Source organism: Euleptes europaea, chromosome 14 (genome assembly GCF_029931775.1).
Source record: "Euleptes europaea isolate rEulEur1 chromosome 14, rEulEur1.hap1, whole genome shotgun sequence".
Classification (NCBI taxonomy): domain Eukaryota; kingdom Metazoa; phylum Chordata; class Lepidosauria; order Squamata; family Sphaerodactylidae; genus Euleptes; species Euleptes europaea.
In genome coordinates, this window is record NC_079325.1 from 33,992,035 (window position 1) to 34,136,213 (window position 144,179).

Sequence of the window (144,179 nt, forward strand, 5' to 3'; positions counted from 1 at the left end):
CTTGCTACAAACTCAGGTCGCAGGCTTCCCAGATGGTGGGTGTAGCTTTGGGGGAATGAAAGTGTTCTGTGGAACTGAAGCACCGAATCTGGCAAATGGCAAAATGTGTGACAGTGCCATGTTCCCTGCTCTGCCATCCCCTCCACCCTTGTCTCAGTCTTTGACGTCTGCACACACAATTCCAAAGGCTCTGGACAGGAACCAGCTCTCTTACATCACAGAAAAGGAGGCACCATGGTATTTTTCAGCCCATGTGCCACGTGCCAAGCTTGTCCTCAGCCCTTTTCTTTTCAGAATTTGTTTCCCATTAAATCTCTTAATAGAAGATCATTCTGCGAACCAGCCAAGCGTAATGCCTCACTTGCATTAGCACATGGTTTCTATTCCTAGCTTGGTAGATCATCTTATATTCCCGGGCTTCTCCCCCTCCCCTTGCACTTTGCAAAAATTCTCAAGGCACGTGCTGACAATTTGGTCTCCAGCTCTCTCCGGTCACTCATGAGCCGCAGTCCTTTGGGTTATGAAAGCTTAATCAGAAATGGGTTGGAATGTTTCACACTACCAATTTTCCTGCCAGATGATCTGATTTCTCTGCAAGATTCTACTAGGAAATGTCAATTAAGATGAAATGTTTCAGTTCAGAGTGCCGAGGAAAATGAAGCAGGAAAGGGTTGTTTCACCAGATTAAATCATCACAATTCAATAGGAAAGCCAGTTGAAATGTACACAGCTTTGTTGGCTTGTAACATTCTGTGAAATTTCTTTGACATTTTGGTTTGTAAAGCTGGTTGGAAATTCTCTTTTAAACATAATCGGTCAGAAAACCGATGTGTTTTCAATGTTGGTTAAAGCAACATGCTTTGTAAGTTATAATTTTGAAACACATCAGATGTTGAAAGCTTAGCCTTCTTTCTGAATATGGCACTTTATTTTTTTCCCCTCTATGGGATAAAAGTTCCCTTCCCCATGTTCTGTACACTATTATTGCTATAACAGGTTTTGACTATGAAGTGCTTTACTATACTATTTCCCTTATAACATGTGATAAAAATGGCTCTATATGGCACCTCTGTTCTAATCACAGGACTATGGGATTTATCCAGCTGTCCCAAGTCACTAGATCTCAGTGAGGAATTTGCCTTTCTAGGCCTTGTTCCACCATATTCAACAGCAATAAGAAGCTTTTATCATGCTGTCGGCAGAAGCATGGAGAGATCTATGGTCTTGTTGGTTTTTTAACTTCTTGTGGTAATCCCAACAAAAACTCTCTTCACATTGGCAACAATGTGGCTAGGGTTGCCAGCTCCGGGTTGGGAAATACCTGGAGATTTTGGGGTGGGGCCTGAGGAGGGCGGGGTTTGGGGAGGGGAGGGACTTCAAATGACAACAGGATAATACATGTAGCAAACTGATAATAAGTCCTGTACCCAATGGTATAAGCTACAGTCCTTTCCCCTCTATAAACACCTCCCTGAACTATTCTGTTACAGTATAGACCTATCAGCTTTATAGAAAAGCTGTCCTGAACAACTCTGTTTTACATAATTGGTGGCATGACAGGAGCAGAGGAGCCCTCCTGACCTTTTCACACAGGCCACACCACAAGGTGGGGTCTACAACAGAGAAAACATGTGTACAGGCAGCTGTTGATCTTGCAGGGAGGCACTGGCAGAAGCCCAGAACATAGGAGGAAAGGCAGTCCTGAAGATAAGATGGTCCATGGCCACCCAGGACTTTGGAGGTGATAGTCTGTACCTTGAACTGAATCCAGTAGCCGATAGACAGCCAGTGTAGTGACTTCAGACTGGATGAATTGTGCACCCTACGTCTAGCTCTTGATAACATCTGCGGCATCCTGTACCACCAAGAGCCTCTGAGTTGGCTTCAAGGCCAGACCCATGTAGAGAGCATTACAGTAGTCTATGCTTGATGTTGCTGTGGCATAAATAAATTAAGTAACAACAATAAAGTAATAATAATATCCCCCCATCACTTATCTAAACTGTTTTCAACCATTTTTAACCTTCAGCCTGAAGAAGAGGTTTGAAGAACCTGAAATCTTGCACAGCGTTTTGTGTTATTCTGATTGGTCTTAATAAACAGCTTGGATATGGTGTGGTATAGCTCAGTCTCACCACATCTCATAAGCTAAGCAGGGTTGGTACTTGGATGGGAGACCATTAAGGAAGACTCTGCAGAGGAAGACAATTGCAAACTACCTCTGCTTCTTACTTGCCTTGAAAGCCCCTTGCTGGGGTCGCCATAAATTGATAGTGACTTGATGGAATTTATGTATATAATAACTAGTATGCAATGGCTACCTGAGACTGTTATTCACACAAAGAGACATATGCCTGACCCTCCCTTAAGTTAGGAGGAGTTACCCTATCCCAACAATTTGTGCACATTGAAGAAACATCTACAGTCGTTAAGGAATATTAGCATTACTTCTTCCTAGTCCCTTCTTCCCATCAGGTGTTACACTTTAGGCAAACCCATAGGCTAGAGTCACCTGGTACCAAACCCAAAGGGAGAAAGGGAGGGAGGAACAGAAAGAACAAAGGATAAAATTGACAACTGTGGACATAAATGGAATGCATCTTTATGGGTATTGCATCCATAGTCTAGGGCCTGGTCCTTCAGGGTAATTTCTGTCTTCTCGAGGATATCCAGAGCTAACTGAAGGATTCGAGGCAAGATCTGTTGCCCAGTCAGCCGCAAATACTGCCATGGAACTTACTAAGCATTTAATCTTATAGAACTGAAAGCCCGGAATTCATTTTCAGCATCAGCTGCCTGAGCACTGATGGATCTCTTCTTTTGCCAGCCTTCTGCTTCCACAGCCTCCCCCGGCCTCTGGCTCATTGCGTACTGCATCCCCACAACCGTGTGAGAAATGTGGTCCGACCTCCAGATGCTGGGGGATGCAGTGTCAACTCGCTGTTCACAACACCAGAACGCTTGGCAAGGTTGTGGCTCCCCTTGCTTTCCGTGGCTGCAGAAATCACAGCTGGACAGCAGGGAAGAGCGGAGCAGGGAGATTGCTGGACATGGCCAGTCCATCTCTGGTGAGCCATCCCAACCTACATGTACACAAAGCACCCATGCGTAGGAATCGGGGAGCTGCTGCTTACAAACAGCCGCTCACTGCCTGACGTCCTGCCAGTGTTAATGTCAGCACAGCCTAGTCATATGCCACTTGGCATTTTTCCCCCAGTGGCAACCTTTTTTTTTCCTGGTTCCCTCCCATGCCTTCCAGCCCAGTTCCTCTTTGGCCATGTGTCATGTTGGCAGCAACCTCCCTCTATCCACCCGCCCACTCCGCTCGCAGAGAGACAGAACCTGTTCACCAAACATGGAGAGAAAGAAGTGGGTATCCAGAGCTTTATTCTGTCGGTTTTAAATTGTAATGTTTTCATTGTGACTGGTAAGCCAGCTTGAGCCACAAGGAAAGGCAGGATATAAATATCAACCAATAAATAACAAATACAATTATTGACGTCCTCACCTGTCAACACAGAAGAAGGAGTGTTTCTTACTGCTCCTGAATGCCCCTTTCCTCTGGAGAATGCTGGAAGGAACTGAATTCAGTCCAAATACTGATTACTTAACTTTGTGTGTTTGTTACTTTTACCTGCAGAGGAACATTTTCTGCTCACTGGGCAAGTTAGAACCCACCATGTGGGTTGTCTGGGCCTTCTCATCATCCTGCAAGCAGATGGAGCCTTCTCTAGAAAGATGGTGGCGTGAGGAGAGCCTGGCTGTGCCTCTTGGCCTTGCTAGATGCCCCTGGGAGCTTTTAACTGGGCAGCTCACTTTATTTTTCCCCCTCTATGGGATAAAAGTTCCCTTCCCCATGTTCTGTACACTATTATTGCTATAACAGGTCATCTGACCTTTCCTACCTTTTTGAGCTAAGGTCCAGTGGGAAGACTGGCGATATCTGCAGTTGAAACGGAGACCTTCTGCCTGTGCTCTGCCACTGAACTGAATGACCCCATCATCAGCACCTCCCGTCCCTTTCTTTGATCTTTACTTACTTCTTTTAGAGGCCACCTTTCTCCCCAATAGGGACCCAAAGCAACTTACATTGTTCTCTGCTCCATTTTATCCCCACGACAATCCCGTGAGGTAGGTTAGGCTGGGACTGTGTGACTGGCTCAAGTTCACCCAGCATGTTTACCTGTCAGTGTAGGCATTTGAACCGGCTCATCCCAGATATCTGACACTCTAACCACTACATATACTGTCTCTCTCATATTAGCTATTTGGGATCAAACGAGAATAAATTCAGCTTTAGCTGAATCAGGAATCACCAGAGAGCCAATGTGTTATAGTGGTTAGGAGCTACAGACTCTAATCTGGAGAATCCGGGTTTGAATCCCTATTCCTCCACATGAGTGGTAGGCTGTGTTTGTTTCCCCACTCCTACATATAAAGATTGCTTTGGCCAGTCACAGTTCTCTCTGAACTCTTTCGGCCCCACTTACCTCACAAGGTGTCTGTTACAGGGAGGGGAAGGGAAGGCAATTGTAAGCTGCTTTGAGACTCCTTAAGGGTAGAGAAAAAGCGAGGTATAAAAAACAACTCTTCTTCTTCTTCACAATATTGAAGAGACTGCTTCTGAGCATGGGCAGTGTGGTATAGTGTTGGACCAGGACATGGGAGACCCAGGTTCGAATCCCTACTCTGCCATAGAAGTTAGCTGGGTGGCCCAGGGCCAGTCACACACTCTCAACCTAACCTACCTCCCAGGTTTGTTGTAAGGATAACATGTAGGAAAGGAGAACAATGTAAGTGAAAGATTTATATGATCTGCAGAGAAACCAGAGTATTAAAAGAGAGAGAGAGAGAGAACAATGTAAGCCACATTGGGTCTACACTGAGGAGAAAGGTGGGGTATAAATGAAGTAAATAAATAATATTTCCCTCAACACTGTGAGGCCTAGCAAAACACTAATCTGGTATGAGGTAGCAGGGCTTTGAAAGGAGACCATGGCTTGATTCCCAGCCCCTCTCTCTTGAACAGTAATCCCTTCTTTTTATCCCCACAGGGCATGAAACGACTGGCCAATCCTGGACGGCTGGAAGCAAAGGACTCCAAAATTTATGCACCGCATTAGGTGAGCTGCCTCGGTCTCCAACTAGGTGGAATTACTTTTCTATATTTAAGTTGCCGAGGAGCTGGCTGGGTTGCCAGCACCACAGCTGTAAGCACCATGGCTCCATCCAGCAAACAGAGGAGCATAAATCCTAAGGGATTACTCTGTTATAATTAGACAATGTGGGATGATCTGAGCGCACAACTAGCGGTGGTAGAAAGGAAGGGAACCTGTCCAGCAATGACTGAACCAGGCCTAGTGAAGGGGAATTGGCGCTGGATGCCAAATAGCTTCAGAGAAGAAACGGCATCTCTTCCTAAAGAAATCCACAGGCTGGCAAAGAGCTCAAATGCAAGAGGAAGGGAAACAATCCAGGACGGCAACAGTGCTAGCAAAAGTTGGAATCCTGGAACGCACAAAAGACTTTTAAAAGCATCATTTTCATGGGGTTTGAACATATACTTTGCCAGATGTTCCTCAGGAAAATAAGAGGGGACTCAACTACTGTTAGGGTTGCCAGCTCCAGGTTGGGAAATTCCTGGAGATTTGGGGGGGGTGGAGCCTGAGGAGGGTGGGGTTTAGTGAGGGGAGGGACTTCAGTGGGATATAATGCCATAGAGTCCACCTTCCAAAGTGGCCATTTTCTCCAGGTGAACTGAATCCTGTGCCCCAAAGATCAGTTGTCAAAGCAGGAGATCTCCAGCCGTCACCAGGAGGTTGGCAACCCTAACTACTGCAAAGACTGAAGTTAGCTAAGGAGGAGAGAGGGAAACTGCCTGGCATTTAATTTCTAGAAAACGAGGCGCCATGGCTCAGGTCTGACCAGAAACAAACCGTCCCTCTCATCTGGGAGCCTTTCTCCAGCCCCCACTGCTTTAGTCTGTTCTTTCCCAAATTCTTGTAGATTGAAGCAGAGGAACAGAGAACAGATGCTGTGCTTGAGCCCTGCAGCAGAAAGGAAGCCCTGACACTGTCCCTAAAATAGTTTGCTGATCTGCAACTCCTGAAAAGCCTGAGCAACTCCAGGGTTACTTACATGCCCTCCCTCTCTATTTTCACCAGCCCTGCAGAATGGCTGTTCCAAAGGCCTCTCCAACAGTATGAGCAGTTAGCTAAGTGAAACTTGCATCGCCTATAAGCATATCCCAAAGGGAACTGAGACGGATCTCGTGGTGCATCCGCTTCTTCCCCATTTCCAGAATGTTAATTTCAAAACAGACAGTTTCAAGGAAATTTAAATGCCTCCATCTGTAAGGTTTTCAGTGTCACCCCTTACCAAATTCAAGGCCAGAGCAGTCAGTCATCTGATACAGGTGCCTGTATGTTTGTCCCAAGAGGGCAAATAGTGACTCCCCACTGCTGGTTTAGGACAGGAAAACAGTGAACTTGGGAAGGCTTATCCCACCCCACACACACACCACACACACTGCAAGCCCACTCCAAATTGACCCCCTGTAAGCTTGATTTTTAGAGAAAAAATATCCCAGTATCTGTTTAAGCCCTATGTTTCTCCTGCAAAATGAGATAATCCTGCAATTTGTTGGAAGAACAACAAAGGAAAAAAATCAGCAGTCAGGGAGATCTCGCCGTACGCTGATGACAATATTCAATTTCATTAGGGTGCAGCCAGGAGTTCAGCTCCCTTATCTGTGGGTACATTCAGCACAAAACAACCTGTGGTGAATGGAAAGGTAGAGGGCACCTTGTAGAAAGAGACTGTGAGATTATACAATTTGACATCCTAAAAAAACGAAGGCAAGACGCAATAATATCGTATGGAGCTTATATGTTAAAAGAGTGGATTTTGACAAGCCCAGAGCAAAGCCCTTGGGAAAAATGCTAAATGTAATAAGGATTCAAGCTGGCCAGTAGCATTTGCATTATTCAGTGCTCAGGCCCAATAGTAAGCTACATCTGGAAAAAATAATGGGAAGAATCACAGTAGGCTGAGGTGGCAGTGCAGGTTTTTAATAACCTGATAAGCATAAAAAGAACTTATAGAAAGGAAGGTTGCTGATCGTGTCACTTACCTGATCATCTCCATCAAGTAACTTTCGGGCCCATATTCCAAAGTATCTATTTAGGGTTGCCAGGTCCCAGCGAGAGGTTTTTGGGGTAGAGCCTGAGGAGGGTGGGGTTTGGGAAGGGGAGGGACCTCAATGCCATAGTCCAATTGCCAAAGCAGCCATTTTCTCCAGGTGAACTGATTTCTATCGGCTGGAGATCAGTTGTAATAGCAGGAGATCGCCAGCTAGTACCTGGAGGTTGGCAACCCTATATCTATTGCAGGGATTTTTTTCCTGCTCCCAAAGTTCACTTTGCTGCTGGTTGAGAAGGGCTCCACCCAGTGACCTATGTAATCCTTTCAAACTCTAATATTCTGTGATTATATGACTAAGGCAGAGCAAGAAGGGGATGCAGAAAAGCAACAGCCGGTTTTCAGATCTGATGAAATGATGACCCATAATTAGGTGACTGATTGGGAGCCTTTACACTCGTTCTAATGGCTGTATGAGCCAGGCCAGAGCAAGCGAGTGCCCTGATCAAAGGCCTTTTTAACAGCTGATTTACAACTGGAATCAGATTGCAGAATTTCCAAGCAATGCCTCAATCAAGGTGAAAACCAAAACATTTAAAATGGAAATCCGATACAGTGTTTGCTTTAAGTAAAATTAAAATACATCTTCTCAGCACATTATTCATCATTTCTTTACAATCAAACTGTTATTAGGCTACAGTAAAATATTTATTCCCCTGGTACAGTATCGAAACAATTACCGAGTCAAAATGGAAACAAAATTATCTATGCTGTGTAAATTATTTAGGAGACAGTCTCTTGCCATCCTGAATATTATTTTTTACCAGTACTGCACCACTTAAAGTAAATACATATATTGTTACTGTATTTAATTTACTTGGAATCGTTAAAGAAACCTACCACTGCTTTTTGTTTTCAAAGAACACACAAATCAATGATAAATTAAGAAAGTATTCTTGCTACCAAGAAAGCAAACACACACACACACACACACACACACAGCCATACCAAATCCTTCCTCTCTACAGTTTGAAAATTAGATGAATTCTTCAATATGGACTGTTTTAAGGGTTTTTAAGCTTCTCTGCATTCAGACTCAGGACAAACTTCTATATGGCCTTTTATGCATGGCTGCTTCCCTTACGGTCATCCCTCTGAGGTCTTTGGGTCTTTGTTTTGATTATGCATGCCGTTTCCGACAGTCAGAGGTTGCTTCGCTCTCCCCCTGCATTTCCCCGCATTTTGCCTGCGTTTTCAAATTCAAGATAAAACAGGTCCCTGAAAACGCAGGCAAAATGCACGGAAACGCAGGGGGAGAGTGAGGTGACCTCTCATAGTCAGAAGTGGCATGCATAATTTTTTTAAAAAGAACCGAAGTCGTGGGAAGGAGGACAGCAAGGGAAACAGCCATGCATAAAATGCCTATGTTTGCAAGAGGCACAGATACAGCTTGTCCGTGATGCCACCATGCTTCCTCCTTCCTCCCCCACCCATCCAAGGCTTACCAGCCTCCAGATGGAGCCTGGTGATCTCCAAGAATTACAACTAGGATTGCCAGGTCCCTCTTCACCACTGGTGGGAGGTTTTTGGGGTGGAGCCTGAGGAGGGCGGGGTTTGGGGAGGGACTTCAATGCCTTAGAGTCCAATTGCCAAAGCAGCCATTTTCTCCAAGTGAACTCACCTCTATTGGCTGGAGATCAGTTGTAATAGCAGATCTCCAGCTAGTACCTGGAGGTTGGCAACCCTAATTACAACTGATCTCCAGACTACAGAGATCAATTTCCCTAGGAGAAAATAGCTGGTGTGGAAGAGGAAGAGTGGGTTTTATATCTCGCTTTTCTCTACCTTGAGGAGTCTCAAAGCGGCTTACAATCACATTCATTTCTTCTCCCCACAACAGGAACCTTGTGAGGTAGGTGGGGTTGAGAGAGTTCAGAAAGAGCTGCGACTGGCCCAGGGTTGTCTAGCAGGCTTCATGTAGAGGAGTGGGGAATCAAACCTGGTTCTCCAGATGTGAGTCTGCAGCTCTTAACCACTACACCATGCTGGCATTATACCCCACTGAGGTCCTCCCTCAAACCCCATCCTCTCGAGACTCCATCTGCCGAATCTCCAGGAATTTCCCAAACCCAAAGACTTTATGCACAGGAGCATATTTGAAAGATTCCTGAATTGGGAAGCCTTCTGTGGCATCCAAATGCAAGCGCCTGGGCAAATTGTTTTCTCCTCACAACACAGGAGACGAAACTGGGATTGCGCTGAAGTTCTGGAATGCTGGTTTGTGCACAGGACACAAACTCCAGTTTGGCCAGTGCTTGCATTCGCGCATCACAAACTAGAGTTTGACTGAAGGCTTCTCAAAACAGGAATATTTGAATTACGCTCTGTGTATGAATGGGGAAGTGAGGAAACAGCAGGAGGGAGCTCACAAACATGTTTTTAGAAGGCTGTGCCAGAACCTGTTACAAACACACCGACGTGATGTCCGAATGCAGTCTTTAGGCTGACTCTCTTTCACGCTGTCTCGGGTACTCTCTCGATTTGTCTTCAACAACTTCTGCCTCTGACCTCTTTGCTAGGGTTGCCCGGTCGCCACCGAGGGGGAGGTTTTTGGGGCAGAGCCTAAGAAAGGCGGGGTTTGGGGAGGGGCTTCAATGCCATAGAGTCCAATGGCCAAAGCGGCCATTTTCTCCGGGTGAACTGATCTCTATCGGCTGGAGATCAGTTGTAATAGCAGGAGATCTCCAGCTAGTACCTGGAGGTTGGCAACTGTCCTCTGCTGTGGAACACCTGCTGATGGACCACGACCACATTCTTTCCTCCTCTACACTCCACCTTCCCCCTGTCCTGCCTCTTGCTCCTTCTCTGCCCATTGACAGTCTCTTGATTCTTTCGCCTCTTCACAATCTTTGTCACCTGTTCTGTTTTCTGTCTTTTCTGCTCACTTGCTAGACTCTGCCTTTTCTGCCTTAGATCTCATCCCTGCCCTGAGCCACTGACTCCTTAAACCCAATCTCCCAATGAACTCATTGGTTCTCGTAGGTTACCTGGGCTGTGTACCCGTGGTCTTGGTATTTTCTTTCCTGACGTTTCGCCAGCAGCTGTGGCCGGCATCTTCAGAAGAGTAACACTGAAGGACAGTTGCTGAAGGACAGCTGCTGGCGAAACGTCAGGAAAGAAAATACCAAGACCACGGTTACACAGCCCAGATAACCTACGAGAACCAATGAACTCTGACCGTGAAAGCCTTCGACAATATCCCAATGAACTGTTCATCCCCAGCTCACTCCCTTCATTTGGTATCTCAATTCCTGTTTCCAGGCAGCTGAATACCTCTGGAAGGGGACAAAAGAGGTGGCTGATTTTGCCCTTCGTGAATTCCTCCTCTCCTTTTTTTATGTGCCATTTACCTGGCAAAGGAACTCAGCTAATTCTCCCTGATCCAGGCTAATCCTAGGAATCCTCTGTGTTTACAAGGCTTGCACCTCTATCTCCTCCCTTCACCTTCAGTCATTAGTGCCAAAACTGAAACTGTTCTCATTGCTCTCTCACTACTGTCTCCCCCACCATTTTCTTCCTCCACTAGTTTATCTCCGTACAGCTCATTCGGTCCTTTCCTCTTTCGCCCATCTCCCTTGCTGAATGGACTATCCTTGTTGACGTCATTTATCCCTGCCTACATTCCCCTTTGATCTTGTCCCCCTAGAAGGCCTGGTTGTCACAGTCTCCCCCACCATTACCCGTCCTCTTCACCACCCTCTTGCTATCCTATGGCTCCTTCCCAACAGCATTCAAAAGTGTGGCTATTTCCCCCATTTTCAGAAAGCCATCCCTATATCCAGACCCACCTGCTGCCCATTTTCTCTTCTATCCTTTATCTGCCACATGCTAGTTGTTTCTGTGGCATTGACTTTTTCCCATCCAATGTCCTCATGGACCCATCATGTTCTGGCTTCTGCCCTCTGCAATGCACTGAAAGTGCCTCCCCCCCAAATCACTGATGGATCTCCTTCCTGCCAAAATCTAAAGGCTTCTGTCCTCAGCCTGTTTGACGTCTCTGCCGCCTTTGATACAAATGATCACTCTCTGCTGCCTGATTCCTTTCAGACCTTAGCTTCCATGGTTCTGTTCTCACCCGGTTCTCTTCCTACCAGTTTAATTGCACCAATCAATATTTCTGCCTCTGCTTTCTCTCTTTCTGCCGGGGTACCCCAGGGATCTGTCCTTGGCTCTCTTCTACTCTTTCTCTGCTCAGTCCCTGGGGAGCCTCATCAAATCCCAGGGCATTCATTACTTATTATATGCTGACTTAACTAGCTGTGCTTCTCCTTCCCTGAATTCTGGGTGAGATCTGAATGCCTGGATCCCTGGCTTTGTAAATTCCTAGAATTACTGAAACTGATGTTCTTTGAGTTTCTGGATTTCTCTTTCTGTTCAGTTATGCTTATCGGTGGTTCGATTTTAATTTTTGCTGGCGGTAATTCAGTGAATTGTTTTAACAAAGTTGGACAATTTTTATTGTTTTAATCTTTGTTGTTTACTATCCTGAGTCTCTTTGAAGGGCTGGATATAAATATTTTAAGGAAACAGCTAAACCACATGTACTGCTGTCTGAAAGACTTACGTCTGGCTCACGCACACTACTTTCTGAATTGTCAGAACACCCCCACACACATCATATAAAAGAAAAGGGGCTGATGCATCTCGGAAGTGGCCTTTGGACTGCCTGTATTCCACATGCATATAATAGGGATGCTGCCAAGGTTAAAGGCTTGTGATGGTATTTTGCTCCACAAGCCTGCTGTGAATGGAGCCCACAGTTCACCGGATTAGAGCCCACCGCTCATGCAGAGTGGGGAATCAAACCAGGTTCTCCAAATTAGAGTCCACTGCTCTTAACCACTACACCACGCTGGCTGTCTAGAACCTGGTAGAAAATCACTGCCTTTGTCCCACGGATTGCTCTGTAGAGAGAGCATCAACATTACCTTTGCCTTGCTGTCTGCCAAACATGCACCTCACTCTCTGTAACATCCCCACTCTGCACACAGAAGGCTGGCCACATTGCTCTTTGCAAGAAGATGTTGCCTGTGCCACCCATGTTCCTGCCTGGCCCTTTGTATACAGCTAACTGATTAACAATAGCAGTGCAATTGCCTCACCTTGCTCAGATATGCGTGGAGCAATTTCTAGAGAATTGCATTTAATATAGGACAGTGAGGAGGAGGGACACTGCTAATAAAAAGCTGCAGGAGAGCATGAGTGGTTCCAAGAGCATTGCGTCCTTAATTCTGAGCAACTGGTGTTGTTTATTGAATCCCTGACATATTTGCATGCTGGCTGGGGGTGGGGGGACCTTCTCCCAGACACTCTGGCAGGCGAATAATTCCCTTTACGCAGATCTGTGAGAAGAATGCAGGTCAGGCAATTAATACGGGTTTTTTTCAGTCTCCCACAAGCGTAAGGAAATGTTCTTTCTTTGTTTCAGTCACGAGAAGGGAATTGGCCACGCTTTCAAGTTCACACACTCACATCTGCTTCACAGTATATGTATATATGTCACTGCTTGTGAAAGAGTGTGGGAAGAAGGAACCAACACACCCAGCTAGAGTGACAAGACCTTGACATTGTTTGTCAGCTTAACCCAAGGCATTGATATGGCAACGGGAGAGAGGGACAAATTATGAATCCCAGAGGGACAGCATCCAGCCCAACTGCTGTCTGGCCAAAACCAGGGAGGGGACAGAGGACGCTGATGTCGGGTGGGCACTGCCCTCCATGATCTGGGGATGTACCTCCAATCCTTTGAGCCTGGTCTACCTCCTCAGAACAAATAAGGGTCTCAAAACAAAGCAAAGTGCAGAGGCAGCAGAGAATTTCCTACAACAAAAAAGGAACCAGGGTAATTTACCAATACGCCTCTAGATCCTCTCACCCCTTTGAAGGATCAGCTTTTCTAAGCTCCGTTACTCCCACTTTTCAGCTGAGTTAAGGTGCTTTATCTGTTGGAACTAATTAGCTTGCTTGTAAGGCTGCAAACATATACACACAAAAACACATGTATAATCTCAACAAATACATACAATGAAATAAAACACAATGACAATATTCCGCAATAAAACACCAGCAACAGTAATAACAATCCCAGATCTGCTAGGGCATAGACAAAAGACAAACCTTACATTAATTCTGCCTTTTGCAACGAAGTATTTTCTCCTCACCTCATAGCTTTGCCTTTCGTTTCCTGCCGTAAGTGCCATTTCGTGCCAAAGACCCGTAGAAGGTCCTCTCCTTTTGTGGATCCTGAGTTTCCCTTCCCTGGGTGCCCCTCTATAAATCCCAGGTTCCGATGTCATGCTGATGCACCACAGGGACCAGAAAACCCTGTGGTGCATCTGGTTCAGAGCACCAAACCAAAGAAATAGCCAGCTGTTCCCTCACAGCTGCCTAAATGTCTATAATCATGGCCAGCCTATGAAAGATGGATGCCCTCTGCTTGAAATATTTTGAGCTGTCTGTTCCAGATGGCAGTGAGGCCCTACTATGACCCATCAAGGCCAGGAAAATCTGAAAAGCCTTGTTGACATTCCTGGGCAAATCAAGTTTTAATGGACTGTTGGTTCCAAGCGACACTTTCTTTTCCATGAGCCTATGGTATATTATTAATGTCAATGGAGGGGTAACCTGCTGCATATATCCAGCAATACAAGTTGTGGTTAGGCACCATCTGTAATTTCGTATTTTTAATGTTTAAGTTTTAATTGGGATTTTATTGTTTTAAATTAAGATTTTTATTACTGATGTATTAATGCTTTTGTATGATGTTACCCACCCTGAGCCGGCTTTGGTCGGGGAGGGCAGGATATAAATCACAAAACAAACAAACAAATAAATAAATAAATGATAGACTAAGGCAACACCTAAAAAAATGCATAGCCAAGAAGTAGTAAAACAAATATCATATAGATGTAAAAGAACCATCCATGATTCAGATTTTGGAAAAAGAACTCTGGAAGGGACAAAGCAACGCTCCTTGAACCTTCAACAAATCCTCACATTTGTAGGTATGTGCAGCTCTCCTCTGTTGCCATATCTGGGATCCAGGTAGGATTCTATCCTTTGCATGGTTGAAGAGGAGATGTGTGGCTGTTGGGGCTTCTTTGCACATCATTGGGGCTTTGCTCAGCATTCTCAGGAGCTGCCTCTTCCCTTTGCCATCCCAAGTTCCCTTCTGATCTGGCTTCTCCAGTGACGTGCCAAAGAACAAAAGATGTTCTCTGTTGAGTTCCTTGTTGCTGTAAACACTCTTGAATCATCAACAATTTGCAGTGCAATCCCAAGCAGAGTTACAGCCTTGGAAGCCCATTGTCTTTCACGGATGTAGAAGATTGTAACTTTGCTTAGGACTGTGCTGTCAGCAACCAAAGCAGAGACGAGTACTGTGCTGTTTAATGAGCACTGAGGAGAAAAGGCATTGAGAAGCGCCTCTCGAAGCTGAAGTGGTCTTAATTATTCTGAAGGGTGCTCCGAGAACTTGTAAACAGAGAAGCAAAGCCACCTGGATCGTGCTCTGGCTCCCACCTCCCTACCCCCACCGGATGGCTGTATCTCAACAGCAAGCCAGGATCTGGATAAATTGAAAGAGGAAGCTTCTGCCGAATGAAAGGAGCAAGTCTTAGAAAGGCAGACATGACAGTCTCACAGGAAGCCCTTCAGGAAATCCCTGGGCTTGGTGGGAGAGTGTCTGCTGCAGCCCTGGCCACGCTCTTTGGCCCATGTGACCACTTCCACAGCATTTCACCTCTCTGTGTTCCACCATCCTATCTGTGTTCATTGACTGGACACTTCCTCTTTGTCTTCCTAGTCAGTCTTGATAGAGAACTGGCTGTCGCTCGTGTGATTTGTGGCACTGATATAGCAGAAGCAACTGAAAGCGCCCCCCCCCCAGGCTGTCACAATGGCTCAGAAGATTTATAAAACAAACACAAGTCCAACGGTCCTCCATTTGCAAACGGACCAGCATTCCCCTCAGCATCTCCTCCAGCTCAGCCCCCACACTGTCCATAAATTCCATCTGACCACCTTGGTTAGGGTTGTCAACCTCCAGGTAGTAGCTGGAGATCTCCCACTATTACAACTGATCTCCAGCTGATAGAGATCAGTTCACCCAGAGAAAATGGCTGCTTTGGCAATTGGACTCTATAGCATTGAAGTCCCTCCCCTCCCCAGGCTCCACCCCCAAAAAACCCCACCAGTGGCGAAGAGGAACCTGGCAACCCTAACCATGGTTGAGTGCACTCTCTTGGCAGTAATGTCTGGAATCCATCTGCGGTATTCTTTGGAATCCACGATTTTTCCATCTGGCCACATCGATCATGGGTTAGCAGCCTCTTTCTTTCTTTCTTTCTTTCTTTCTTTCTTTCTTTCTTTCTTTCTTTCTTTCTTTCTTTCTTTCCATCCTCCTTTCGAGGATCTCAGGGCTGTGTATCTAGTTTTCCTGCCTTTTCTTATAATAACAATCCTATAAAGCAGGATTGAAAAACACCAATTGGTTTAAGATAACCCTGTAAACTCCGTAACAGATTAGTGATTTGAATGCAGATCCCCTCTTTCTTAGTGTAATATTCTAACCCCTATAACATGCTGGTTCTCAATATATACATGTCTGTCACTGTATGAGAACAAATGAGCCAGTCTTCTTAAACCCTATAGTTTAAATCCCACTGTAAGAATGGTGTGGTGTCATGGTTAGAATGCTGGATTGGGACTGGGAAGACCCAGGTTCAAATCTCCACTGAGTCATGAAGCTTACTGAGAGACCATGGGCCAGTTACTCACTTTCAGCCTAACCTGCACCCCAGGATAAAATGTTGTGAAGATAAAATGGAGGGAAAGAGAACCATTTATGGCACAATCCTTTCAGGAAGAATAGGATAAAATGTCACAGATAGTTAAGTCTTGAGATGTTCCCACTCTTATATACCCTGGTGAGCGTCCCTCTCACGACTGCAGATGCCAGTTCTAAACACACAGCTCTTCCCTCAACCATGCTAGTGTGATGTTCCTCCCCCACACTTCAGACACTACCAGTTCCAGTAGATCTGTCCTCCCCAAGGAGCTGAACTTTATTGAACTCTGTACAGCTGATGAAGAAGCCACTTGTGATCATCTCATTAATAGGATTGCCAGGTCCCTCTTTGCTACCAGTGGGAGGTTTGGGGGGCAGAGACTGAGGAGGAAAGGGTTTGGGGAGGGACTTCAATGCCATAGAGTCCAATTGCCAAAGCGGCCATTTTCTCCAGGCGAACTGACCTCTATCTGCTGGAGATCAGTTGTAATAGTGGGAGATCTCCAGCTACTACCTGGAGGTTGACAACCCTACTCCTTAAACTCATCCTTCCAAAAGGATAATTGGAAACACAGCCTTGATGGATTAGGGAAAGGGTCCAAGGAATCAGCCAAAGCTGCCAAGCAACTTTCCCAAATGTGTAAACAGAGTGCCTGGAAGTATGAAGTGAGATAATCCACAGTGAATGCCTATGAGCTGGAGGGACCTGATGTTCCTTGTGGGCAGATGATGATGTTTGTGACTTTACTGGCCCAAGACCAATGCCCAAGGGAGGACCATGGCTCAGTGGAAGAGCCTCTGCTTTGCATGCAGAAAGTCCTGGGTTCAATCCTCAGCATCTTCATTTAAAAGGACCAAGCAGTAGGTGATGTGAAAGACCTCTACCTGAGACCCTGGAGAGCCACTGCCAGTCTGAAAAGACAATGCTGATCTTGAGGGATCAATGATGTAATACAGTATAAGGTAGCTTCATATGTATTTCATGTGCCTCAGGAGCATTAAGGGTGTCTGTGCTTTGGCTGTTGCTTTCAAGTTCCTTTTCATGCTGAGTTCACAGTCCTCCCCCTGCGGTATTTCTCATTGTATATTTGAAAAGGAAGCAGAGCCCTGAGTTAGCAGTGAGAAATCCTTCCCTCTGGCCATTTCCAGGCCGCGACCTTTAGCGACTGTAGACAACTTTCTTTTCATTTTTGATGGTTTTTCCTCTTGATTTAATCCATTGCTAATTCATTGCCACAATTATATCAGGGAACCACAGTGCAACACGCAGGAATCCCTTGAAGGTTGCTAATTGTGACTGGAACGATGCCGTACAAGAAGTTAATTGAGAGAAAAGCCGTGGTGCCTAAAAGCCACAGGAGGAAACAGGGAAGCTCTGCAAATTAGAAGAGCATCTGCAGTTCCCACAGCCCAGAGATTCCCCAACCCCCAGCATCAGCTTGCCATGTACTGTTTTGTAAGGCAGGACAGAAACAGGAACTGCACCAGTATTCGATCCTGATACGTTTTTTGTTGTTAGCATGCCCAGTGAAGTCAATCTTAAAGTACACAGTGCAACACTGCATATGTTTTTATGGCTGGTATTTTTATGATTTGTTGATTTTAATTATAGTTTTTATATGGGCTTTAATGGTTTTTATCTTATTTTACTGTGTAAGCCACCTCAAGCAGGTCTCTGGAGAGGCAACATCTGAATTTTCTAAATAAATTAAATTTAGGAATCAGTAGCTTATCGTTCAGAGACACACAACGCTGCAGTCACACACCACTGAATATTGCGCTATCACGGCATTGTAGCAGTTGTTCACCTCCTGACCTAGACTGTCTGCACCATAAAGGAAAGTCCAGCTATAAATTATTGCTATTGAACAATAGTTGTGCAATATCCAAGGAGATGTACACATGAAGCTGCCTTATACTGAATCAGACTCTTGGTCCATCAAAGCCAGTATTGTCTACTCAGACTGGCAGCGGCTCTCCAGGGTCTCAGGCAGAGGTCTTTTTACATCACCTACTTGCCTAGTCCCTTTAACTGGAGATGCCGGGGATTGAACCTGGGACCTTCTGCATGCCAAGCAGATGCTCTACCACTGAGCCACATCCCCTTCCTACATGCAGATGTAGCTGATATTGTGGGCCATAATAAGAGTGTTCCTGACTCTACCCTTGTGGTCCAGCATTTGGGGATGGATTTCTGCTTTTGTTATCCTGGTCAGAATCCATTTGCATCAGTGGTTGAACCTTCAAGGTGAGCCTGTAAAGTTGGAGTTATTTTGGACGCATTCCCTGGAAACATTTATGCCACCTCCTCCCCATAATTCCAATCCACCTTTGAAAGTGATCGTCTGAAGCTCCTGTGGAGGTGGAAGTCAAACCATCTATCACAGCTTCCAATAACAAAAGAAGGCAAAGCAAGTGGTACAAGGCCAGTTTATTGGCAGAATAATGTCAAAATTTACCAATAAATCATGCTGTCAATAGACCTGCCTTGCACCAATAGTTTTTTTCTTCACTTCGCTCTACAGCATGCCTTTCTGTGGCTGCTGGATGTCCAATGTGCACAATTTCACACGTCATTGGAACTGGAAATATAGGAGTTGATCACAACAGGATGGTCACTGATGTGTGAATATCACTGTTGCAAGGCAAGAGGACACTTCCCCTTTAAGAATCTGAGTGGGAGCTACATATACTCATGAAGCAGCAATCTCAGAGAATACACCATGCAATAATTTTCCTCACACTGAAAGGGACAGCTGTCAGCATGCTGAGAGGTTGTGGCTCAGTGGTAGAAGGCAGGCTACTTCTGAGTTCAACCCCCAGCATCTCCAATTAAAAAATCAAGTTATATGTGATGAAAAAGATCTCTTCCTTGAAGAACAGCTGCCAGTAAACAATAGGTAGGCAATACAAATCTCGATAAACCAGTTTTGTGTGGCTATCCGTTGAAAAGGGGCACTTTTACTGTCCGGGGCACTAACCAGAATACCAGCTTCAGGTAGGCAAAACAACTAGCTAGATGGAGGTAACACATTATGGTGGGGCTTCAAAGTGGTGAGGTGGCAGCTACCAAGACAATTGGTAGGGTCTGGAGCTCCATGATGGTGGAATGAAGGTTAATGCTGCTTTCTTTTAGGCACCAGGTTAAAAGACTGCCACGCTTTTAATTAGAGAGTTTACCTTATCAGCTTTTCAATGGTCTGCTTCTGTTTTATGGATAGTTTTTAAGCTGCTTGTGTTTTTAAACTGCAAGCTGATTCAAGCAGGACTTTGGAGAGGCAACATAGAAATATTCTAAATAAATGATCCTCTGTGTCTTCCTTTCAAGGACCGGTCTGTTGACTGCAGTGCTTGGAGATCATACACATCTTTTCTTACTCACACAGCCAGCAGACCCTAGTTGTGTCTGGCTCTTGGTGCAGGATAGACTCACATGATGTGGTCCTATGAAACTTAAGGGGAGGGGGAAGAAAAAACAATTACGGCAACTTTAAAGAAATTAAGCTGAGCCCGGGTAGTTTCCAAGAACAGCATCTGTGTACATGAATAGCTGGTGATCCTGATCAGCAAACTGGTCTTCTGAACAAACAGCTGCATCACACAAACAGCAAACCTGTGTGGACAATCTCATCTCTTCAGACAACACAATCCTCCACGAATTAGCTAATAACCCTGAACTACTACCCCTAAGGAGCCCCGTGGTGCAGAGTGGTAAACTGCAGTATTGCTGTCCAAGCTCTGCTCATGACCTGAGTTCAATCCCAACGGAAGTTGGTTTCAGGTAGCCGGCTCAAGGTTGACTCAGCCTTCCATCCTTCCGAGGTCAGTAAAGTGAGTACCCAGCTTGCTGGGGGTAAAGGGAAGATGACTGGGGAAGGCACTGGCAAACAGCCCCGTAAACAAAGTCGGCCTAGTAAACGTTGGGATGTGACGTCACCCCATGGGTCAGGAATGACCCGGTGCTTGCACAGGGGACCTTTTCTACCCCTAAAGCTTCTAATCCTTTTGTATCCCATTTATTCCCTGGGCCTGAGCAAAGCCCGGAGCTACATTCGCTCAAAAAGGTTGATGATAAGCACGCAAATCAATCCCAGCTTTCCCCCATGAGAACTCATTATGGGTGATTCTCCCAAGAGGCATTATTGGGGAGAGGATCTAGTTAACTTGCTTCCTTTGATTCCCTGGAGAATCAACTGCAGGGCTAGTGCCTAATTGTGTGGGGCGTTCTGGCGAGACCTGGCCCATTAAGAGTGAGGGCCTATGTATTTGTGATTGTTTAGTTGTCCTAATAAAGTATTACACAACTCTTACTTTTAGATGTTTAACACGGGCCAAGATGGCTACCTGAAATTTAAAACAGAGTGAGGAATGGAAGGGTTGGGCTAAAATGTATGGTTGATAAATTGATTAATTAATGAAAAACTTGTCAGTCGACTAAAACACTGTTTTATACATGTAGGGTTGGATTAGGGTTGCCAACCACCAGGTACAAGCTGGAGATCTCCTGCTATTACAACTGAACTCCAACTGATAGAAGTCAGTTCACCTGGAGAAAATGGCCACTTTGGCAATTGGACTCAATGGCATTGAAGTCCCTCCACTCCCCAAACCCTGCCCTCCTCAGGCTCCGCCCCAAAATCCTCCTGGCAGTGGCGAAGAGGGACCTAGCAACCCTAGGTTGGATCCAGATTAATTTTCCACTAATGGAAGGAGAGGTGTAATTTTTGCCAATTCCCCCTTCCTGTTGCAAATCCCTGATTTGCCTCACGCCATTCCTGAGGGTCTCCAGTCCTCCCAAGAGCAACATTTCAGTAAGATCGATGGGTTGCAACAGCGGAGGGGAAAGCAGGAAAGTTCTGTTCCACTAACAGAAGAAATGTAGTCTGAATCCAGCCCATACTCATTAAGAACAACAGAAGTTAAGCATCATCTTAGAAGGGGGCAGCGGGGTGGCTATTCTGCTTGGTATTTACAGTGACATTTATGTATATCATCTGAAAACAAAATCTATACTACTGGCTTTAAAATGAATGGTTTTATTAGGCCATTTGAGCAACCTGAACTGATTTAACTAATCAAGTACAAATCACAGGATTACAATTTTTTTAATCAGGTGACAGCCATAACTGAAGTTTCCCACCCCTGGGCTGGGGAAAGGTGATACTAGAGCCAGCGTGGTGTAGTGGTTAAGAGTGGTGGACTCTAATCTGGAGAACCGGGTTGGGTTCCCCACTCCTACATATGAAGCCTGCTGGGTAGGGTTGCCAAACTCCAGGTACTAGCTGGCGATCTCCTGCTATTACAACTGATCTCCAGCTGACAGACATCAGTTCGCCTGGAGAAAATGGCAGCTTGGGGAATTGGACTCAATAGCATTGAAGTCCCTCCCCTCCCCAAACCCTGCCCTCCTCAGGCTTCACCCCAAAAATCTCCCGCCAGTGGCGAAGAGGGATCTGGCAACCCTACTGCTGTGTGACCTTGGGCTAGTCACAATTTTCTCCAAACTCTCTTAGCCCTGCCTACCCTACAAGTGTCTGTTGTGGAGAGAGGAAGGGAAAGCGATTGTAATCCAGTTTTATCCTTAAAGGTAGAGAAAATCAGGGTATAAAAACCTACCCCCTCCTCTTCTTCTTCTCCTCCTCCTCCTGAATATGTCGGAGCTTGGAAGCTAAGCAACATTGGCTACAGTTTGTACTTGGATGGGAAACCATCAAGGAAGACTGCTGTGCATAGGAAGGCAATGCAAACCTCCTCTGCTTCTCTCTTGCCTGGAATGCCTCATGGAGGGGGTTGTCATGAGTGACTCGACAGCATCTTTTTCTTCTTCTCCATCAGCCCATTTCAGGCACTTAAAAAAGAAGCAGCAAGCACTGGTTTGTAAGCAAACCTAGGTTCAAATACATTTGAATGCATTCACATGGACAAAGGAACAATAGCCAGCTTGAGTTGTAATTGTACTGCCTGTAGTGTTCAGCCCACCCTGCAAATGAATAAATAAAATTATTTATTTATTTAAAACCTTTTTTAGCCATCTTTCTCCCTTGCAGAACTCAAGGTAGCTTATAGTATCAACAAAACATTATGAAAACACAATAAACCAATTATAAAACCCATAGAAGTCACAGTTTAAAAACTCCTAATTAGGACAGCCAATAATAAAAGCTAAATAACTCAAAATGCAGTCCTAAATAAAACTGTCTTCAACTGCCTCCTGAAAATCCTCAATAAGGGGCCAGGTGCACCTCCCTGGGGAGCTTGTTCCATAATTGTGGGGCTGCCACGGAAAAGGCCCTCTCTCGTATACCCACCAAATGAACTTGTTTAATTGGTGGGACCATCAAGGAAGCATCTCCCCATGATCTTAATAACCAGTCAGGAATTAATGAATGAATAAAAATGAATGAATAAAATCCTCTGCGCAAGGCTGGCTTTCTGTGCCCCCGACCTGCAGAGGTGGGGCAAGAGGAGATAGAGAGAGAGTTTTTTCAGTGGTGGCCACTTTCCTTTAGAATGCCCTCCCCTTGCACCTACCTGACTGTCTGCTAGGCATCAGGTAAAAACATTTATTTTTACTGAAGCTTTACACCAATGGGTTCTGTCTTTTTAAGCTGTTTTCATGGTCCTTTTCTAGCTTCAGGGCTGTTTTATCAATATCATTTTAGGCTGTTGAATGTTGGTTTATGCTGGGGTTGCAGGTATATTCCCAAGAACAAAAATGATTGCATGGGAAGAGCCACAGAATTGTGTCAGCTGATTTGGAAGGGTAGTCAGTTGAGGCCCAAACTAGATGCCACTTTTTAAATGAGGTGGGCCCCAGTTCCCCAGACTTACCTTGTTCTCCCCACAGCCAGAGAGCAGCTGTGGGAAACTCATTGATAAAAACCCTTCAGGACCTGATTAGGCTCTGGACTAGGGTGTGGAAAGAGTCAAGGCCTCGCCTTCCCCTGCGCCATTTTTACAAGCTGAAATGGCCTTGGGGTTCATTATGAGTCCCATTTTAGAGCTGCATGTAAAGCACTGAGTGTGTGTGCAGCCCTCCCCGTCCCCACCCCATGCACCAAATAACACCCTCCGGGAGCTATTTTGGCTCGGGAAAATAGCACAGCAGGGAAGGACCTGACTCATTTTTAAAAGCCACATCTCGTTTGGCGCGGACCTTCCCCAGCCCAAGGGGTGGCTGGCTCACATCCACTACCAAAGCACCTTCCAAGACCCCCTTTCTGCCCAGAAGCCACTCGCTTTGCCTTGAAATTGCTTGCAGAAATGCATTTCTCTCTCCGCTCCCCTGCCACTTTCCACCAGCAGGTGGAACAGGTGAAAGAAGGCAATTATCATAAAGGAAGCTGCAATAGGCAATTTTATAAAGTTGTGTTTATTCTCTGGGCATATCAGAATCTTTCAATTTCATCGTCCTCCTGAGATTGTATCTATTTCCTTCTCCATTTGGAGAGGCGGCTGTTGAGCACATATATAATGGGCCTGGTTTATTTCTAAGCAGTGCTTCGGCTCTTCTACCAAGCCCCTTCCAATCAGCCACCTGAGCAAGCAAGAGCACAAGCCTGTTATTTTATTTTATTTTTCTTTTAGTAAAGGAAACCATTCTGTTCCTCTGTTCCTCTTGCACCTGGACTTGCCTTAACTCTGTCATTGCCACTGCAATGAAGACTCGAGAGAGGATGGCCTGGAATAGAGAGAGCTTGTTCATTGACACACAGCACATAACAGGACTTTTCTTATGCCTTTAGACTTGAAAAGCCTTTTCCTGCACCACCTGAAGCTGCTGGCCTTTGCCTGAGCCAAATAAATATCTTGAGGAGTCCCCAGAGGTTGGTTTAAATGTGTTGCTAGTGAAGCAAAAGAACTCCATCCCCTACATACACCCCACACTCACACACCCACACCATGGGGCTTCTAAGAGACACCCAACATGTTTCAGGCCACAGGTGTGCAAATGGACTTGTAGTCAGACGTACATTGGGAGAGTTCACCTTTAAAAGGGCTCATTCATTCGGTGCTGCAAAAGAAGGGATTTTCCTCCAACCCTTTTACCAGCAGAAAGCAGGGGGCTTCCCCCTTTTTCTCTGGCTCCACGTGCCCTAGGAACATAAAAAGTCCCACACACACACACACTGCCTTTTCTGCTGGCGATAGCAGGATGGGAGGGAAACTAGATGCTCCTTTCCTGCCCCCTGCTAGGGTTGCCAGGTCCCTCTTCACCACTGGCAGGAGGTTTTTGGGGCAGAGCCTGAGGAGGGCAGGGTTTGGGGAGGGGAGGGACTTCAATGCCATAGAGTCCAATTGCCAAAGAGACCATTTTCTCCAGAAGTTAGTCGTGACTTCATAGCAAAAAAATCTGTGTATGGCCCCATTGTGTGGATTTTTTGACCCACACTTGGTGGCCATTGTTCAGAATTAGATATAACGGTAAAGGCATGGTTGCTTCCCAAGCACAAGCGCTGCAGACTGGCTTGACCTCTCCTTCTACCCAGACCTCCAGTTCCCTCTCTGGTGCCAGTTCTTTCCCTCAGAGCATTCAGCACATCTGGCTTCCTATTTCTGGTGCCTTCCAGCATCTTTCTCAACTGTCTGTTTAGAGGTGGAGTATATTAAAGAGTAGTACTTTGGCTTTGCAGAGTGATTCCTTCTCAAGAGCTAACATATTTCCCCTTCACCAATTTCTGCATCAGACCTCTGGAGGTTTACAACACAGTCTAGGAAATATGAGCTGCCTTGCATTCCACCATTGTGCATCCTCATTAACACTAAGAGGTGCAAATGTGAGGACAGATTGTATGACACAGGCAGAGTAATTGGCTCTGGCATGTGTTACCAATGCTCTGTGAGGCTCATTTAGGAGACAAGCAAGGAGTAGTCAAGACTACTAGAGAACATGCACATGGCTATAGTACAGTGACCCCCAAAGTGGTGCCCACCAGTGTCCTTACTGGTGTCCATTTGCTTCTTGGGGATGGAGTGGGGGGGGGGGGAACAGCTACCAGCTGACTAGCAAAGCACAGAGCTCATCTCATAGCCACATTACAGCCATGTGTCCTTGGTTGGCCATAAATAGACTCTGTATGTCACTGGGCTTGGAAAAGCTATCTGCAGCTACATAGATAGGCAACCTCAACCTTTCAAAAATGAAAGCATAACAGCATCGCTTCCACAAAGCAAAGAGATGGCCCTGGGTTTCCACCACATCTGTGGGGCAAGAGGTATTTTCTAGGAGCCCAGGAGGCATCACCTTTGCATCAGCAAGGAGCAAACGGGCACACAGCCTTTATCACAGGGCAATACTTGAGTTGACAATTTCCGACACTGTGTGGAATCTCTCAACATTTTGAGATTGGCCCTGTATCCCTGGCAGTCCTTTTGGGTTGGTACCACTACCCTGCCTCCAAATTCCAAAAGGGTCCACATGGTCAACAGAGTCAGTGACCCTCTAAAAATAATACACATACCCATTTTGAAGTATCACAGCCTGGGTCCCTGTTCTTGTAGTAATGACAGCATTTGCACTCTGCTTTACCATGAGCATGGAGCATGGTAGATCACACCATCTTTATTAGCTTTCCAAAAGTAGGTTGAGAGAAGCCATGGGGATCCATTATGTCTGTAAGTATCAGGGCCAGTGTCCAGGGTAGCCTAATCCAGAACTGGAGTGTGTTCTTCAGCTCAGGTCCCAAGAGATCAGTGGCTGGAGCCAGAACCTGAACTGCAGCAGACAGAAGGTCCTACTCAGTTGACCAGGCCAAATTCCTAGCCTTTGTGCTACACCTGGCCACAGGCTTCATATTTCCAGCAGTTATAGAAGCTGATGTTGCACATACAGCATCCTCAGCTAAATCTTAGGTCTAAACTAACAGCCTGCTCAAGTACTAAGGACCGCTCTGCATGTTACATTTTTTATGGGTCCACCCTGGCGCCCATCAGACAGACATGCACTGGATGTTCCCAGATGAAACTTAGCTTTTCAGACATTGGGTTCATAGCATATGGGACAAGGAGACAACCTCCCTCCTGCACCATCTTCCTGAATCAGCCCCAGAAGCCCCGATTTGTCCTGTTGGGGAAATGTATATGTACTGATGGATGATGTGCAAGTTGCTCCATGGGGGCACTTTATGTAAGGAAAATATTGCAGGGTTAACCCCCTTCTTCCCATAGATCCCAGTGCTGGTCTGATTTGGGCCCCCACATGCCTCAGAATCTAAGTTTCAACCAGGAACTCCTAGAACACAACATCAGTAGTGCAATGCAGTTAGGCTCTGGAAGCTGCCTTCTACTGAATCAGACCCTCGGTCCATCAAAGTCAGTATTGTCTACTCAGACCGGCAGTGGCTCTCCAGGGTCTCAGGCAGAGGTCTTTCACATCACCTACTTGCCTAGTCCCTCTAACTGGAGATGCCAGGGATTGAACCTGGGACCATCTGCATGCCAAGCAGATGCTCTACAAACTGAGCCACAGCCCCTCCCCATATCAGATGAATTCATCCACTGCTTTGTAACTCACAGCTATGGCATGTAACCCCACCCCTCCCTCCACCCCAAGGTGGCATTCACACATAGGAAAGCAGATGTCACTTGCTCCTTCCTTGTAAAGGCAATCATGGGGTCTTCTTTCTGCAAGGCCCACATGTGCTTTATGCTCCAGAGTCCATTCTTTGCTTCTTCCTTGCAAGGAAGATGGGAATGTGCGGAAGGGGCAGTGAACAAAGCAGCACACAGTTTGCATCTTGTTATGTTTATTTTAGCTATTGGTTAAGCATTCCGGTTGCTCCTCTTTTGCCAATGCCCCAGAGTCATTGGGGCGGCTTAGATCTGTGCATTGTCCCTAGGGTGGTTCCCCACCCCTCACCCCCATGGTAGACTGTTTACAAAAAATAAACTTTACAATAATACACTTTTGTTGTTGATATTGTTGTTGCTTTTTATCATTTAAAAAAAAGGAAAGGAAAAGAAAGAAAGCCATTTGGTAAATGTATATGGTTATGTATATACATACATATATGGAGATACAGGTCTCTCTATATATACATATGCTAGATATGTATATTATCAGTGGGAAGGGGACTCCGAGAGTAAAGTACATTTGGCTGCCACATATGGCTACTTCCATCCCACCAGAACGCAATTGAAGGGAAAAAAGGCTTCCCAGAGGATATCACTCTGGGGCAATCTTATAACAGAGGGTGTTTTCCCCCCTCTGACTTTAAAACCTTAGAAAACAGTGTGTGAGGGGGCAGAAATAACAGTAGAAAGAGAATCTCCCTAAAAACTGGCAAATATTCTCCTTGTTTCACAAAGCATGGCTGTGTTCAGTGGCAGGATTTCCAGCCTGTCGTTTGCCACAGCGGCAGAAGACCAGGGCCCTGCTCAAGTCTTCGTCTTGCTGAAGGATCCCCCACGATGCGCTGGAAAGTTAAGACACTTCTGTGGGTCTCCTGGAGATCCGTGAAAGCCAGACTTAATTTAGGGCAGAAAGGAAACCAAATTCTCAAGCAGCAGAGAGGGACTGGATAAGGGTGGGGGGCTAGACAAGGGGTTTGCTGCCTTGGGCCCTGCAGAGCAACGTGGCAAGTTGAGGTTCTTCTGGTGCACTCTGCTAAGTCTCCCCACGCAGAAGCATCAGTCTCTGGCTGCTTCCAAAGGCAGGTGCATTTCTCCTGAATACAACTTGGATTCCCTTTTGACATGACTCTTGCTTAGGACACTTGAAACAAACAACGCTTAAAAAGGAAACTAGCCAAAACATCCAGGCTGGGGTCTCCCCGCATTTTCAGGCTGCACTCTGCATAGCTCTTCTTGCAGTGTTAAAAAGTGTCTTGCACAAACCTCTGCAAATATTATGCCAAAAGTTGACACTCCAGAAGAGAACGAGCCAGAGGAGAATTCTTGCAGGTGGAAGTGTGTGTGTGTGTGTCTGAATGTGTGTGTTTGTGTAAGAGAGAGAGGAAAAAAAGAAGGGGGAGAGAAAGTGTGTGTGTGTGTGTGTGTGTTTCATTTTGTTTCCCCCTGGGCATCCTCAATCCATTTTTTTCTTTTATAATGCCACTTTCACAAAGAGGAAGGGGAGAGCAGAGAGGGTCCCTGTGATGGAATGTCGGCTGCTGGATCCATTTGTGTCCACAAACGTCTTCTGTTCTGGCATGAGATCAGTGGTCAGCGATTTCTGTAGGGTGAAAGGGAGAGGCAAAAAAGGCAGGATCAGCTCAGCAGCGTCCTCGATGGGTTTGCACATTTACTGAAAGGGTGGTTTCGGCCCTTGCAAACCACAGGAAAGGGTGCCAACAGGAGCGATCATGCTGGGCAGCCAAACTTCCTGGTTCTATTGCAAGGGCATTGACACCTGTCATAGCTTTGTCTGACTCAGTGGCCACATGAAGGGGAGGAACTAATGTGGAGCACGTAATGTGATTACAGTTGGTCTCGCCTCATGGATAAACTGAGGGACTGGTTTCCGACTCAGCAACATAAGAACATAAGAAAGGCCCTACTGGATCAGACCAAGGCCCATCAAGTTCAGCAGTCTGTTCACACAGTGGCCAACAACCTGGGAGAGGCAGTCTTTACTGCCCCTAGCAGTAAATACACACATGCTAAACCAGGCAAACTTCAAGAAATGACAAAGGAGCAAATCTCTCTGTGACCAGGAACAGCCAATTCAGGATCTGTAACATCTCTCTGCATCTTTTAATTGCATCTAAATTCCCCCCCTCTACTCCTCTGCTACTAATCCCGGTAGAGAAAAAAGACACACAACCTCCTGTAAAGAAAGAGAGGCAGGGGATTATTTTGAAACAAAACCAGTATGAAGAAAGAGAGCCAAATTCTGCTCCACACCTACAACCTATTCTCATGCTTGAAGCTTTTTTCTCCTGCCAGACTAACTGGAACACAGTTGAACACATGAAGCCCTCTTATACTGAGGACGATTCTTAGGTCTTTTATGCATGGCTGTTTCACTAGCCATCACCCCTCCAATGACTTGGGTCTTCTTTGTGTTGATTATGCATGTCATTTCCGAGTGTCAGAGGTCGCCTTGCTCTCCCCCTGTCTTTCCCTGTGTTTGGTCCATGTTAGCTCTCCAGGGTCTCAGGTAGAGAGACTTTCAGATCACGTACTACTTGATTCTTTTAACTGGGGGTGCTGGAGATTGAACTTGGAACCTTTTGCAAGCAAAGTAGCTGCTCCACCACTGAGCCACGGCCTCTCCCCTGATAAAAAGTTGTGCAAGGGAGAAGGCAGGGTCAATTTCCCATTACCTACGTGCTCTTGGTTTGTTTAAAAATGGACTCCACCCCACACACTTGAGATACAAACAGTTGGACTTATTAAAGGAAAAATATGCCTTTTAGTATATAGCGTAGCCTTTGCGCTCACTGCCTGTTTTCTTGGGTTGTTAAATGTCTGCCTCTTCCTGTTCTGCAAGTGAGAAGTTTAATTGCCTATAAAATGGCAAATCATTGTCCTATCTGCTTAAATGTTGGCAGTCGGGGGCAAAAATCCCTGAAAATTTCCTCTCATTTGGATGGAAACCAAAGAAACAGTAGGCTTGTTGACGCCAGTGGAAACAAATTAAAAACAGGACGGGGGAAGGGGAGTGCCCAAATAGGTGTAATAATAATATTAAAGAACACAAATACAAAATATTAAGGAAGAAAGGAGTTTGGAAAGGACCCAAATGATGTTTCTGTGCACATCTGGACTTGGAGCTTTTGAAATGTGCTAGGTATATGCCACTTTAGCATTATGATCAAATGTTGCTATCAGGCCATCCATAGACCTAATTGCTGGTAAGTCTGTTTCTAATCCTGACTTCAGATGAAATGAGGATTGCCATATAATTGTTATGTTAATGTACATTAAAAACAACATTAATTTCCATAAATATATCAATATCAGTAAAGATACATGCCTTTTAAAAAGTTTTTGTTCTCTGCGTTATTTTTTATTTCATTTGAAAGGAGTTCTTTCTGCCCTTGTTTTTTAAAGTTTTCATGAGAAACAAGTGGGGAACCTGCAAGAGCTTACAGAGGGCATCTCATTTCCCCCTGTATCCTCTTTCCCACACCACTTCCCCTTAACCTCCTCCCAGCAGCCCCTATATCCTTACCTTTCTCTGTTTTCTCTTCTCCTTCCCACTCACCAATCAACATACCTTTCATCTAACCCCATCTTCCATTACATTTATTATTTATTTACTTCATTTATACCCTACATTTATCCAAAATGGGGACCCGAAGCAGCTTACATTATTCTTAGGGTTGCCAACCTCCAGGTACTAGCTGGAGATCTCCTGCTATTACAACTGATCACCAACCAATCGAGATCAGTTCACCGGGAGAAAATGGCCACTTGGGTAATTGGACTCTATGGCATTGAAGTCCTTCCCCTCCCCAAACCTCGCCCTCCTCAGGCTCTGCCCCCAAAACCTCCTGCTGGTGGTGAAGAGGGGTCTGGCAACCCTAATCATTCTCTTCTTCTCTATTTTATCCTCACAACAACCCTATGAGGTAGGTTAGGCTCAGAATCTGTGACTGGGCCAAGGACACCCAGCTTCCACAGCGGAGTGAGGATTCAACCCTCAGTCTCCCAGATCCTAGTCTGAAACTTTAACCACTACACATACTGGCTTTTGAGGGGTGGCTGCTACTGAACAGTAACAAGCAGCGAGTCTTATGGGTCATGAGTAGGGTTGCCAACCTCCAGATGGCACCTAGAGATCTCCCACTATTACAGTTATCTTCAGATTGATACTCAGGCCAAGATCAGTTCTCCTGGAGAAAATCGCTGCCTCCGAGGGTGAACTCTATGGCATTATACCCTGAGATCCCTCCCAAAACTCCACCCTCCCCAGGATCCACCCCCAAAATATCCATGTATTTCCCAACCCAGATCTGGCAACGCTAGACATACAAGTCATGTGGTAGCAAATAACCCAAAGTTGCTGCCAGGCTTGGCCCCAATAAGTTCTTCCTCAAAAGCCAAAACAGTGTTAGAAAGGGCCCTGCTCCCTTCCTTTGCCTTTTACTGACAGAAGCCAATCCTTGAAGGCTGGCAATAGTGTGTGATTGCTTAGCAACAGTCCTGGAGGGCATTTCTTACAGCTACAGGCACTTTTATTATTTAAAAAAGGTAACGGTATTCCCCTGTGCAAGCACTGGGTCATTTCTGACCCATGGGGTGACGTCGCATCCTGATGTTTACTAGGCAGACTTTGTTTAAGGAGTGGTTTGCCAGTGCCTTCCCCAGTCATCTTCCCTTTACACCCAGCAAGCTGGGTGTAGTCCTTTTACTGACCTCAGAAGGATGGAAGGCTGAGTCAACCTTGAGCCGGATACCTGAAACCAACCTCCGTTGGGATCGAACTCAGGTCGTGAGCAGAGCTTGGACTGCAGTACTGCAGCTTACCACTCTGTGCCACGGGGCTCTTTATTATTTAGTGCTCTATTAGTTAGGGGAGGCTTAACACCCCTATGTACTTTTTTATTTCAGATTTTTCTGCAAACCTGGGGCTTTTCTCAGGTGTGTAGAAAGATCTGTCTAGTCTGTTCATGGCTCCAGTCTCTGGATTAAACCATCAATGGATTTGGCTACATTGAGAAATCTATATAGTGGATTTTAAAAAAAAATAGGCAATGTAAGTGGTAGGTTCTGGGAGTTAAATTTAGGCTTCCAAATAGGGTATTAAAGTTCAGGGCCAGCTCAAAAATGAAATTGCTAATTTTCTATCCAAAATATGTAATTTGTCTTTAACATCAGCCTCTGTGCCAAAAGAGTGGGAAATAGTCAATGTCACCAATATTTATAAAAGGAGGGGGGATTATAGACCAGTTAGCTTCATACCTATGCTGGTTAAAGTGGAAAGAACACACAGAAGAATAAGCCTTGCTGAACAGGAATCAGGGTGGCTTTTGTAAAAGGAAGTCCTGTCTCAAGGTTCTTTGAAAGGGACAACAAGTATGTAGACAAGGGTGACTTAGTAGACATTGTACATTTGGATTTCCACAAAGTTTTCGATGAGGTGCCTCATAAAAAGCATCTGAGTAAATTTAACAGTCATGGGATAATAGGACATGACCTGACATTGATTGGTAACTGGTTAAAGAAGAGAGAGCAGAGTGTGGGAATAAACTAGCAGTTTTTGCAATAGATGATCATGAGTACCACAGTCCCTCAGGGATCTGTGACAGGGCTGATGCTATTCAATTTACTCAGAAAGGACCTGGAACTGGTGATGAATAGTGAGGTACCAACGTTTGCAGATGACACCAGATTGTTTTTGATGGTGGAAAAGGACTAAGAAGCTTCAAAGGACAGCTCCAAACAGAGATGAAAGGGCAAACAAAATGGCAGATAAAATTAAATATAAGTAAGTACAAAGTTCAATATACTAATTCCACATATACGCTGATGGACGGTAGTGAAACAGCAAAAAAAAGTCATTGAAGTTGCGGTGTATTGCTTGCCAAAAGCATCAACTAGGCTTGGCTCCAACTGCCAGAGATACATACCTCTGGGAAGCAAGGACTCTGCTCTTTGGACTTGTTTAGCTTCAGCCCATGTTCCTGTGGAGACAGAATAAGACTGGCATTGAAGAATACAAGTGTGTGTGTGGGGGTCCTCCATCCCCCAGAGAGAAGCAAAGCACACCACACTTGTTATGACACACAGCATGAACCCTGGTTTCGGTGATGAAAGAGCTGCTACCACAGACTATCAAACAGTTACCTGTTGATCTCACCAAGATCCCTGGAGCTATTAAAAAGGGGGCTTATTTGCCCTGTGACCAGCAACCCCACTGCTACTCGATGCTGGCTCAGCATAATTTTTTCATCTAGGAGGACGTCTGTTTCCCAGGCCCTCCAACATCAAACAGCCGGAGATCCTGAACAGCTTTCAAGATGCCGGGGGGGGGGGGGGGGCATCTTGGAAACTTGGAAACTTGGAAACTTGTACATATAAAAAAAATAATTTCCAGGAACCACTTTTAAAGAAATTGTGCATTTAGGATAAAGTCTGAGAAATAAGAAAAAGCGCATCAGCACAGCACGAGGCCAGCCAAGTTAATTAGTTCCTTTGTTAGTCCTTCCAACTGCCACAAAAGATAAGATTTTAAAAATAAAGGATATTTACAACTTAGCCAAAAATGATCCTAAGCCACTTGCATTCCTAGCTCTAAAAGGGATTTGTGCCTTGAGGTAAACATCAGTCATCCGATGACCCTTCCTTCCTCTTTTAACTGCTCATTGAGGAAATTGTCAGCCTGTCGTCTTGTTTCCGAGATGGGTGCTGAGTGAGGGATCTCTTGCCATGGCACTTGGATTGCTGTGAGGACCATCACTTTGGGTTAACTATGGCCCAGTTCACAGGCGCAAGAGGAAGGGATAGGGATTCCTGAATGACCTGATGCGAAAGCAGAGTGTGACCAAATTCAGTGTGGCAGCTGGATTTTTTCCTCCTTCCCCCAGAAATTTTCTTTGTGACATCAGAACTGCAAACTGGCCTCCCGCCAGTGGAGTTTGCATACAGCAAAGCTAAGGCTGCCTTTCCATTGCTACTTGTCATTCACCTTGCCCTCCTCCCTGCCCCCACTCCTCTTCTTCCACCAGAGCTTCCTTTACTAGTCTCCACTCCTTGCAGCCAACCCTATTCCTGTCCAGGCAACTGCCGCCACGATGCTCCTCTCCCCAGCTAGGAAAACCATAAAGGTTTCTGGATTTTAGAAAGTCAGGCAAGGGAGATCCCAGCAGAGTTCTATCCCCAAGCTGAAAACAACTAGTAGGGTTGCCAAGTCCCTCTTCACTACTGGCGGCAGGATTTTGGAGTGGAGCCTAAGGAAGGTGGGGATTGGGGAGGGGACTTCAATACCATAGTCCAATTGCCAGTGTGGCCATTTTCTCCAGGTGAACTGATCTCTATCGGCTGGAGATCAGTTGTAATAGCAAGAGATCTCCAGCTAGTACCTGGAGGTTGGCAACCCTAACAATTAGGGGTTCACACCCCTTGGATAAGAACCAAGGGGCCTCTCCCTGCCCTGTTCTAATTTCAGGAGAGTGACCTATTGTGGTGGAGGAAAGGGCAGATGCTGAACCCATCCACTTGCCGAGGGAGTAATTACTACCGTGCTCACCCTGTGCAAGAAGGCAAGAGGCACTGTTGGGATATGGCCAAAGAAAGGAATAGGAGGCTCAAGGCCTCTGAACCAACCCTACCCCGATGGAGTGGCCACTTTGGGACATTTAGGGCAACTTGTTTCCCCATGCCCCATTCCTTTTTTCTTCATCATGGATAGATCCTCTCATTCACAGGGGTGCAACTGCTTGTCAGAGGGAACATCTCTGTATCCTTCAGCTGAGACTTCTGAGCAACCCAAGCTTTGAAAAAAAAAATTCCTCTGAAGGCTGAGAGGGAAAGGACAGTTGTGATTCACATTCAAAGCGGCTCTTTTATGTTTTGCTATTGGGAGGCATCTGAGTAAAGTGGCAATCAGAGCGACACCATTTTGCGGGGAACCATCAAAGAGGCATCTCTTTCCCTCCTTTTTTTTCAGATTAATTTTGATTTTAAGAAGAGCCCCATTAAAATCCGAAAAGACAGATATCCTTCAGGACCTCTACAAGCCACACACAAAAATTATGCATTGAAACTTCCCCTCCATTTCACACAGTTTTAATTGGGGGGGGGGGGCGGGGATTCAGTAGCAAATAATGCACAGGTGTGAGAGGCGGGCGATTCTTGGAGATGGTTTTCTTCCTCTTCCAGTTCCAATTTGCAGAATGAAAGATTTTTTTCCCTGCTTTCGTGGCTGGATTCACAAGGTCATTCCATTTTTCAGCCGAGTCGGTCGTACGCTCCGACTCGGGCTCCTTGTGCAACCAGCCTTGCCCCTGAGAGCAGCCCCGACCAGGTCAGCCATCCCTTCAGCCCCCAGTTTCCGCTGTCCTTGTGCAGCCAGCTGCACAAGGGCGCCGGACAATTTTCATTCTCATCACAGGCCTGCAATTACAAGGCACCTGCACTGGCAGGGGAGGGATGAAGGCAGTCTGCTTGTTTAACGTGCGCTACACACAGCGGAACTGTCAGAAAAGGTTTAGCAGGGGAAAGCAGAAGGAAAGTGCTCCTGTCTTTAGTTCCCTGGGTGCCTCGCACAGATCTGCCCACCTTTGCCAGATGCCCCCATTTGGAGGAGAAACAAGGAAGATGGCATTTATTGCACAAGCACTGGAGGCCTTGGCCAAATAGACAACATGTAGCACCATACTTTACATGTCTGACTGCACCGCAACAGCGTAGAGAATATATGCTTGCCAGGCTAAACGCACTACCCTCCACCTTGCTATACGGAAGCTTTAATAAAATCCCCTTTGTGGACAGAGTTTGCCCCTGCAGGAATGGTGAAATTGAATCCCTTGTGCATGTCCTTTTCAATTGTTGCTTTTATGTTTGTAGCCGATCCCAATTCATTGACCCACTGTTCATAAACAGGGAATGGCTCTCTGGTGAAACAAGGACACCCTATCTTATGACCGCACAAAACCCAAAAATAATTGAATCAGTGGCAAGGTTCTTACAGCTAGCAATCAGGTATCATGAATGGTGTGTAGCTTTCCTTAATGGCTGATTTGGGATGGTTTTATCCAATTTTATTTATTTGTACTCGGTTTTATCCAAATGTATGTTCTTCCTTTTTATATGCCAATAAAGGCTTGTGTTGTGTTGTGCTGCACAAGCACTGCAAGTTTTTCATCAGTGTAGAGACATTTGGAGTGGTGGGGCAAGTGATATCAGCCCCGTTCACATGTCACAGTGAACATCTGCTTGTAAGAAAGAGCCAGTGTGTGTTCACATGAGAAATGAAACCAGGGACCTGTACCTGAATAAATATGCAGGTTCAATCATACATGCATTGAATGTATGAATTGAATTGAGAGCCAGAATGTATGAACTGAATGTATGAACTGAATTGAGATCCAGTGGTGTAGTGGTTAACAGCGGTGGTTTGGAGCGGTGGACTTTAATCTGGAGAACCGGGTTTGATTCCCCACTCCTCCACATGAGTGGCGAAGGCTAATCTGGCAAACTGGATTTGATTCCCCACTCCTACACACGAAGCCAGCTGGGTGACCTTGGGCTAGTCACAGCTCTCTTCAAGCTCTCTCAGTGTCTGTTGTGGGGAGTGGAAGGGAAGGTGATTTTAAGCCACTTTGATTCTTCCTTAAGTGGTAGAGAAAGTCAGCATATAAAAACCAACTCTTCTTATTCTTCAGTGCTATCTGTGCATTCATTGTGGAGTGCGAGGTGGAATCTTGTGTAAGTGTATGGTGCCAGTAATCTAGACATGATTAGCCTGCTGAGAATGTGGCGTTTTTCCCCCCTGCAAAGCTGACTCTTATGTTATGAGGACCACTCTCTGTAATGGACCTGGCCTCTCCCCCTCATCAAGAAGGACCACCGGAAATGGAAACAGTTTAAACCAACACCCACTTGGGTGTCTATCAAGGACTGAGCTAAGGCATCTAGATTGTTGGATGGGTTGAAGGGGGACAGCCAGTCATTGAGAGCAAAGGTTCAAGCAAAGCAGAGATAAAGTCATGATTACTTGGGGTTTAGCCTAGCTGAGCTCCCTAATAACAGCTTTGTAATAAATGCCCCCATTTCCACAGCAGGCAGTGAATCAGATGGCCAATGGGGCAAAAAATGGTGTTAATGGATAGAACGGCGTTATATTCCGCATCGCACAAGACTTTCTATTTAGGAGGAGGACTGATTCTGCCACAGAAGGCAGCAGAGGTGCCCACAAAAGCAGCACCGGGCCCGCGATGCACTGGAACTCTACCATGAAATTGAGCTGCTGATTGTCTCACGCAGCGGTAACGAGAAACATAAGATGTAATTTCTCAGGCATGCCGGATCTAATTAGAGGCTGCCCAAGGGTGACATTGCTGCCTTTGCATCTGCTCGCCGGGCTGAGGAGAGGATTCTGCTCCCACAGCAAACAAGAACATCCGAAGGCCAACAAGGCCATAGAGGGCAAATGGAGCTTCTTTCAACGTCCGTCTCCCGAGGGCATCTGTGCAGGGGATTGGCTGCCCAGGGAGGTGGTGAGCTCCCCCTCACAGGCAGTCTTCCAGAAGTGGCTGGGCGAACACTTGTCAGGGATGCTTTAGGCTGATCCAGCGTTGAGCAGGGGGTTGGGCTAAATGACCTATATGGGCCCTTCCAACTCTGTGATTCTATGAATTCACCCCTTGGCTTTAGCTAAGAACATAAGAAAAGCCATGCTGGATCAGACCAAGGCCCATCAAGTCCAGCAGTCTGTTCACACAGTGGCCAACCAGGTGCCTCCAGGAAGCTCTTGAGAACTACCACTCTACAGGAACTATACATTTGTATTGCCCACTTCTTTGGAGTCCTTCTGCTCCTTCTGTGTTCTGGAGCTTCACACTTCGAATGGCAAGACCCAGATACCCGGGGCAGGACTCTGAAGCCCATTCATTCTCTTGTCTCTCCTGTTGGAAGGGCAAAAAAAGCTACTCTGAGGTCAGTCACAAGGACATCACAAGAGTGATGATTAAAGATGCTGACTGGGTGGGGGGGTTGGCAGAATTCCCATATCATTATTCCTATCAAAGGATATGATTCCAGGAAGGGCACAGAAGCAAAGAGATTTTATTCTTTGAAGCCAGTTGAAAAGGCATTACATACATCTTGTTAGGCATAGTTCAGAGCTCAGCTGACATCTCACCTTGGCGATAAAAAAAAAATAGCCTTGCTGGCATCGGCAAGGCTGGAGGGCCTCTGAGATGACCGTGCTTGGATTTGTTAAAGCAAACGGATTGTGCCTTGCCTTGGGCAGCGAAACTGCTTAGGATCTATGCAGGCACCGTCACAATGGTCTTACCTGAATGGAGGTGCAGGTGGTGATCATACTCGTGTCATAGATGGTGTTGCTGTCATTGATATCATCTGGCAAAGGGCTCTTCTCCATCTTGGGAGAGGGGGTGATGGGGGGCAACGGGGGTTTTGGGGGGGGATGGCTGATGTCTGTGCCATTGCCAAAAGCCTGAATTGCATTTCCTGGGCAAGAGAAAGAAGACAGAAAAGGCAACATTATTGGACGGAGGACCCAGTGACTAGCAATGTATGGTACAGAACTAACCCAGGAGGGTAATCATTGCTCCCACTTCTACCAGAATGCTACAATTCATCAGCTTCTCCTCAGCAAGGATTTGAAGGCACCTCATAGGCACATATATATACCATACCCTCAATACAGAAGCAGGGATGCTCAAATACATGCAATTTTAGCTCCTGTCCTGTTCTCCGGTTGCAAACAGGGAACCAATTTTTGACAGACTATTCATTTACCTGTTCATGGCAGTTTGCCAGGTTGCTTCTATGTATTGTTTCCCAACAACGCAACTGGCTTTTTGTTCGCCTGATTAAGTTCCACTTTCCTTGCCCCAACCTGATTATGTTGTTGCTCTACTCAGTGGACAGTTGTTTAAATAGTTAAATTGGTCACAAATCATATAAATAAGTCATAAATAAATTCTGCACTGAAAAAGGATCCTACCATTTGGCATTTGTCCAAGTAGTCCTCAGCAACATTAATGGCTACCTATCTTTTTGGATCAACAGCATTTTTGAGCAAAAACCTTATGCCAAACTGTATGGCAGGCATTTGAGTCATTCAGAACTGAACAGACCTTGTGATCAGTTCATGCCTGATCATCACATTATATATATATTTACGTGCCATCAAGTAACAGCTGACTTACGGCAACCCCAGCAAGAGAATTTCAAGACATGTGAGAAGTAGAGGTGGTTTGCCATGGCCTTGCTCTGCTGAGTTTTCCTTGGTGGTCTTCCATCCAACTACCAACCCTACTTAGCTTCCAAGAGCTGATGAGATCAGGTTATGCCATACCAATTTCCCTCCCAGTAATCACAGCAGAACATAGTAAATTTAGCTGTCAAACACATTTATGATGAAATTCAAAGCATCCCTATGAAGGAGGTATGGTGGACCCAGCAGAACAGAGATTCCTGGGCAGACCCAACAGCTTCTCACCTGCTGCAGCCTCCAGTTAACTTTTCACCTGAATGCAGGTTAGACCTACTGTCTAGATACACACACGCACAGCCTTTCAGCCAACTACCATTTGAGGCCAGAACCTCAAGCCTGTGGAACTCAAATGATGCAAAGAAATGATATCTCTGCCTGTCATCCCCTAGCACTACCTTGCCATATACTCATGGCTGCCTACACAAAGAGTGATAGTGTTGATGAAAACACACAATCACATCAATCAATTAAAAAAGAAATCGGTTGATTTCTACAAGTAAAAGAAAAGACCAGCATGCAGACATTTGTTCTGGGTGGGGTGGGGAGATTTGGTTTGCAATAAATATACAGGAGTGGGAAGATCCTTTTAAGCCCCGTTGATTTGCAAAGAAAAGACTGACATCTCATCTAGCCCTGCAATAAGGAAGGAAGCCAAACAATGCAGGGTGATGTCTGCCTGTTCACAACTTTAGGAAGTAGATTTTTTAAAAAAAATCACATACAGGAAGGCAATTCAATCGATTTAAAAAGCATACATTAAACCAGCCATTTTAAAAGTATAACATTAAATGTATTAGTAGCATTAAAGCATCACCTGAATTCAGATGCTAAGAAAAAGAATTCAGGGAGGAATGCAGCAGGACTCCTTTAATGTTTAAAGAAAACAAAGGTACTAACAATTTACAAGTTTGTTCAACCCTAATTCATTATTCATTTTAGTTATAATTTTGAGCCTGGGGGTTTTCACATTCAACTTTCTACAAACTGCTTTAGTCATGTTACCATGATTAAACCCAGACAATATTGGGGTTCTTTTGTACTTTTTACAAGAAAACTTCAGGGCATCTCCAGAGGCTTGTTAATGAACATCTGGAGTAGTGGCAGTCTACCAGAGGTTTTGTTTATAGGGCTTAGACCCTTGGGATTAGTGGTATGAAGTGAGGGTCGTGGGACAGGAGGTTAAAAAAACCCCCTGTCCTTCACAGCAAGCCCTTAGAGGGGAAATTGGGGGGGGGGGCAGACAGAGGATTGGTTGAGCAACCCCTCCCACCAACCAGTTGTTCCCTGCAAATGGTGCATATTAGTATTATGAGGGGAAATCAGGGCTCTTTTCCCGTTTGTTTGGCCCTGAGTGAACAAGAGGCAGGCAGACACAAGGAGTGATCATTAGAGGCAGCCCTGCAAAGCAAGTGGATCTCCCCAAGTTCTGTCCAGTGATCGGAAAACAGTGAGACCAGCAAACTGTGGAGATTACAGGATCAACTGGAAGGGGGCAAGTCAGTAAAACAACCCCAATAAGTTGTCATAAGAAATGGCAGCTGTAGGAACTGAGTCTCTTCCTTCCATCCCGGCAGGAACTACCACAGCTTTCTGCAGCCCTTACTTCTGAATTACAAAGTAAGCACCATCCCCTTTTACTGTACTGGGCCACTTGAATGAAAAGAGTGGTGAAGGCTGGAGCAGCACACTAAAGCCATTTATGCACGGCTGTTTCCTCACAGTCACCCCACCAACTACTTCAGGGCTTTGATTTGATTATGCTTGCATTTTTTGAGCGTCATTGGTCGCCTTGCTCTCCCCGCACGTTTCTGCCCATTTTCCCTGCGTTTTCTGGATTTGTTTTTTAGCCAGCATCCAGAAAACATGAGGGAAATGTGCGGGAACGTACAAGGAGAGTGAGGCAACATGCATAATCAAAGCAAAGCCCCCAAGTAGTCGGTGGGGTAACTCCGAGAAAACAGCCGTGCATAAAAGGCCTAAGAGATCCAAGTCCAATGAACCAGCCAAAGAGATGTGCAAAGAGTATCCTACATATAGGTAGGTATTGCCATGCTTAATATATAAATATAGCCATTGGTTATGGGGTGCCTGTCCTCATAATAAGGAAGTTGGAAAGATAACCCAACAGTGGGCATAGCTTAAGGGCTGAGCACCAGCTTTGCATGCTGATGGTCCTAAGTCCAGGCTTTGGACTTGGGACTATCAGCATGCAAACCTGGTTTGGACTTAGGACTCCAAAGGAACTCTCGGTTATCTGTGCTGGGAAAGATGGCACGTTCTGAGTCAGTGTCCCCAGAAAGCCACTGCCAGTCAGAGGAGATAATATTGGGGTAGACAGACCAATGGTCTACCTCAGTATAATACAGCTTGAAATGTTTGGGGTCCTTTGGCACTGTTCAACTCAGCCTCAACCCTAAGCAATTAGCATTTGCAGATAAATTTATATAATACAAGATGTATTATTATATAAATGTATATGTGTGTGCATGCATTAGGTACTGAAATGGCAAAGTCAGAAGTGGTTAGCATTAGTGTTATAAATTAAAATAATTTACATCTGACACAAACAGCACATGACAGTGTCTAACGTTTGGCATTTTAGCATCTAATTTGAGACACTGAAATGACAACTCCCATCCATGCTTTTCGAGCTCCCACCTCCCACAGGAAGCAGCCCGGCAGTTCCTGATTCCCGCATATACTACAAAATCAGGATAACGCAAAAATAGTATTTGCAAACGTACAGCCTTCCTCTGTCTCTCTTTTATGTACAGACAGGCACATCTCTCACACAGACACGTAACACCGGGATAGCACGGCCTGACAGCAGCTACGATCTCCTTGCAGTTCATCTAGCCTGATCTGTTCAGGTTGACCCAGGAACAATAGAATGCCTTACGGAGACAGGGGTTTTCAGTGAAGTCTCTCAGGAACCTCTCGCAGTCCTCCTCCATGTTGCCGCTGCCCCGGCAGGAACACGACGGGGACACAGTGAGGCTGGTGGTGCTGGAGTCTATATAGTTGGGAGTGATGTCAAACCCTGTCCAAAAAAAAGAGGAAAACAAAAGACTGAATTGACGGCTGCCCTGAGAGCAACATCAATTCTCAGCATGTTGAGGTAAGAATTTTTTAAAAAAAATCAAATCCCTGCGGGGTCAGACCAAAAATCCATCTAATCCGCTATGTGGCTTCCTGCAGGAGCCAACTACAGGCTTTCGGGAATCCTTGCTGATTCCTTATTCTTTATGAAAGCCCTCTTTCAATGTGGCCCTCTAGGCCAGTGGTCTTGCACCTGTGGGTCAGGACCCCCATGTGACAGGCTGTGACCCCTGTGGAGACACCATTTTCTAATGCTTTCTGGAAGGACATGCTGCTAGTACACATGCGTTTAAAGCAAGGGGTGGAATGCCCCCTGTCTCTCTTTGCACAATGAGAGTCAAACAACAGAAACCCAAATAACAAAAACAATACATTGGAACATTAAGAATTTTAAAATGTCTAGGTTTGGTAAAGTTGTTCCAAACTCCATTTTGAGCTTAAAATTCATTCCTTAAGTTTCTCCCCTTCACCTGCCAAGAAACTTTCCCAGTATGTGAAAAGAGGAACTTCCTCGTTTTGCCTCTCTCAGCAACACGCTCTTCCTTTTTTTTTTTTTTTTCTTGCATAAATGTTCACACTGCTGGGGACTTCCTTCCTTCTTGCCAGACAATCTCTTGGTATGAATAGTCAATAATCTGTATTTTTCAACTGGATATGTAGTCATTCATAGCAACTTGGTTTGAATGACCTTCCTGTGCCCTATATTTTATGACTGGCTGTCTTAATTCTTTCTCTCATTGGCTAAATTCTTTTTTACTGGCTAAATTAAGACTGGCTGTCTTAATTCTTTCTTTCATTGGCTTTCTCTCATTGCCAGTCAGCCCAAATCACAAGATTTCAATTTGCATGAATGCATATATTTGGCTGTCTTGTTTTTTTTTGGGGGGGGGGCACTGAATGGATATGCTTGGTGTTCTTTAGGGAATCTCACCAGCAGGGCTAAACTTTTAAGAGTGCCATGTAAATTTCCTGATTTTCCTTGTATAGTGTATTTTACTTTTGATTACAAGAATCTGATGAACAATAACATTCTGCCTTCCTATGTTCTTGCTTTGTTTATGCCTACCAGGTTATTTGCCTCTTAAGATCTGGGTGTTTTCACAGTTTTATAACACTGTTGAACAAACATCTTTGGAAGTCTTTAACATCTGAAGTGGTTAAGTGGTGCCTTTGATCTGAAGTGGTGTCTTCGGCCCCTTATTTGAAAAGCTTAACAGTCAGAAGCATGTGGGGGTTTTTTGAGGGTCTTTTTAAGGGTCAGATGAGAGGGCTGGCTTAGGAGTGCAGCAGACATGACTCAGTCAGAGAGCATCTGCTTTGTATGAAGAAGGTCCCAGGTTCAATCCCCAGCATCACCACTTAAAAGGATCAGGCAACAGATGATGTGGAAGACCTTTGCGTGAGACCCTGGAGATCTGCTGCTGGTCAGAGTAGACAGTTGTGACCTTCATAGACCAACAGGCTCAGTATAAAGCAGCTTTACATGTTCAAATGAATTTGAACAGAGAAGAGTTGTTCATGTTCCCAGAGTAGGGTTGCCAACCTCCAGGTGGTGGCTGGAGATCTCCTGGAATTACAACTCATCTCCAGCAGATATAGATCACTTCCCCAGAGACAATAGCTGCTTTGGAAGGTGAACTCTATTGCATTATACCTTGCTGAAGTCCCTCCCATCCCCAAACCCTGTCCTCCCTAGGATCTACCTAAGAATTTCCCAACCCAGAGCTGGCAACCCTATCCCAGAGGCCAGGACCCCAGTCACAAGCCCAAACGTAGCCTCAGAGTTCAAAAAGGGCTTATTTTCAAGTGACTGTCCACTTACTACAAAGTGGTAGGGACCATTCTCTCTTTTAAAGAGTTATTTATCTCCTCTTGGAACAAATGGACTGCTATTGGCAAAATATTATAATCCAAGAAGGACAAGTATCAACTAAACAAGTGACAGGCTGCTTGTCTCCAAGAACCACATCCACACTGTTGGGTTGGAACAACAGGAAGACATCTAAGAAACTGCAACAAGATGGTTGCCCAGTAACATTCCACAATATTACAGGAGACAAACAACCCTGCCACTATCATGGGAGGGCAAACTGGGAGAAACATTGCTGCTAGATGTAACAGATAGACTAAGCTTTTGTTTTCCAGTCCTGTCTGTTGGTATAATGTTTGGGCATGGCCAGAGGCACAAGCCCTTGGCCACAAGCCAAAGGGCAAGAGCCAAAGGACTCCTGGCCCTTAGCTCTTAGCTCCTTGCTCATGCCCTGTGGCCTTGGATGAGCTGGCCCATGGATCCAGGACTAGCCCCAAAATATAGCTAGTTTTTTTTGTTTTTTTTTTGTTTTTAAATTGTACTCTTTCTAATGTATTTTAATTGTATTTTTGCTTTAGGTCCCTTAGAGGGAACAAGCGTGGAATACATATTCTAAGTACATATGTATTATGCATGATCTGGAAATCTCTCAGATATTGTTGTGTGATCGACATGCAGTTGTATTAGAAGAGAGTCTAGAAACTTCAGCTGGTTCAGACTTTTCAACTCCTGATAAGAAAGGGGGGGGGAAGGTTGATTCGCTTGGCAAGAAGGACATTGTCAAGAGACTTACCGATTAGGCCAGCATAGGAACCCAGACACGCCTGATAATTGTCCCCAGGGCAGCTGGTAAGTGACTGGAAAGATGCTTTACAATTTGTGTGAAAATCTGCCAGTCTTGACCTGGTTAGAAAAGACAATGGTGAAAGCAAGATTTTTTTAAAAAAAAATACTACTTGCCTTAAGAAATGGTCAGGGGGGGGGAGGAGAGAGAGAGAGAGAGAGAGAGAGAGAGAGAGAGAGAGAGAGAGAGAGAGAGAGAGAGAGAGAGAGAGAGAGAGAGAGAGAGAAGAGAAGAAAAAAAGGTTAGGAGCTCAGTTCTCACTGAGCTAAGGGGCAGTCAAAGGTTGGAGCTGCAATTTCACAATTTACTTAATGCTGCCCTTTGTCGCTCTTAGATTTCTGAGCCTCATGCCCTGAGCAAGAGAAAGCAGAGAAGTCTTGCCACAGGATGCTCTTGGGATGAGTTGTCCACATAGGTGTGATGTGCGTCACGCTGGGAAGCAAATCAACTACAGTAGTGCTGGAACCGCTCACGCTTTTTGAAAAATATTTTGGGCAGTGCTGAAAAACAAACTCCTTTTCGGGGGGGAAAAGTTTTCCAGCACACCTCGTGAAAATGTTTTGCTTATTTGTTTACATTGCTCTCACTTGCCCTCACTCTCAATTGCTCCGTCTCACTTTCAATGACAGCATCTCATAGGTAGAGCTGATGAGGGTGATCCAGATGGCAGAAGGCCAAAAAAAAAAATCATCAAACAGGACTGGAAAAAAATTAACATTTCCAAATCAAAGTGGCATTCAAGAAAAAAGTCTACATTATCGACATTGCTAGTTTTAACCTGAAAATCAACCTGGAAGAATATTTGGCACAGCTCCAGAAAGTGCAAGCATCAGAGCAGTGAAGGCTGGTCTCTTTAGGGAATGGGTGAACACATGAAGCTGCTTTATACTGAATCAGACCCTTGGTCCATCAAAGTCAGTATTGTCTACTCAGACCGGCAGCGGCTCTCCAGGGTCTCAGGCAGAGATCTTTCACATCACCTACTCACCTAGTCCCTTTAAGTGGAGATGTCGGGGATTGAACCTGGGACCTTCTACATGCCAAACAGATGATCTACCAGTGAGCCACAGCCCCTCCCCATGCATGCGTGTCTCCCAGATGCTCCCTGCCAAATCTGATGCCACACCTCACATTTCAGAAAGACTTGCATTAACAGCAAACCGAGAGCGTGTAAGGACTTGCACATTTACTGGCCAATAAAACAGTCCTCTAGAAATGGCAACTTCGCCAAGAAGGGCAGAATACACCTGGGCCAAGATGTAACCATTTCACTATATGCTGAATTTATTAATTTAGTGCATTTTTTTTAATCCCACGATTTCTCCACAGAGCTCAGATGGCATACGTTGGTCTACCAGCCTCCATTTTACCCTTACAACAACCCTGTGGGGTAGGTTAAGCTGAGAGAGATTGGCCCAAGATCACCCAAGGAGAATGAATGAAATGGGGAATGAATCTGGGACTCCCAGGTCCAACACTTCAACCACTACACCCAGTTTTGCATGGTTATACTCAACTGGTATTCTCAACATAAGAAAAGCCATGCTGGATCCGACCAAGGTACATCAAGTTCAGCAGTCTGTTCACACAGTGGCCATCCAGGTGCCTCTAGGAAGCCCACAAACAAGACGACTGCAGCAGCATTATCTTGCCTGTGTTCCAAAGCACCTAATATAACAGGCACGCTCCTCTGATCCTGGAGAGAATAGGTATATATCATGACCAGTATCCATTTTTATTAGTAGCCATGAATAGCCCTCTCCTCCATGAACATGTCCACTCCCCTCTTAAAGCCTTCCAAGTTGGCAGCCATCACCACATCCTGGGGCAGGGAGTTCTACAATTTAACTATGTGTTTGTGAAGAAACACATTTACTCAACACATTCACTGGGCTATATGAACTGAATCTCCATCACTGCTGATTCACAGCAGTTCCCAGGAGAAGGGTTCTTGACAAATCAGTAAGAACTGGGAAAGCAGGTCTGTTTGGTGCTTTGTAGTTCAAATGGAACATAAAACATTTTTCATCCATGCAAGGAACTGCCTACAAATGTTCTGTGGGGGTTTTTTATAGAGAGAAATCCTTATTTATTTCCAAAGGGATTACATCTCCTAGGTTTTCCATGAGTTATTTTGCTCACTTATTAATTGTCGCTTTTCTGTAGTGATAAATGACAATGTCACTAGCTGAAAGCCACCAGAAAGGATCAAAAATATAGGGTGGGAATTGTGTTCTGCAAAAGAGGTGGCAGCTTCCCTGGTGAGAACTCCACGTTAACATTCACAGTTCAGAGGAGTGTGTGTCAATGAAACAGATTTGCTTAAATAGGCCACAGGGCTCAGCTGGTTGCCAAACTATGGCTCTTTCTGGGATGAGAAAATCTAGCAGTGCATGGAATGTATCTGCAGATGCTCTCCCACAATTGCTGATACAGGCATGGCAGCACTGAAGAGGTCAGAGAGTGCTCCCCCCTCATGCCAAGGGACAGGTGGGGCTGAGAAATCCTCAGTCAAGTGGAATTTGACAGGTGGCCTGAGAGTGGAATTTTACTGGCAGGGTGAATTCATTATGGCTCTTGGGCAGATAAATCTTTTAGGGTGTGTTTCATGGAGACAGGAAGCATCTCCATCCATTGGAATCTCTGCAACCAAAGTCATCATGAACCAAGGAAATCCTAATAGGCACATGTGAATGGAGGTAGGTCACATCTATACTCCTACACAGCACACTGATGTGCTTCTGCAGATAAACATATTATGCTGCTTATACTCAGTCTGATTGTTGGTCTATCAGGGTCAGGATTGTCTACTGAGTTGCAGCAGCTCACCAGAGTCTTGGGTCTTTTGCATCTAGTACCACATGATCCTTTTCACTACGATTGAACCTGTGATCCTCTGCATGCAAAGCAAACACTCTACCAATGAGCCCCAGTTCCACATAGATGCTCTGGATTCCCAGGGAAGGACTTGTATGTAAAAAGGTGCCCCACCAACCATCATGCTGCTCTCTACGGTAAGTTAAACAGTGTGAAAAACAATTGATTATTCTGCTTCATTACCAGCCTGACACACCTTGTGGGACATGACAAATACCCTGAAGGACACACCTTCCCAACAGCCCTCCAGGAGACAAAAGGGTATTTTATAGGTGATAATATTACAAACCCACTTTTTTGTTTCCAATAAAAATGGTTATACCTGAAGCTCAAATTTCTTTCCTATCAAGAGCACAGAACAGAAAGAGCTGCAATTGATCTCAACTTCCCAGCACAGTTTGTGTGCCATCAAGTCATAGCTGACTTATGATGACTCCTTAAAGTTTCAAGACAAGAGACATTCGGAGATGGTTTGCCATTGTCTGCCTCCGCCTGGGCTGAGAAAATTCAGAGAGAACTGTGACTGGCCCAAAGTCACCCAGAAGGCTTCATATGGAGGAGTGGGGAATCGAACCCGGTTCTCCAGATTAGAGTCAGCTGCTCTTAACCACTATGCCACGCTGGTTCTCAAGCTTACAGCTCTCAAGCTTGTAGTGTTTAAAAGGTACAAAAAGAGATGCATCATGTTCTTCAGCTTTCATGGGTACCTGTAAGGTCTTTTATGCATGGGTTGATCCCAACGTGGTCACCCCCTGACTACTTTCGTTTTTATTATGCATGTATTTTCCAACCTTCAGAAGTTGCCTCCCCATGCATTTTCAGGATGCTGTTTTACCCCGAGTTTAAAGTCTGCCTCAATCCCAAATTGAAAGCCAGTCCTGTGCATACTTGCCACTTTGGGTTTTTCTCCCCATGCCCATTCTCGCTTCTCCCTCCCATGTACCTGTCCCCCTCATCTAACCCCTCCTCTGGAAGCCATTATCAAGTGCACTAGCGAGAGAGTAATGCTGGAACAGTGAGCATGGGTCAGTTTCAGATCGAACAGTTGGGAGAACGCTGAAATAATCACAAATGACCTATGTGGGTGCTTTTGGTCAGTTTCACAATGAGTGTGGGTCAGTTTCAGTTCTCGGCAGGATGAAACAGACCCAGGCTGATTTGCCACCATCCCCTGTGCACAGTGTTTTGAGAATTCGCCTGCAAATACAGTTAGAGAGCAGCAGATCCAGTGGAAACAGACCATGCATAAAAGGCTTCAGAGTAGCAAGATGTGAAATGAACCTTGGGCTCCGAGGGCACCAACACTAATTTGGATATACTGCAAGCCAGGATAACTGCACCAGCCACCCTATCTAGAAAACAGCAGACACTTGGAAAGACACCAGCCACCCATTTATTGATGGAGGTCTGCATAGGGTTGCCAACTCTGGCATGGGAAATTCCTGGTGATTTGGGGATGGAGCCTAAGGGGAGGAGCTCAGCAGGTATGAGATGCCATACAGTCCACCACCACCCCAAGGCTGCCATTTCTTCCAAGAGAACTGATCTCTGTAACCTGAAGATCATGTGCAATTCGGGGGGAACTCCAGTCACCCCCTGGAGCTTGGCAACCATTTGCAGTACACAAAGTGTTGTGGCAGCAGAGGATCTGCAGAATGTATATGAAAAATGAAATAGACTTCATCAGGACAAGTCTGATTTTAGTGTTCAAGGATATCCAAGTGGCATCCACCTGGGTGTTTTTCAAAGGCAACACAGCGCTTCCTTCACTTTGTCACAGTGAATTTCTGATGTTTACACTCCCTGGCATACACACAGACCAGAACACTCAGTTGGGGAAGGGAAGAGCTGAAGAATCTTCTGAAAAGAGTTGAATTGCAACAAAACAGATCATTGGTGCATCTTGCCCAGTACAGGGATGCTCAATCGCACCTCTCTTCAGATGACAGTTTGTTCACATATTGCGAGCAGAACCCTTGAACTTCGAAATAAAAGTCTTTGTTTTGCAAATGTTTGAAATTGGATCAAAAATGTTCAATGCGTGTGCATTTTCACATTGCTTTCCCCTTCCCTCATCAATCATCTTTGTGATCTGTTTAAAAAAGCCATTTTTAAAAAAGAGACTTTTCAATCCTGTTTGTAACAAGGGAAGTTGTGTGGTTTGTCTCTCTATTCCAGCGTCGTCCATTTGACGGGATGACTCAACAATCATCTGCTCTGGATTTACTTTGCCATGGCTGTCCTAAGGTTGCCAACTCCAGTTGGGACTTGCAGATCTCCTGGAGTTATAGCTGATGTTCAGACTATACAGATCCGCTTCCCTGTTGAAAATGGCTGCTTTGGAGGGTGGGCTGTATGGCATTAAACCCTGCTGAGGCCCCTCCCTTAACCCCATCCTCCTCAGGCTCTACCCTCCAGGAACTGTCCAACCCAGAGTTGGTGACCCTGGCTGTCCCTGCCCCTCCTCTTACCCATTTGCTCAATGCATCTGATGGGGGGACTCAACTAACAAAAGAGTGGGATTCTTTGGTTGTCTTGATCCTGATGAAGTGGGGCAGCTGTGTGGCTTTTCTTCGCTAGCATCCCAACCTTTCCCATTTTTCCTCCCTGTCTGCTTGACTTCCAAAGCTGACCATGGCTCTGTGTGTTTGGTATTAATTGGCTTTACATATTCTTGAATGGCTGCCTGGGAACCATATTTGATCCAGTCAGTTCCAAGTATGCACCAGAACAATTAATGCTGCCAACTGATTCATGTCACTGACTGTGCAAGTGCAAAAGCAATGCACATGCTTTGTGTAGCGGATTTTAAATGGTGCATGCCTTGCCCATGATAATATTGGTTGGGGCATATTTGTGTGTGTGTGTGTGTGTAAAGTGCCTTCAAGTCGCAGCCGACTTATGGCGACCCGTTTTGGGGGTTTTCATGGCAAGAGACTAACAGAGGTGGTTTGCCAGTGCCTTCCTCTGCACAGCAACCCTGGTATTCCTTGGTGGTCTCCCATCCAAATACTAACCAGGGCTGACCCTGCTTAACTTCCGAGATCTGATGAGATCAGGCTAGCCTGGGCCATCCGGGTCAGGGCTGGGGCATATTTAGTTACTACTATATTTCTAGCCTTCATTTCTGTTGAGAAATGAGTACTTAAGAAAGCTTACAACACTAAAAGCAATACAAAACAGTTAAAATAGCAGGTGTTTTTAAAAAGTTACATGCACAGAAGACAGATTTAACTAAAATAAACCTTCCAAAAAATTGAAGTTTTTAATTACGGTAATACTGCAAGACCTCTACAGAAGAAACCATCCACAGTGCAGGGGAGAGACTTCCAGCGAGCATAAGCAGCTACCAAGAATGCCATCACGCTGGTTTCTACCAACTGGATTTCTCCAAAGGGGCTTCCTGAAATAAGACTTCCCTGACTGAGGAACTAGTCCAGACTGGTTGAAGCTTCCAGACACTGTTCAAGGGCAGCCCCAAGTACAGTTCAACTGAGTGATTCTGGAGTCATGGGCAAAAACCCAGGATGGGCCCCCAGAATCACTGCCACCCCCACCCTCGCCAGAGCCAAACGAGGCCCAGTATTGTCTACTTTGGGTGGCAATGGCTCTTCAAGGCTTCAGGCCTTTCCCCATCCCCACTGTATCTCCTTCTGGAGAGGCCTTCTGCATGTGAGGCTTGGACTGTCCACAAGGAGTGATTCCCTGCCAGTGCCCGGGGGGGTGGGGACGACCTGGTAACCCAAGGTGGGTGTTATGGGCGGTTGTGAATTAGAGTTGCCAACTCTGGGTTGGGAAATACCTGGAGATTTTGGGGGCGGAGTCTGAGAAGGGCAGGGTTTGGAGAGGGGAGGGACTTCAGTGCCATAGAGTTCAATTACTAGGGTTGCCAGGTGGGTGGTATTGGGGGGCAATTGCCCACCAGTCCACCCAGCCGCTCTGGAGCTGTGGCTTTGTGTGTGCATGGGCGCATGCATACGATGACAGCACTTCTGGTTTTACTTCTGGAAGCGCCGCATCAACACGGCTGCTTTTGCACTCAAACCCCCGGCGATGTGGCGCTTCTGGAAGTAACACCGGAAGTAAAACCGCACACAGCCACTCTAGCTCCACCCCTAAAACCTCCTGCCGATTGGGAGGGGGGACCTGGCAACTCTATCAATTGCCAAAGCAGCCATTTCCTCCAGGGGAACTGATCTCTGTCGCCTGGAGATCAGTTGTAATAGTGGGAGATCTCCAGCCACCACCTGGAGGTTTGCAACCCTATCGTGAACTGGGCGGTGTTCCCTTGCTAAATTGCATAGTTATTTTGACATAGCTCCTTAGGGACAAAGCAGTTGCTTTAATTTGGTTTCACTTTCCATTCAGCTTGTTAGCAGTTATGTCCAGGCAGGCAGCCAAGAGAGGCCCTGCTTTGGTTCTAATAAACTTTTCACTCCTTTTTGTACAGGGAGACAGTGAGGAAGTCAGAAGAAATCCCCTCTCTCCATCCCCCTGCCTCTCAGGTTTTCAACCAAGTCTTTGACCAATTTCTGGGGATGCCAACCTCCAGGGGAATTACAGCCCATCTCCACAGAGATCAGTTCCTCTGGAGAAAATGGATGCTTTGGAGGGTGGACTCTATGGCATTGTACCCCTGTGAGGTCCCTGTCCTCCCCAGGCTCCATCCCCAAATCTCCAGGAGTTTCCCAACCTGGATCTGGCAATTCTACCCCCCCATCCCCCACTGGTGGCCAGGGGGAACCTGGCAACCCTAATTTGAACCTAGTAGACCTTTTCTTGTCCTTCAACAAGAAGGTACATGATCTGAATCATGCACCATACTTTGGTGCATGATTCAGATCGGGCCTGTGTGAAAATGGGACTTCAGCCTTTTACCCCATAACATTTTCCCAAGCTGAAATGGCCCAAATTGGACACTGTGCATTCAGGAATTGGGAATACCCCACAAATAATGCCTGACTGGGTGGGTAACCCAGACTCTGTGTAATCCAAATGTGTGGATTATATATTCTGACAGCAATTTGAGAAAGAGCAGGGCAGTTTAACCAGAGTGACCACTTCCCATCTCTCAGTCTTCCAACTAAGGGCCAAACTAGACAACACATCTGCCACAAGTCACAGACAGATGTTACATCGGGGGAACTAATGTTCCCAAATGAGCTGGGGCCAGATTCAGTTTGGGAGCACAGCACGGGGGGGGGGGGGATTTCAACTTTCCATTCCACATTTTCCTGAGCCCAAAAGGCCACAAGGGGGCCTTATTTGTCCTTCTGTGGGGCTCCAGGTACATAGCACATGTACCACAGCAAGGCCCCCTCAAGGGCATCTCGGCTCTTCAAACAGCATGGCATGCAAACAGAGTTGCCAGGCCTCTCTTCGCCACCGGCGGGAGGCTTTTGGGGTGGAGACTGAGGAGGGTGGGGTTTGGGGAGGGACTCCAATGCCATAGAGACCAAATGCCAAAGCAGCCATTTTCTTCAGGGAAACTGGTCTCTGATCGGCTGGAGATCAGTTGTAATAGCGGGAGATCTCCAGCCACAACCTGGAGGTTGGCAACCCTACATGCAAAGCTGAAGCCACTCCTCCCCCCATGCTAAGCTCCCCTGACTGAACTGGGCTCCAGCACATTTTGGAACATTAGTTCCCCACCGTAATGTCTGTCTGCAAGTGTTGTCGGGGAACGAAAGCAGATGCCATTGCCTAGGATGAAGGAAGGACACTCAATTCCCTCCTCCAATTTGACAGACCAATGGCTAGTAAATAGAGGTAACAATAGGTTGTGTTGACCTGTCGTTTTCAGTCCTTTGTACTGAGGAAGGCCTTGTGGCCAAAACGTGTTTGGTTTCAATTATTTTTTTTACTATTTTGATGTATTAAAGTTTTGGATAATATATGTAGCCCATTAGTATCCATTCTGTTATTAGGCCTTGGACCAACCTTTCTGGTTACCTGGTTCTTCTGGGTTGACGGTTTTTCTTCCCCTTTTGTTTGGGTTTTGCTAGTAAATAAAGGTAACAATAGGTTGTGTTGATCCTGCTGTTTTCAGCCCAAAGGGCTGAATTCAAGAGCATTATGGAGGCTTGAAAGGTTCCTAGCTGCATGAAGCTATACCAGTCTTAGCATGACAGTCCAGCTTTTCTGTCTTTACAGACAGCATAAGGAGACACTGGTGCCAGCGTAGAAGCTTTGAGCTTTGTGACTGGAACTAATTCTGCTGCTGCAGAGAAAATACAGGGGGGAAAGGGGAAAACATATTTCTGCCTCTACCCTAAGCCAACCCTGCTGTCATTTTCCCATCCCTGTTTCCCAGCAGGCTGCCAATACTGGCAGTTCTCAGGAGATGAGTAGATGCATATTTCAGACAAACCCCCTGGTTTAGACTCACAGCCAGATTCCATATGGAAAACACAGGCTGGTTCCAACCCTATGTTCTTCGTTGTTTCTTTTTTTGTTTCCACTCGACCTGCGCATGGTGACTTTACGTCTGAGTGAATATCCCAGCTCCTTTCCAAACTCCTTCCAAAGCCCCTGAAAATGTTCTACTGGATCTAACCAGAGGTTCCGATTGTCCAAAGGGCAAAGATTTGAGAAGACCGAGCACAAGCATATGTCTCAACAGGCAGGGCCCCAAAAAGCTGTGATACCACAGAAGCCGCTTTGTACTGGCTCGCAACCCATGTAAACAGCTTCAGCACTTCTTCTCTGTCAACTAGGGTTGCCAACCATCAGGTAGTAGCTGGAGATCTCCTGCTATTACAACTGATCTCCAGCCAACAGAGATCAGTTCACCTGGAGAAAATGGCAGCTTTGGCAATTGGACTCTATGGCATTGAAGTCCCTCCCCTCCTCAAATCCCACCCTCCTCAGGCTCCACCCCAAAAACCTCCTGCCAGTGGTGAGGAGGGACCTGGCAACCCTATATCTTGCCCTTATAGACCCAGGCTGTCATGTGGGCATCAGGGAAAACTTCAAAGGATAGCGATCCGCATGCACGTAGCAATGAGGTCACTTCCGGGTTTACCCCAGAAGCGTCAACATTGTGTGGGACACTCTAGAATTGTTCTCCAAAAATTCCTTGGAAACCATAGAGTTTTGAGGGAGAATGCTAGAGCGCCCACATCGCTTCCGGGGTAAACCCATAACCAGGCAAATGGCTCCTTAGGCTCTGCCCCAAAAACCTCCCGCCAGTGGTGAAGAGGGACCTGGCAACCCTACCAACAACCCAGCTGGGATCATCCAATTGGATAAGGAAGCCATTCTCTTCCCTCCCATTCCTAGTGAAAAATGTTCCGCTGGATCACAGCCAGAGTGAGTACTCCAGAATGCCCCAGAATAGAGAATCGGACAAGACTGCTGTTCTTGCATTTAGATTCTTTGCACAGCCATCCCACTAATGGCCAGGCATACTTCAAGTGGCTCACAAGTGGAATGGAAGGCAAAAGTTCCCTTCTCACCAAGTTTTGTCAAGCCCCAGGCCTTCTCTGTTGCCCTGAGCACATGATCTTTCTCCATTCTCTGTCAGATGAGGAAGGGTTCACTGTCATTATGGAAAGAGAAAATCCAAGTGGTTGTTGTCACACAGACCGATGTGCCATGTACAGACCAAGGTGGCTAGTCCCACATCCCTTTTCCAATAGTGGCCAGTCCAAAACCTCTAGGAAGTCCACAAGCAGGACAGAAAGGCAAAGCACAGAGAATGTGAAGGGAAAGCTACAGAGGAGAAGTCAGGACAGAGGCTGGTGTGAAAGCTGTTAAACCTTGTCGCATCAGCAGCAAACATTTGCAGTGGCAGTTTCTAGAAAGGGATCATAAATGCCAGCTTGCATCACGCTGATGGGTCTGCTGAACCCTCTGGTTATCTTGCCGCAAGTTCTGGACATCAGCTGCGGGTGTGAACGATGACAAAAGGGCCTTGACAGGGACTAGAGAGAATGAAATGCAGCTTCAGTAATCTCTGCTGACTGCATTTCACAGGGATGCCGCCATCAGGTACAGCAAGAAGGCTAGGAGACATGGCTTTGCGAGCCTGCTCTTCGCACCATCAATAGCCTTGGGGACTCCTCACTTCCCAATATGCACCCCCTCAACTCGGCCCGAGATATTAAAATGTTCCTCAAGGCCCAAACCACATGATACATTTCTCCATGAGTTGGGTTGGGATTCGCCCGGCCTGACTCGCACTCCTTGCAGCTACACAGCAACTTCAGGGAACTTATTTCCCCAAGCACAGTAGGGCCTGATTCTGACTGTCGCTGCAGAGAGATGGGGCTTCATCTGCCCCCTTCCTGCACCACTTTCTCAACCTGGAATGGACCCCAGGAGCATTATTTGCCCCTTGGCAGGGCTGTATTTGCCATATCCTGGCCCAATTAATGGAGAATCCTGATCCAGCTCCTGGAGAAATAGGGTTGCCAGGCCCCTCTTCACCACCGGTGGGAGGTTTTTGGGGTGGAGCCTGAGGAGGGTGGGGTTTGAGGAGGGGAAGGACTTCAATGCCACAGAGTTCAATTGCCAAAGCTGCCATTTTCTCCAGGTGAACTGATCTCCATCGGCTGGAGATCAGTTGTAATAGCAGATCTCCAGCTGGTACCTGGAGGTTGGCAACCCTATGGAGAAATGTACTGTGTAGCTCAGGCCTGAATTAAGTGAGGGCACCTATTTGTTTTGTGCTTTTTTCTGGGGTGGGGAAACAGAGGGAGCTGTGAGGTCAGCTTTAGCCATACGTATCCCTCACCCTCCAACAAACGCATGGACAGAAATGCTCTCAGAGACCATATAATGGAAGCAAGGAATGAAGAAGAAGAGTTGGTTTTTATATGCTGACTTTCTCTACTGTTTAAGGAGAATCAAACCGGCTTACAATCGCCTTCCCTTCTCCTCCCCACAACAGACACCCTGTGAGGTAGGTGAGGATGAGAGCTGTGACTAGCCCAAGGTCACCCAGCTGGCTTCATGTGGAGGAACGGGGGAACCAATCCAGTTCACCAGATTAGTGTCCACCGCTCAAAAAGGAACTGGAGATCAGATAATACTATGAGCCTGCCTCACAGGGTTCTCAAGTTTCCTGAGATCTCATTAGTGAAATGCTTTAAGCACCCATTAGAACAAGACTAAGATTTATGATAATTCAGTCATCATGAGACTTAGCTAGATTTTTTTTCTTGCCAAGCTTTCAACAGCATCCAGGCAAATAGACCAAATTGTTATTTATTTGCTTAAAACCAGAGTCCATCATAAACTAAATGACGCCTGGAATAAACCACATTCCAGATGGAACAAGGTCTCCTCTTGTATAAGTTCTAATGGAGCGCAAGAAAGATCTATGTAAGACATCCATTTAATTTATCCACCAGGCAGGTGGAGAAATGTGGGGATGCTGCAGTCTCCCCCCAGCCCATGATCCGAGTCAGAAGCTCATCAATTGCGTTGAAGAAGTGCGGGAAGTTCATTGCCAACTCTGATGGAAATTTGTCACTGCGGTCCCTTGGGCCCTGCTCCTGGCTTGTAGCATCCTCCAAGGCAAATGTTATTCTTTTCATAATACATGACAAGCCAGCTGGTAATCTTTTCATAATATCTAAGCCAGATGTCGCTCTTTCCATTAGATACAACGAATTCACAGTGACTGGCTGAGAGTTTAACTGCCAGGAATAAACCTTACTGGAACCATCCCACGGCTTCTCAGATTTCTGTCTTTCTAAGTGCCTCGGCTGAGAGCATCTTGGCCAACCACACCTCAGGAGCAGCGAAGAACAGTGGCCGAACTGCCACTCACAGTTCTGGGGCAGGTGGTCCTGTCCAGCCTTCAAGCTGACACTAGACCTGGCGAAGGATATGGAAAATGGGAGAGAGGGAAATGAAAGAGGGACGTCGTCCAGCTTGGCTGTGTTATTTTCTTGAAATGCTTTGAGAAAAAGTATAAATAAAAGCAGATGGAAATAAAAATCCCCTTCCCCAAACCCAACGCAAGGACTGCATTTCCAAAAGAGACCTCCTAGTCATTCCCTTTTGATGAAGAGTCCATCACAGAAACTTCCATTCCTTCTGGAGAAATATATAGCTGGGGGAAACTGCCTTGGCTTGGGATTCTTTGATTGTGTCTCTTGGCAAACAAAGACTATGGAATGCTCAGAGGAGCCAAGCTCCCCCTTCACCTGTGAACAGTGGCATGACAAGTTTTCAAGAGCTATTTAATAGAGACACTAAGTATTCATCTTGTAAAGCCAGACAAGGTCTGGCACAGAAGGATGCAAAATTGGCCTTCACACATAGTAAAAAAAAGAAGTTAAAAAAGAACTTAGTATCACTGGCAACCAAGATCGAGTTAATTCATGCCATCGTATTTCCTATGACAATGTATGGGTGTGAAAGCTGGACAATGAAGAAAGCTGATAGGAAGAAAGTAGATTCCTTTGAAATGTGGCATTGGAGGAGAGTTACAGATACCGTGGACTGCCAAAACAACCACAAACAAATCAGTGGGTTCTAGATCAAATCAAGCCTGAACTGACCCTAGAAGCTAAAATGGCTACACTGAGGCTGTCATACTTTGGTCACGTTATGAGAAGACAAGAGTCACTGGAAAAGACTATCATGCTAGGAAAAGTTGAAGGCAGTGGGAAAAGAGGAAGACCCAACAAGAGATAGATTGGCTCTATAAAGAAGCCATAGCCCTCAATTTGCAAGATCTGAGCAAGGCTGTTAAAGATAGAATGTTTTGGAGGACATTTATTCATAGGGTTGCCATGAGTCGGAAGCAACTTGATGGCACTTAACACACACCACTATCAAAAGTTACAACACTATATCTACCACAGAAGGATCTGAGCCTCCTATCTGAATCCTACTGTATGCTGATGACACACTGCTACTTTCTAGATCCCCAGTGGGTCAACGTCGACTTCTGAGCTCTTTTGCAGAATACTGCTGCTCAGAGGGCTTGACTATAACTATAGAAGGAGCTGAGTGGAGGAGATCTGGAAAAAATAGACATTGAAACATGAATTTCTTCTACTGAATCAGACCCTTGGTCCATCAAAGTCCATATTGTTTACTCAGACTGGCAGTAACTCTCCAGGGTCTCAGGCTGAGGTCTTTCCCATCACCTGTTACTTGATCTTTCAAACTGGAGAGGCTGGGGATTGAACCTGGGACCTTCTGCATGCCAAGCAGATGTTCTACCACTGAGCCATGGCCCCTCCCAAACTGGACTGTACACTGAATCAATGCTGTTTCGTACCCATTTATCATCTGGCAACCATGATGCAGTGAGACATTTTATATAGTGGTTATAGAGCATCGAACAAGGACTGGGTTCAAGTCCCCACTCAGACAAGAAATTCACTGGGTGACCATGGGCCAGCGACTTTCTCTCTCAGCCTAACCTACATCACAGGGTTGTTGTTAGGGTAAATGGGAGGAGGTCCTCAGATGGTATGAGGGTTAAAAGTGAGTAAAATAATAACAGCAGGTGGATGTTTCAGCATTTGCATTTAGTGAGACTATAGGAGGCGGGGTTCAAACCTCTCTTAAAGGTTGTGGGTAGGACATGGAAAAATATGGATTGTGCAAGCTGTGACCTTCCTTTTATACAGAAACTTGCAAGAGGACAAATCTTCCTAGGTTTTTCCACTGCTGAAGACCCAACATCTGGCCAGGAAGCACTAGGGCTCTATGAAAGTGAGCATTTTAGGAAACAGGCAGGATAGTTAAGCTTTCTAAATCCCATGGATGTAGACATGGGTATGGGCTTGGGTTGCCGACAGACCTGGAAAAAAATGTCCTTTTCCTTTAATGGAGGTGTAATGTGTAGAAATGGGCAGCTGAAACTTTTCAAGGGCATTGGAGGTGAATAACATCATCTGGAAAATAAGCCTGTATTAAAGGAACAAGGCATATTTTTTTCTCCAGGCAGTTGGCAACCCAAGTATGGACAAGGCCTCCAGGGTGCAGGATGGGGCCTGAAAGAGAGGGCCACTGCAAAACAGCTCTTGCTTGCCAGATGTAGACCACAAAAACTGGACCACTACATGTACCCAACCTGGAAAGATTCTGGTGTTCAGCTGTTACCCAAAAGCATGTAGTCATTTTAAGTCTACTAGTGAGCAGTGCTCCTTTTCAAAACCTGGACTCTCCAAGGTGAAGGGCATTCAGTACAACCTCAGAAACACTTTAGCCTTAAGCTCTGTTTTGCAAATAATAACTAATCCCTCCCGGGGGGGGGGCACTTTGCACATTCTTATAAGCACTGAACCCGAGTCTCCAGAATTCTCAAAATCCGAAGTTTGCAACCCTAATGATAGGAGTCTGCATTCAGACTAGAAGTCAAAACCTGTTCAGTTTCCCAGGAAGGTGTTGCCTTGCATTGTTCATTTAGAGGCTCCCCAGAGCCATACAGCTGAAAGTACACTTGCTCCCTTCCAGACCAAACCTGAAGGTGTCCAGGACCCTTAGCTTTTCCCACTCTTGTATAGATCTAGTACGAGGCTCAATAGGTTGTGCTGTGGTTTTTTCAGGGGCATCTGGTCAGCCGCTGTTGGAGGCAAATGATTGGACCAGAAAGACCTAGGCAAGGAGAGACCTATGTTTTTAAAAATATGGCTGTGTACGGATATCAACATAAATGGCCGGGAATGGTTCAAACAAACAAAGGACCCAATCTGCCAAGCGATTCTCCTGTGCACGTCTCCTGAAGTGAAAGGGAGCTGTACAACAGCATCCCGCACTACACCCATCCATTTCAACTGAGCTTGTATGGAAGACCTTCCCAGGGGCTCATGTCCAAAGCCTTCTCCTCTACTAGCTCAGCCTCCTCTTTGCATTTTGGACTGGATTCTTTCTGAGAATCCATGTTTTGATTCATTGCGCTTAAATGCACTTGAAGGTGTGTGTGTTTTTTCTGCTGCGTCCCTTCACCTATGTTCGAAGGCTATTATTACCTGGTAAAAGAAGGGAAGAATTAAAGGCATGCATCATTTGATTTTAATTGAAGGAATGTTCTATTCCATTGAACTGCTAACTAAGCTGAACAGGAGATTGTGTTTACATAAGCAAACCCTGAGCCGATATAGACTTGCTGTCACATTAAGTCAATACTTATGAAAGTTCGCTATTTAATTATTCAGCAAGGATTGACTTATTATTGTGTTAAGATTGTGGTTAGCCTTCAGCAAGGCAGCCGAAGATTTCTTCCAGCTTGATTTCTTTCAACTCCAAATGGCCATGCGGTTTATGTGAGGTCTCTTGCATTCCCATCCTTGGGCCAGCTTGGTTCAGGTACTTCTCTGAAGATGGAAAGTGGAAACGGCCAGATATGGAGACATGGAGTCACCATTTGGGGTATGGAGACAAGGTAACATCACTTTGGGTTGCCCCATTCTCGCATCTCCCATATCTGATCTTCCTTTCACATCAGGGGGTTGGACTAGAAAACTCTGGAGGTCCCTTCCAATGCTATGATTCTATTATCACTGCCATATCATACCCAAAATTGATGTAAAGATAGCTGAGGTTAGCATATGGATTCTTCAGCCCTCTAACCCCAATTGCCACCCTTATTAGTGACAGACTTGGGAACAGCAGACACATTGGATACTAAAGGACAGGTATCCATGGTTGACTGGAAAGGAGACAGCAAGAGATGGATTATTTTTCTTGACCAGGTTTCTCAGATGTTGTGCCTTCAGAGAGTATTGCCAAGATAAGCTTGTCTTATCGATATAATGCTGAGAGGCAGGCAGAAAATAGAGAATACTAATTATACTTACTTTTAAAATTAAAAAAATCAATTATAACCATTAGTAGGACAATACAATAACCACAAACTAACCATTATTGCCAGGCAGTTCCTGAATCCAAGCTGAAAAATGTCACCTCTCCCTGCTTGATACCTAATCCAGAAGCTTCAGTAGCTGCTCGGTATTTTGCAGTGTTGGCTAGAAACTGTCCTAGACGTGGAGTCCATGATCTTAGTTGTGTGCCCCCCTGCTCTGCCCAGAAGCTGCACCTCCAGTCCTCTTTGTGTTTTTAATTTGCCCTTAAGAACCGTTATTGGACACGTCCTTTCCCTTTTCCAGTCATGCCACTCCCTTCTTTCCCCCTCTCTACCTCCTTCTATGGATTCTTCTGCTATTGGTTATTAGTTCTCTATCGGAGATCCCCAGAACTACTGCCAATTGCTATTACTTGGATGTATTTCAAGGGCAGACTGGCCATTACAGCTAGCAGGAAAGGTCCCGGTGGGCTGATGGCCTGGGGGTAGAGCTGCCAACCTGCCTGGAGCCAAATGTCCTGTCATTTTAACAGAAGCTTAATGTGTAGAAATGGGCATCTGCAGCTTTTCATGGCACAAAGGTAAACACCATCACCTGATAAATAACATCCCACTAAGCCTCTATTAAAAAGGCAGGACATTTTTTCCTCCAGGCAGTTGGCAACCCTACCTGGGAGTCGCCTCATCCAAGCCCCCCGCCCCGCAAAAATGTGGCCGGGCTGGCCAAGCGCAAGTAACTTGCATAGCAGCACCAAGCTGGGCTGCAGCATCACCAGGCAAGGTGCCCAGGCTAGGCAGGTGAGGTGGCCTTCACCGAGCAAGCTGCTGTAGCCTAACTGGGCACCATACCTGACTAGTCTGGGCTGGGCCTCATGCCAGGAGGGGGCAGGGTAGGGTTGCCAATTTCCAGGTACTAGCTGGAGATCTCCTGCTATTACAACTGATCTCCAGTCAATAAAAATCAGTTCACCTGGAGAAAATGCAGCTCTGGCAATAGGACTCTATGACATTGAAGTCCCTCCCCAAACCCCGTCCTTTTCAGGCTCTGCCCCCAAAACCTACCGCCAGTGGTGAAGAGGAACCTGGCCACCCTAGGCAGTGGCTATGCGTCTCTTTCCCAGACCATTTTGGCCTCCCAATCCATCCCATTAATTTGCATGGATTTCACGTTAGGAAGCCGACAAGATGCTTGGTATACAATTATGAATGAGCATTTGCCCTCTTGGTTTTAGCCCATCATGCCTTGCAACTTCGAGATGACTTAAACTGGCAAATACTACCAGCCTGATTGTGTATGCTGCTCTTATGGTAATTCTCCTACACTTCTAAAATAGGCAGTTTGGTCTTGTTAAAAAAAAGTCATCATTAGAACACAGCAGATCTGAACTAGAGGCCTTCATCAAATCTACTGTATCAGGGCAAGGTAACTGAAAGGGATGCTTGCAAACCAGCTCCAAACTTCCTTGGTTGAAGTAGATTATCTAGATATGTTTCAACATGGCTATCAGCAGAGGTTTGGGACTGAGACCGCCAGATTACTAGAACAGCAGGCGAAGTGTGACCTTGCTAATTGCCCTCGATCTCTCAGCAGCTTTCAATACCATTGATCAAGGTATCCTTCTGGAACCAAAGTCAGAATTAGAAGCTCATGGACCATGGAGAATGATGGCCAGAGTAGACAATAATGACTTTTGCTAGACCAATGGTCTGACTCAGTACAAGGCAGCTGTTCATGCAAACGTTTCTCAAGCGCCAGAAAACATGCCCTAGTCAAGAGCGAGCCAGATGAATCTTCTCCATTGCTGAGTGACCTCATTTCACTATCCTACTGTGTCTCTAAGCATGCACGTAGGGAGAGGCAGAAGGTATGGCACTCTCACTCCCTATACACCGCACTAGCAGCAAGTCCTTCCAAAAAACCAGAGGGAAGGGAAATGGAGGCTGTAGTCACTGGCTCGACAGGTGGAACTCCATGACCCACCTGAGTAGGACTGCCAATTCCAGGTTGGGAAATACCTGGAGATTTTTGGGGTGGAGCCTGAAGAGTAAGGTTTGGGGAGGGAGGGACTACAACGCCATAGAGTCCAATTCCCAAAGCAGCCATTTTCTCCAGGTGAACTGTCCTCTATCAGCTGGAGGTCAGTTGTAATAGCAGGAGATCTCCAGCCACCACCTGGAGGTTGGCAACCCTACACCTGAGGGTTCTGACCCATGCATTACACCAAGAAGCTCTATTCTGGAAGCATTCTAGGGCACAATATCAGATGTCTGGGGGCAACCCAATAGGATCAAGAGGGTACCATTTCCCATCGGCCTCCAGGAACAAATTCTCAATTCCAATCTCCTTAGGAGCCAGGCTGGTCCAGAGACCCTGTGAGACGGTGCTCTTGGAAGCAGACAATTTAAGAAAGATGTAGACAAGCTGGAACGGGTCCAGAGGAGGGCAACAAAGATGGTGAGGGGTCTGGAGACCAAGCCTTATGAGGAAAGGTTGAAGGAGCTGGGTATGTTTAGCCTGAAGAGGAGAAGACTGAGAGGGGATATGATAACCATCTTCAAGTACTTGAAGGGCTGTCATATAGTTGGTGGTGCTGAGTTGTTTTCTGTTGCCCCAGAAGGTTGGACCAGAACCAACAGATTAAAATTAAATCGAAAGAGTTTCCGTCTAGATATTAGGAAGAATTTTTTTAACAGTTAGAGCGGTTCCTCAGTGGAACAGGCTTCCTCCGGAGGTAAGCGCTCCTTCCCTAGAGGTTTTTAAGCAGAGGCTAGATGGCCATCTGTCAGCAGTGTTGATTCTATGACCTTAGGCAGTTCATGAGAGGGAGGGCATCTTGGCCATCTTCTGGGCATGGAGTAGGGGTCGCTGGGGGTGTGTGGGGGAGGTAGTTGTGAATTTCCTGCATTATGCAGGGGGTTGGACTAGATGACCCTGGTGGTCCCTTCCAATTCTATGATTCTATGACCTTATCCCACTAATAAATATTCCTTGACCGTCACCCTCACCCTGATCAATAGCTAATACTCAAATGTGGTTTTAGTTCCTTAATCCCATACTAAAGCCTGGACCTCTGAATAGCTGCTCCAAGCCTCTCTCATGGCACAGGGTAATGAGAAAGCTGAATCACGCTGGTGTTCTTTCAAAAACACATCTATTATAAATGACATTTTGCCCATAGAAGCAAGGGTACTGCTAGACTGGGGATACAGGTCAACACACACACACAATCCCCCACTGGCAAACATTGTACACTTCATCAGAAGAATCTTCTGGGACCGCTTTCCCTTCTTAGGTCTCTCTTGGTGGGTGAAGAAAACAGTTAGGGAGTAGAGAAAGAAAATGATGAAAAAGGAAAGTCTCTCCCCGCCACTGGAGACTGTCGAAACCAGAGCTTTGTAGAAGATGGGAAATTCTTCCGAGCCAGCAGCAGCGAAGCATGTTAAGACCAGATTATTTGTGGTCCTGATTTGCTGATGCAGGATGAAAAAATACAGCAAGCTGCAGATGCTGAAATCAGCTCTTTTCATCCCTTTTCCCTTCTCTTTCTCCTTAGCTGAGGTTATAGTTTTGCAAAAGGGTTTTATATTCTGGGAGCTAAAACCTGTCCATTGCAATCAGAGCCGTGGTGCAAAGAGCCTGTCAGAAATCTTAGCAGCTGCAGGGGAGATATGAAAAGCCACGCAAAGGAAGGGGGAGGGAGGGAGCGCTCCTTCGTTCTACCCCACCCCCAATAGTCAGAGGACAGAGAACCTAGACTGAGCAACCTTGAGGCCTAACCTAGCCTTGGCCAAGTCACTAAGGAGCAAGCCACTCATTAGACACCACACAATCCCAACCGGGTCTTCATTATCAGCTAATGAGAAGCAGCCTTAGGAAGCCCGGAGTTTGCTCAGGGTGTATGTAGATCTTTACGGATGTTACTGTTGACGTTTCTAAATGTGCGTACTGGGAGCTCATGCTAACGGATCTTCTTGAAACGTTCAGTCACCATTTTGTCTGAGCAGGGCACCATGAAACTGGAAAATACGCAAAGTGCCCTATTCAAATAAAATGGCAACCGGACATATCAGGAGGATCAGGTAGGGCACGCTCCCTAAATAGAACATCCTTTCTTGCCAGATACAGGGGATCCTGTATCTGTAAAGTGGGATCAAAGGTCGCCTGTATAGGAGAAAGTTGTGTGTGTTTTGTAAAGTGCCATCAAGTTGCTTCCGACTCACGGCGACCCTACAAATTAATGGCCTCCAAAATTGTCCTATCATTAACATGAGAAAGTTGCCACATGTTTAACTTTGCCCCAGTCCAAATCCAACCAGCTTTCCCCCTCCTTTGGGATCCAGTTGAGAGCCAGTGAGTGGGGTGGTGGTTAGAATGTCAGACTAGGAGCTGGGGGGACAGGGCTCAAGTTCCCCATTCAGCTATGAAGTGCACTGGCCTTGTCTCTCAATGAAACTCATCTTACAGGGTTGTTGTGAGGATAAAATGAAGAGAGCCATGTCAGCCACTCTGAACTCCTCGTGGGAAGGGTGGGGTAAACATTTATTAAATCAATAGATGTTGTAAACATCCATTAGGAATCACTTGGGAGAAAAAGTAGCTGGGGGATCAGTTTGGACCAGAACAATGGCTAGCAAGGTAAGGGTTAAGCACGAGCACACAAAAACACTCAAAATTAGAGCCTTCTAAGGCTGCTTTTCTTTTTTCTTTCTTTTTTCTTTTTTTAGAGAACAGGGCTTCATTACATGCCTTGATATGTAATGGGTACTTTGCCACACTGTGATTCCCAAATGCAGAATGCCAACTGCCACCAAATCTTCTGACACGATCCTGCTGCACACTTATGCAAATGACTCATGCTGGCAATTTGTCACCAAAGATCCTAGACTCTGTAACAAGGAGCCAGGAGGGTTCCATCGCCATTTGGCAAAATGTTGGGGGGACAAGCTAGGCATCTGATAGTGTGGTCCTACACAGAATTACTCCAGTCTAAGCCCACGGAAATTCACCATAGACAAACCCTCCTCACTCAGGAAAAAAACCCCTAAAGATCAGCCAAAAAAAAAAAAAAAACCTCTCAATTAAACTGTTTTCGTTTCTTTCGAAATGTTAATAATTATGCCGCCCTCTTAACCACTCTGAACATGCTATTCCTCAAGGTCAAAGCCAATTAGGGTTGCCAGGTCCCTCTGTGCTACCGGTGGGAGGTTTTTTGGGCGGAGCCTGAGGAGGACGGGGTTTGGGGAGGGGAGGGACTTCAATGCCATAGAGTCCAATTGCCAAAGCGGCCGTTTTCTCCAGGTGAACTGATCTCGATCGACTGGAGATCAGTTGTAATAGCAGGAGATCTCCAGCTAATACCTAGTTGAATAAGTTGTGATTGGTGAATCACCTTGAGTAAAATTGTTTACTATAATATTGAGCCTACTATGCTGTTATTAGTTATAACCTGTGTTATTTCAGCATAAAGTACCAATTTGTTAGAATACCTGGAGGTTGGCAACCCTAGAGCCAAACCTGAAAGAAGCAAGTCCAACCCAATGGAAGGCAAACAGATCTTGCCACAGGAGAAGTCAGTGAGGGTGGTAAAGTGGTGGAGGAGGTTCAGGGTGGCGGAAGTGAGAGTGTTCAGAGGGGTCAAATGCAAAGGAAGACAGTCGGGCTTCTGTCACCATACACAGGTGTGTGACTGCAACAAGGCCTAAGAGCCAGCACAGCATAGTGGTGAGAGTTAGTCAGAACAGCATCTGGGTGACTCAGGTTCAAATCCCCACTCTTCCATGAAGTTCGCTAGGTGACCTTGGGCCAGTAACTCTCTCTTGGCCTAAATGTCCTCACAAGTTTGTTGTGAGGCTGTAATGGAGTGAAAAGTGATGTATACTGTCTCAAGCTCCTTGGAGGAAGGGTGGTATACAAGTGCACTAAAGAAATAAGAAAATTAATACAATTGTTCCCACTTCTTGCATGGTCAGCCGCACTTGTCCAAATCCCCTGTTCTTGCAAATCAGTAAAATGCACAGTAATCAGTCCTCCTTTGCCTCTGGTTTCTCTAACAGAGCAAGCTAGATAGGATGTGGGATATATTTGGGCAGGAAGAGCACTAGGGATGCCACCCTCCAGGTGGGACCTGGGGATCCCCCGAAATTACAGCTCCTCTCTACCGAGATCAGTTCCCCTGGAGAAAATGGATGCTTTGGAGGGTGGACTCTGTGGTCTCTGTACCCCACTGCGGTCTCTGTCCTCCCCAGGCTCGATCCCTGAATCTTCAGAAGTTTCCCACCCTGTATCTGGCAATTTTAACCCCCCACACACCCCTGCCGGTGGCTGGGGGGGTAGGCAACCCTAAGAGCACTGAGGAAACCAGGGCAGCAGCAGAGGAAATGACAGGACTGGCCAGGAGAGAGAATGAGGCAGGGCAAAAGGAAGGAGAACACAGATCCAGCAGGTTCACACTTGCAGACAAAGCCAAGAGTATGTAATCTCTTTCTACATCATAGCAGAGGGATTGCGGGGAAGCAGGAAGCTTTGAGTAGGGCTGTCGATTCGGTTCGTCCCGAACCGAAAAACAGCCGAATTTCCCCTGATTCGGCGGTTTTTAGTTCGGGAAGAACTGAACTCAAAAAAGGAGGGAAAACAGGGAGCCAAATTCAGCGAGTTCGGGGTGTTCGGGAATACATTCGGCAAATTCAGGGTTCGGGGCAGCAGCAGAGGGGCGGGGGGTCTTTAAACCCCTCTGCCCTGCCTGCGCAGACAGCGCAGAGGGGCTTGACAACCCACCGCTCCTCTTCCCGGGAGTCCCGGGAAGAGGGGCGGGGGGTCTTTAAATCCCTCTGCCCTGCCTGCGCAGACAGCGCAGAGGGGCTTGGCAACCCACTGCCCCTCTTCCCGGGAGTCCCGGGAAGAAAGGGGGGTCTTTAAACCCCTCTGCCCCCCTGCGCCTTCACGGGGCTTCCATGAAGGCGCTCAGGGGGCGCTTTAAACAGATCTGCGCCTTCCAGCTGGAAGGCGCAGATCTGTTTAAAGAGCCCCCCGCGTGCCTTCATGGAAGCCCCATGAAGGCCTGTGGGGGGGCTCTTTAAAGACCCCCGCCCCCTTCCTGACTCTTTGAAGTGGTGGGCGCCACCTGGGCAGACGGCGCCCAGCACTTCAAAGACCCAGCCGAATTTTCCCCCGAACTCCGGATCTCACGGATCTCCGAATTTCACGGATCCGAAGCGGGGGAGTTCAGACTTCGGCACGGCCTGAATTAAAAAGGGCCAAATTTTGCCGAAGCCGAACTTTACCAAAAAAAAATTTCAACAGCCCTAGCTTTGAGTACCAAGGAAACTGCTTGCCAAAGGCCCAGTGGTCTCAAAGACACCCCCCTTCTCTTGCCCCTGGAAGGTCAGGAGGGCAGCATCATTCTTCTTAGGGGTCTCTTCAAGGCCACCTCTTGCTACCTCTTGGAGGGTGATATGCTGTCCACATTCCTAAAGGGGTAGCGGTCTTTGATCAGAAGGACCCTGCTAACAGACACCTTTCAGCTGTGGTGAGAAGCGAGTGCCTCTTTAACAACCAACAGAGAGAAGCCGCAACTTCCAGTGAGAGAAAGCAATTGGCTTTCCAGAGAGGGAAAGCAACCAGTCCCTCCCTAGGGTCTGATTGGTGATGGTGTGAAGAGGGAGAGAGTTTGTTAGTTAGCTAGCTTAGGGGAAAGGGGAAAGGAAAAGTCCTCCAAGATCAATCTCTCTGATTAGACCACAGCTGTATAAAAGAGGGTGGGAAATACACAGAGCAAAGATCAAACCAGCACTCTGGAGGCCGCAGCTTTTCCTAGGCATTTTCTCGCCCTTAGAAGTTTCGCTTCCCAGCTCAGCTGCTTCTCTCCCTCTGGACCTCAAAACCTTTGCAAAGAATTCACTCTGTCCTGCTCTTTTCCACCCCTCCCCTCTGCTTAAATTAACATCATGTTCAGCCCACTGCTATATGCTGTGTGCCTGATTCTTTTTTTGTTATTGTTGTTTTTTTCCTGTTTTCTCATGTTGTTTGTCAGACTTTGTCCTGCATGTGAGATAACAGTGGAAAAATCTCTATTTAAAGGTTCTCCAATTACAGCTCATCTTTTCTTCCATTAGCAGTGATGTTGGAGGCTTAATTACCTCCCCGTCTCTCCCTGTGACGTTATCACGGCTATTTGTCGATTCCCGTTGGAATTCGATTTTTGTGCTGTCCGATCTGTGCGCAGACCACACAGATGAGCATCATGGAGACCCCCAAAAGAGCCAAGACATGTAAGCAAAGACCAGGATTTTTCTCCTTGCTTGTCCCCACTCCGGGGCTCAGACCCTATGAAATGCAAGTGGAGCTGCCCTGCATAAAAAGTGACTCCTGTCCCCTCTGTCCCCCCAGAATTGTGTACCAGTGGACCCTCAGCAATTTCATAGGGATCAAAGTGGGACTGAGGGATTAGTGAAAATGGCCAGATGCAGCTGCTTCCTGGGTCAAACGAAAAAGGAATTTTGCGGCACCTTCAAGACTGATTTATTGTGGAAGAGGCTGTCATTGTCATACATACAGAGAGACCCCTTCATTCAAGAGCATTACATATGACCTCGGTTAGCATAAGCACAGGGACACAGAGGGGGGGAAATGTAAATGGTAGGGAGAAAGGCAATGAAAAGCACTTCCTGGTTTAGATCCACATTCGCCAGAAGGTTTCTGTGGGTGGAAGGGATTTCCATCTGTGAAGCACAAATTCCCTGCCTCCCCCTACCACTGCAGTCCAACATGCCCCTGCCTCAAATATTGCTCCTGGGGAACAGGAAGGGTTGCCAACCTCCAAGTGGAATGGACAACAGGGATCAGTTCCCTTGGAGAAAATGGCTGCTTTGGAGGGTGGACTCTACAGCAGATACCCTGTTGAGGTCCCTCCCCAAGCCCCACCATCCCCAAGCTCACCCCAAGTTCCTCAGAAATTTCCTCGGGAATTTTCTCAACCCACAGTTGGCAACCCAACCCATAGTTGGCTACCCAAGGGACAGCCCCCCCTGAACAGTATGAGGGGGGAGTTGAAGGTGTTCCACAGGAATTGATAAAAATCACCTCCACCTTTACATGCAGGACCAGCCCAAAGGTTTTGGGTCCCCTAGGTGGCCCATGTCTTTGGCACCCCCCTACCAAGACCCAGTCGCATGCCGAGCCAAGCAGGCAAGGAGCCAGTGTTGTTATCTGGGCAGCATGAAGTCGGTTGCCAACTGCTCTTCCTTCCTCCCTCCCTCCTTCATGGAGATGGGGTGGGCCAGGGCAGGGCAGGGGAAGACAGGCTGGGCAAGGATGCCCTGGCCTCCAGCTAGGGTTGCCAGGTCCCTCTTCGCAACCGGCAGGAGGTTTTTGGGGTGCAGCCTGAGGAGGCCGGGGTTTGGGGAAAGAAGGGACTTCAATGCCATAGAGTCCAATTGCCAAAGCAGCCATTTTCTCCAGGTGAACTGATCTCTGTTGGCTGGAGATCAGTTGTAATAGCAGGAGATCTCCAGCTAGTACCTGGATGTTGGCAGCCCTACCTCCAGCGCCACTGCTGATCTGCTCCTGGAGTGTTGGAGGCGATGGCGCTGCTGGAACAGGACCAGCCAGGACCGGCCCTGAACCTCTTTGGCATCTGCCTTCCCCTCCAGAACCCAATGCAATTGCCAAGGTCCTCCTAATAGACAGGCCAGCTCTGCTTGCTTAGGTGCTAATTCTCCAGTGGGTTCAGGCCATTGACTGTACTCCTTACATTCCATTGGTCCTGAAAGCACTGCAAGCCTCCTGTTGGTCGATGCAGCCACACAGTAACACAGCTCACCCTCCGTATATATTTTTTTCCTTTTCCCAGTCTCCATCTTGCCATTATCGTTTCTTTCAAACCATAAAGGCAACAGAGTGACAGGCAATGTTTACAGGAACAGTTACTTCAGTTTAATAAGCTCTTAATGCTCTTTAACTCCTACACTATTCTCAGCAAGAGACACAGACGGAGCCTTCTAAGAGAAATTTTTTTTCTCGATATTACATTTGTATTCAGCTCTTTCTATGGGGACTATGATCAATACTCATTTAGGGGAGGGTTCCCCCCTCTCTCCAGCTTTTTGGGGAATATTCACAGACAGTGACTGGCTCAAGGAAACACAACAAGCATTACAGCCGAGCAGGGATTTGAACCCAGACCTCCCCTGCCAAGCCTAGACACCCAAGCAGCTCTGAACAGAAAAGATCGTGCCAGAACCAGAACCCTCAGTTATGGATTCACAATGCATGGCTTAAAACAGATGAGTCACAGCAGCGGTGGCCCTAGGATATGCCCTGTACATGTTGATGGTCTTCTCCACCCTTGTCCAAATTGCCTCTGTAACAAGGCCAAATCTGGCTATGCTTACAGGTAGGGAAGACAGCCTCCAGGTGGGACCTGGGGATCTCCCAGAAATACAGCTGATCTCCAGAGTACAGAGATCAGTTCCCCTGGAGAAAATGGATGCTTTGGAGGGTGGACTCTGTGGCATTGTACCCAGCTGAGGTTCCTGTCCACCCCAGGCTCCATCTCCGGGAGCTGGCAACTCTACCCCACCCCCACCCCTCGCCAGTGGCCAGGAGGAACCTGGCAACCCTCCTTACAGGTCTGTACCAAACACAACTGTTCTGGGGGGAGAAATGTGGAGAATGAGTACTCCAGCATAAAAAACGCACTCCTGCAGAGATTTATGGGAATTAAAGAACAGTTTTTTTCAACACCCTCTCCTCCATAGGATGCAAGAAGTGGGGGACTTGAGCACAAAGCAAGAGAGTCTGGCCGTTACGACAGCAATCCCTCCCTAGAAACAACTGTGGTTTAGTTGACAGAAGGTCCTGCATTTTTATGAACCAAGGCACAAAAGTCCGGCTCAGTGCTGAGCTCCCAAGAGGTGTTGCGCCTGCAGATTCAGACTCCCTTAGCTTCCCTCACTCATTCATTCCCAGCACAACAGGCCAGGGGCTGGCTGGCAGTACCCACCACCCTCCCAAAAGGAATCCTCTGCTGGCAGCTGATTAGAGAGTCAGGAGACTTCTGGCAGCCGGAGAAAGAGACAACTAAAATCAGATAGACACGGGAGAGCTGGAGACCCAAACACACCGAGACAAGACTCGAGCTAATGATGCTTCTCCCTCGTCCAGCACTTTGACACTCTTTTTAACATCGTTTGTGATTTTTATCTCCTTGATCTCAGACACACTCGGCTGTGTCCAGTCAAAGCCCTGCGTAACATGCCCTCCACCTCCCAGCATACTCAGGCTGACTCTCCTCCCCTTCTCCCACTCCAGGGCTCCTGGATTCCCCATTAATCTGCTCCTTGGCATCAGCATATTCAGCTTCCCAAATCACAACCCTGCATGGCCTGCTCACTCACTGCAAAATTGCTGAGGAGCCCCCAGTGGGGTACCCTTGGAGAGAGCCAGAGCGAATGTATCAACTGTGTATGGCAAGGGCCGAGGGAATCAGCAGTACAAACCTCTCTCGCCAACTTCCCCCTCCACAGTATTCAATCAAGAAATCACCAGCTCTCGCTGTGGTACATTAATTGCGCTGTGAGGACCCCACACGGATAGGGAAGCACTGGCCCATGGCCAGGAGACGATTTGCACACGAGCCAAGTAAGCTATGGTTTAGGCCTTCAGCTTATGAGGGGCTTCTGAATACAAAGGTTTTACTAATTTCAATGTTAAAATAATGTTTTGGGTAATGCTACAGGCTTTCAAAAGTCACATAGTTTAGGGCCTCCGTTTGTCATCTTCTGGCCCTGCCCGTGGCTGTGAACCAAGGAGCAGGGCTTGTTGTACCGCAGCCTCTCAACATTCCTCACCCAACACCTTTACCAGTGTGGGCAGATTGTCCAGGGCAACAGTCCGTAATGTGGTACCCATGATCCCCATGTGTTCCCTAGTGCCCACTTGTTTCTTGAGACTTGGGATTGAAATCCAAAAGGTTTTAAAAACAAGGATTTTCAGGTTAAGCAGACTGACAAGCCAAGTGCTTAGCTCATCCTGGGCAGGCGTGCCGCAGTTGGGTACCCTCAGCATGGCCATGGTCGCAGATGTTTTAATGTCTCCAGCCTTGGCAAACCTCTCCCTATGGCCACACAGGGAGCAGGCCCTTCCCTTTCTCTGGAAATAGAAGTCAAACAGCATAGAATCATAGACTTGGAAGGGATCACCAGGGTCATCTAGTCCAACCCCCTGCTCAATGCAGGAATTTCACAACTACTTCCCCCACACACACACAGTGACCCCTACTCCATGCCCAGAAGATGGCCAAGATGCCCTCCCTCTCATAAACTGCCTCTTATGAACTGCCTAAGGTCATAGAATCAGCATTGCTGACAGATGGCCATCTAGTCTCTGCTTAAAAACCTCTAGGGAAGGAGCACTTACCACCTCCCGAGGAAGCCTGTTCCACTGGGGAACTGCTCTAACTGTTAGAAGTTTCTTCCTAATGTCTAGATGGAAACTCTTTAGATTTAATTTCAACCCGTTGGTTCTGGTCTGACCTTCTGGGGCAACAGAAAACAACTCGGCACCCTCCTCTATATGACAGCCCTTCTAGGATTTGAAGATAGTTATCATGTCCCCTCTCAGTCTTCTCCTCTTCAGGCTAAACATACCCAGCTCCTTCAACCTTTCCTCATAGGACTTGGTCTCCAGACTCCTCACCATCTTTGTTGCTCTCCTCAGGACCCGTTCCAGCTTGTCTACATCTTTCTGAAATTGTGGTGCCCAAAACTGAACACAATACTCTAGGTGAGGTCTAACCAGAGCTGAGTAAAGCATCAAATGAAAGAGCTGATCCTGGCTTTTCATTGCCTTCAGGTGGCATTTTAGAAGAGTCCACCTTTGCATCTATGGGGAGTGCCTATTCAGAGGCACCTGCCTCCATTCATAGGAGGATGCTTGGCTTGGAACCCCACAACATTGTGTGACTGGCCTCATCCTATGGCAGTCATATTGTGATGGCACCTGCTGCCCTCTACCCTTTCTCAAAAGTTTCCACAGATTCTACCAGCATGGGAGCCACCAGTCTAGGGAATGGAACAGAGGTACTTGCTTGTCAAGAGAACCTCAGGGTACCAAGGTAGGAACACTAGAATTCAGGTTTTGCATGGGAGAATAATGAGCCAATGATTGCTAGGGAGCAAAGTGCCCAAGTCCAATCTGGCAAAGCTGTAAACAATATGGAATGCCTCTCTGAGAATGTGCAGAATGCATGCCTCCCTATCTAGGGGTCAGTGACCTGAACTCCAACAATTCTCTTTGTACAAAATAATCACTTCCTTCACAAGGCTGCAGTAAAAGCCAAGAGTGTGATGATCAGGAGAGGACTGGCCATTGAAGGTCTAGAACACTGGTTCCCAACCAGGGGTCCGTGGACCCCCAGGGGTCCGCGTGAACTAAATTAAGGTCCGCAAAACAAAGTCATAAACCCATAATAAATTAATATTTTCAATTAAAAGTTCTCTATGATAAAAATATATATTCAAATATTATTCTAAGTTTAATGTTTAACTAACAGTTATGATTAAAGTTTATTTTCAAATTCTCAGAATTTTTATTTTGAACCTTGGGGTCCCTGCACCGAACAAAAAAGTCCTAGTGGTCCCTGGTCAAAAAAAGGTTGGGAACCACTGGTCTAGAAAGTAAGGACAAGAAACACAGGTGGAGTCTGAGGAAGAGAGTTATTATTCAGCTTGTAAAGCACTTTGAATGTATGCAAAAGGGCTTCAGAAAGCTATATTGCCCCCCACACACTAATATTCCCAGTTTCTATGTGGTGAACTGGGGGTTGAGAAACAATGACATGCCTGGGTAACAAAATCTGGCAATTTTGTCATGGAACCACATGGCCTCCTAGTAGCTATAGGCCGTTTTCCATAACAACTGCCCACCCAGATGGTTAACTAGTTGATTCAAAATCTGTAACAATAAGACTGCTAACTCTTGTACCAGTTCTTAATACACTTTATGCAAACAGAGATGATTTCTCCCCAAAGCCAAGAGCATTAAGAACTCCTCTTGACAGGAGACTGGCACACTCAGCTGTTTTTATATTGTGAAATCAGCACAAAGACTGATAGAATCCAGGTGCCCTCCACCACAATTCCTCTGCTCATACCTTGCATGTACAAATTCATCTCCCACCACCAGTGCTACAATACTGGCTCTGACATAAAACACTGGCTTAAACACATTTCCTAGTGTTTTAATAAGCACCTTTTGGCCATAGTGAAAAAGAGACGCCTCTGCCCTGCTTAGCTACTCTTTCACGATCTCTCCCGACGGGTCAGCGCCATTTCCCAATCCTGGATGAGCCCCCCCACCCACCCAATCAGGGATGCTCCACCACCATGCAATGCTCTCCCAGGAGTTCACATTTTCCGAATGCATCCCGTTTCCCCCCTTGCTACTCAAATGCACCCAGAGCATTACACGTCAAAGGAGATATCAGGTCCGAACGCCTGCAAACAAAGAGCTGCCATTAATTTGGCTCCTGCGCACAGCTGCCCGAGAATCTTTTATTCATGGACCCTGGCTTACAGCATTACTATTTGATGAAAAGCTGCGTTCAGGAGAGTCAAACACGTTCATTGAGATGGACGGAATTCAGCGCAGTGCTATTTGTCCACACAGACTGGACAACGTACACAGCCTTTCACCCCTTGATATATTAGCCCAATCTTTAGAGGATCAATCCTCATTGTTGTGCTGAGCAAGCATCTCCCTATACAAACAAGCCACTCATGGTGGAACTCTTTAAATCAAAAGAGTTTCCGTATAGATGTTAGGAAGAATTTTCTAACAGTTAGCGCGGTTCCTCAGTGGAACAGGCTTCCTTGGGAGGTGGTAAGTGCTCCTTCCCTGAAGGTTTTTAAGCAGAGGCTAGATGGCCATCTGTCAGCAATGCTGATTCTATGACCTTAGGCAGTTCATGAGAGGGAGGGCATCTTGGGAGGGAGGGCATCTTGGGCATGGAGAAGGGGTCACTGGGGGGAAGGTAGTTGCATTGTGCAGGGGGTTGGACTAGATGACCCTGGTGGTCCCTTCCAACTCTGAACCTATGCGGTGCTCTACAGATATGCAGACTACAAAGAGAGATGGATTTGGTCTTTGCTTCAGTGGAAAATCAGCAGCCTCTGAGCTTCACTTCTTTTGCTAAACCAAAAGTAAAATGAGCATTATCAAACACCTTTACCACTTCCCAGTGCACTTCTGTCCCCAGAAGCACCAGCTTAATCTTGGGAGAGCAGAGCTAAAAGAACTTCATGATTCTCTCACAGCCTTTCATAGAACTTGGCAGGAGGGAGCAGAAACCCCGATTGGAGGGAGGGAGTAGACAAAGGTGCCACCTTAGCTGCATAAGTCAGTCCAAGCAGCTGTGGATTGCTTAACCACCTGAGACACAAACTAGAGAAAACAAACATCCTGCTGAACAGTCCCAACCCCTGGGAACCCCTTGACCAGAGATTCATGCATCCACTCCCTCCTCTTGCCTACAGCCAACCATGGTATAAACCAATTTGTAGTAACAGAAAGAACAAAGAGCTCTATGGCATCCCACTGTGCCCCAAATGAGCAAGACATGAGCCCTGTTCACATGTTACAGTGCACACACATACATCCTGCATGTACATGCATACATCTGTTTGTATTCAAGAGCCAACATGCATTCACTTCACCAATGAAAGCATGGACCAGTAGTTGGGTAAATGTGGGATTTAAATCACACGCTTAGTTGTGTGCGTGCATTGAATGTCACCTGAGACTCCACACACATATAAAGAAAAATCAAGTGTATGGTTTACATGGATTGCCCGTGTGTTCCTTGTAACTTGTGAATTGGGATCTAGGGAATACTTCAACAGGTGTGGTGAGAACCAAAACAGATAGCCAAATTTTGTGCAATAGCATATAAAGTTCAACCCCTAATGCTGGGCAATTGCAATTAGATAAATCATAATTTGGTCAATTTTAGTCTATTATAAATTATTTGGAAATTTTAATTAGGAATGTTTTTTGGTTGAACTGCTGAAATTTTTTACTTTTTGTATAAATGATACATGTGTTTTTACTGGCTAATGGTGTATCAATAAATCTGTCTGTGTGGTGAGAAAATAGTGAAAGGCAGGACAGAGAAGGCCCAAAGGATGCATAAAACATCCAGCTTAACGTGGCCACTTAGGCTTAACATGCCCACTGCCTAGTTGCCAAACATTCCAGAGTTAGATTTTTAAAATCTTTTTAAAAAACAGGTCCCAGAAAATTCATTTGCCACAAAAGCAACTCTTCATTGGTGAAGAGTTACAATTGATCTCCAGGCGACAGAGAACAGTTCACCTGGAGAAAATGGCTGCTTTGGAAGGTAGACTCTATGGTATAATACCCCACAGATGTCCCTCATCTCCCCAAACCCCACCTTCCTCAGGCTTCACCCCCAGCATCTCCAGGTATTTCCCAACCTAGAGCTGGCAACCCTACTAATTACACATAAATTCACAGTCTTGCAGACAAAGGCACCCCAAATCAAAATGCTAACCACAAACAGCGAACCCTGAAGTGCCCACACAGACCAGTAAACCCAGAGCAAAGCAGCCATCGATGGAAGAAGAAAGTGAGACAATCCTCACCGACAAAGTGGGTCAGACCGACACTGATTCCGGAGGTCCAAGCAGTTCGGCTTCTCCTTGTCCTCATAGGAGCAGTCAGGGACAATAGTTTGCCGGCGGCGCTCAGCACAGGCCTGGTCCTTACAAGAACAGAAGAGCATCCGATAGGTATACTCGCTGGGCACTCGGTCAAAAAACTGGCGCAGGGCTTTGTGGCACTTGCGGCGGTTGCAGCGGTAGGTGTCGTAGAGCTTGTTGCAGGTAGAGATGTAGCCTGAACGGAGCCTCTTGCAGTTGTCATTCAGGTTACAGGCTTTGGCTGCATCTAGGCAATGGTTGCTTTTGGAGTTGGTGGCAGGATCCATTCCTGTCCAAGAAAAAAAAGACAGAGTTGTGGAATGGGCAGTCAGAGAAGGGGGTGGCAACACACGGACCCTGAGGAGGGGCTACAGATAGGCCCCGAACAGTTATGAACAGCAGGAGCCCTGGGTTTAAATGACAGGGATTTAGATGAAAGTTTCAAACAGTAGAAACTTTCCAGCAGTGAGTACATAGGGCCACCAAGAGGGAGGGGGCTGGGTAGGGTTGCCAGCTGCCAGATGGTGGCTGGAGATCTCTGCTATTGCAACTGATCTCCAGGCGACAGAGATCAGTTCACCTGGAGAAAATGGCCGCTTTGGAAGGTGGACTCTATGGCATTATACCCCATTGAAGTCCCTCCCCTCCCCAAACCCCACCCTCCTTAAGCTCACCACTAAAATCTCCAGGTATTTTCCCACTAGGGTTGCCAGGACCCTCTTTGCCTCCGGTGGGAGATTTGGGGGGGTGGAGCCTGGGGAGGGCGGGGTTTGGGGAGGGGAAGGACTTCAATGCCGTAGAGTCCAATGGCCAAAGTGGCCATTTTCTCCAGGAGAACTGATCTCTTATCTGCTGGAGATCAGTTGTAATAGCAGGAGATCTTCTGCTATTACCTGGAAATTAGAAATAAAGCAAATACCTCTATGCTCGTACCAAAAGGGTTTGGAAATTAGCACAGAGCCAAGGAACTATAACAAAGTGCAAATGTATTGAGTGCTACAAAATACAACTATATACAAAATGTCTCTGATTTCAATTATATACACACAATCCTGTAGGATATATATATATACACATATTTCCAAGAAAGGATTCAAATATCAGGAAAGTTAACAGCTCCCCAAAGGGGTATAGTTGTAATAAAATTATTGCAATAAAAGTATTTATCCATCCTGGTATATCAAGAGGAGTTAACCAGTTCCGAACAGGGATACAAAGTGTAGCTACACTTTGTATCCCTGTTGGGAACTGGTTAACTCCTCTTGATATACCAGGATGGATAAATAATTTTATTACAACTATACCCCTTTGGGGAACTGTTAACTTCCCTGATATTTTAATCCTTTCTTGGAAATATGTGTATATGTGAACCACGAAACTGAGATTTATGATTGGAAGTGGGACCGTTGAAGAACCGAAGAATCAAAACGGCCGTATCCCCTTCTATTTCTTCTGGTACCAGCACTGGACTTCAATGATTGAATATTACACATGAACAAAACTTATATATATCATACAGGATTGTGTGTATATAACTGAAATCAGAGACATTTTGTATATAGTTGTATTTTGTAGCACTCAATACATTTGCACTTTGTTATAGTTCCTTGGCTCTGTGCTAATTACCTGGAGGTTGGCAACCCTTTTTCCAACTCAGAGCCGCCCAGCAACTCTTCTTGCACTGTGGCCATTAGCAAAAGGCAGGCAGCAGTTCCTGTCTTAAGTGAAGCCTTCGCTGTGATTTGGACTACCCATAGATCCATCCCAGACTGCACAGAGAAGTGGGGGCAGAGTCCTTGGACACTGTGCGTGGACATCTCTAATGAGAGCCCAGTAACTGCTTTTTGCTAGGAAAAAGAAGCTTAAGGGGAGGGGAATTTGAACCCTTTTCTTCCTGCTGCTATTCTACCACAATTCCTCTCCCATAAGCTGGCTTTCCCCTTATAGGGTTCCAGGTTCATGATTGCAAAGGAATAAAAGCAGCTTGGGGGACACAGAAAAGCCCAGCTGAGGGCCCCTCAGTTTTGACACATCATCTATAAATCTACCCCAGGTTGCCACAAGAGAGAGCTAATACATCACGTACACAGCTGTTAGAGTGCAATCGTACCATGCACTGTGAAAATCCTAGGAGTCACAAAGTAATTACTAACTGTCCTCTTGTCTGAATATCACTTATCAGTGGGGATTTGTCAGATGTGAACGAATTTCTCTTGCCAATCATTTACCACCTCACCATCACCCACTGTGAACCTTAATGGATCATCTTTTCCTCCAAGATGGAAAACTGTGCTCAGCTAGACCTTTTAGCCTTATAAGGAACTTAAGATGGTGAATCCTTGGAACTCACTATTAACACATCATCGATATAGCTAATTCCCAACATGGCCAAATCTGTGGATACTTAAATCCGGAGACTGGAGGCACAAACAGACAAGACAAATATTTTGTACAAACCTGAAAAATACCAAAAATGTGAAATCTAAAAAAAAATAAAAATTGGGGGTTTAAAAAACCCCAAATAATAGAAGAAGCATGTGTAGGTTTGAGAAACAAATGCCATCTCAGTGACCATAGCTAGGCAACCACAACAGTATTACCAGCCTTCAACCCTTTTACTTTCTTCATTCATACCCTGTCTTTCTCCCCACAGGGGACCCAAAGCAGCTTCTATCATTCTCCTCTCCTCCATTTAATCCTCACAACAGTGTTGTGAGGTAGGTTAGGCTGATAGTGGGTGACTGGGCCAAGGTCACCCAGCAAGCATCCATGGCAGAGTGGAGATGTGAACCTGGGTTTTCCAGATCCTAGTCCAATACTTTACCCAATACACCATGTTGGCATGATCCTTGGGTTCTGTCAGTACAACGGGGAGGGTCAGGCCTGTTTGGGCTTTTTAAGGGAGGACTCATCTAGGCCAGGCCTGGCAGCAATGGGAGAAAAAAGAAAAGGGAAATGAAACCTAAAAATCAGAAGCTGGGTACACACTGTTTTACCAGGTTGATAACTGCACACACATTTTATATGTGAGACATATACAGCCCAGTATAACAACTTGTAGACAATCTAATCAGATATTTGTATAATTGGAAATATACTGTACCATACAACTTATAGAGCCAGCGTGATGTAGTGGTTAAGAGCGGTGGTTTGGAGTGGTGGACTCTGATCTGGAGAACTGGGCTCAATTACCCACTCCTCCACATGAGTGACAGACACTAATCTGGTGAACTGGATGTATTTCCCCACTCCTACACACGAAGCCAGCTGGGTGACCTTGGGCTAGTCACAGCTCTCTTAGAGCTCTCTCAGCCCTGCCCACCTCACAGGGTGTCTGTTGTGGGGAAGGGAAGGTGATTGTAAGCCGGTTTGAGTCTCCCTGAAGTGGTAGAGAAAGTCGGCATATAAAAACCAACTCTTCTTCTTCTACAAAGAAGAGAAGAAGACTCCGTTAGGGGCAGCAAAAGTGCAATTAGATAGGATAGTGAGGTCGGCACCTTCTCTCCTGTTAAGTGTCTTTCCTTGAATGTCTCCAGATCGCTATTCTTAGAGCCAGTGTGGTATTGTGGCTAAGAGTGGGGGACTCTAATCTGGAGAACTGTGTTTGATTCCCCGCTCCTCCACATGACCGGCAGACTCTAATCTGGAGAAAAAGATTAGTTTTCCCGCTCCTCCACATGAAGCCTGCTGGGTGACCTTGGGCCAGTCACAGTTCTCTCTAAACTATCTCAGCCTCACCTACCTCACAAGGTGTCTGCCGTGGAGAGGGGAAGGGAAGGTGGTTGTAAGCCGTTTTGAGACTCCTTGTGGTAGAGAAAAGCAGGGTATAAAAACCAGCTCTTCTTCTTTTTCAATATCCTGTTTCTTCTCGAAAGTTCCACTCTGACTCTTGCTCTTTCTCACAGCCAGACATGTAGTTAGGACAGTATCTCTCTTCTCTTCACTATCAAATATGTTCCTGAATAAACCTTTATCTACACTTTAATCAGGTTGTGCACCTTTGCTGTGTTCATTACTTTGCCAACACACACAATGGGAGATTGGGATATGTCTGCCACCTCCTCCTTCTCTCCCAATAAATTCTATTTGCCTTACCCAAACTCTTTTGGCTTTCTTCATAATTCCTCTATTCTTTTACAAGAACAAGGAGATCTGAAACATGCCTCACATTTTGCCAGAGGCAACTCTGTGCATGCCTGGCTTGTCCTTTCTGAGCTGAAGAAGGCAAAATCGCTGACAGGATGACAAGGTAGAGCCTGCTCTGCACCATCAAACCACGTTATCCTTCCTCACCCTTTCTTGCCAATACAGCTGATGTCTAGGAGCCTGGCATCTACAGACCACCAGAAACCATGACCATCTCAGGCTACCTGTTTCTCATCAGAGGTCTCTCAGAAAAGGGCTTCAAAAGGGGACCCCACACCTCAACTGCCACATCTGCACACTGCCAGCCCCTCCAGTCAAGGGGGAAATCAAAGAGAAAATGAGAAATCTTCCCCTTTCCAGATACCTCGGGGAGGAGAACTTATCAATTTCTACAGTTGGGAAAGCCACCTCTCCGTTCCCCACCACACACAAGAAAGTGTATTTCTTACTTGAACTTGAGAAGGTGCAGAAAGCAACCAAAATGATTAGGGGACTAGAGCAACTGCTCTATGAGGAGGGGTTTAAAATGCTTAGTGCTGTTTAGCTTGGAAAGAAGGCAGCTGAGGGGAGACATGATGGAGATCTATAAAATTATGCATGGTTTGGAGAGAGTGGACAGGGAGACGTTTTTCTCCCTCTCCCATAATACTAGAACACGGGGTCATCTGCTGAAGCTGGAGGGTGAGAGATTCAAAACAGATAAAAGGAACTATTTTTTCACACAACGCATAGTTAAATTGTGGAACTCCCTGCCCCCAAATGTGGTGATGGCTGCCAACTTGGAAGGCTTTAAGAGGGGAGTGGACATGTTAATGGAGGAAAGGGGTATTCATGGCTTCTACTTAAAATGGCTACTAGTCATGACGCATACCTATTCTCTCCAAGATCAGAGGAGCATGCCTATTATCTTGGGTGCTGTGGAACAGTGGCAGGATGATGCTGCTGCAGTTGTCTTGTTTGGGGGCTTCCTAGAGGCACCTGGTTGGCCACTGTGTGAACAGACTGCTGAACTTGATGGGCCTTGGTCTGATCCAGCAGGGATTTTCTTATGTTCTTACTTGCATAGGGCCAGGCCTGAAACACTGATGTGAATGTTCAAGAGACTGTGATTCTGGGCCATCTCCTTCAGCAGCCCCTGGTAGGAGATGCTGGGGTTGATGGAGATCCCCATTCCCTCTTCCCACAACATCCAGTTTACTTTGCCTCTGCAGAGTTCCTGATAGTTAACATTTATCAAGTGCCAAGTGCTAATACAGCATAAAATTAAAGTCATACCCAGCAAAGCATGACACGACATGCGAAGAGAAAGGGACATTCCCCCTGCAAGCACTCACACTCCTCTCCCTCTTTGAACACAATGAATTCTCCATAAGGTTTCAATTTGAACCACCTTTCTGTACAATGGAAGTCATCATTTTCCATGCACACACACACATCCCTTTAGGCTGTTAGGGAAAAATTCTTAAAATCACAAGCATAAACTAAGATCAGAAGCAGAAACTCAGGAAGTTTTGAAAGACAGGAAAATATTCGCCATTAGGCTGAACAGAAGGGTTAGCAAACATCAGCTGTGTCAAACCAGTACATCCAATGCCCACCACCCACACTGGACCATGCCAGCCCTGGTATTGTTTGCTTCTTGTCCAAACTTACTAGTTGGGTCAGTGGAAGAAAGGTGGCCCAAGCCAATGAATGTAGCACCAACCTCCACCCCACCCCATGCAGGGGAGTATCACCTCTTGGAGGTTCCTGCCAGCTAGGGTTGCCAATTGCCAGGTAGTAGCAGGAGATCTCCTGCTAATTCAACTGATCTCCATCCGATAGAGATCACCTGGAGAAAAATGGCCACTTTGGCAATTGAACTCTATGGCATTGAAGTCCCTCCCCTCCCCAAACCCTGCCCTCCTCAGGCTCCGCCCCAAAAATCTCCCGCCGGTGGCGAAGAGGCACCTGGCAACCCTACTGCTGGTCCATTTCCAGTTTTGGCAGATTGTTACAGGGTAGGGTTGCCAGGTCCCTCTTTGCTACTGGTGGGAGGTTTTTGTGATGGAGCCTGAGGGGGCGAGGTTTGGGAAGGGGAGGGACTTCAATGCCATGGAGTCCAATTGCCAAAGCGGCCATTTTCTCCAGGTGAACTGATCTTTATCGGCTGGAGATCAGTTGTAATAACAGGAGATCTCCAGCTAGTACCTGGAGGTTGGCAACCATATTACATGGAAAACTCCCAAGCAAAAGTGCCCTAAAAGCAATTTGCCACTTTCTATTCCACCCCACAGAAAGGGTGTCTATGTCCACTAAGAGTAGGGTTGCCAACCTCTTGGGACTAACTGGAGATCTCCTGCTATTACAACTTATCTCCAGCCGATAGAGATCAGTTCACCTGGAGAAAATGGCCACTTTGGCAATTGGATTCTATGACATTGAAGTCCCTCCCCTCCCCCAAATCCCATCCTCCTCAGGCTCCGCCCCAAAAACCTCCCACCGGTGGTGAAGAGGGAACTGGCAACCCTAACTAAGAGCTCTGGGTCAGGGAGATACCCCAGAGTAGGCACAAGTTCTCTTTGTTTCAGAGTGGCTACCCTAGCTGATTCCTAACTGTCCAACAGATTTACCTTTGGAACATGTGGATCTTGAGGAAGCAAGAACGAGGTCATATGGATCTATCCCTCCCACCTCCCATTCCTTAAGCTGCTACAAGGGCAAGCCGAGGCAGCTTCCCTCCACCCCATCCCTTTCGAGTGTGAATCTAGGCCACCTTTTCCCATCAAGTCAACATCAGTGCAGGATCTATGCAAAGCAAAGCTTTATTTCCTAAGCCTCCAGAGCCCCTGCTCCTGCCCTGCTGCAGACCAGCGGGGACTGAGATGCATTTTAATAGATCCAGCATCTGAATGAGTTCTGCTTTCTGGGGAGCTCATTAGTGAGGTACAAGAACTACATGTTAATGACGAAAGGAAGCCATTGCTGTACAGATAGACCTTGCAGAGGGAGAACTGGGTCTACCTGACCTTATTGGCCCCTTGGGATCAAAGAGACAATAGTTACCTTTCCCTAAACAGACCTTGAATGCATATATCTCCCATATTTCATCATCCAAAGAAAGGTGGGTTTCTCATTGAACTAGCATTTCCCTGGCAGTGGCAAATCGGAGCGAGAACCACTCAGGATAAATCTTGCCATTAAACATTTGAAGCGGCCTTATACCTTTCCCATTGACCCAGACAGGCTGCAGCTAGGGTTGCCAACCTCCAGGTGTTAGCTGGAGAGCTCCTGGTATTACAACTGATCTCCAGCCGATACTGATCAGTTCACCTGGAGAAAATGGCCACTTTGGCAATTGTATTCAATGGCATTGAAGTCCCTCCCCTCCACAAACCCCGCCCTCCTCAGGCTCCGCCCCAAAAATCTCCAGGTATTTCCCAACCTCGAGCTGGCAACCCTAGAAACATACGAAGGGCTTATAGATATGGTTGTCAACACCGGCTTGGGACATTCTTGGAGATTTGGGGGCAGTGCCTGGGAAAGGTAGAGCATGGATAGGGGAAGAAGCCCAGTGGATATGTGATGCCATACAGTCCCCCCTCCAAAGCTGTCATTTCCTCCATCAAAACAGATCTCTGTAATCTGGGGATCAGCTGCTTTGGAAGGTGGACTGCATGGCATTATACCCTACCAAGGTCCCTCCCCTCCCTAAACCCCACTTTCCCAGGCTCCTCCTTCAAATCTTCTAAACCCAGAACTGGCAACCATATCACACAGGCCTCCATGCCATGCTAGAGGCAGACAACCAGGAAGAAGTCTTCGGAAGTCCTCATGGCTGCTTGCCCCTCTTTAACCAATGAGAGGGGACCCAAGGAAAGTAGAATAAGGTTATTACAGTGAGGTCATCACTGGTCCTGGATGCTTGAAAGAACCCTCTGTGTATGTTTTGATATACATACATATTTATATATTTATTTAAGGGGCTCAGGGTGGTGTACGTTTGTCTACACTCTTCCATTTCATTCTCACAACAACCCAGTGTGGTAGGTTAGGCTGAGATAGAGTGACTGGCCCAAGGTTATCTAGAGAGCTTCCATGACAGACAGGGGAATTCAAATCTGATCCTCCTAGATCCTAGTCCGACTCTCTAACCACTGCACAACACTGGCTCTCCTGTATGAATCAGGTTGCTGGCAAGCCTGGGTATCAAGTAACTAGCAAAGGTGGGTGCGCTGAATAAGAGACGTCCAGGTGGGCCACTTCTCTAGTGACATGGATGATTTACAGAGTCCATATTTAATTACGCAACTTGTTTTAATGAATGCACCACTTCCAGGTTTCTTGGCATAAAGCACAGTGCCACATTATACAAGCACTAACTTGTCCACAGTGTTCTTTGTTTATGCCCGGGAAAATATCTTGTGCGTTCTCTGATATCAGACATCCTCCTCTTTAGTTCCCCCCCCCTTAAAAATGAATTCCGCTGATTGTGCACATATTGTCTCATTCATCACAGACACCGAACCAGCTTATCTACAGGGAGAGGGGCCCATTTCAGTCTTTGCACAGCCTCTTCCAGAGTCTTCCCCCCGCCCTTCTTATATCTCTTCCAAGCTTCTCATGTGAGCTGGCTATGCAGCGGGGTTTGCACATATTTAGCACTAGCTTTAAAAAGACAACTAAATCCCAAGAAAGGAACACTTCTGTTCGACAAACACATGAGCAGCAGCTCAGCGCCAATGAAGGAAGAGACGGGCCTAACAAAATCTGTCATGACGCACGGAGCTGCCTTCGACTGAGTCAGACCCCTGATCTCTCAGGAACACTTGCTTTGCCTGTTCTGACAGGCAGCAGCTCTCCAGGGTCTCAGGTTAAGGTCTTCCGCACCACCTCCTACTTGATCTTGCTAAATTGGAGATGCAGAGGACTGGATGAGACCTTATGCATGCAAAGCAGATGCTCTACCCCTGCGCAAAGCTGATGCTCTGTCCCTAACAAACTGGAACAGAAGCCCTCTGGTCTGGAATCGCATAACCTTCCTTAACACCCCCACCTTGCAACTTTGCCACTTCCACCTTTGGGCCCCAGATAGGGTTGCCAACCTCCAGGTACTAGTTGGAGATCTCCTGCTATTGCAACTGATCTCCAGCCGATAGAGATCAGTTCCCCTGGAGAAAATGGCCGCTTTGGCCAGTGGACTCCATGGCATTGAAGTCCATCCCCTCCCGAAACCCTGCCCTCTTCAGTAGGGTTGCCAAGTCCCATTTTGCCACCGGCGGAAGGTTTTTGGGGAGGAGCCTGAGGAGGGTGGGGTTTGGGGAAGGGAGGGACTTCAATGCCATGGAGTCCACTGGCCAAAGCGGCCATTTTCTCCAGGGGAACTGATCTCTATCGGCTGGAGATCAGTTGCAATAGCAGGAGATCTCCAACTAGTACCTGGAGGTTGGCCACCCTATCTGGGGCCCAAAGGTGGAAGTGGCAAAGTCTGCAAGGTGGGAGTGTTAAGGAAGGTTATGTGATTCCAGACCAGAGGGCTTCTGTTCCAGTTTGTTAGGGAGAGAGCATCGGCTTTGCACAGGGGTAGAGCATCTGCTTTGCATGCATAAGGTCTCATTCAGTCCTCTGCATCTCCAATTTAGCAAGATCAGGTAGGAGGTGGTGCAGAAGACCTTAACCTGAGACCCTTCTCCTCAGGCTCCGCCCCAAAAACCTCCCACCGGTTGTGAAGAGGGACCTGGCAACCCTAGCCCCAGAGAACATGACCTGTCGCCTCAGGAAGGGGCAGCAGGCCACACCATTCTTTCCACTTGCCTGTCCCTCCCTTCCCTTCCCTTGCCTGCCAGACCAGATGCAGATCCCAGCACATCCCTCAGGCTTGTTAGTTTTGCGAATGAAAGCTTTGAAAGACTGAGCAGCATCTCTAACCTGCTTTTGTGGTGAAGCTTAGCAGGTCTGACAGCCGTTAGGCAAGGAGTCGGGAGTTTTTGAAATTTAAATAACATGTTTTCCACATCTGCCTTCGGAGCCAACCTGAGGGTAATCGCTTTACATCCCCACACAGCTGGGAAAGTGACACTCCTCAGCATTTAGCATCTTCCTCCTCCTCCCCACCCCCCGCAGCGCCACCCCCACAGTCTCAACTGAACCACCCTCAACCCTCTCCCTTCCCCCCCTTCTGAAAACATTTTGGGGGCTGCAATCCAGAATAAATACATCCAAGAGCTAATGCTTCTCAGTGCCAAACACGGCACATTTCCTATTTTCCACCAGCTAAATAGTTTATTGATGGGGATTTAATTCAGAGCGGAAAAAAGAAAACTATTGTCAATTGGAATCTAAGCGCTACATTTCTTGGAAGGGAGTTTTGCAGATCTGCTTCAAAATGTCATGACAGATTTCCTGTCCACAGAATTAGGATGAGAGAGAGAGAGAGAACCCAAAAGTCTTCTGCCCCAAAGGCATTTCCTCTACATGGGGCATTCTTTGGAGAGCAGACAGTACATTCAGTACATTCCGCCTCTGCAGGCAGCACATCCAGGGGTCCTCCGCTTCCACAGCCCAAAATCCCCCACCTATCCAGACAGAACCCATTAAGGTAGGCTTCTGCGGGGTCAATATAAGCTATAGTACAATGGTGATGCAGGTTAATTCCCCCCCCCCAGTCCCACTCCTCTGTCTGAGAGCTTTTCTAAGGTTAGCTTTGGTGCTAATTGTATGTATATGATTTATGTATTTATACCCCAGTTTTCTCCCCAATGGTGACCCAAAGCAACTTATAAAATTGTTTTTCCTTCCTCCATTTTATTCTCATAACCACCACCCAATGAGGTAGGTTAGAATGAAAGAAAATGACTGCAGTGAGCTTCCATGGTAGATTGAGAATTCAAACCCAGGTCCCCCGGTTCCTAGTCTAGCACCCTATGCTGACTGTCTAATGTACCACTAACCCGTAAGCATAACATCTACTTAGCACATTTTTATCCTGCCCTTCCTCCAAAGAGGTGAGGATGACATACATGGCTCTCCTGTCCCCATCTTATCCTTACAATACCCCTGCGAAGTAGGTTCGGCTGACTGGCCCAAGGTCATCCAACCAGCTTCATGGCAGAGTGAGGATTTGAACTTGCATTTCCCAGATCCTAGTCACTGTAACCACTACATCACAGTGGCTCAGACATATGATCAGAGCTGTGACAAGTCTGAAAGCGAGCTGCCGTCTCCTTCAAGACTAAGAATCAGTCCTTGGGTATATTTACACTGCTTCTCTGATCTGTTTCGCAAGCAATTGTCTTCAACTCATCAGCTCAAAACTCATTAACAGGACAAAGGAATAAATCAGATGCAGAAGCAAATTGAGACCAGATGAGGAAAGGCTCTTGACCCACCCCGTTTCCATGTGGTAGTATACATTAGCAGCACCATGAGTCTGTGGAGGGAAGCAGAGCTCAGAATTCACTCTGTTGCTGGTAGCTGATGCTTGGTAGCCTTCAGGGTTCACTGAGACTGCCTCCACTGGCAGACTCCCCAAAGTGCAGCAGCGTGGTGTAGTGGTTAAGTGGTGGTTTAGAGTAGTGGACTCTGATCTGGAGAGCCAGGTTTGATTCCCCACTCCTCCACATGAGCAGCGGAGGCTAATCTGGTGAACTGGATTTGTTTCCCCACTCCTACACATGAAGCCAGCTGGGTGACCTTGGGCTAGTCACACTATCTCAGCCTCACCTACCTACCCACCAGTTGTGGGGAGAGGAAGGGAAGGAGATTGTAAGCCAGTTTGATTCTTCCTTAAGGGGTAGAGAAAGTCGGCATATAAAAACCAACTCTTCTTCTTCTTCCAGAGGCCAGGGACTCCTTCATTTTTCACTTGGCTGTTATTTGCCCATTGTCCTATTAGAAAATTGCCACCAGGACCAAGTTGGTTTGAAAAAACATGAGAGCTCCCTCCATATTTTTAGGAAGCCCTTTGAGCACCATCTTGCTAGTTAAACTTACTGTGGGCCCTGTATTTGTGTGTGTAAAGTGCCATTAAGCCACTGCCAACTTATGGCAGCCCTGTAGGGTTTTCAAAGCAAGAGACTAACAGAGGTGGTTTGCCATTGTCTTCCTCTGCAGAACAACCCTGGCATTACTTGGTGTAGAGATGCCAGCTCCAGGTTGGGAAATACCTGAAGATTTTGGGGGAGGAGCCTGAGGAGGGCAGGGTTTGGAGAGGGGAGGGACTTCAATGTCATAGAGTCCAATGGCCAAAGCGGCCATCTTCTCCAGGAGAACTGATCTCTGTTGCCTGGAGATCAGTTGAACAGCAGGAGATCTCCAGCCACCACCTGGAGGTTGGCAATCCTACCTTAGTGGTCTCCCATACAATTACTAACCAGGGCTGATCCTGCTTAGCTTCTGAGATCTGACAAGATCACACTAGCATGAGCCATCCCGGTCAGGATATGGGCCCTGTACTCACCTGTAATACTACTAAACAGAAATACACTAATTCCCACATCAACAAATCATTCGCTCTCAGCATTTCAGAAAGACAGAGGACTGAAAAGACTTTAAGGAAGGCCACTAAATACAACCATAGTGACCAGATGCAACCCAGCTCCTATCCTACCTCACCCCCATAACAATTGTACTTCCTACAGTAAAAGGCTTCTAAATCAAGGCCAGCAAACTGCCCTGCCAAGTCACTTATAGCTATAGGCAATATGCTCCCTTCCTGCTGTTATGACTATCAGTTAACCTCTGACCATAAAGGGCAATATGTCTCTCCACAACCTACAAGACCTTTGTGTCTGTTATTGAGCAGGGCTTGAAAGAAACAGGAGGAGTGTTTTTTAAATTAATCTTTCAGAGAAGACTCTGTATTGAGCTCCAGGTATCTAGGCAGTGCATTGAGGCATGCAATCTATCTCCATGGAGCAATAAAACTCCATCCCTTCTGACCTGCTCCCCACATGGTCAAATCCTAGCTGCTACAGCCATAGTGACACAGCTTCCAGCTAGTACTCTGTATATTAAAATGGGGGGCTCCCACTCTCCAAGACAAGGTTGATATGCTCATGCAAGGTAGACTGATGAGTCAAGAAAACGGCAGGTTCTGTGAAAGATCCAATTCTAATGACATCGAGCCTTAGGAAATTCTGGAAGAACAGGAACACTGGAAGCATCCATCCCCAATCAGGAAAGCCAGGACTGAATGACATTCTGACACATTTTGATGCCAGTGAACTAGTGGAAGAAAACTGGGTAATGCTCAGCAGCAGAAAGGAGAATTCTTCTTCCCAGACTGACTTCCTCAGAGTTGATTTTGACAATCACATCCGTGGCAGTTTTGACTTTTCTTTTTCCTCTTAGCTTATGCATCCCCTTTGCCGATGCTCCTGTCATGTTTGAGAAATATGCAGTCCTCTGCTCTTCATTGCAGGGCACTCCTGCTTCCCTTCATCTCCACCCAAAGGTGGCCACCAAGACATCCAACAGACAATGTGAAAAGACCAAGGCAGGAGGGGTGCAATGCCAAATGCCATTCTGGAGCCTCACATCCTTGTTTCTCTTTCCAGAACTGTAGTATGTTGCGTCTTCCTCTCTCCCTCCCCCACCCAATCCTGCCTTCTCCTTTGTGTTTTGGGCAGTGATTGCTGTGTTTGTATGCTTCTCGAGGTATTAGCACCTTGTCACTCCTCCAAGATGGAAATGTGAGCAGTAGTCATTGTTCCTCTTTGTTCTGATCAGAAAACAGTTACTGTATTTCAGGTGGAAGATTCCCGTCACACAGAGAAAGGTATTTATATTTTCCTGGACTACAGAAACTCCAGGTAATGAAGCCGCGGCAGGAGCTAAAATGTGATGAAGGCTCTGCTCTGTAGAGCACTTAACATAATGGTTAGGCCAGCCCCGACTGCAGGTGGCCGAGGAATTTGCTTTATCTGCTGGCGTCTGTTTTCTGACATCCAGAGTCGGCTGCCAAAGATTTTCCTCTGTCCTTGGCGGGGCTTCAGCAAGATCATGCCAATTTACACCTTTTGCAGACTAAATGTGTACGATTTACCTTTGGTGCTATTTGGAGTATGGGCAGGTTGCAGCAGGTGAGGCACAGCCAAGAAAGCGAAGGCTGAATATTCTTCGGTTAGACGGTGCCTGCCTCTCCCCATTCCCATTGCACCAAAGGAAACACAGGCTATTCCTTGGAGCTGATTTGTTTACAATGACTGTTGTGTCATGGGTTTTTTCACCCCCAATTTTTCCTTTGGAGCGAGCTGCCTCCATGCATCAGATAATAAGGAACTGATAAAATGGGCCGGAGGTTTCATAATTTGCTCATCTGTCTTGTAGACACACAAAACGTGCTCATACGCCCTCACCCAATGGTGTTGTGTATATTAAGCAAAGTTTTTCATGAACTGGGACACTAGTGAGATATTGCCGGCATCAATCTCTGGGGATGATTGCTCTGAGTGATGCTCACTTTACATGCTCTACTTGCATGTTGCGCAAGGGAACTTCATGTTCTGTTGGCACATCATGGAGAGACTCCATGACTGCCGCCCATCTCTTGGATTGGACGTTATATGGTGTAACAATAGAATATTGATGGTGCTACATGGCATGTTCTACCTTACAATAGCTGGGACAGAGACTCACATGGTAACCATAATTGTACTTACTCTTAGCTCAGATATTTGCATGCATTAGTTGCTAGGGTATCTACATATCCCGCTTCCATATCTAATTTAAGTCTCTGAACAGTCTACATCCTGCAATTTACCGATTGTTTCAGTATTTACCCACACTAACTAATATAATGGTGCTGCGATCACAGAAAGGCCAACAGGGGTTAGTGGAAATTAGACTAACCAGGTAAGAGGGGAGGGGCTGGATAACCAGCTCCTTTTGCCACTCTGTCTTGAAGTCCCAATTGCAAATGAACCAAGCTTGCATTTCAGGGGAGAGTCCCTGCCTACTTGGCCAGTAGGAGGGGAAATCCTCTTTTCACCCCTGGCTGAACTCATGGATGCTCCATCAAGCCAGCTGAAAATCTGGTCTGAGGAACAGAGACCCAGCTCTTGAAACGGAATGCTGAGGTCTTCCAGGCTACGACTCCTTCCAGTTTGCACAGAAATTAGCAGCCGAGCTATAAATCCAAGGTTTTGTTTTCTTTATTCTCTGTGGTATGACTTTCTTTCAAGATATGCTCTTGTTCAATTGAAGGTGATTTACCTTGGGATTAAGAATTTATCCCGCCTCGTGCTAGAGAACTGCCTGGCTAAACCATAAACGAAATGGAAAGGAAACTCTCAAAAGCTGAAAACTCTGCTACCCCCACCCTTGGATTTCAGACAGTCTCCCAGGCAGCAGTCACTGACATGCTTGCCATGAACACTGATTTCCAGTCAGCTGGTTGCATTAAGAATATTTGGAGGAGGGAGTGGCACACGTGAACACATGAAGCTGCCTTATATTGAATCAGACTGCTTCGTCTATCAAGGTCAGTTGTCTTCAGGTCTCCAGGATCTCAGGCAAAGGTCTTTCGCATCACCTCCAGCCAGCATGGTGTAGTGGTTAAGATTGGTAGTTTGGAGCGGTGGAATCTGGTCTAGAGAACCGGGTTTGATTCCCCACTCCTCCACATGAGCGGCTGAGGCTAATCTGGGGAACTAGATTTGTTTCCCCACTCCTCCACATGAAGCCAGCTGGGTGACCTTGGGCTAGTCACTCTCTCTCAGCCTCACCTACCTCACAGGGTGTCTGTTGTGGGGAGGGGAAGGGAAGGTGACTGTAAGCCGGTTTGATTCTCCCTTAAGTGGCAGAGAAAGTCAGCATATAAAAACTAACTCTTCTTCTTCTTCTTCTCCTACCTGATATTTCTTTTCTTTTTTTTACCAGGGATGCCAGGGATTGAACCTGGGACTTCTGCCTGCAGAGCAGACACTCTACCACTAAACCATCCCCCATGGTACAATCCTCTGTTCTACCTCCAATCTCCCAGAGTCAGAAGTGGGGCATTGACTTGGGCTTATTGGGGTTTTATTTTGTTTAAATACAGGGCTGGTTTTCTAGTGTCCAAAATGTATCTCAGGCATCAACACCCATTGGCACCAAAGTGAGGGCTTTCCATCAACAGGCATTTGAAATGAACAAAACAACAGAAAGGTGTAACTGGCAGAGCTCGATACAGTAAAACCAAAATCGCACAGCGCAGGGAGGTGGGAATGGAAACTGTAAATCAGCCTCCAATTGATTCAGAAACCCAGTACAAGCACATTTAAAGCTGCCTTTCTTTTTTTTTTCCCCGGATGCCAGGAATCTAATACTCACACACTGAAAGCTGCCTTTCTGCTTTTCAAATGAGCACACCGACAGGGGAAGATGGGTTGCAAAGCATGTGTACATTCAGCCAAAGAGCGGGAGAGGATTCACCAATGGATAAACCACAAATGGTAATTCAATAAAATAAATGACGCACGCAGGCGTCAGGCATATGTAGGCTGGGTGAAGGATGGGAAGAGCACGCACAGTGATGAGCTCTCAAACCTATTCCTTCCTATGCAGATGTGGGGAAATGCAATGTCAAAAACATGTCCTATATACAACATATTCCCAAGTTGTTTTCATATAAACTGGAGCCGGCTTCCTCGAGAGCCCACCCAATTTCCCAAGATCATCCCTGAGCGAGCGCTGGCCTCTTCTAAGCTGCTGCTGAAATAAGCTCGCAGGAGGCTGAGAAGAGGGGAGGCCGTTAATTCTCTTGGGCTCCAGGGAGGGGGAGAGCCAACAGAAGTGGCAAGAAAGCATGTTTTGCTTGGCTTTTATTACCTGAGACAATTGAAGCGAGTCTGAATATATCAGAGAGACGAGAGGTGACTGGCTCATAGGGGGAAGCTTCATAAAACTCTTCTCCTGGGAGGGAAGGAAGAGAGAGAGAGAGAGAGATTGAAACAGCAACTGTGGCAAAGCAATTCACACAGAGACAGCTCCTAAGCACTTGAGCTGGGGTGAAGCTACATACGGTACCCCCATGGAAAATAGGGGATGGGACCTCTGGCCAACAAGTTCTTGGGGCTGAGCTCTCAAAGGAGTCTAGATCTTGGGGCTGTGGGAAATCGTGAGTTGTTTGCTTGCTTCTCGATCTGTGAAGTGGGACTATTACTAATGGCCCATCTCACAGGGATGTCATGAAAATTAAGGAAACAGACTAGGAAGTATTTAGCACACTAGCAATGACACATAACAAGGGTCCCTACAACTTACTTGGTATTTTCCCACAAAGTATGCTGGAGTAGTTAAATCTGCTAACCTTTCCCAAATATAGGAGACCCTGTATGATGGCCTGATTGAATGCTCTGCCGTCACCTGAGTTGAAGGGCAGATTTAATAAAGTTCCATTTTCCAATAGGCTCTGCCCTTGTGGGTCTAGAAGTATGGATACAATAAGTCACTTGTTTTTTTCATTGTCCTTTATTTGAGGTTGATAGACAGAGACTGGTTGAGTCATTTGATAATGGAAAGAAGGCACTCACCCTTCCTGACATTTTTTTAAATAACAAATCGGAAATGGTAAAGATTGCAAAATGTGTATATATGTGTGTATATGTATGTGTGTGTGTGTGTGTGTATACACACACACACACACAGCCTATTTTAAAGGATTAGGGGAATATATTTAATATTTTTAAAAAATTTGCCATTGTGCTTTAGTGTGGTCCTGCTTAAGACTCATTGGTCATTTCAGCAGGATCATTAAAGAAACAACCTACTTGGATGGCCACTGGAATCTCTAGAGTGTGCAAACACATCAGCTCAAGCAGTTGAACCTAACATAATGGGAAGATCCTCCACATTCCCCAAATAACTTATCTCAGCTGCTTGTGAAATAACTCAGCACAGGGGCTGTGGCTCAGTGGTAGAGCATCTGCTTGGCATGCAGAAGGTCCCAGGTTCAATCTCTGGCATCTCCAGTTAAAGGGACTAGGCAAGTAGGTGACGTGAAAGACCTCTGCCTGAGACCCTGGAGAGCCACTGCCGGTCTGAGTATTCAACACTGACTTTGATGGACCAAGGGTCTGATTCAGTATAAAGCAGCTTCATGCAATTTGGGCCTAGAGTGGGGTCTCCAAATTGACTGCTATGGCAGACAACCTCCCGTCCCTATGATCCTGTCTCCTGCTGCCATTTCACATGGTAGCAGGAGCAAAATTGAGGAGGGATAGATGGCATCTATCATATTTACCATAGAGATTGGGGGGATTCCTAGAGCACCTCTTGACAAGGTGATATCACTTCTAGGTCTTACATCTGGCAACCCTACCTACAAGTCATAACTGCAACCAGGAGGTGGATGGCCTCTCCTCCAAACATTAACTCTTTCTTAACCATGTCATCCTTTGTAACTCTTTACCACAGAACCAACAACAGATTTCATCAGGTGTCTTTGACTCTGCAAATGGCAATTAAAGATGGCTGGAAACCTGCTATCTGGGTTACCAACCTCCTGATGGGGACTGGAGTTCCCCCCAAATTGCACTTGATCGCCAGACTACAGAGATCAATACCCCTGGAGAAAATGGCAGCTTCAGAGGGTGGAGTCTATAGCACCACATCTCTGCTAAGCTCCCTCCCTAAACTCTGCCCTCCTCAGGCTCTGCCTCCAAATCTCCAGGAATTTCCCAGGCCAGAATTGGGGGGTTCACCCAATGAAAAGGATCAGAAGGGAGAGGGGGTAAATGCAGCAAGCTCTTTTGGCACAGTAGCTACATTGCTGAGCATGAAGTGGGAAACATCGGTTCCAGTCCTGCATTTCAGTGCATTTCAGTCTCACACAGAAGTTCCAAGTACTTTCTTGTCCCTCTGTGTTGTGAGAAAGCACGAAGTGAATTTCAGTAGGGAGATGGTCCTTTTAGACCTCCCTACACTACCCTTGTCCTGTGACCATATGGCGTTGCCTTATCCGGAGTCAGACCATTGGTCTATTAAGGTCAGGATAGTCTACTCTGACCAGTAGTGGCCCTCCAGGGTATTAGGCAGAGGTCTTTCACATCACTTACTTCTTGACCCTTTTAAGTGGAGATACTGGGGACTTAACTTGAGATTTCGTGCAAGCCAAGCAGGTGTCTTACCACTAGGGTTACAAGCCTCCAGGTGGTGGCTGGAGATCTCCTGCTATTACAACTGATCTCCCAGGAACAGAGATCAGTTCCCCTGGAGAAAATGGCTGCTTTGGCCATTGGACTCTATGACATTGAAGTCCCTCCCCTCTTTAAACCCCGCCCTCCTCAGGCTCCACCCCCAAAATCTCCAGGTATTTCCCAATCCAGAGCTGGCAACCCTACCTACCACTGAGCCCTACCAGCCCCTCCAACTGTGTTTTCCATCTCCTGAGCTGCCTACCCACTGAAGATATTCTTAGCCTCAACAGGGCTGCCTCCCCACCCCACCCCCTCTCCCATAATTAAGAAGCCACTCAAAGCTTACTGCGGATACACAAGCTTATTAGCAAGTGAGAAGCAATCAGAGAACGGCCAACTCCCTCCATAACAGCTCCTTGGTGGACAGTTATAAATGCATTTCATTATTGGAAATGCTATCAACTGCCAGGGAGCTGGGGTTGCTTATCAAAGGCACCCAGAGCTTTCTCCTTCCCTGCTCCGCTAGGGATATGAGGCAGAGGAGCTGGCCAACGTTGCTGAAGACAAGTCTCCGATAAGACCTCATTAACTCAAGGAAGGAGGAAGCTCTCGGTAGATATGATTGCTCTCTCTTTTTGCGGGCTCCAGGTCTGGGGGGTTTGCAGGCACAGCAAGCAGCCCCCTCCCACAAACAGAGGTGCAGAGCCATAGCACCTGGGTGTTGGAAGGTAAATTGTAGCTGATGGGTAAGCACATGTCTTAAATGCCCAGTGGGTAGGGTTGCCAACCTCCAGGTACTAGCTGGAGATCTCCTGCTATTACAACTGATCTCCAGCTGATAGAGATCACTTCACCTGGAGGAAATGGCCGCTTCGGCAATTGGACTCTATGGCATTGAAGTCCCTCCCCTCCCCATACCCTGCCCTTCTCAGGCTCCACCCCAAAAACCTCCCACCAGTGGTGAAGAGGGACCTGGCAACCCTATCAGTGGGTTAAGCCAGCCCTGTTCTGTTTTCCCTTCATTGTAGCTCTTTTTTGCCTGGATGCTGTATATTCCATTATGGAGCTAGATGCCTAGGCGGCTTTGCCTGTGAGGTACACAAGCAAAGCTGTGGTCTGCACGCTGCTTCCTTCAGCACCTGTTCAGTCAGGTATCTGCTGACCTGCCCTTTGAGGAAGTATCAGCTGTAAAGGCCCACCAGGCAGCCTGCACTGGTTTTTGCTCAGAGGGATCACCCACATTGTAATGCTTTTCACTCACATGAAAAGGAGACCAAAAAAGCCTCTGGCTCCCTGGGGGCAATGAGCCTGCAGGAAATCTGTCTGAGGTCTGCTGAGTACATAAACTCAGAAGAGAAGCCGCACAGTCCGGGGCTGACAGTTCCAGATAAAAGAGGCGTACTGGAGTACTGTCTGTGGCTCCTGGAAGCAAAGCCAGGGCTTTTATTCTAGCATCTTCCCCCACCCACTGATGGAGAATCTGGGGAATATTCTCGGGGGCTGTTTCTCAGGATGCCAGGGAGAACTCCCAACACTTTTAATTATATTTAAAAGTGAGGACCCCAGCCCTGAGCAGGGGAGGATTAACTTTTATTTTACTTCTGTAAAATGCTTCCATCCCAAACGCATGCAATGAGAATCACAGAATTTCTTTCAGAACAATTAACACATTAAAGCAGATAAAGAAAACAGCGGCACTCTAAAACAACTTTCCCCCACCCCCAAATTCATGGATTAAAAGATAAAAATCCTAAAACAGACCGCAGAAGCTATAAACAATTTAAATAGATGAGAAACAAAAACCAAGATCGCCTACCAATATTCTGGTGTTTACCAGAACACTCTCCCTCTCTCTCTCTCTCTCTCTCACACACACACACACACACACACACACAAAGCTGCTCATAGCAGGGGTGGCACTGACACCCTGCCTTCCCCCACCCCCATGAACCTAATAGTAGCTCAAAACCCCAGCTTCTTCCTGGGAAATTGCATAGTGAGAAAGGTTAACCCCACTCCAGTGCCACTGCCCCCAGTCCTCATAATCCCTCCCGTGTGTGTGTGTGTGTGTGTGTGTGCCCATAGGATTTTCTAGGTGAGTAATTAAGCAGAGGTGGTTTGCCATTGCCTGTCTCTGCAGAGTCTTCCTCGGTGGGCTCCCTTCCAAGGGATGACCCTGCTTAACTTCTGAGATCTGAGAGATCAGGCTATGCTATGCCATTCCACATTCCCCCTCCCCTACATGGCCACTTTTAAATATAATTGCAGACCATGGGGCAGGTAAAGGTCATGATTCTTCAGCATCTGTTCTATTTGCATGCATACTTATTGAGACCTTCCCGTGATTCTCACGAGGCAGGGGAAGATCAGCAAGGGATTCTAAGCTCCATAACCCAATGGAAAGCTCTGTGTCATTGGGGGGGGGGCTCGGCTGACTTCCTAAAGCCATGTTTTCTCCTTCCTAGGATTGCCAGTACTCTGATAACAGCACCTAGGAATGGCAGAGACTTCCTTTCTATATTACTTTGCCCAAGCCATACGTAATTAAATAGCAAAAGAACCGTGCTGCTCACGAGTAACCCTACCAGGTATTAAAAGGAAGCTGAACTTCCTCCTAAACTGGCAGACACACAATTAACCTCCAGAAAAACACCAAGGTAGAAAGGAAGCTGCCTGGTGAAGGAGTTCAGCTCCCACATGCTGGCGTACTTAAGAGCGATGAGGACACTTGGGCAACAGGCCAGAGGCAACATATTGAACAGGTGCATTGTGGGCAATGCTTGCTTCTTATCAAACTGTCTCCTATTGGCAACTCCCCAAGAGATTCTTCTGATGAGGCAAGCTATCTTTGCAAACTGTGTCTAGGGATTTTTGTTTGCTAGAGATGAAACACTGCAACAGATCTCACAATCTGGCATCTGTTGCACTATGTTTGCAAACCAAGGAAGCTGAAGCTCTGCACACATCCCTCTGCACACCAGTTGCCTTCATGTTCTCTGAAGCAGAGCTATATTTGCCAAGGGAGAACCTCTTTTCATCCCACTCTTTCCCTTCCATGCACACACACGCAGTGTGCTGCTATGTACTATACAACAGAGCCAAAGGTTCACAGTGAAGAGTGTGTACTTAAAGCTAGTTTCCAATAGGGGTGTAGAAACCTTGTTGGTTCCTCTATGGCATCAAGCTTGAAAGGCTGTGCTGCTCAATAGCAAGAGCACAAGAGGAGGACTGGAAGATTGGGGTTCCAGTCCCACGTCCACCTACAGACTCCTGTGGCACTGAGCACATTTTAAATGTATTTATTATTGATTTTATTTACATTATTTATAGCCTCACTGAGACTCAAGACAGCTTGCTATATGTAACTATTAATGCCAACAGAGGGATTCAGTAAGAACAACAGCCTTAATGGAACAGATGAATGATCCATCTAATTTAGCCTCCTGTTTCATACTGTTGCCAATCAGATGCCCTTTGGAAGACCTACAAGCAGGGTACAGAGGCCAAAGTCTCATCCTGTAGTTACCCCACCCATCACTGGTACTTAGCGGGTTACTGCCTCAGAACATGGAGGTCAATGGCCGTTGAAGGACCTTTGTGTGTAGTGTCATCAAGTGACAGCCAATTTACAATGACCCATACAGTTTTCAGGGTAAATGATTAAGCAGAGGTGGTTTGCCATTGGCTTTCCCTGCAAAATCTTCCTTGGTGGTCTCCCACCCAAGTACCAACCCTGCTTAGCTTCCATGATCTGACGAGATCAGGGTAGCATTCCACATCCCGTTCACAGACCTAACCTCTATGAATTTGTCTAATCTCCTTTAAAGCCAACTAAACTAGTACCCATCATTACATCCTTTGACAGTGAATACCACAAGTTAATTAAGCTTTGAGTAAAGAAATACTACCTTTTGTCTATCTTGAATCTACAGCCCATCAATTCAGTTAGGTGTTTGTGAGTTCTGATATTATGGAGAAGGGAGAGACAGATTTCTTTATCTATTTTCTCCATCTCATGCATGTTTTTTGTAATCATCTATCATAGTCTCATTATCATCTTTTCTCTGAACCAAAAAGACCCAAACTCATGATTAGGCTTTCCTTGCAGGAATTATGTATCCACTCCTTGATCATTCTAGCTTTACTTTTCTGCATAGGATTGCCAGGTCCCTCTTCACCACCGGCAGGAGGTTTTTGGGGTGGAGCATAAGGAGGGCTCCACCCCAAAAACCTCCTGCCGGTGGAGAAGAGGGACCTGGCAATCCTATGCAGAAAAGTAATGCCATAGAGTCCAATTGCCAAAGCAGCCATTTTCTCCAGGTGAACTGATCTCTATTGGCTGGAGATCAGTTGTAAAAGCAGGAGAGATCTCCAGCTAGTACCTGGAGGTTGGCAACCCTATTTCTGTACCTTTTCCAGCGCTAAAATATCCCTCTTCAGATTAGGTGATTAGAAGCATACACATTGTTCCAAATGCAGCCACACTATAGATCTATACAAGAGTATTATAATACTGGCCAAATTAAATAGCATAGGCCCCATTATGTAATCCTACAATTTACTTCATTGTGAGAATTGTCTATTTACATGGACTGTCTACTTCCCGTTTTCTGATCCACAAGAGTTTCTATTCTCTTATCTCATGACTTGCTAAGTATACTTAGAAGTCTTTGGTGAAGGGCTCTGTCAAAATCTTTTTGGAAGGCCAAGTTCCTAATGTTTACCAGCTCATCATTTTCCACATTGTTTTAGACTTTTCAAATAATCCCAAAAGGTCGGTTAGACAGGACTTTCTGTTACAAAAATGATGCTGATTCTTCCTCAGTAGGGCTTGCTCTGCTACGTACATAATAATTTCTGACTTTGATAACTGTGTTTCCACCTATTTATCTGGAATAGAAATTAGGCTAACTGGCCTGTCCTCTCCTGGATCTCGTTTGCATCCACTTTTTAAAAATTGGTGTGCATTTACTATCTTCTAAACCTCTGGAAGAGATACTGACTTTAACAGTTACGTATTTTTTCTTAAGATATCAACGTCTCACTTCAGTTTCTTCTCAGGCATGTGCCATCTATTTCCAGTGACTTTTTAGTTTTTAATTTGTCCACCCCTAGAACCTCGTATCTTGTCACCTTTACTCAGTTCTTCCAACACTGTTCCTGAAAACCATGACTCAGGCTAGGTAAATGCCTCACATTTCCCACAGTAAAAACCACTGGAATCGTTTCCAGTTTAGATACTGCAGTGTGCTCTATGTGAGATTGGAGATAGTTTGGAAGCTTCAACTGGTCCAGACTGAAGTAGACAAATTGCTTACAGGTCCAGTTTTCGGGGGTGTATATGGCCAGAGCTGAAATACCTTCACTGGCTGCAAGATCAGTTCAAAGTGTACTAAAGCCCTGAATGGTATCTGGATTACTTTCCCCCATATGAACCCACTTCATTGTTCTGTTGCTCATCTGAAATTAGGGATGCCTACCGCCAGGTAGTAGCTGGAGATTTCCCGTTATTACAACTGATCTCCAGCCGATAGAGATCAGTTCACCTGGAGAAAAATGGCCGTTTTGGCAACTGGACTCTATGGCACTGAAGTCCCTCCCCACCCCAAACCCCACCCTCATCAGGCTCCACCCCAAAAATATCCTGCCGGTAGCGAACAGGGACCTGGCAACCCCATCTGAAATTGGTGTGTCCCACTTTCAGAAGTGAGGCAGGTGGGCACTAAGGACAGGTATTTTTGATAGGGAACATTCTTCTTTCTATCCTCTCTCTAGTACCTAATCTGATTGGGGGGTGGGGGTCACTTGAAGATCTGCTCATTTGCCTAGTAATCTATTTAGCAGTTTTACTTCAATGTGTATGTTGTGTATATGGCACTGTTGACGGCACCGGTTGTTTAATCTCTGCTCTTTCTTACCTCTGCTATTTTATTGCTGTTTTACCATTTGTGCTGGTTTATTGTTATTTATTATAATTGATTTATTCCTCCACTGCAATCCTTTTATCATTTGAAACACACATGCCCTGAAAAATGGATGCTGCTGGATTTAGCCTGAACTTGATCTCCTGCTGTTATTTTGTTTTAATGGCTTTGTTTTATTGTGTTTAAGTTGCTGTTTTATGATTGCTGTAAACCACTGTGGGCTCTGGGAACTGAAAGGTGTGTTATAGGCATTTATTAAACAAATGAACCAACATCAAAACCCCACCTGATCCCAGCCAACTGTGCCACCCAGGGCAGTGCGCTTACCCCCTGTCAGGCCAAGATGGATGGTCCAGTAGATCTGAAGGCACGGGAGTTCCTTCTTCATCCCACGCTTGCAATGGCAGTCGTAGAGCGGGCTCTCCTGCAGCACCTCCAGGGCTGCCTGGCACTCCTTGTTGGCCAACATGGTGTTGCGGTCACGGCCAGCCACGCACTGACGCAAGGTGCGGTACCGCGAGCTGCAGCTAGACTCAGCGGCACAGAGTTCATTGGCACGGACACAGTCCACTGGGGTCCGCCAACCATGCGGCTCCTGGGCAGCCAGGGAAGAAGGACCAGCCCAGGTGTGGAACACCTTGTCTGGACGGGAGTTCAGGAGGAGGAAGGAGAGAAAGGCCAAAGGAGGGTGAGTGAGCAAATGGATCCACAATACTCTGACCATAGAATCATAGAGTTGGAAGTGACCACCAGGGTCATCTAGTCCAACCCCCTGCACAATGCAGGAATTTCACAACTACCTCCACCCCCAGTGACCCCCACTACATGCCCAGATGTTGAACAAGATGCCCTCCCTCTCATCATCTGCTTAAGGTCATAGAATCAGCACTGCAGACAGATGGCGGTCTAACCTATTCTTAAAAACCTCCAGGGAAAGAGAGCCCACCACCTCCTGAGGAAGCCTGTTCCACTGAGGAACCGCTCTAACTGTTAGAAAATTCTTCCTTATGTCTAGACGGAAACTCTTTTGATTTAATCTCAACCCGTTGTTTCTGGTCCGATCTTCTGGGACAACAGAAAACAACTCGGCACCCTCCTCTATGTGACAGCCCTTCAAGTACTTGAAGATGGTTATCATATCCCCTCTCAGTCTTCTCCGTCACCCCCTTCCTGGCAATGCCGCATCACATCCCCGCTATGCTCCCTCCACAAACTCTGCCTTCCCCAGTAACTGCCGCAAAGCTCCAGGAATTTCCCAAGCTGAAGTTGGCAACCATAGATCCAAGGGATACACACAGTTTGGGAAGGGGTACAGATCAGGGAGGTCCTTATATTTCTCTTGGGGTTTGCAGGGCTGAGGCGATGGTGGGAATGCTCTGGTATTTTCAGGCAGCAGAAAGTTTTGGGATGGGGAGCATGCCTGGGGGTGGATGGGTGGACCATCTCTTAGACTTTCTGCTGCCTTAAAATTTAGCTAGTCCTAAACATAGTCCTAACATAGGATTGTATATAGTTTTGTGTGTTGTATGTCACTCACTGCACTTAATACACCTTGTTTTTGTAAACTTGTGATTGACTGATTGAATATCATCAGCCTTTCCTGTACTTAGTTCCTTACCTGTGGTAGTAGTACAGAGGTGTTTATTTTGGTTGCTTAACCTCCAGGTACTAGCTGGAGATCTCCTGCTATTATAACTTATCTCCTGCCGATAGAGATCAGTTCACTTGCAGAAAATGGCCGCCTTGGCAATTGGACTCTACGGCATTGAAGACCTCCCCTCCCCAAACCCCACCCTCCTCAGGCTCCACCCCAAAAACCTCCTGCTGGTGGCGAAGAGGGACCTGGCAACCCTAATTTGATGGGGTTTGCTCCCAGGGAAGTGTACTTAGGATTGCATCAGGCATGTGTTTACCATGGGAATGGGGTCAGTATTTAAAGACATGCTAAGGTAGGATCCCCAGTCTTATTGAGCCTGCAAGCACCTTTGGAACTCTGACACAGTGTGGTGGCTGCAGCCACAAAACGGCTGCCGCAGTTTCCATTCAATCACACAGTGAGGGTCTTTGTACTTTGGTGGCAGCTGCTCCCAAAGTAATGTTTTTAAAAATCTGCACAGCCAATCAAATCTCGTTCCTGGGCGAAAACCTTACCCAGATCTGCCCACTTTCTAAAAACACTTGGTGGACACCAGGAAAGATGTTGGCAGGCACCACGGTGCTCACAGGCACCATGTCCACTGTGCTAGGGCTTTGATCTGTGTGGAAGGTCTCCCATCCCTATGCAAACCCAGCTTCATAATCCCAAGGATGGAAGCAGAGGCCGCAATTCCTCAGAGTATGATCATGGGAAAGCACTTTGCATATGCTCAGAGGTACTTTATCATTTTTTGTCCCTGAAGAACATGCCACGGATGCAATGACTGATCCTGGGCTAGTCACGTATTGCACTGCCTCAGTGTTTTTCGGATGTAAAATGGGATCAATCTGCCCTCTCAATCAGTGGTCTTCAATCCATGGGTCACAACTCTCAGATATGTGGTGGAGCCCGACCTACTGGGGCACTAGTAGGGGTGCCAGCTCCAGGGTGGGAAATACCTGGAGATTATGGGGGCGGAGCCTGAGGGGGGCAGGTTGGGGGAGGGGAGGGACTTCAATGCCATAGAATCCAATGGCCAAAGCGGCCGTTTTCTCCAGGGGAACTGATCTCTATCGGCTGGAGATCAGTTGTAATAGCAGGAGATATCCAGCCATCACCTGGAGGTTGGCAAGCCTAGTCACAAGACCAAAAGCCTTTCCTCTTTTTGGAAAGTGTGCATGCCGAGGGAGTCAGAGAGAAGGCAGGCACCAATAAGAACATAAGAACATAAGAAAGGCCCTGCTGGATCAGACCAAGGCCCATCAAGTCCAGCAGTCTGTTCACACAGCCTGTTCACACCAATGCTACCATTCAGAGAGCAAGAGCAGTCTGCAACTGCATCCAATGGGCCTTGGCCTGAGCAGATGATAATTAACCCTGGTGCCAGCTCTGCAAAGGAGCAGCAAGTGTATGTTTCGTTTGCTGGGTGGAAACAGCTGCACCCTGTTAGCTGCAACCTTCACAGTACCCTTTATGCAGCCATGACCTTCCTCTGTCTGTTGGGTCTACTGATTCCTCCCGATCCAGGAAGCCACGCAGATCACATGCAAATTTGCTAACCATTATCTCATGCCATCTGAAAATCAAGAACAACTGGGACTCGGTTTTTGCAATCTTTCCCCAGAACCAGATGTGCAAAATGCTGAAGCAAACCAGAGGATTCAGCCCTGCCTCTCCCCCCACCGAGTCAAGAGTGGAAAGACAACTTCATCCTGCTGGAGCTCAGCCACCCTCCCAATTTGCACCCCCGCCCCACAGGAGAAAACACAAGAGGCAGAGAGCAAGCGAGAATGTGTCCTCGCAAGATTGTGCACCCCAGTCCATTCCTATATGGCTGGGGCTCAGTATACATAAAGTGCAGCCCAACAAGTGTAAGGGGAAGCCATAGCACAGCATGCTTGCCTTTGGCGTGCTCGCCATCTGGTTAGCAGTACCGCGGTTTTGGTTGGAATTATCAACCCTCCTGGCTTTCCACCATCATTCCAGATTTGTCTGCAAATCTCTGAGAAGAAAGCAGGACTCCCAGGAAATTGATAAGTGGAATGCGGGGGGGGGGGGGGTGCGCAAGTCTCCTTCAACACCCCGACTCCCGTGTCGGCAGCGGCACTAGCAGATGGCATGGGCCATCACAAAACACCACCTGTTTCCCCGTGTAGCTGGTTGGCAGGTTATGCTCTTTTTTTGCCGTCAGTTCCAAACACCAAACTGCCAACATGCCTTTGGAGGGAAGGTCACAGCTGAATGCTAAGCAGATCTGCTAACTGCAACAGCTTGCATGCTGGGGGGCACAGAAGGGGGGGAGCTACTCAGTGCTGCCAGGTCCCACTTTTTTATCACAAGTCTCGTGACTGTCTGAGCTCAGCAGAGACAAGATGAGCTGTCACAACAGGGCAAGTGTGGTTTGCCTTCTTAAATGAGGCGCTTTCCAAATGCCGTTGTTTTTTTTTAAAGCTTCGAAACTAAACTGCTGTGCTCAGATCCCTTTTTAAAGGCCGGGACTTGAAAGCGATGCCTGTGATATCCTAGGAAGATCTACCTTTTGTGAAACGCGTGGAAGAGTCTACAGAGAACACATCTCCTGTCCCTGGCTTCAGACATCAAAGAAACTGCCAGGCAGGCTCCAGAACTGGGTTAGCTGGCAACGGAATGACAGGTGAGATTTAGTAAATGCAAAGCGACTGGGACAAAACAAAAACCCCAGTCCATTAGGATTTGCTATGAAAACAATCAGTACTGGAGATAGGATCATTCAAAACCCATATGGGGGAAAGTGGTCCTTCAGATACCTGGGACCAAGACCACTTGGCACTTCTGATGTAAAATTTTCTCCTCTCAGAATATAAAAACAGGCACGCTGGATCAGGCCACGGGCAACCTAGTTCAGCATCCTGTTGCACACAGTTGCTGACCAGATTTCATTTATTTCTTTAGAAAATCTATATGCTGCCTCTCCAGAGAACCTGCTTGAAGTGGCAAACAAAGTAAAACCGTAACATCGCATACAAGTCATTAACACTAACCAGCTATTAAAGAGCCAGCCCAGAGCATAAACATTGAAGATGGCCCGAAAGCCCTATAAGCCCAGCATGGGAAGCTAAAGCTCTTCCTTTTTGCTCTCCCCCCCCCCCGCCCCAGCACTGATATTGAGGGTTACTGCCTCTGAACATGGAGGTTCCATTTAGACACTGTGGCTTATGGCTATTGATAGACCTCTCCACCATGACTCTGTATGCCCTTCTGAAGTTATCACTGTTCTGTAGCGAAGCAGGGGCTCATGTACGGGAAAGATCACAATGAGAGAGCAAATGATAGCAGAGGAGAGAAAGGGAGTGAGAAAGAAACCAGTGAGAAATCCCGTGTGATGCAATAGTTCAAGCGTCTAGAATCTGGACTAGAACCTGGGAGACCCAGGTTCAAATACCTACTCTGCCAGGAAGCTCACTGGGTGACCTTGAGCAGGCGACCCTGTGAGGTTAAATGGGGAAGGAGGGGGTTGTGTCATTGTCACCCTGAGCTCCTTGGAGGAAGGTCTGGATAAAAAATGTACAAGAAAGATAAAAGTCAACCCCATCGTCACTAGCCTGGCCTACGGAAACTGTAGTCTGGTACCCATACCAGAGGGTATGGGCAAGAAGATGGTTAAGTGAAGTCCATGAGTGGTCCATGTCCCCAGGGTTTCCCCACACATGGTTTCCATCACAAAGGATGGGTCACTGTCAGAGGCTGCAGCTTCTCTTCCCCTTGGCATCCCAAGAGTAGCCCCAGAAGTTGCTGTCTGCCCTCTCTTCAGGGCTACTTCTCCCCTACTCTTGAGGAAGTGCTGAGAGATAAACCATGATGCCCCCGTCATAAGCTGCTATTGCCTCCTCCGATTCCTTGGCACCCTCCCTTCTACCCACTCACGTCTTCCATAAAGCCAGGTACTGGCAGCCAGATGAGTGATCTAACAAACAGATAGGGTTGCCAGGTCCCTCTTCGCCACCAGTGGGAGGTTTTGGGGGCAGATACTGAGGAGGGCGGGGTTTGGGGAGCGGAGGGACTTCAATGTCATAGAGTCCAATTGCCAAAGCAGCCATTTTCTCCAGGTGAACTGATTTCTGTCGGCTGGAGATCAGTTGTAATAGCAGGAGGAGATCTCCAGCTAATACCTGGAGGTTGGCCACCCTACAAACAGAGGAGTCTCTATACACACATTCAGCACAAATAAACACAGCTTACACAGTCACCAATGGGAAGAAGTGAAGCCTCACTAAGCCTGTAGTGCGTAGTATCAGTATCAGGACTGACCTTGCCATATGAGAAAGTACAGAATCTGAAAAGAGATCAGATGCTAAAAGCTTCTCTTTCAAGGACAGTAGCTGGGTAATCTCTTGCTTAATAGCTGCTTGCTGGCAGATATTGGGGCTTGGGACCATAGCAGCCCTGGAGGATCACAATGGCCAGAGAGAGGAGCCCTGCTCAGCACAAAGCAAAGGTGGAGCTTCTTCACAAGACATTTTAGTGTTGTGTGAAGATCAGTCAAGTCAACATGCACTCCACAGTTCAGGCATGACTATGAACTCAGAACCCTTGCAGAGTTCATCCGAGTTCACACAGTTCCATCCTGTTTTCTCATGGCATTCTGAGAGAGAACATAAAACATGTCATTTGAGGATCAACCAACCCCCCATGTCCTCATCTGCTTTACAAGATTAAAGCCATACAGACTTGGAAGGGAAGGCAGATTGCGATCAGTGAATGTTGAGGTTTCTGATGTGGCTTCCTAGGGCCTGCTGGGAGCCAGCAAAGACTGCCAGCAGATGTCGAGCATCCAGCACTGGCCAAGCCCAAAGCAAAATCTCTCTCTCTGTTCCTACCTGAGTCTATGGCTAAACCCAGGTTCAAGATTTACCATTAATGGGTTTAGAGGGGCTTAGAAGGGCGTAACTCTGCTTAGGATGACACTGTTGGACACGTGTAACACCAGGCAATGCAGCATGTCATATATGGCATCCACATGTAGCAGTTACTAACAAGGTGTCAAGAATCCTATGTGCAGGAATCCTTCCCCCTCGCCTATCACGTCAGCTCCCCTCTATAGAAGAAGAAGAGTTGGTTTTTATATGCCGACTTTCGCTACCACTTAAGGGAGACTCAAACTGGCTTACAATCACCTTCCTTCCCCTTCCCCACAACAGACACCCTGTGAGGTAGGTGAGGCTGAGACTGCTCTTAATAGAACTGTGACTAGCCCAAGGTCACCCAGCTGGCTTTGTGTGTAGGAGTGGGGAAACAAATCCAGTTCACCAGATTAGCCTCCGCCGCTCATGTGGAGGAGTGGGGAATCAAACCTGGTTCTCCAGATTAGAGTCCACCGCTCCAAACCAGTGGTACAGCACAACACACAGGCTTATCATCTCCTTGACCACAACTAATCCTCAATTAGTGTGATTCTCTCCTGCCTGGTCCTTTGTTATGCTGAACCCATTGCAGGTTCTCTGATGGCACCAAAGAAATTCCCTGATTTAAGGGAATTTGTTAATCTCTGGATAGCCTGCCAGGCAGCCCAGGCAAGGAGAGAGCACAAATGGCTGAGCAGGAACAGAGAAAGCCCCTCAAACATTCTGCACCACAGCTAGAGCCAGCGTGGTGTAGTGGTTAAGAGCAATGGACTCTAATCTGGAGAGCAGGGGTCTGATTCCCCACTTCTCCACATGAGCAGTGGACTCTAATCTGGATAACTGGGTTCAATTCCCCACTCCTCCCCATGAAGCCTGCTGGGTGAATGGCAATGCCGTAATACAAATCTGCTCTGAATGGCCTGCTGGGTGACCTTGGGCCAGTCACAGTTCTCTCTGAACTCCATCTACCTCACAAGGTTCCTGTTGTGCGGGGGTGGGGGGAGGTAATTGTAAGCCACTTTGAGACTCTTTATGGTAGAGGGAAGCAGGGTATAAAAACAAACTCTTCTTATTCCTAGCAGTTGAGCAGAAGACAACCCCTTCTGCAGCCTGGGCCTGCATTGCCTTAGGGGAGCTGAGGGGAACATCAAGTCCTACCCAAGCCACTTCCAGAGAAGAGAGCTCCCAGGGCTGAAGACCCTGATTCGATTACCTCAGGGGCAAGGCCAGCAGGACCCCCTTCTTTCTCCTCTGAAAAGAAATCTCTAGAGCAACTTGAAGAGCCATGGCTGGTTTTCAACGGCAATGGGCTTGCTGAATGCAAAGGACAAAGAAAGATCACAGAAAGAAATCAGTACTCCCTTCTGGTCAATCTATGTATGAATCACCAAGAATTTTGCCTCAGACCACCATACAGACGCCGTATATTTATTACCAGCCATATCCATGATTATGAGTTCTCTTGTCATTTCTGCCTGAAGAAGAATTTTATGTCTCTCAAAGGCTTACATGCTGTAATGCCAAGACTGAATAGATAGCCAAGCATTATTTATTGCATCTCTTGTTCTTGGCCAAGAATTACCCATACTGTGTCAAACTGCCAGCAGTAGTCGGGGTAAGACTAGAATCTGACTTTTCCTGCAGGCTAAGCCTAACTACCTGTTATGTTTTCTTCACATCCTCCTTGTGTCCATGCAATAAGCCACGTGCTGCCTGTTCCATGCTGGGAATTTAATTCCCAGGCACTTGCAGGCCTGATTTCCATCAGGGCCATGGTACATGGGGAGTGGGGGCTGGATACTCTTCCTACCACACTTGATTCCCTACCTGAAATGGCCCCGGGGTGTGCTATTTGCTGCTTCAAGAGGTTCAGAGAAATCCCAGGAACAGGCAATGGAGAAGAAGCTGAAAGAAAGCTACAAGGCTGTAGCTGCCACTGAAGAAGATAGGTTGAGAAAAGTGGGGTATAAAAACCAACTCAACGAGTCTCAGAGCAACTTACAATTGCCTTCTCTTCCTCTCCCCACATCAGACACTGTGTGAGGTGGGTGAGGCTGAGAGAGTTCTGAGAGAACCGTGACTAACCCAGCAGGCTTAATGTGGAGGAGTAGAGAATCAAACCCGATTCTCCAGATTAGAGTCTGTCGCTCTTAACCACTACACCATGCTGGCTCTCTGTAAAGATCAAAACCCCAGCCTGGAAGGATCTCTTATCTCTTCAAGGAATTTGTCCCTGGAGCATCTACTGAATTCAGCACATGAGACACTGTTATAGTCCCCCAACTGGGAATGCATGGCCTCAGAAGGCTTATTAGAGATTTTTTTTTTCTGTAGGAAGCACTGCTTAGAGGCACCCTTGGACTACACTGGCAGATACGTGACTGAGTCTCAATAAGAATGCCTTTGTTGTGGGAGGGATTGAAAGCCTTCCGTATAGAGCAAAATGGATCGGCAGCCCTGCAGTTTTCTTTTGCCAGAATGACAGGGTATTCCTGAAGCCCTGTCTCTCCCTCAGTCTTTTCTTTTTTACTGAGCAATTCTGAGCTCGTATAAATAAGCCACACTTTTCATAGGCGCAATGCCTCCCATCAGGGGGCTCTTTTATTTGAGCTGGGGCATTTTCACCCTGGATTTGAAGCCGCATCCCCCTCCACTGAAAAATCCAAGCCTTTCCATGTTCTTGTTTATGCCCAAACCACCTTCCGCTTAGCTAACTGTTGCTGAATGGGATGGTGCCCACACTGCTGGAAAATGTTGCTTGCAAGCAGTTTAGACAGCATGGGGTGGGAAGGAATCCGAGGGCAGGTCTTTGGTGGACGTGCACATTTTCTCCAGTTTGCTTTCCGGGCCACCAAAGTGATTGTTTCTTCCCACATCTTTTGCTCTGCTATAAACGGAGGGGGTGGAGGTGTCAGGCTGGTTTGAGCATGGTCGCACAGATGCACCATGGCCAGGTCACCTCCTGCCAATTATGAAAGTCAGACAGTGACACCTACAGGCTTAGGAGGGCTCTGCTGAGGAGCGACTCCTACTGCTGCCCAAGGCATGAAGCAAAGGGGTTGGGCCTGTGTGTGGTTCAGAATGTCTCTTGCTAGCGTGGTGTAGTGGTTCAGAGCGGTGGTTTGGAGTGGTGGGCCTAATCTGAAGAACCGGGTTTGATTCCCCACTCCTCCACATGAGCGGCAGACGCTAATCTGGTGAACTGGGTTGGTTTCCCCACTGCTACACACGAAGCCAGCTGGGTGACCTTGGGCTAGTCACACTTTCTCAGTCCCACCTACCTGGGTGTCTGTTGTGAGGAGGAGAAGGTGATTGTAAGCCGGTTTGATTTTCCCTTCAGTGGTGGAGAAAGTCAGCATATAAAAACCAACTCTTCTTCTTCTATTATCATGTCCAACTACAAGCTCTTCCTGGACCCACAACCGGATCTGTAATCTCTTCCTCCTCGTTCCAACATCAATCCCTGCAAGGCTGCGGCCTGGCTAGAAAAGCCCTTTGCCCTTGCCACTGAGTGCTCTCTCTATGCCAGGTGCTGAAGGCACTGCACAACAGTCTCCAAGCCTGCTTGGCAAGCCTGCAAAGTGGATGCCAGCCTGAGAGAGGTATGCAATTACAATCCAACACCAGTGCCCCGTGGGCTGATTTTTTGGTACAGCGTGTCTAGGGGAAGGCCAGGAGGCAGCCCAACTGAGGCTAGAGTCTAAGACGAACCTGAGACAATGGAGTCCAAACCTGAAAGAGCAAGACAGATACTAGAAAGACAACCTTCTTGTGAACTGTGGAGCTAATGAAAGGAGCTCTGACTCTCAAAAGTTCATACCCCCAAAATCTTGTTGGTCTCTAAGCTGCTACTGGACTTGGTTCTAGCTGTTCCTTCTGTGAACTGTGGCTGAGCAGGAGACCATCTGCTTTACATGCAGAAGGTCCCAGGTTTGATCCCCAGCATCTCCAGTTAAAAGGATCCGGCATTGATAGGAAAGACCTCTCTGTTTGGGACCCTGGGAAGTCAAACTAGATAACCCTGGCCTTGATAGACCAAGAGTCTGACTGAGTAGAAGGCAACTTCACGTGAGACAGGACTGCAACTGAAGAGACTGAGTGGAAAGGATGCCAATGGTGGGGCTGTTTGTCTTCTGAGCTGAAAAACGAGTCGAAGTGACACCTTCACTGGTACCCAGACTAACCCGTGCTGCCAGCCTAACACAGCGGTCACTCCTAATTCCAATGACTTGTGCCTCAGGCCCTTTCCAGATAGTTAAAAAGAGGCAGTTTTCATTTTCCATACTGAAGTAGCACTTGCCAGTCCCAGTGGTATGAGGGTGGGGGGGTGCAACATTGCCACTGGGGGAAATCATTTGTTCCCCGACCTGTAAAAAAAGGGGGGAATATATACTACAGCACTGGAGCAAGGGCCTATAGCCCAGAATTAAAGGTTTATTTGTAGAGAAAGTCCATGTTGTACAGTGGTTAGAGTGTCGGACTGTGACTGAAGGAGAGAACCAGGCTCAAATCCTCACTGTGCCCAGGTTCAAATCCTTGCTCTGCCACAGAAACTTTGCTGGATGACTTTGGACTAGTTGCTCTCTCCCAGCCTGACTTTCCTCATGGGGTTGTGTAAGAATAAAATGGAGGAGGGGAGATCCATCTATGCTACCCTGTCCTCTATGGAGGCAAGGCCAAATAAAAAATATACGGAAATAAATTGATAATATGAAATGGCAGAGGTGGATAATGGTCAAAAAGAACTTTTATTTGATATCCTTTTTTTAAAAAACTGGCTTCCATTCCCCAATGGAAGGTAAGTAAAGGTAAAGGTCCCCTGTGCAAGCACCGGGCCATTCCTGACCCATGGGGTGACGTCACATCCCACGTTTCCAAGGCAGACTTTGTTTGTGGGGTGGTTTGCCAGTGCCTTCTCCAGTCATCTTCCCTTTACCCCCAGCAAGCTGGGTACTCATTTCACCGACCCTGGAAGGATGGAAGGCTGAGTCAACCTTGAGCCAGCTACCTGAAACCGACTTCCGTCGGGATCAAACTCAGGTCATGAGCAGAGCTTTTGACTGCAGTACTGCAGCTTAACACTCTGCACCACGAGGCTCCTCCAGTGGAAGGTACTCAGCCTCTAAATGTAAAAAGGAAAGTTGAAGCCACTTGGACCTTTGCAGAAGCTCCCAAAATTGCATGTAGGTGAGGCATAGGAGGGGAGGAGTGTTGCTGGTCACACAGCTGCCATCACATATATCACCCCAGCAAGCCACCCAAGGCTTTCCCCAACACACATCGCATACCCATTCCAGACATTGCTCACAACCAGGCCCTTGAGGCTGGGAGGAACTAACCGCCTTACACACAGAGGGAGCAACTTTAGCACAGTACTATGCATGAATGTCTGCAATGAATGGATCCCTTCCTTTCCAAGATAACTAAATGTAACCCCTGGACTAGGAGTAAATTCTGGAGTTTGGGCTGCTGATTTTTGTCTGCTAAAAGAGGGAGAAGAGGGTCCCCTTTGACCACCCAACAGGCCATGCTAGGGGGTCATGGGACCTACAGGGACAAAAGCTACATGGGACAGGGATTCTAGTAATGAGAGAAATTGAGTGAGATTCAGCAAACCAAATACAGCCTACCTGGAAGATGCTCCTAACCTCCTGGTACCATCAACAGATAACAAGGTAAGCTGGGCAGGCAAGAGCCAACATGCATCCCCTTCCAATGCCACATTGGGGGGCACATCAGAACACACACAAGATGCCTTTAGATCAGGGATGTTGCTACTATCTCTGAGGTTCATCTTGCCCAGCTTTTCGGAGGGGGCAGCGTTTTGTACCCCTGATCCCTGCCCTTCTCAGTTGCCTTGAAGACAGAGGCAAACCAGCCCCCTGCATCAATGTAGTATCCCTGTGAGTTTGTTTGGCTGCCCTATCAGGATAGATTTGCACCCAAGCATTCCTAGAAGGCAGCAGAAAGGTGGTGACCATCAGTGGGGATGGGGTAGAGGTTGATGTTTGCTGTCTGCTGAGAAGCAGTGTACCAAACTCCAAACTTCAAACCAAAAGAGGAGAAAGGACAATCCTTTTAGGTTCAAGGAGATCAAGAAGAAAACAGCCTTGTCAATCACAGAACCATGGAAGGCTGGGGAAAACTACCAATCCCTTCCTGCACAAAAGGTCCGTTCATCCCTCAGCCTTCCACAGGTCCACGCAGGTCGAAGGCCCAGCCCAGAGCTCCACAGCCAAAGGTGATGTGAGACAAACAAGCCAGGCGGCACTCAAGGGCAACCACCACAATCTGAAACAGCACCTGGCTGAAGAGAAGCTGATTGATTACATCTGAGCCCAAACAATCCACCCTGCTTCAGTTTCTCCGGTTCCCAAAAGCTCTTCCATTTTTGGTAGCATTTGACAGCTCTTCTTGACTGTTCGCTATTTTTGTCCAAGCCCTCGATGGAAAGGCCTACTAGAAGAATCCCCCAACAGTCATCTTTAAGTCTCCAAGGGCATTTCCAACCTTTGAGCTAGTCCACAAGATCCATGAATTTTTGAATGCATCTTCAAAAAAAAAAAGCTGCCCCATTGAAATGCACATTTCAGCACAAAAAAAGTGAAACTCACAAAAAAAAACTTGGCTTAATTCCCCTCCAGATCCAGTCTGACTGTTCTTCCTATGCAAATGCATCCCAGCTGCACACTGAATCCTCTCGTAGCTCAACTCTGTCACTAGTTTCCTGTGAAGCACTGCATCGCCTCTGAACCGGTTCCTTTGGCTCTCGCTTCATATACAAACATGGGCACTCAGGACTTGTTTTCATCACTAGGCAGAGATGGGCATCTTCAGAGGGATCCTGGAACCCCAAAGCTGTGCGGCGTCAGGCAGCCCTCCAAATCAGCCAGTACAATGTGCCAAGCAGCAGCAGCGATGAGAAGGGTGGCCCCCATCTGGAAGGGCTATGCCCAGCAAAGTGGCTGGCCAATGTACACCCTGGAAGTGTTCCATCTGGGGCTCCGGTCTTCAAAGGAAAGGGGCTCCCTTCCTGACTGCCAGTTTAGTGGAGACTCGCAGCTGTACGAGGCTCATCCAGAGAGGCCTTCTGTAAGTCCTGGGTCAGGCCCCAAAAGCACAAGCCCTCTTCTGTAATTCCGGGGGGTGGGCGGGAGCTTCTTCCCATCTTGATCAAGATTTTCCCCTGCGGCCCCGTTACCGGAGCCGTCTCTGCTTGCTGTTACGAGGCAAGTTGGACATGATCTCCTCCGGCATTTAGCTCTAGTTCAAGGTGAGATGATGTTACCCTTGGAATCCAACTTGCTCCGTACCAGTGACCCCTGTAAGGAGCCATCAGAGGTTTGGGAAGCTATACTCCAAAGCATCCCTAAGCCCTCCTAAGCAGGGAATCTAGCATAACATTTGTCTGGATGCCAACTGTCTGTTCCAGGGGATGCATTCGTAATGGATTACACTCCCCTGACCACTTTTCCCACTGCCAGACCACAGTTTGCTGCAGCCTCAGGAAACACACGCACACCCCACTCCTCAAGATAGCAGCTGGTCCCTGCTAAGAAGCCGGTCTGTAGCCAGAAATGCTGTCTTTGACTGCAAGCCTGCCAAGAAGATACCCCCTTCCCGCCCCACCCCACATATATGGCATGCTTCCATGTGATAACATGGAGGGGATGGCAAACTTAAATCCCACCCCCAGCTTTCAAGAATGCAGAAAAATGTTTCCATTATGTATCACCCTTGCAAGTTAGAGGAAGTAAAGCCATAGTGTTGCTAGTCATTCAGACCCCCTAACCCCCTGTGGGTGGCCATGTGCAGAAAAAGGTAGCCCCAAGGAGGAAGGGGTGGTAAGAGCCTTTCTTCCTTATGAAGAAAGATTAAAGATTGTGGGGCTCTCCAGTTTAGAAAAGGATGGCTAAGGAGGGGACACGAGAGAGGTTTATACAGTTCTGCATGGTATAAAGACTGCAGCTAGAAAGAAGCATGGTTTTCCTTCCTCTCGCAAAATACTAACTCTCAGGGGCACCCCCCCCCGAAGCTCATGGGCCATAAATTCGGGACAGACTAAGGATGTACTTCTTCACACAACAAAGAATTAAAAGGGGATGACTCAAATTCATGTAGGAAGATAGGTTCATCAATGGCTACTAGCTACAGTGGCCAAATGGAACCTCCTCATTTGGAGGCAGTATACCTTTGAATGACAGTTACCGATGTGCAGTAGCAGGAGGAAGTTTCTGCCTTTGTGCTCCTCTTATTGGCCTTCTGGGGCATCTGATCAGCAGGCATTGTGAGAAACAGTACACTGGACAAGATGGACCATTGGTCTGCCCCAGCAGGGCACTAAACCAGTATGGTGCCAGTCATTCCTTCCCTGCCTGCCATCCCTGGTTCCCTAATTTGTTCCATGTTATTTCTGGCCATTTGAGAGGAGAGGCTGTGGCTCAGTAGTGAAGCATTTGTTTTGCATGCAGAAGGTCCCAGGTTCAATCCCCGGCATCTCCAGATAAAAGGATCAGGAAGTGGGTGGTATGAAAAGACCTCTACTTGAAACCCTGAAGAGCCACTGACAGTCACGGAAGACAATACTGACCTTCACAGGCTAATAGCCTGATTCAGTATAAAACAGCTTCACGTGTTCCTGCCTTAGCTCCCAGGGCCCCAGTCTGGGCTACTGAATTTCCTAACCATCCATTGTTCATAGACCAGTGTTTACATGACATGGGACAGGGGGCCACCGGCAGCCTCTACAAACAGGACGGAAAGGGGCACTGGGTGGAAAACAGCTTAGGGGTCCCGAAACAAGACCCCTATGGGGAGAAGGGGGGTCTCTTTCATTGTACCAGGGCACCCACACGAATGGCGAGTCAGTAGCAGCCAGGTTACTGAGGAGAAGCTTCCTGTGCTGAGTATTCGCTGAGAATCGCTAGCGAGGGCGAGCTTCCATGGAGTAAAGCGGGCATCCCTCTGCCCCTAAGAGCCATTTCATCGCCAACGCCAGACCCTGGAAGCCTGCTTGGCTTTCTAGAGCGGATGCAGGAACTTCCTTCAGCCGTGCTGGGTTGCTTGGAGGGGGGTGGGGAGTGAACTCCAGGGGTGCCGCTACCTTTGGTGCGGAGTTCTAGCTCACACTGTCTGCCCCCCCCCCTCCATTCTTCTCCTGCTTCCCCAATCAAGAAGCCTGGCCCCAGCCACGCAGCCTTCAGCATCCCGAGTTTGACCCCGCCAGCCTTGCAGTTGCCCCCACCCCACCCCGAGCAGGAAGGTGTGGGGGGGGGAGAGAGGGCTCTCCAGCCGATGGGGCCCGATCGAACTTTGTTCCCCATGGCGCATCTCCTTTTGGGAATCTTTTAATTTTATTTTATTTTTATTTTTTTGCGTCCAAACGACACCCCGTGCTCCTGTCATTCATGGGGACCATTTTGCACTCGGCATCCTCCCCCCAAAAGCAACCCATGTTCTGGATTCCTACGAACACCCCCCTTTCCCGCCCCCGCCCCCGCCAAAGAGGCTTTCCTGCCTGCGAGCGCACCTGGCGCGCAGACTGCCAGGAGAGGGGCTGGGGGGGAGGGGATTCGGGGGTGCCCAGCTCCGCGGGCAGGGCAGGTCCTCCGTCCAAAGCCGGGCGAGCCGCCCCCCCCCCCACCTTCCCCGGCCCGCAGCTCCTGCCGGACCGCAACCAAAGATGTCTCCCCCTCTCCCAACTCAACTTTCCAGGCGGGGAGGAGGCTTCGTGCCCGCTGTGGGCATCGGGGAAGGAGAAAGCTCCGGTGACGCGGGGGCTGGAGGGGGGGCAGAAGGCAGGGAACCAGCCGACCCCCGATGGGCATCGCCCCCCCTCCCTTCCTCCGCGCCCCGTCTCGGCCTCCGCTCCCACCTTGCGCCGGTTTCCCGGGCCAGACGCTCCGTGCCCCGCCGGTTCTCCTTGAAACGTTCCCGCAGTCTCCCCGCGCCGCCGCTCGCCGGCGCGCGCCCCCCCCCCCCCACCTACACGCGAGGAGAACCGCCCGGGCGTCGCCCCCGGCGCTGCCGCCGAGCCCCGCTCCCCCCTTGGCCGGGAGCCACGCGGCGCCTCCGCAGCCCCGCGCCTCCCGCCCGGGAACCCCGACGGAGCGCCCGCTCACCGAGTGAGAGGAAGAGCCACAAGACGCCGGCTCCAACCATGGTAGGCGAACCCCCCGGGCCGGCGGCGCGAGAGCAGCTCCGATGAGACCGTCCGGGGCGCCGATCCGACGCCGCCCGAAGACTCCCTCCCTCGCTCGCTCGCTCGGCCGGCCGGCCAGCCCGCCCCGCCGCCGCCGCCGCCGCCGCCGCCGCCGTCCTCCTGCTCAGCTGCTGCGAGGCGGAGGCGCGGTGGTGGGCTCCCCCGGCAGCATCGCGCCTGCCTTCCTGGCTCCTCCCGGCGGCGGCAGCAGCGGATCGACGCCGAGCGAGGCGGTCAGCGCGGCGGCTCCATCCAGCCCGGCACGTCTCCCGGCCGGACCCCGCGCCCGACGACCGCCCGGAGGATCGCGGCGACGGCAGCTGGAGCTGTCCGGCGGGGCGGGGGAGGAGGAGGAGGAGGAGGCAGACCCGCGGCAGCCGCCCTCCGCCGCGGCCCTTCCGCGCACGACGAGCCAAGCGGGCCGGACCCGGACGGGCTCGGGGGCTTCCGACTTCAGCCCCGCCGACGGGGAGGACGAGCCGGTGGGCACCTTTTGCGCCCAGGGGGCGGCCCTTGGCGGAGCCTCGAGGGAGGGGCCAGGGCGGGGAGGCGGAGGCCGGACCGCGCCGTCACTCGGGGCCCCCGGACGCCGGCCCCCGCCGGGGGGTCGCCTCGCTCAGGCCCTGGCAGGCGGCGTCGGGGCGGCCGCACCCCCTGCGCGCCCCTTCCCAAGGCTGCAAGCAGGTGCGCCCCCCGGTCCGCTGTGCTTCCGCCGACCACCGGGCCGGTGTCTACCCCCCCCCACCTCGGACTTCGGGGGCGGATCGAGCAAAAGAGAGGGGGAGGGGGGCAGGACGGCTGTGGCTACCAGCCCTGGGGGGCCGCGCTGCTGGGAAGGGGCGGGTCTGGCGGAGCAGAACCCTGCCAGATGCCGCGTAGCGGGGAGCCGGGGGCTTGCGTGTCTGCTTGGGCCTGGCGGGGCGCTCCTGGGCGCATTGGGGTGGGGAGATCTGAGGTGGGGTTTCTCGGGGTGGGCAACCCACACTGGAGGACCTCGGGGACAATCCGGCCATTGGACCGGGGACCACTCAATGGCGCTTCGTAGGGCACTGCCCACTGGTTCCCAGGATGTACACATGGAGGAGATCCCAAGCTTATGGGGGTGTGGAGTAGCTATGATTGGATTGGAGAATAAGGAACCACGAACTGAAAACAGGGACCTGAGCAACGCAAATGCACCACGCAAAATAACCAGAGGGTTGGTTTGAATGGTCCACAGATGAGCAGCGGCACCTGTGTGCCTCTGTGCCTGCATGTCCCTAGCCGCTGAGCAGCCACAACTGTACTGGGATCAGCGACCTGGTTTCTAGTGGGACTGCTCTCCTTCACCTCTGTACTTGGAAGCCATGGTGGAGGAGGGGGGGTTCTCAGCAGGAGCAGAGCTGGTGTCTTCCCAACATTCTCCCCTCCTGAGTAAGGGCAGCTATGGGAAGAAGAAGAGTTGGTTTGTATTTGCTGACTTTCTCCACCACTTAAGGATGAATCAAACCGGCTTACAATCACCTCCCCTTCCCCTCTCCACAACAGACACCCTGTGAGGTAGGTGGGGCTGAGAGAACTCTAAGAGCTGAGACTAGCCCAAGGTCACCCAGCTGGCTTCACGTGTAGGAGTAGGGAAACCAACCCAGTTCACCAGATCAGTGTCCGCCACTCATGGGGAGGAGTGGGGAATCAAACCTGGTTCTCCAGATCAGAGTCCACCGTTCCAAACCATCGCTCTTAACCACTACACCGCACTGGCTCTCCAGCTGAGCCTTTGTGCTTTATTCCCTCCTGCATGGGACCACCCATTATGCAAAAACCAACATCTTCATAGACACCAGTTTTGGAGAGCCCTATTTGACTGACCAGTGGTGGAGGGATGGGAGGTCTTGGCTTACTCTAGCTGCCATTCTCATACATGGCTGATGGGTTCCAGCTGGGGAAGGTGAGGATTACCCCTCTTCTGGGTTAACAATAGGATGCAACTGAACTCCCCTTGCAACAAATGCTGCTTCCAGTCCCTAGTTTCAGTCCTATTCAAATGTTGTGTTCCAATGGTGCGTGGCCTGCCTCTTCCTCTTCCCTGCCTATCAAAAGACCTTTTCTTTGCTGCCGCCACCCCTTGCTGCGCTGGGATCTATGTGTGGCCTGCAGGATTCTCATACCTGCTCATATTCTTATTATTATGGATCCAACTTCTTCCATGCTTATCATGCCTGACAGAAAGAAAGAGCCAAATACCCCCAGGCTTGACCCACAGTCTACAAACCTCTCTCCAGCTTTTGTTTTTCCAGATGAGCCTCCTGACTTTGGTCCTGGGATGGATCTCCCAGCCTTCCATCTTCCTACTTCTTGATTGACTGTAGACAATCCTGGCCATAATGTCCAGGCAGCATGTCCTTGAGAAGGATCTTGTCCCTTCTGCCCTTGATCCAGCAGGAGACTCCGCAGCCTCAGTTTTCCCCGGAGAATTCTGCTTGAATGTCCTCGCTGGCTAGAGAGAAATCTCCAAAATGATGGGACCAGAGCAGGAGGATTGAGAGGCTGGCAAAGTTGTGAACCCTGGCTTGAAATGACCTAATGGGTATGAGTGAGAGAGCATGCATGTGAGATTCCAAATTATTACCAAAGGAATAAAGGTAAAGGTTGTCCCCTGTGCTAGCATTGGGTCACTCCTGACCTATGGGGTGATGTCACATCCCGACGTTTACTAGGCAGACTATGTTTATGGGGTGGTTTGCCCTTGCCTGCCCCAGTTGTCTATGCTTTACCCCCAGCAAGCTGGGTAGTCATTTCACCGACCTCAGAAGGATGGAAGGCTGAGTCAACCTTGAGCCGGCTACCTGAAACCGACTTCCGTTGGGATCGAACTTAGGTCGTGAGCAGAGCTTGGACTGCAGTACTGCAGCTTACCACTCTGCACTGCAGTTCTCTTGCAAGTATTTCTGAAGGAGAGGGGGAGGCCAGAACCAGGGGGGGGGGGGACACTGTTGAACCGGTTCAGGCAATTCAGCCCCACATTACCAAGTGGGCTTTGGGGGCCATGCTAAATTCATATGATGACTGGATCCAAGTGCTGAGGGTGGAAGTGTCAATTCCAGAGTGTGGCAGCCAGCCCAGAATCTCCCAACTGCCATGAAAGTCAAGCTAAAAGGGATATTTTGAAAAGCAAAAATTGAAATCAAACAAAATTTCAGTCTTTAACGCTGAGCATATTTTTCAGTTTCCGTTTATAAATTGGAAGGCAGAGAGATGTTCAAGATTTCAAAATACTTTTAAAAAGAAAAGCCATATTTTTTTTCCAAGGCAATTCATCAATGTTTGAATTTGACAGTTTCAGCTGTACAAGGGCACCAAATGGCACCATGTTGGTGTGATGTTTGAATTTCAGCGCTGGGTGGAATTCAGACAAGCCTTCAGTTTTGGCGGGTCACGCGGGAGGACCCTGAAGGGCTTTTGCTCTGCCTCTCTCTTGCTCGTTTTTCTTGACATGCTGTGACTTTCCTTTCTCCATGGGTGGGGGTGGGGGGAGAATCAGAGAACAAAAAGTTCTCTCTGCCGGTCCCCCCAAATCAGTGCTGCAGCCAGGACTTCTAAAACAGCATTTCAGACGATCCAGCAAATGTCTGCCGGTAAAGCAAATGGCTGCACGGAGACTGTTCCGTGTTCCCTACTTCTCTGAGTGATGGGAAGTTCCAGAGGCAGCATTATCTGGGTTAGCTCCTCTTGGAGGAGAGCCAGCGAAAGCTGGAGATTTATGGTGTTTGTGGAGCATTTGTTTTATTTAGAAATATGTAACAGGAACACAGCTGGAGGCAAGGAGGCCCTCCTACATTGCCCATTTTAGAACCCCAGAGAAAGAGATCCTGCACAGTCCCTCAAGGTGCTTCAGCCAACTGATGGCAAGGGGCAGGCTGGCCGTTTAACTGAATGGGAAAGTTCCTGACGGGCCACCACCCTAGAGAGCTGCTGATGGCCAGGAGCGAGCTGAGCCTTGGCAGAAGTGGCCATTCCCTGAGGCTGTTCTTCTCAGACCTGGCCAATGCAGAATGAGGCAATGGGCAAGCCCGTAGTCATTATCACAGCATAATTATCCATTATTGTTACTCAGCTCCTGGTTCACATCAACATCTCTGTTGGCCTCCGCCCACTGCTGTCTCTCTCCTTTTTCTTTTTTTTCCAAACTCAAAACCTGTAATTTCTTTTTCTTTCTCTCTCTCTCTCTCTCTCTCTCACTCACTCACTCACTCACACACACACACACACACACACACAGTTCCCTTCTCCCTGTCCTCACCTGGGAGGAATGACCTCCTCCAAGCTCTGATGGATGCTTGACAGAGTTGTTAAGGGACCAAACAATTAGCACCCACTGAAGATCATTCACAGTCTTGTACCCTGGCTCCCGCTGAGATCCATTCACACTGGAGAGTAAGCCAGGACAAGGGCAAAGCCATGCAATTTAGCCACAGCAAAGTCAGCCAGCCCCACTCCTTTTCCTTGAAATGGGAGATTCTCTGTGTTGACAACTTTCATGGGCTTCTGCAAGGGAGTAAAAATCTGTCTTTCCTTTGGAACGCAGAATAATGCACAGCTAAAGACAGCTGGGAAAAGAGCCCCTGCAGTGTCTAGATGAGCCCAGAGTTGAGGGGGATCTACATGAGGCTTGGAGGTTATTTATTTTCAAATGTATACTATATAGAACAATACAGAATACAATAAAAATAACTTTTACAAACATGGAAGACACAGTTCATCCAATAATCAAGTATAGATAGCAGCAGAAATTATATAATATCACACAATCCAGAGATTTTTTTTAATGATGAAGGGGGGAAATGCAGGGCCAAAATGCCTTTCTCAGTCTGTCTTGCAGTCTGTTTTTCACCATTCCCGCTGTCTTGGGGCTGAGAGCTTTCTTTAGACATCTGCTGAGATATCATTCTATAACCAGGGAAGATCTGAAAGCTTGGATTATATTTCCCAACCTTGCTGAGCCTGCAGGCATTTTGGGGTATTTTAAAAAGGGTGCACAGAATATACCACACCCCAGATCATATTTGATTCATTTATGCATAGAACACTGGCAAGATACAGCCACAAGAACAGCTATAAAGTTGGCATGTTAGTTTGTTGCTGTTCTACCCTCAGCAGTGCTTCAAAATTATATTCATTCATAAAACCAAGGCCATTTGTCCCATCACTGAGAAATTTTGCATACAGAATCTATCCAAAAGGCAGTGTAATCTGGCCAAATTCCAGAAAGCCATAGCATTAAATGACTGAGTTATGGGCATTTTTAAAAGATTGTCTTGATGGGTGAAACTGTGCAACTGCTGATTTGTGCAAAAACAAACAAACAAAAAACACCACCAAAATCGATTGAGTATATATTCTGTCAAAAATTCACGAATAATCCAGAGATCTTCCCTTACCTGGTTTGAGAAATCTACTGTGTGCTACTAAAGTTATGAGATTTCCAAGTCCCAATTTTAAACATTCATTTAGTGGCAAGGGGAGCTTTTGAGCAAAGGCTCGGATGGTGCACCCTCTCTGTGGAGCATGCTCTGTACCTAAAAATAGCATCTGCTTGCCCAGCTGAACACAGGGGAGACAGCCTGGGGTACAGGAGGAAAGCTACCGGTAGTTATCTGTGGAGGACAATCCCAGGAGAAAGAGGCAGACAGAGTAAGAGAAAAGATTATTTTCCCAGCTGTTTTTTTAAAAGTGATTTTGGAGAGGTGTACTTTTTGTTGCCCAAGACTGTGCGTGCTTCCAGCAATGCGGTAATGCAACATTACATCAATACAATAATTTTTATTTTTTTAAAAAAATTAACTCACCATCTGCTGAAAAATTATTTGAAACGTTTTCAAGCGTGCCAGGGGTTTCCTTTCTGCGGGTTTTTCTTAATCGTTGTAGGCAAGTGCTGTTTTGCTGTGGCACTTCTAAGCAAAGGTAAGAATACATATTGCTACCCACCTCCCACAACACTGAGGGCTAAGGTAAGTCAATTATTTTCCTTTAAAAAAACACTTCAGTTTACAAGAAGGCATCGATGAATTCACTCATGTTCCAAAAACATGGAAACAGGAAGCTAAGCCTGTCCCCTTGACTTTTGCATCATGTGCGTAAAGTGGAATCTGACTTATCATTCTGGCTTCCACCTAAGGCTCCATATGGCTTTATTGACCACTTGGATTTACTGACCACTTAGGTTGGTAAAAATGGTCACTGCATGGGCTTAAGCTTTCTCTGTGGCTACATCTATACTGAGAGAGCAGGCTTCCTGAAGATGTGAGGAAGGCCCCCACTTTGCACAGGCAGAAGAAGGGGACTAGAACAACTGCCCTGTGAGGAGTGGTTAAAACGCTTAGGGCTGTCTAGCTTGGAAAGAAGGCGGTTAAGGGGAGACGTGATAGAGGTCTATAAAATCATGCATGGTATGGAGAGAGTGGACAGGGAGAAACTTTTCTCCCTGTCTTTTAATACTAGAACGTGGGGTCATCTGCTGAAGCTGGAGGGTGAGAGATTCAAAACAGATAAAAGGAAGTCTTTATTCACACAACGCATAGTTAAATTGTGGAACTCCCTGCCCCAGGATGTGGTGATGGCTGCCAGCTTGGAAAACTTTAAGAGGGGAGTGGACATGTTCATGGAGGACAGGGCTATCCATAGCTAATAGTAAAAATGGATACTAGTCATGATGCATACCTATTCTCTCCGGGATCAGAGGAGCATGCCTAATAGGTGCTCTGGAACACAGGCAGGATAATGCTGCTACAGGCGTCTTGTTTGTGGTCTTCCTAGAGGCACCTGGTTAGTCACTGTATGAACTGTATGACTGCTGGACTTCATGGACCTTGGTCTTATCCAGCATGACTTTTCTTATGTTCTTATGTTATGTTAAGCTTTGCAAAGCAAGAGCTCTTCTGCTGTACCTTCTGTAGCCCATGAGCAAAGTGTGTGGCTTGTTTCCTTTTGTTTGCATCTCTGCTGATACTTTAATGATTGGCTCATACAGCCAATTCAGCTCTGAACATCTCTGCTGATGAGAGATGGTATTTGTTTTTAAACATATGGTAAGCTGCTTTGAGTCCCATTGATCAGGACATACGTGAGGTATTTTAAATAAATTTAAAATCAATTTGCTGGTTTAGCCCTTTGGCTGCAGTTTAGGGGTGCCAAGCTAAATATGGAGGTCAGTGTTATTTCAGTGGCCACATGTCAAAATTAGTATCATGGAAAGTATTGTGGAAAGGGCAGCAGGCAATATCTCAAAGGTGAAGGGAACATGTGGAAGTGAAGAGCCTAAGGGAGCGATCCTAAACCTTGTTCAACTCAGACATCAGTCCCATGCTATGCAATGGGATTTACTCCCAGGTAAGTGTCCCTAGGACTGCACCCTAAGTTGTCAATGAGCATAAAATATATTGCTCACATAAGGTGGCAACTTCAGTTGACAAAAAGGGGTGCAATTGAATTTTTTTTCTTCACTGGTTGACTCTGAAATTCCTGTCTCAATCTTGCTCTTCCATTGTGAAAATCAAACCCACAAAGTTTTCTCTTTGCACCCTCTTCGGTTTCTGTGCAGGGATATTTTCCCATACAATGTGCCCATCTTTAATGCTACATGTGTGTTACCTGTGTATGAATAGACTATAAATGATGTGTCATGTTAGCCGCTAAGTGGCCTATGGGTGGGATAAAATGGGCAGAACAAAACCATTCACAACGACACCATTAAAAGCCCCCCCCCCATGAAAATATTCTCACATCTCAACTTAATTTCCATCTTTTCTGGCTCATGAGTTAAATTGTAAGTGTCTTCAGTCTTTCTTTAAACTGAAGAGGTTTTGACTTTAGACTTTCAATATAAGTTACCATTGATCCCAGGAGGATTATCCCAGACTGGCCCATCATGAGCTATTAGGACTCATTAGATACACTTTTTATTAAGGTAATAACAGTGCCATTCTGAAGCATTTTGGTTCAGTGGACCTCTTTTGTACTCTCGAGCAGTCATGTAAAACAGGATACATTGTTCAGACACATGATGGCTCTGACTTCCTCTCTTCTTCTCCTGTCTCAGCAAAATGACTCCACTGCTCTCAACAATTCTGAGCAAAGAATATGGCAAGCCCTGTTCACACCCATGCCCAGAGATGAGGTTGGTTCTATGGCAAAATAAGTTATCTGCAGAGGGGGTGATCTGTATCTATTCCAGGACTACCACAAGAGTAGCCATGCTCCCAACTGCTGACATTTCTTCTGAGCTGAAGCCTTTCAGTCTTCATCATCCTTCCAGCTGGTATGCAGCCTCAGCTCTTTTCCTTCTACGTAAGCCAGTAGAGGGAGAAAGAGATCCGTAATGTGTCGTTACAAGAATAGAGTTTGTATTTTCAGCCAAGCCTGGGTCGACTACTAATCCCTTCTGCTTTACTCAGAGCTTTAGGGCTAAGAGAGAGAGAAAGTCTCACCAGTAGGTCTTCACCAGGCCGTGGGACTTGGTCTTGACTTTGCATGAGATGTAATAAGTGTTTTAAGATTGCAGTCAACACTTTCAGTTGCACCCCTGGAATTCCAAAGTCCTGGTGATGGGTCTGAAAGGCAACTGTTGGAAACAGAACTCTGGACTAGACAATGGTTCTTATGACATCTTCACAGTGCATTAGTGTTTGTGCATTAAGTGGAATTGTGAAGGATTGCCTCATAGTATGTGTTTGCCACATTTGGATCCCACATCCTTCCTCCAAGCAGTGCAGGAGGGATCATCTCACCTTATTCTGACAACCACCCCATGAGATGTGAGGCTGATGGAGAGAGTTGGCCAAAAGTGGGAAGTGAAAATCATAGCTAAGCAGGGCATCAAACCCAGGTCATTCTTTCTCACTGACATTTTATTCAGTGCCTTTTTATTCTGCCCTTCCTCCCAGTAGCTCAGGATGGCCTATGTCAGTCTCCCGTCTTCCTTTTTACCCTCAGAACAACCCTATGAGGTAGGTTAGGAAGAGAGAGAGACAGAGACCACCCCAAGGTCACCCAGCAAGCCTCATTGAAAGAGTGCGGATTTGAACCTGGGCTTCCCTGCTCTTAGTCCAATATTTTAACCATTACAGCAAACTGGGTCCTGGACTCCAGCTGGGCTCCAACACATTATTCATTTGCAGCAAGAGCCTTTCAAGCTTAACTCTCAGAAGACGTGTTTGAAACTCAGTGGCTGTATCATCATCAAAAGCTAAATCATCTGCTGAAGTTGCAAGCAAGATATGCATGAATCTCACAGCATGCCTGGGTTTAGGCTGACTGTGCTATTGTGTTAAGGCATTTGTATCACACTGTGCAAGCAGTGTAGCCGGTGCTAAAAATAACTCCATTTCCACCTCAAGAGAGCATCCTTTTTGTTATGAGCATTCTGATGTCTTGCTCAGGCCACCAATGGTTACTGATGGATTGCTGGAGAAATACCATCAATCAGTGATCTGTGTCAGCAAAACAGGCTTTCGCATATGGAGATGCTATATTATGGGATGTCACAGGCTGTCCGGGTGGGGAGGAGAATTACCTGCATCCAGAAAGTTATCTGAATCTCTCTGGTCCAGCTGTTTGGGGAAGGCACCATCTCAGAGGGCTCCCCCTTCCCTGACACTGTATTCAAATGTTCAGAAAAAGCACATGGTTCAGTCCAGCCAAAACTCCACGTTTGGATGCTCCACCATTTTGAAATCACACAACGTGCAAAAATGTAGCCCATCAAAAAGATGATCCCTTAGTTTTCACCCAGCCCTGGACCAATTTTCCTCCTCTCCCAGCAACAGATTTCTTCCCGGTTGTCAGATTTTCCATGGAAGGTTGATGTGCATGGAAATATCACCCTCCACAAATTTCTTCTAAGGGGTTTTGCCCTAGATTAAAAAGAAATATGTATGTAAATACCTAGATTTTTTTCTGCACCAAAGTCTATTTCAACCAGAACAGCCTAAATCTTAATGTGGTTTTGGATTTCTGTGTCACCCAGGCACACCCTGTGCCATTAGTGGGGCTCTGCTTATCTCCAGCTGTTCCTCATCTGGACAATATATCTGTCCTATGCAAGGCAGGCTCAAACAGTGCTGCTGATGATGACTGAGACTCAGCATTGGATGGGAGTGAGTCGTTTTCAGAAGCCCTTATTCCTTCTGCAAGGACCAGCATGCAAACCATACCAAGGACACACATAACCACACAAGAAGCTGCCCGACACTGAATCACACCATTGTTCCATCAAGGTCAGCATTGTCAACTCAGACTGGCAGTGGCTCTCCGGAGCCTCAGGTAGACATTTTTCATATTGCCTACTACTTGATTATTATTTTAAAAATAAAGATGCCAGAGATTGAACCTGTGACTTTCTGCGGGCAAAGCAGATGCTCTGTCACTGAGCAAGGTGCCTTCCCAAAGGACAAAGGCAACAGGTCCCTGCTGCAAGATACCACCTCACTAGGAAGGATGTGGTGCAGACTGGACTTTGTTCTCCAGGGAAATGGAGAAATGGAAGCAACCAAAGGATTTTCCTGCTTCCATTAGGAGAGTTAGCTCCTCTCCCCATTCTCAGCTTTCTGCATCTAATTGGACAAAGAATGGCCACATTAACAAGTGTCAAGGTTGTTAAAGTGATGGATTACTCATTCACATGTAATTCTCAGAAGGGAAAACAGTCTGAAATTCTGCCTGCATACCACAAGGCTTAGTTCACTTGCCTTTGCAGGAGCTTTACGGCACCCTCTATATTGTCTCCTAACCCTCCCCAATACAATGTGATTACCGAGTAATGCATCTTTATTTTGTGCAATGCATTTGGGTAAACTTTCCGTTTCCTTTTAACAGTAGCTTCAACATGAAGGAGCTCTGTACTGGCAACTAAGAATTCACAGTTTTCTGTGGCTTTGGCCACCACAGCCACACCTTTCTTCCAACTATGCTCACCAGGGCTGACAAGAAGGAAGCAGAGAGATGTTTCTCATGAGGCCCCACCAGACTAGGAATGGTTATCATCAGGCTGATCAGAACTTCCTGAAACCTATGGGTCATATGCCCATAACACAGAGAGATACACAGGTCGTTTATGCATGGGAGTTTTACTTGAGGTTTTTTGCTCACTGGACCCACACTTTCTTCTCGCGAAGCTATGCACCAGCAGTCTCCAAGCTCAAAACAAGAAGCTTGTGAGTCCCTGCCCCTTGAAATGCCATTTTGTAATGGGCTGTGGTGCTTAGAAGCTCAAAACAAGAAGCTTGTGAGTCCCCGCCCCTTAAAATACCGCTTTATAATTGGCTGTAGTGCTTAGAAGCTCAAAACAAGAAGCTTGTGAGTCCCCACCCCTTGAAATGCTGCTGTATAATTGGCTGTAGTGCTTAGAAGCTCAAAATAAGAAGCTTATGAGTTCCAGCCCCTTGAAATGCTACTTTATAATTGGCTGTAGTGCTTAGAAGTATCCTCCCCAGAAACCCAAGTGCTGGGTCAAAAAGCATTTTAAAAACCAAAAGCAAAAAGGAGCTCCCTAAAAGTAATGGAGGGGAGGGGGAGAAACCCAAGCCTCATTTCTAAATGACTTTCTTCTGCTCAGAAAGAACTCTCAGGAAGCAAGAAGCCTTTGAATCCCCGTCTCTTGACATGCTTTGTAATTGGCTGTAGTTTTTTCTGTGAGAGAAACGTCCCTCCCCCAAGCTTCCATGTCCGTGCTTTGCCTTATGCGTGAGGATTTCAAGCGGGCTGAGTTCAGGGGAGATGGAAGAATCAGGTTAATAAAGGGGCAGGAAGTCCTGGGATTTGTCAGGGGTGGCAGCGAGATCATCTCTAATGGATGGAAAACTCATGCATAACTCCAAGAACAACTGAGACAGACCGGGTGAATGTGAGTGAAAATACCCATGCATAGCTGACCACAGAAAGGTGAGCTAGCCCACTTCTTTTCAGGTGAGAGAAACCCCCTGAAGGAAAAAAAACAGCCACTAAACCAAAAGTCAGGAGGAGAAACCAGAATCAGCTACCAGAGACAGGCTTTGGATGTTGGGAGTGATGACCCAAAGATGTTGGGATGGGTGTCGAGTCGTCCACTCATGTTTGCTCTCCACCATCCTGTTCCCATGGAGTGTTCTGTTCCTGATCTTGGCTTAGGAGGGCAGGTATTGAAAGGTCTAGAAAAAGTAAAGTAGTTTAAGCTCTTGGATATATTTCCAGCCATTGCATGAGCTTCATTTCACCCAAATGCCACTTGGGTTTCTCCAAGCCCAGGAAATCCAGACCGCTACTGTCTCTCCACTCCATTGTCTGAATTCCTACTGCTCACTGCAAAAAGTTCTCTGTTTGGGGGGCTTGAGATGCTCATCTGCTGTGTTCACTGGATTCTGACTTCCTTGCCTAACCCCTTCCTGCTCCATGTGCTTTCTTCTCTGGTTGGATTACTACTTGGAATTTCTACCCCGATCCCTGCTTGGTTCCCTTTCCAAGAACCCCTTCAGGAACTCCCAGCTCCCAGCTAATGTGTAGTTCTGAGATCCACCTGGATGACTGGACACCTGTCTCCCCAGAAGCCTTCTCTATGCAGAATAGGAGAGGTAAAATCCTTCTTGTTGTCCTAAATATGTTACTCTCTCTCGTTCGCTATGTACCTGCTACAAGCTGCATTATATAGATATATTTTATAGATGTTGGAAAGAGCTACATGTATTTATAGACTTCTTAGTGTCCAGTGCTGTAACTTACTTGAATATTATTTGGGCTGTGTGCCTGTACTCTTTCAAATAAATTATACTTGCTTATTCTCTCATATTCTCACCTCATTCTTATGTATCCAAAATTGCTCTAAAGGCCTGTTACCTGATCACTGATCCCTTTAATGATATTGAGTGCAGTGATCTACATTCAAGTTTCGGCACATGTCTCTCTATGCAAGCCTTAAAGCCTAAGTCAGCACCTCTTGCTAGGATCAGCCAGCAAAAGAAAAGGTTTTGTTCCTATGATTTACTGTTTTGTGTGACTCTCAGCCCAGTACGTGAAATTGTAGGCTCATTCACACATATCATGAGTCTAGAATACAAATGGACAGATAGCACATGGACAGATAGCACATGGTAGTAATACTCTCTGCCTACCAGATTGACACTCCTTACACCAGTTTGGTGTACTGGTTAAAAGTGTAGGACTAGGATCTGGGAGTCCCAAGATCAAATCCCCACTCTGCCATGAAAGCAGTTTGGTGTACTGGTTAAAAGTGTAGGGCTAGGATCTGGGAGTCCCAAGATCAAATCCCCACTCTGCCATGAAAGCTTGACTGCCAAGCTTGCCAGACATACTGGTCTTTTATGCATGGGTACTTTGACTCATGTTCACCCCTGGACTGACTCAGTTGTTTCTTGGAGTTATACATAAGTTTTCAGTCCCTCAGAGTTGACCTCGCACACACCCCACACTCTCTCTGGGTCTTCCCGATGCTCTTTTAACACTATTCTTAGTTCTTATAGAATCATAGAGTTGGAAGGGATCACCAGGGTCATCTAGTCCAACCCCCTGCACAATGAAGGAAATTCACAACTACCTCCCCACCACACCCCCAGTGATCCCCTACTCCATGCCCAGAAGATGGCCAAGATGCCCTCCCTCTCAACTTCTGCCTAAGGTCATAGAATCAGCATTGCTGACAGATGGTCATCTAACCTCTTCTTAAAAACCTCCAGGGAAGGAGAGCTTACCACCTCCCGAGGAAGCCTGTTCCACTGAGGAACCGCTCTTCTCCAAGATCACACCAGGTCAAATCGTCACCATTACCATGCATAAGCCAAATGTGGGTCTCTCTACCCATGCCCTGCATGCCCTTGTTCTCATATTTCCTACTCCCACTCCTCTTCCATTCAGCCTTCAGCCATCCCTTCGACAAAGCCCCAGGAAGCCATTGATACAGGAGAGGTAAGCAGCCATGTGGTTGCTTACTCCTCCAGCTGCTGTCCAACGTTTTTTCCCCTTTTGATATGATGATTTATCATTAAATCATTAAAAATATAAATAAAAATGAAGAGAGAGGCATCTGAGGCTAAATCCGACACCACCCCCTTCGTCGGGGCAATGGTTTACCCACACGGGAGGGAGTGCTGGATCTTAGCCTCAGCCGCCTCTCTCTTAATTTTTTCTTATATTTTTAACAATCAATCATCATATTAAAAGAAAAAACAACAACAGAGGGCAGCCAGAGAAGGAAGCAGCCACATGGCTGCTTACCTCTCCAGTCCCTGTTGATTGCAGGGGTTGGGTAGCTGAGCCTGGCACTTCCCTGCGACTTCTGATCATGGGAGAGGGGAAGCCAAGTGCTGGGCTGCTGTCCAGGGCTCAGCTCAGCTTAACTTTCTCTCCCTGCGTGCTCCGTAGCTGAGCCCCGGGCTGCAGCACTGGTTTTTTTTTTTTTTTTTTTGATTTGTTTTCTGATGGCACTTGGGTTGTAAAGTGGCCACTCACCGGTGGCAGAGGACAGCTGGTGGGGTGGTGGTGGTGACTTTTTCTAACGATGACACTACAGCCAATTACAAAGCAGCGTTTTCAAGGGGCAGGGACTCAGACACTTCTGGATTTTTGCTGTTGATTCTGCAGTACTCCTGATACTCCAAGAATTTGTTTGGGGCAAACAACCACCATGCATAGGATTTTGAGAATTCAGATCAGAAAAGTGTGGATCAAGAGTCGAGCCCAGGACCTGCAGAATTCTGTGGATGCCCCTTTTTGGATAAAATTCCATCCTAGCAAAAGGCTGTGCCTGTTTTGGTGGAGGCCACAGGTGTGTAACTTTTATCACCCACTCTTGCAATATCTTGGCATCTGAAGAAGTAGCTCTAGTCCACAAAATATTATGATGGAATAAAAAGTTGTTCGTCTTTTAGGTTCTACGAGGTTCCTGTTTTATTGTAACTGTTACAGAGTAACATAGATGCCCTTCGGAAATAAGTGTCCTGTAATACAGGAGGACAATCCAGGCGACTGTACTTTTATAGTCTGCTTGCCATCAGAAGACACTTTGATTCAGCTTTGTCCTGGGTGTGTCATGTGAGCTCTCCAGAAAGGGGAAAGGGCATTTGCTGGTGGAAGTGAGAGGTCCAACTTCAGTTAGACCCCATTCCTCCCATCATTTTGTATTTGAGAAATCATTGGCTGCAAAGAGCAGGAATTGTTTGCAGTTTGAAATAATAGTCAATAATTAGTGTTGACCAAACATTGCTCGGTGTTTGCAAGGCAAATCCCTAGATGTCATCCAGGGATTTGAAATGAGTCATCACCCATGACACCCAGTTGTTAATCGCCTGAATAAGGTGAGGCTGTAGACATTCTGGATCACTGACTGAATGAGGAAATGGGCTGAATGAGAAGCAAAAAGCTGAAGTTCATTCCAAATAAGACAGAGGCGCTGTTGATCAATAAAAATCAGAAATTGAGGATTCCTCTTGTTCTGGATGGGATTGCAAAGGAGCCAGTTTGTAACACTGATAAACCTATTAAACATAGATTTGCAGATGCATGGGGGGTCTATTTGGATTGGAACCATGGTGTGCAGGAAAACAGGGTTTAAGGCTCCCACAAACTATTTTCTTGGCCCGCAAGGAACCTCTATTTACCCCACTGGTGATATTTACATGTATTAATGGCTACATGGGGTTCCAGTGGGCTACACATATGTGTCTCTCTACAGGCTAAACAGCCACTCTCTGAGGCCAGTTCAGCTCAGTAAAATGGTGTGGTGGGAACGCTCATGCCCGCTGTACCCACACGCTACAGCACCAGTCCAAATCAGGGGATCAGGCAGCTGAGAATCTAAGTTTCAAAATGGAACTCCCAGTCCCTTTGGCTGGGTGGACCCATAAATGGTACCAAGTTAGGGTTGCCAGGTCCCTCTTCGCCACTGGTGGAAGTTCTTTGAGGCAGAGCCTGAGGAGGGAGGGATTTGGGGAGGGGAGGGACTTCAATGCCATAGAGTCCAATTGCCAAAGCGGCCATTTTCTCCAGGTGAACTGCTCTCTGTCGGCTGGAGATCAGTTGTAATAGCAGGAGATCTCCAGCTACTACCTGGAGGTTGGCAACCCTATGCCAAGTGCAGTTAGGCCCTGATCAGTTTATCTTTAGGCCTGCTCCCAGATCAGGGTGTATGTAAGTACACACCGGAAGGTGGAGAGGTGCAGCTGGGGGACTCGCAGCAGCCATTCCTAGCACGAAGATTATTGTGTGTTATAAACGCTTGGTTGTTGTTGGGTTTTGTTTTTTTTTAATGTCCCGGGCAGAAGCAAAATGAGCCGACTTGTCCACATTGGGAAATGTCAGTTAATTAGATCACACAGCAGGAGCCCTGATCGGTAGAGTACTTCTACATGATTAATCTGTATCCATCCCGGACTAAGGCCCACACTGAGGGTCTCCCTGTCTGTGCCACCTTGCTGAGGAAGGCATACAGCCATAACTATCTCCAGCTGCTGCTCTTCACTGATTGAAGTATCAACTGGCTGGGAATTGTAACTGCCACGTCGTGATTACAGAAGGCAAAAAGAATGGTGAGGCACGGGCAGAAAGAAAATCTCCTGACAGTCATGACACCTCTGAATAAACACTCCTCTGTCAAGCTGGAGGCCTTTTGGTACACAGAGCTGAAGGAATGCTGAGCGTTGGCTCCAAAACGTCCTTGTCTGGAGAATTTGCACACAGGCACATCTGACCTGGACAAGGTCCCATTAAGAAATCCTGCTACTTTGCCCGTTCTGAAACAATGGCAATTAAAGCAAAGAAATGCATCTGTGCTGCAGCTCATGACCCTGTCATTTGCTTGCTGTCTAGGCAGAAGATAAGGCTCACTGAAGGTCACCCCTCTAGCTGGCTTGGTTCCCATCGCTCTCTTGCCCAGCCCGACTGCGCTTGAGGATCTAGCACAGAAGACCCCAGTGTGGGATCATGAAATTGACATGGACACAGAAGGCATGGGTGCCATCAGTGGCAGAAATCTGGGGTACTCCCGGAAGGAGCTGAAGAGCCAGGGAGGGGCCGTAGCTCAGAGGTTGAGCATCTGCTTGACATGAAAAAGGTCCGAGGTTCAGTCCTCAGCATTTCCAGCTTAAAAAGAGGACCAGGTCATAGGTGATGTGAAAGTCTTCTACCTGAGACCCTGGAAAGCCACAAAACTGGCTTTGATGGACCAATGGTCTGATTCAGTATTAAGCAGCTTCATGAGATGTCACATCTTCCTTGTGTATGTTCATTAGCACATGGAAGTGTCATGTGACATGTCCATCTGATTAGACTGAGGACATTCTTGACAAAGACCATGGAGGTGGCACTTCACCTTCTTGGCTATTAACTGATAGAGTATACACATTCAACAGTGGCTATGGCTCTAAGTCTCACCAGACAAACAGATGCACTTATTTTTATGGGTACTCTTTTATGTACCTAAAAGCATACCTGTGGTATACATGGGAAATGTCACAGCCAGTTAGGCTCAAAGAGTCACTGAGCCTTTTCAGCACTGTGTAGCTACCTGTTCAGTAGATTAGAAGGAAGTGATAGGAGAAGGGATAAGAAGTCGATGCAATAAATAAAATAAAATAATGTAGGGAGCCAGATGGTCACTTTTTCCTATTATGGCTTTGATTCCAGGCACACTTGCCAAAAAGGTTGGCCATCACTTGGCTAGGAATGGAAGCCAGAACATTTCCCTGTATCTTAGGGTACATTGTGTAAAAATGGGGGCTCTGGCAGGTGCAGCTTTTTGCACTATTGCCAATATTTGCAAGTCCTTCTTAGTATGTGGTCACCCTTGGATTGCCTACTCAGTGGCACCCTAGAAGACCCAGGACAAGCATGCATCATTAATCCAAATATTATACATTTTTTGGCAGTACCATTTTTTTATTATCTTCCAAGACCTGCCACTTCTCATAGCTGCAATCAGATAGGACATTCCCAAAGACAAAGACTGGAAACTGCTGTTGCCAACACTCTTTTCTTAACCAGATTCTGGTCTCCTGCGCCATTCTTTGGCTGGACAGTTCCCTATGTATTTCAGCCGCTTGTTCTGGATTTTGTTCTTTGATCTGCTGGACAGCTCTCCTGCTTTGCCAATAGCTGGGGAATCTGAGGCTCTCCATTCCAACACTGCAGTTAACAGGCCATTCATATCTGTCAATCTGTTTTAACACCTGTATCTATCTGTAGTATTGTGATTAGAGCATTGCAGTTGTGGAGTCCTGACTTCTCCACTCTGCCACAATGCTTCCCGGGTAACTGAGAGCCTGTCATTCGCTCAGCCTATCATACCTCACAGGGTTGTCATGGGGATAAAATGGGGCAGGGGGCATGTTGCCACCCTGAGCTCCTTGGAGAATGTGTAGGGTAAAAATTTGATAATACTCACAATCTATCTAACCCCACCCATGTCTGTGGTAAGTGACAGAGTGACACACCGTAATTAAAGGACAAGTCCATGCCCCAAACAGTTTACAATCTATATTTGACACAGAGACGAGACAGGCGGAGAGAGGGGGAGAGGGAGGGAGAGAGAGAGAGAGGGAGAAGAAGGGGGGAAGCAGGGAAGTGTGGGTCAAAATATGCAATTAACTCCAGTGTGGTGCAGTGGTTAAGACCAGTGGTTTGGAGCGGTGGACTTTAATCTGGAGAACCGAGTTTGATTCCCCACTCCTCCACATGAGCGGCGGACGCTAATCTGGTGAACTGGATTTGTTTCCCCACTCCTACACACAAAGCCAGCTGGGTGACCTTGAGCAAGTCACAGCACTCTTTGAGCTCTCTCAGCCCCACCTACCTCATAGGGTGTCAGTTGTGGGGAGGGGAAGGTGATTGTAAGCTGGTTTGATTCTTCCTTAAGTGGCAGAGAAAGTTGGCATATAAAAACCAATGCTGCTTCTTTCTTTCTCCCCATGAGGGGTGCTGAACACTGCTGCTGAACCTCCCCTTCAATTGCTAGTCAAAGAATATAATTGAATCAGGCAGTCAGGCAGAACAGAACAAGAAAGAGATCTCCTTCATCCTGGGTAATCAATCCTCCCCACCACCACACACACTCCTTTTGTACCCCTTAGCTGTGTTTACTGCCTGTAAATGTCCCCTCTGAAATGCTGGGTCCCCTCTCAAAGTTGTGAACTCTGCCTGATTTCAAACAGTACTTTATATGGACAGCAAGACCAGAATGGAAGAATTCACCTTTGCTAAGTATCCCTGCCATTCCCACAGTGCCAGAGTGATGTAAGAAGGAGCTTCTTAGTACCCATTCCTCTGTCCTCTGTAAAAGCCCTGAACACATACATGAACACATGAAGCCGCCTCATACTGAATCAGATTCTTGGTTCACTGAACTCAGTATTGTATACTTGGACTGGCAGCAGCTCCCCAGGGGCTCAGGCAGAGGTCTTTCATATCACCTTACTACCTGGTCCTTTCAACTGGAGATGCTGGGGATTGAACCTGGGATGTTCTGCATGCAAAGCTACCACTGAGCTGCTGCTTGACAAGCTGTGCTCTCTGGACCAACAATGGGGTTCCCAGATCTGCCCTACCAGGCAGAAAGTTAGAGCTTGGCTAACTAAACACACCCATTTAAGGCCTTTGCCAGGGCTGTTTAAGGATGGTCAATGTCCCTGGGCCAGAAAGGACAAATCCATCAACATTTTCCTCTAGGTCAGATTGGCCAGGAATTCTGGAGGTCTTTTTGCCATCTTCTGGGCATGGAGCAGGGGTCACTGGGGGTGTGGGGGAGGTAGTTGTGAATTTCCTGCATTGTGCAGAGGGTTGGACTAGATGATCCTAGAGGTCCCTTCCAACTCTATGATTCTATAATTCTATGTGTGGTGAGCAGAGATGGGCAGCTAATGAACTATGGGGGAGGGAGCATGCATGTGCGTGTATATGGCTAGTCAGTGTGAATACTGGAGTTGTGGGATGGGACATGCACCTCGAGAGATGTAATAGGAAAAAATCTGAGCATAAACTATGCTCAGTCTTGCATCCTACATGACCCTCAAGTAACCTTAGCCTACCTCTCTTTCTGCAACATGGGGATGATAATAACGCCACCCTACCCAGAAGAACTCTTGCAAGAATTACTGAGATCCCATACCTTGAGGGTTTTGAACACTTGAACTATAGCACTATATAAATAATAACTGTTATTATTTTTGGCAAGAAAGCCAGAAGGACCAGTCACATTCCTGGATGGTTTATTTGTTTGTTTGTTTGTGTCTTATATTTTTTAAATCCTGTTTATTAGTCCAAATTAGCTTCTAAAGTAGCTTACTGGAGTAAAAAATCCATACAAATGACAATTAAAATGTAATATTAATGTCCTTTGCAAGTGGATTCTCGGCTATGCTGCGTCCAGACATTACGAAGGTGCCTGGCTGCTCCCTGCCTCTCACTGTTGCCTCCTGCAATGTGCTGCTTGGCTTGCCCGGAAGAGCCACCTGGACCTCTGCAGGGACTTATTCGGCTATGCTCCCTCTCTGCTTGTGAGACTCTGTGGCCACACTATTGTTAGGGGCTGGTGAAAAAATCTGCACTAGCTGCCTGTTGGCTTATTTGCATCCTGCAAAGTGCTGGTTCATAACTCAAAGGCCCTAATCACATTTGGGGCCAGGGGGTTTGAAGACCTCCACCACGAACATTCAGTCCACAAGTTAAGAGCCTCTTTCTAAGACCTGCTGTCTGTGCCCCCACTTGTGGGGATGAAGAAGGCAGCAAATAGGCCTTTTCAGTGGTGGCTCCTCACCTTTGCCTATTGTGGCTCACCTGGCGCCAGCGTGGTATAGTGGTTAAGAGCAGCAGACTCTATTTGGAGAACCGAGTTCATGAACACATGAAGCTGCCTTCTACTGAATCAGACCCTTGGTCCATCAGTCAGTATTGTCTACTCAGACTGGCAGCGGCTCTCCAGGGTCTCAGGCAGAGGTCTTTCACATCACCCACCTGCCTAGTCCCTTTAACTGGAGATGCTGGGGATTGAACCTGGGACCTTCTGCATGCCAAGCAGATGCTCTACCACTGAGCCACAGCCCCTCCCTGTTCGATTCCCTACTCCTACTCCTCCACATTAAGTCTGCTGGGTGACCCTGGGCCAGTCACAGTTCTCTCTGAATTCTCTTAGCTCTACCTATCTCACAAAGTGTCTGTTGTGGGGAGGAAAAGGGAAGGCAATTGTAAGCCACTTTGAGATTCCTTAAAGGTAGAAAAAGTGGGGCATAAAAACGAACTCTTCTTCTACTTCTTCTTTTAGATGCTAAGCCAAAACATTTCTTTTTACTCAGAAAGGGTTCTAATTTTTTTAACCTAGTTTTATGATTTGCTTCTAGCTAAAGGTTTGTGTTATTAATATATTTCAGACAGTTTGATGTTGTTGTATGCCCTGGCTTGTTTTAATGGCTTTTTTATGTGTGTGGCTTTTATTGATGATTTTATGCTTATTGTTTTTAAGATTTATTTTGTGAGCTACCTGGAGCCAGTCTCTGGAGAGGCAGTATATACATTTCCCCCAAAAAAATTAAGGTAGGAGCAGCCAGCTGCCCAAAAAAGAGGAAAATTCAAATCACATGCACATACACAAATTAGAGCAGGGCACATCCAAAGGGACATTGTCCCTTACTAAAACAAGCAGGTGCTGAACTTTGCCCCCACCCCCGTCCCTCTGTTGTTTCTCCCATACACATTCCCTGAATTCAAATTGTAAGCTCCATGGGGAAAAGACCAAGTGCACAAAAAGCAATATGCCCACTATCACCATGATGGAGTTATGGACAACACAGATGCCTCTCCCTCACCAAAACATTGAGAATCCCATCAGTATGGATTCCTCTGCTTGGGAGACCACTGGAAAGGGTAATCCTACACAGGGTGACTCTAGTATCAGTCCATTGATGTCAATGGGCATAGGCTGGGGTAACTTGCATAAGATTGCACAAACGGAAAGACCCTGGGAACAAGTGGGGGGTGTTTTTGCAAGTTTCTTGCAAAAACACCCCATGCACACACTTGTTCCCAGGGTCTTTCCGTTTGTGCAATCTTATGCAAGTTACCCCAGCCTATACCCATTGACATCAATGGACTGATAGTAGAGTCACCCTGCGTAGGATTTAAAAAAAAAAAAAACAGGAGCCAGCCCTGTCTGCCTCAAAGTAGATAATTTTGCAGCACTTGTGTTCATCTTATCAAGCCACCACATCAAATCTGGAAAGTCTGACACAAAAAGATGCCCTGCTGGGGACCAGCTACATCTGGCTGTTTTTGTAGCGCACTGCATTTAAGTCTGAGTGTGTCGTGTATCCTATCTCAGTCTCACCGTTCAACTGGATCCCAAAGGTTCAGCATTCAGTGAGCACTGGGGAAGAACTGAGACTTCCGGGTCATGCAGGTGTCAGCCTCTGCAGTCCCAAATTATATTTGACATTTAATTAAAAAAAGAACTCCTGGCATCTGAGTGAAAAGCCCTGGCTAGAGAGCAAGCTGGGTGGGAATTTTCTTCCTGATCTTTATTCCAATCTCTGCTTTATTCCAGTCTCTGCTTATCATTTCATTCAGTGGCTTTAGGAAGCAGGCATTGCGCTGGGGAGATTTGAGTACTCAAAAAGGAGGAAGAATAGAGATGGCAGAGGGACAGGGGTAGAATCATAGAATCATAGAGTTGGAAGGGACCACCAGGGTCATCTAGTCCAACCCCCTGCCCAATGCAGGAAATTAACAACTACCTCCCCCCCCCATACATCCCCAGTGACCCGAACCCTCCCCCCACCATGCAGGATTCCACAATCAAAGCACTCCCGACAGATGACCATCCAGCCTTTGCTTAAAGACCTCCAAAGACAGGGACTCCACCACCCTCCGAGGCAGTGCTTTCCACCATCGAACAGCCCTCACCGTCAGGAAGTTCTTCCTAATGTTTAGGTGGAATCGCTTTTCTCTTAGTTTAAATCCATTACTCCGTGTCCTAGTCTTTGAAGCAACAGAGAACAAGCAGACAGCTGCAGTGGTCCAATCAAAATCCCCACCCCCAAAAGTAATGTAATGCTCTTTATGTGTGTGTAAAGTGCCGTCAAGTCACAGCCAACTTATGGCGACCTCTTTTGGGGGTTTTCATGGCAAGAGACTAACAGAGGTGGTTTGCCAGTGCCTTCCTCTGCACAGCAACCCTGGTATTCCTTGGTGGTCTCCCATCCAAATACCAACCAGGGCTGACCCTGCTTAGCTTCTGAGATCTGACGAGATCAGGCTAGCCTAGGCCATCCAGGTCAGGGCAATGCTCTTTATAGAGCCCCCTAAATAACACAACATAATGCACAAGCTTTCATGTTCTCCAGAAATGTTCATCAGACTTGATGTTAAAGGAGGGGGGTTGCAGTCAGGGGCAGTCTTAAGAGATTCTGTGGCCCTGGGCAAAAATCCAGGAAAGGATTGCCAGGTCCCTCTTCACCACCGGTGGAAGGTTTTTGGGCGGAGCCTGAGGAGAGTGGGGTTTGGGGAGGGGAGGGACTTCAATGCCATAGAGTCCAATTGCCAAAGCAGCCATTTTCTCCAGGGGAAGTGATCTCTACTGGCTGGAGATCAGTTGTAATAGCAGGAGATCTCCAGCTAGTACCTGGAGGTTGGCAAGCCTAGTCCAGGATGAGGCCCCAGAATCCCTGCTGCCACCTTCTCTGCTGGGTCCAAGCAAGGAGTGGCTCTTGCCCCGTGTAAGGTGGGCAGGAGCCACTGCTGCAGCCAGAAGCTAGCTGCCCAAGCCACAGGATGGGCAACTGCAAGCGGCAGCAGGAGCCGGCTCTTCTTTTTCCACCCTCCCTCAGGGGGGTGGGCATTCCCTCCACCAGCATGAGGCCCAGGACAGCTGCCCCTGTAACCCATTGGCTAGGAGCGTCCCAGGTTGCAGGCCATGCTCTTTCCGCCTGCATCCACAGTAGAATGCCAAGCAGACTTCAGTAGAAAAAGTAGGGCTGGGTGGAGCTGAGTGCTGGTATCAGGTTGCACCTTTGGCTTTCTGGGAAGAAGAAAAATCAATGGCAACCTCCAACTGTAATCATAAAACCTGTAGTTGAACAAATATCTGTCTGACATCAGATGGAACATATGGGGCCCTTAAAAGGCCAAGAGCAGAAGGAAAACGTGCTAGTTGTTTTATTAACAATACTGGAGAGCAATTTTAGATAATACACTTGGCAAAGAGTCCAATGAAGCCAAATTACCTAGTAGGGGGAAGGAAACCCTGTAAGCAGAGTCTCTTCTTAGGTGTTTTTTTTAATAGTTGGTGAATCACTCTGGTTGTCAGATAAATTCAGTTTTTTTCAAAATAGCA

At 47.0% G+C, this 144,179-nt stretch overlaps 1 protein-coding gene across 1 annotated transcript; it reads right to left on the bottom strand.

Moving 5' to 3' along the window:
* Positions 1-27,979: 27,979 nt before the first annotated feature.
* GFRA2 (GDNF family receptor alpha 2) lies at positions 27,980-119,864 on the bottom strand. The gene is made up of 9 exons (XM_056860401.1): positions 119,769-119,864; positions 103,459-103,773; positions 94,899-94,982; positions 77,907-78,252; positions 44,546-44,655; positions 41,743-41,883; positions 37,896-38,071; positions 32,506-32,559; positions 27,980-28,160 (listed from the first exon to the last, which is right to left on the bottom strand). The coding sequence occupies exons 1-9, from the start codon at positions 119,806-119,808 to the stop codon at positions 28,032-28,034; spliced, it is 1,395 nt and encodes a 464-aa protein (XP_056716379.1). The 5' UTR covers positions 119,809-119,864; the 3' UTR covers positions 27,980-28,031.
* Positions 119,865-144,179: the final 24,315 nt, after the last annotated feature.

Coding starts and splice junctions, on each gene's coding strand:
- GFRA2 (XM_056860401.1), bottom strand. CDS start 119,808: ATGGTTGGAGCCGGCGTCTTGTGGCTCTTCCTCTCACTCG. Junction 94,983..103,458: donor CCATCTTGGCCTGACAGGGG/GTAAGCGCACTG, acceptor CTTCCCTCCCAG/GAGAAGAGTTTTATGAAGCT. Junction 28,161..32,505: donor AGAGTCCTTGCTTCCCAGAG/GTATGTATCTCT, acceptor TTCACCCTACAG/AAATCGCTGACCACTGATCT.